This window comes from Natrix helvetica (genome assembly GCF_964273705.1).
Source record: "Natrix helvetica genome assembly, chromosome: 7".
Classification (NCBI taxonomy): Eukaryota; Metazoa; Chordata; class Lepidosauria; order Squamata; family Natricidae; genus Natrix; species Natrix helvetica.
Genome location: NC_138558.1, coordinates 29,811,322 through 29,950,776, shown reverse-complemented (window position 1 = coordinate 29,950,776; position 139,455 = coordinate 29,811,322). Strand labels below are relative to the sequence as shown.

At 36.7% G+C, this 139,455-nt stretch overlaps 1 protein-coding gene across 2 annotated transcripts; it reads right to left on the bottom strand.

Moving 5' to 3' along the window:
• Positions 1-33,659: 33,659 nt before the first annotated feature.
• Positions 33,660-128,692, bottom strand: TTC29 (tetratricopeptide repeat domain 29). Of its 2 annotated transcripts, none has more exons than XM_081960080.1 (12): positions 128,587-128,692; positions 119,850-119,944; positions 117,177-117,260; positions 106,548-106,771; positions 100,446-100,631; positions 88,096-88,308; positions 86,443-86,528; positions 67,286-67,377; positions 63,034-63,157; positions 59,751-59,982; positions 34,132-34,189; positions 33,660-33,888 (listed from the first exon to the last, which is right to left on the bottom strand). In XM_081960080.1, coding segments are annotated over exons 2-12 (1,389 nt in total). In that variant the 5' UTR covers positions 119,939-119,944; positions 128,587-128,692; the 3' UTR covers positions 33,660-33,887. The 2 variants fall into 2 exon arrangements, with proteins under 2 accessions (XP_081816206.1, XP_081816207.1); XM_081960081.1 differs by having other exon boundaries at positions 86,443-86,525.
• Between the last annotated feature and the right edge of the window lie 10,763 nt (positions 128,693-139,455).

The window sequence follows — 139,455 nt, the reverse complement described above, 5'->3', positions numbered from 1 at the left end:
CAGAAATGTAACTACAATATGAGTTTGCTTCTTTTAAAATAATCGTTGTGATAAACATACATGTACCGGGCTGGGTGTGGGTCCTTTAAAATTGTCCCAAAGTAAACAGAAGTTCAGTAAAAACTGCATCCAGTTAAATTTAGCTATACATAGAAATTCTGGACAAAATTTATAAGGACATATGTTACAATGGAATTACATTAACAATCATGTATTATTTTGTCCTATCTTGTGGACAAAAAAGGCAAATTACGTTGATTGGTGTTTATATCAGAACTTGAGTAGCCAGCAAGGGTCAAAGAACTACATATGCATAGATAGTTCAATGGAAAGTCTAGGCAGCAATTCTTTTTAACAGTGCAAATCCTATATATATATATATATATGAGGTCAATAAGGCTTTTTTATGTAAGTGGAAAGAAAGAAGGATGCAGACTCTGATTTTACTCCATAAAGAATGCCTGACTCTTCACCTTGATTGCTCGTTTCTTCTACTGTCCAATAGGGAGCATCTGTGACCTAGAAATTTAAGAGTTAAAATACAACTGCTAAGAAGTCATTATCATCCAAAATATGGTTTTTATTTTTAAATTACCAAAGCAGCTACTGTTCCTTCCTGAAACAAAGCCAATTTGGAATTCATAAATACAGCCCATATTGAAGGAGAATAAGCATGACAATTGCATACCTATGCAGAGATGAAAGGCTCAATCAGGCATTTTGGAAACGTTCCAGAAAGCAAGTACAAAAAAATCCTGAAGAATGACAGAAGACCAGAGGCCTCACGTAAGTCCTGTGAAGTCTTTTATCTTTTCACTTCCTCTTGGCCCACTTAAATGAGCCATTCACTTAAAGGCTATTATGGGAGAATTAATAAATTACACAGCGAATTATTAAATCCAGATAATTACAAGGAATAATCATTCCTTGTAATAAGTAATCATTCGTTATCTCAGCTAATTACTGCAGGTCACAGCAAGCTGGAATGTGAAACCCTCCTCGGGAATTGAAATTAACTTTGCACAGCAAGGCTTTGCCTGACATCCTTAGTCTGTAGGCACATGGCAGCTCCCTTGTGAGCCTGGCCTTTCTATTTAACTTGGAGAGAATGGAAATAAAATTAAGTGGTGGTAATAGGAAACTGCTTAGAAAGCCAAAACAGCTAAAGGAATGAAAGAAAGAAAGACTGGCTTTTAACAAATCTGTCAGGCATAAGGTTTACTTAATCCATATTTTTATTTTGTTGATAAGGAAATTGTTAAACACAAATTTAAAAAGAGGAATTGGAGGTTCAGAAATAGATTTGTAGAAAACTTGTGCTTTTCTTAATACAAAAGGGAAAGGTTTTCTCAGCTAGGAAAAGCCTGGGCGGGCTTTGTTTCAGCTACAATAAAGCATCCACTTCATAACGGCAGGAACCTAATTAAGGAGGTAGTCATCTTTTTCATTGATCCTCCTACAAATCTTGCTCCGAGCTCATGTTGGGGTTTCCCTTTCCCCTGACTCCAGCTTTTTAAAAGGAGTATCTTTGATAAAGGAGACCTATAATGTGTGATTGCCTCATTTCTTGTATTTAAAGCTTTAGCATATAAAATAAGCTACTAAACACATACTGGAGAGGGGGAAAATGAGAGGGTTTTTTTATCAATTGTAATTAGGTGGACAATCTCTTCCCTTTTCCTTGCTCGAGCCTGGGATGATAATTAAAATTTAATGAAGCCTGGGAGTTGAGAGGGCCTCATCTGGGGATTCTGGAATAGAATATTTTAACTGTACATTTACACTGAGTGTCTGGCTTCAAAGACGTGACTGCTTTTAATCTCAAATTAGGCAAACTACAGATCTGAAATTAAATATTAGAAGCATTTTTAGTCCCTTTTCCTTTCGAGGGCAGTGTCACCAATATAGGATTCTCTTTTGCCCATTAACATATACACATATAGAGTCTCTGATTACCTTTGCTTGTTGAATAATGCATGGCTTTGATGGGGTGTGGGTTTCTGGTGCTTTTGGGTTGTTTTAAAACAGGGGGTTAATGCAATATTAATCGGTTGTAGCTGTTATAAAAATGCGCAGGCTTTTCAGGAACAAATCGATGAAGGCTGGGGATGGGAAGAGCAAAGGAAAGGCAGTCTCTCTCCCTCTCTCCTTGTGGTGTAATCTCATTTTCAAACGCTCCCAAAGCTTTGGGTGAGTAAGGTTGTCATTTCTGTTTGTGTTCCTTTGACAAGTTCGTCAAGTTTCAGTTCCTGCAGGTAGGCAAAGTGCTCAATATAGCTCATGTGCTAATCATACATCCAAGGGGGCGGGGGCAGGGGCGGGAGGGGGAGGGAGAGGAGGAGGAGAAACAGAAGTGCTTTCTAGGCTTTGCTGAACATTAATCACAGTAAAATCTCTCCCGTCCCCGCCCCCGACAAATAGCAAACTCCGCACCGTTGGGAAACCGTATCCCAGATCTGAGTTGGAAGGCGCACGCTGAACTCCCTGTAACAGGAGTGGACTAACCAGCCGCAGATCGCTTCCACCTACCGCTGTTCTCCTACTCCGCAAAAGAGGGAAAAGTCCCAAATTTCCCAAATCAGGACCGTTTTAAACCGTGGTATGTTAATAATTGCGTCTAGTTATAATTCGATCTTGCTCCATCACTTTCCTTTACAGAAATACTCTAGAGAATTCCGCCCATAAATTATTCTTTGGCAAAGAAAAAGGGAGGAAGAAGGAAACTAACTTGAGATTTCCATTTGTGGGGGATGGAAGAAACGTTACTTAATTAGTGCATTCCACCTCTTCACCATTTCCAACGATGGTTAAGGGATTCCAATTTTAAACCATTAAGCATTCTTCATTTATTGAATTTATATCACACTTTTCTTCCAAGAATCCTAAGGGCAGAAAACCTTGCTCTGGGAATTATATTCCCAAAATAGTCTCGTGGAGGAGATTATCCTAAAAATAAAAGTTGGCTCAAAGTCTCAAGACAATCCTTTATGGCTGATATTAGAATTGAATCTCACCGATCCTAGTTTGGCAGTCTAACAGTGTGATTTTGATTGTTAGAGAAAGTATATTTAAATGTATGATCTTCTATTTGACAAGTGTTAGAATTATCATATTTTTTCCTTTCTGGGTTCAAAATCCAATACCTGAGATTAGTTAAGTAAAATTTAAACCTGAGCCTAACTTTTAAATTTTGATTCCCCCCCCTCTAGAAATACTGAACAAACAAAACGTGCTGCAGAGTTGTGGTTTCAGGCTTACACAGAAATGGTGCTGGTCCATTGAGTTCATGGTAGCAAGGTAATATTTTCCTTCCCTTCCTCAAGTTATCCAGAAGAAATTCTGCTGCAAGCACCTGGGGGGGAAGAGGGGGGAGGGAGGGAGGGAGGGAGGGAGGGAGGGAGGGAGGGAGAGAGAGAGAGAGAGAGAGAGAGAGAGAGAGAGAGAATGAATCTATATTTATATCCCGATTGTTGTCCCCAAACCAATAAATTGACTTTGATGCTTCCCTAATACAGCATTAAGCCAGCCTGGCCACATAGCCCTAGCCCTCAGAGGGTTACATTAAATTAAACTAAGGAGCCCCAGGCAGGCACAGAGTGAGCTGGAGAAACTGGAATAGGACAGGTGTTCAAGGAAACCACAGCTGCAGACAGTGCCACCCACTTTAATGAGAAAAGGAACATGCTGTGGGCATCAATAAGACAGGTATGACTGGCCACCTATTTGCTTAAAGCTTGTGAGCTTGTTGAGGCAGAGATTTGTCATGAGTTTAGTGCTCCAGCCAAAAGTAACTGTAATTAAATATCCTTGCCACTATTGCTTTCACAAAAGGAAGGCAACTGTACTTAATGAGATTTGCAGCACATTCCTAATCTTGGTAATGATATACTTTGGCTGTATAGATTACGCCCATTATGGCAACCCTGGACTATGTACTTTTGGTAGAATTGTCTCTCCTGATATCACTGTCCACTTTTCTTTGAGGGGAGGCACTTAATGAATGCCTTTAGCTCTTCTAGTTTTAATAAAAAATCTATTTTATGAAATGTAGCAGTTGAAAGTCATGGTGGAGTGGGTAGGGGGTTTGGCCTCTTTTTATTCCTTTATTTTTTCCCCTCCTCTAATGCAGCTATGCCCAGTACATTTGTTGAAAAGGTGGGGTGGCATACCTTCTAAAGTAAACTACTTTTATTGTTTTAAATACTGCACTTAAAGTAATGGGGTTTGTTCTAACCTCCCAGACACACTCCCTGAAATATAGACATCTCCTCACCCACTCACCCACCCACCAACTCTGCCCAAAGGAAGGCAGAAGAATTCATTAGAGTCCGGTAGAAGTGAAAGTGCTAGTTTCTTACAAGTCTGATTATTATTTCACTTTGGTTTTCCACACTCATAAAACAAATGGTAAAAGTTAAACACTTGATATATCAACCCTACGCCTTCCTGTTTGCTCTACTCTAACACTAAATGGGACCTAGCGGTACTATATACAGATTTGTGCTGGTGTACATTTAATTACTTATGAATAGTGCCTTCCAAGGGTGTATAAAATCAAGGTAAAATGTCTGAACAGTGTTTATGTATTCCTTTATTAATCCGTACTTCATAGTTCAATCTCTATAAAATAGATGAAAGCTTATAATGTTATTGTAAGGTAAGGAAGTGCATTTAAAAGTATTGCGTGTACGATATCTTGGCTAGAAAAGCACTTTGCTGTACAGAATTAATGTAAACTAGATCCTGCATGGTAACTTTTACCAATCAAGTTGTTGTCTTCAGTAACTTTGCCAGAGCTTCTGTACTTAGCATCTTCCAAGAAACTGCATCTCTCTTGAGCTGTCTGTAAATTTGACTTATCTGGTGGTAAGACTCAATAACATTTACTCATGAGAAGAGCTGCATATGGCCAGGCATCTCCCCTTTCATTAAAAGTTAGCATTAGCGTTATTTACCATTGTTTTTTTTAAATGAAGTGCAAGTATTTTTAGGAAATGAAGAGAATTAAACTAGAACTGAGTTAGATATGTACAAAAACAAAAAGGGGGATCACAATTTTGTTAAAGATGCTCCCCTCTCTGGCAACCTGTGGATTGGCTGATCGATTCTAGAATGCCAAACTGTCTCATAGGAAGGACTATTTGTGGGATGTGATTGTCTTTGTTTTCAGATTTGTAAAGTCCTAGTTAATTTCTTAGCAGTTATTTTAAGGCTAAACAATTATATTTGCAAAAACGCTTCCTAGTGTCTAGAATCTAGATTATCATGTGGAAATGAACAATTTGTAACTAAAAATGGCATGCATTTGAGCTGCAGGTCAACATCAGACAAACATTTTAAAATATAGCTGGTCTATATTTAAACATCCAGTGTTAAATGCCTATAGCATTTTAGAACAAAATTAAATGACTTGATTAGAAAGCCAGTAATGGTTCAACATTCAGAAAGCTGACTAAAGATTGAAAGAAGTGCAACTGGTAAATACAATATGTTTATCCAATAACATTTCAGTCCCTCTAATTTGGTGAAGTTTTCATAACCTTTCCAGGCAGAAGAAAAGTGGCAATAGAATCCCAATTCTATAAGAGCTAAGTTTGAGTTCTCCCAGAGTTGGATTGATCACAATCAATTGTAAACTAAAATTACCATCTGGTCTTGAGAGTGTATGTGTGTGAAAGTGGAGCTGAGTTCCTAAGATAACCAAGAAGCTAACAGTCTCCTTCCTCTTTTCCTAAAGACCTGGGGAGAGCAAATTCTAGTGTACCATCCACCTCCACAGTTGGGAGGATAGGCGTGGATTCTGTGCTGAATTCTCCTTAATTGAAAAAAAATCACAATAGCCCAAGGCTATAGGAGTTTTCTCAAAAATGAATCTCATTGAAGTCTGTGGTGCTCCCTGTAAGCACAGGGCTATAGACTGGAGATGCTTTATTTTGGATATTCTTGGACTGCAGGGAGTAGAGATCCTAATCTGCCATGGAAGATTTACTCTTGAGAAAGAACCCAGAATCTCACCACTTTGAATCAACCTCCCCTTCTGATATTTTTGCCCCGGTTTCAGTGACAATGCACTTTAAGCCTTTAAAACCTCCTTAAAGCTAGCCTGAAATTATCTCGCCTGGGAACAAATGGGAATTCAGAGGAGTGTGTTAAGGTTTTTCAATAAGCCATTTCGGGGGAATTGTGTGTTGGGAAAAAAAAAGTCAGGAGGGGGGGGCGGGAAAAGCCAAGTGATTACAATGGAAATGTTTTTAACGCTGTGGTTGAAGACCCTCCTCGAAGCGATCGTGGGGAGGGGAAGAAGGAGGAGAGAAATCGCTTCGATAAACATGCATGGATTGTTGCCTATAACTCGTGACAACCTAGCCCTAGACAAGTCGCCCGGATACAACTTTCCTTCAAGTCATACTTAGGAGACGGTGCTTCACAATCTTTTATTTGCGCCTAAAAATGTTGAATATTAAAAAGTCAATCCTTTCTGTAATAAACCATGTAGTTTTGAGGCGACGCTTTATTTATTTATTTATTTATTTATCTTGTTTATTTATTTATTTGTTTGTTTGCCGCCCATGTCTCGCCTAGAGGCGACTCTGGGCGGCTTACAAACATGAAAAGCCGATAAAACATGACGCTTGTAAATCTGATTCCCTGACACCCATACACAAGCGCTCACACGATTGTTTCCACCAATCTCAAACACTTCGGTTCGGATAGCTATCGATTCATCCATTGAGTTCTTAGTTGCGCGTTTCTTACGTCGTCCTATTGATTTCCCAGGGCCGCTTGTTACCGGCGTAGGCGCTGCTTCGGAAATATTTGGTAGCAAATCTACATATTGTAGAGTTGACTCTGGAGGCAACGGAGCTGCTATTAATCCATCAAGCGAAACGAAATTTCCGCGAACTTCAGAACCGGGTAAGTAAGCATCCGGCTCATTAGCGCACCCTAGTTGTTTAAAAAAGAAATAAAAATGTAGGGAGACTGTATCCATACTGCAAACGGACGCTATTATTTATAATGGTTGGGCTCACAGTCAGACGTTTAGATTCGATTTGGCATATTTGTCCATCTATTGAGTTTTTCCCAAGGAGCTGGATTATTAACAATAATAACACTTAATAACATTAACATTAATCCCCACCTCCGCCTAGGTAATTATTAAGTGGAATTCCATTTGGAACATTAGTAGCATTTTATAGCGTTCCAAAACGAAAATATATGTCAAATCTTTCAGAAAATTTAAAATATATTTTTCATCTGGAATTTAAAAGCTTAGGTGCTTGATATATTTGGGACACTTGGAGACAAACTCCAACGACGCTCCATCAGCCAAGCTGATTTCTCTCTCAATGTACATCTTTAACATCGTTAAAGTAAGAAATCTGTTTTCATGGGCTTCCCCGCAATCTCCATCTGCGAGGGGATTGGCTAGATTGGTTTGGTCTGTAGGAGGAGAGCAGACTCTGTGCAGGGCCCTCATTTCCCAGGGGAGATATTTGAAGCAGAGGCCGTGGATTCGAAAGCAGAACTGAGCTGAAAATCGCGTTTCAGCCTTGGAAACCGAGCAATCCAGATAAGAAGGCACTTTCCGAGCAATTGCAACCCGACTGCTTCTCTCCACCAAATAGCAATAGTCCCCAAATCACTCATCTTACTTTAGAGAACAGTGGAGAAGCCATGTTATCTAGGCAGCATGTTAAAAAAAAAAACAGCATCAATTACGAATACAATTTCGCATATCGGCTAAACCAGTGGTTCCCAACTTGGGGCCTACGCCGCCCACCCCAGGGGAGGCAATTTGATTTTTAAAGGGGCAATTTGAACCTTGTTTAAACCAAGTTAATGGCCTCTTAGGCTTCCTCCGTGTGAGTAGAGCTCAAAGTAAGAATTATATGTCAGGTGGGGGATTTTAGAGATGCTTAGGTGGGGCATGGCCAAAAAAAAAAAAAAAAGATTGGGACCCACTGGGCTAAACAAAAATGTTATCCCCTCACTCCTCAGTTGGCTCATGGGAACCCAAGACATTGTGGCTTATATTCAACAACCCATCACTACTTAAAAATAACACTTGAAAACCATGTCCCAGGAAGGTTGCAGTTATGCGCAGCTTTCCGTCACTTTTCCAATTTTTTACCCTTGGCGGGACCGCCGAGACCCCTCCTTTGGCGCGTGGAGGGCGTGGCTTGGAAGACTCTACACTTCCCAGAACGTTCATGGGACAGTTTTACCTGTGATTGAATTAGCCCAATTTCACCAACACACATAGGATAAAATGTGACTGGTTAATTTTTATGTTGGGGCGGGGGGGGCAGATTAGAGCCAATACATACAAGCCATTTAGGGTGTTTCTTTTCTGCATTCCCTACCGTTGAGCTCCCAAAGACGTCTGCCCACGTTTTTCAACTGCTTCCGTTTAGTGGACAAGAATCCAATTTTCTTCTTGAATAATGGGAAGGGCAGACGGCTGAGATTGGGATACTTGCTAAACTACGAGTTGCTGTACGGCGCAATGTGTTAAATAAACCAGAGCTGGCTGAGTTCGTACAAAACGCTGCGTAGGAAGGATCTAGGAAACCACAGGATGGGTTTCCCTGCTGGCGGCGATCCTTTCCCTCGCACTTTAAAAGCCATCGGAAAGCTCTGATCTACCACGTGGGAAACAGCCGCTGCTTCTTCCCCAACCCCCTGTTGTACTTCTGGCTCCGGAGGCAGGAAACCAGTCTGGAAAGGCTGTAGCCAGGCCCCCTGTTGGCGCTCCCGGGACTGCCGAAGCCCAGTTCTAGGCTGCCGCCAGGGAGCGCAAACACCTAGCACCCACCATCACCACACACATACACACTCCGTGCAGCGGAAAGGCCCAAAAAAAGCCGGTGGGGCCGGTTGAGTAATAGCTCTCAAAGGGCGGAGGGGGGCGGGGCGTGGGCCCGAGGTGAGGAATGTGGCCGGTCCCTTTAATTGCCCAACTGGGCAGAGCAAAACAAGAAGCTGAGGCTGCCTGCGGACTTTCTGCAGGGGCGACCCTATTGTCTAGCCCTGTTTTCACCAGCAAGGATGTAGGGTTTCAGACTCATTGTTGCAGCTAAAAGGCAAGTTCCCAGAATGTGGAAATGTTATCTGGTGGAACTTGTAAGGGGGGGTCCTTTTCTCTGAGGGTCCATCTTTTGGTTGTCCAGGCCCAAGTAGCTGTGGACAAGGGACTTGGCTGATTGACTTAGGGAGGGCCTTCAACCTTATCAACAAAAGAAAACAAGAAAGCCCAGTTGCCTCCTGAAAAATCACTTATCAACAAATGCACAGAGTGGAAGAGGGCATACCACCCCTCTTTGAACAGGTGGCCTTGCTGAAACTTAACAATACAGTAATGCAAGAGCAGCCAGGCAGTCAAACCTCTTCCTAGGAAACAAGAGGCTGAGAGTTTTATTTTTTAGAAGGGAGTCTCTAAATTAATAAGATTTTAATGTTAGCAATGTACAAATAATTCTTCGCACCCTAACAGTTTTTGGTTACAATTAATGTGTCTTGATCAAAATCAGTAGAAACAAATAATGGTTCCTACTCTCCAAAAACAATTTTGTGGCACCTGAGATGATGCACCCATATGTCCAGGCGTTTCCCTTTCACGAGATATTTTATTTCATGTTTCAAGGAAGATGTGCAAATTTGGAACAGCCTTTTCTCAACCTTCCATCCAAAAGTGTTGGAGATTACAATAATATTTTGACAGGACATTATATTCTCAGGGTACATGAGAGGAACAGAGTTGACGAAAGGTTTTTTTTTTTTAAATGTGGTATTTCAGAAGTGTTTTCATCTTGATTAAAGAGGAAAATAGTTGAGGAGACACCACCTAGCTGACCTTGTCTGATCTTAAAATGCTAAGCTGGGTTGGACATGATTAATACTTGGATGAAAATCACTAGGAAGTTACACAGCTATAGTTTAGACAGGGAAGTTCAAAAATGTTTGGGAGGAAGAAATACCAAATCATACCTATATTATTGTCAAGTGAAGTACATGGAGCTGGCTATGAAGAAGTCATCAGAAATGGACATTTAAAATACTTTTACTTTACCTCATCATTTAATTGAACAGTTTATTCATATTCACACAAAATGAATACAGTATATATACACAGTTGCTCAGTTTATATTAATAGAAACAAAAACAGTTAGTTCCCAGGACCATCCCTTTAATGAGGAACAACACACAAGAAGACCAAGTTGACCCATTGCTGTTTCTCAGGCCAGTTGGTCACTCCACTGAAGTCCCTGTGTCTTTCTATCCAACACATCTCACGAGGCTCTGCTAATAAAAAAAATAATTTTATCTCCTTATCTGGCTTTAGATATCCTAGGCCCATAAATGATGATGGCATTTGCACCGTTTTGGACTGCTTGTTCAGTATTGAGGAAAATGTAAAGGACCTCTGGCTGGCACAAATAGATTGCCTGTGTTCTGTATTCCTTTGCTGCCATCTAGCACATTGGATTTTTGCAGCCTGATATGGTAAGTCATAAGGTAGAATGTGCTACTCTTGACGCCTGGATGGTTTTGCAAAATGGAGAGTTTTGTATCTCACCCTCTGTATCAATCCCTTATTGAACAGGTGGATGGGTGGAGGTGCTTGGTTGAGCGGTCCTTTGATAAAGCGATATGGTTGGCCAGGGTTTGATGGCAAACAGATTTCTCAACAGAAACGCTATTTGGAAGAAACCTGGAACCTAGAATAAAAAACAAGGCGGGAAATCTCAACTGCGTATTAGGCAAAATCCTTTATTACCTCAATTCATTTGCTTTCAGAAGACTCCAACAACTTGAAAATACCCAACACATTGAATGTGGGGTTTGTCTTTGTCTTCGAGTTAGGCCGAATTGCTTCCCAAGGCTCGCACACTCTCTGCACCGAGAAAGCAGAATAATCGAGGTAAGTGATTGTAAATCTCCACGTTGCGAATGTAGCTGCGAGAGGGAAGAGAGGAGGTTTGGGTTTTTTGGAGAAAAACCGTGTAGCCCTTCTTCTCCAACATCCAGAGTGATTCTCTTGTCTCCTAGAAAGTCAAGACTTGACCAAGACGGAAGGGGACCAGGCTACGGGGGGGGGGGGGCGACTTTCGAACGGATGTACCCCTTTCATGCCCGGCTTGGCCTCCAGTCCTTTGTCGTTGTGCGGTGGATCTGAACGGAGAAAGGTGAACCTGCCTAATCTTGGATGCTGTAGGAAGGCAGCCCAGCCAGGACGAGTTGGAGGCCGTCAGGAGCAGCTCACGTGCCCCGAAGGTGGCCCAGGCGACCCTTCCGATGCCAGCGTGGAGCATGACTCGCTTCTTCCCAGCTCTCGGCTTCCTCCCTCCCCATCTGTCCTCGCTGTGCCGCCGGCCTGCGCCGACTCGCCCTCCGGCCGCGCTCCTTGTCGCTCGCCACGCTATTTACCGCTCCACCCCCCGCGTGACTTTTCCGCTGGAAATGCCACGCGTCTCGCCTGCCCAGTTCGGCTGCAGCTCTATTAATCATCTCCTCGAGGACTGCCAACAGGCCGGGCGCTCTTCGCTTTTCAGTTTATACAGAACAGGATCATTTACATAAAGTCCTTAAGGCAAATAACTGTTGGGGCTCTAATTTATATCTGATCGAAAATTAGCCGTCATTATGCGCTCCATTAGCAGCGTCTTTAATGTGCTTCTAAGCACCATTTGTCAAGCGGCTTGTTAATATCCTTCAAGTCTTTAAAGTTGAGAGCTCATTAAAGAGTGCGCTCTGTTATTGATGTAATTTAGATGAGTTTGGAAGACCAAGCGCGCACTGCCTCCAGCCGACGCCCTACCTACAAGAACAAGGGCCGGGTCGGGGCTTGGCTTGGCCGGGTCACCAGGGTTAAAGGAAGGCCGCAGAGATCGCGCTTTACCCTTCGAGCACCGCCCCCAGGCCGGCTCTTCTGGAGCTGGTGCTCCTAGCATGTTGAGGGAGAGGCAGGTGAAAGCTGGCCCGCGCAGTTACCGGTTCGGTTCCAGATTCCTGGTATTCTTGACTGTGGTCTGGGACACACCTTATTTCAATCAGCCCTTAAATGGAAATCTTAATCGTTCCAGTCCTTAAAACTTTAAGAGATTAGCACTTGGACAAAGATACAAGTCTTTGGGTTTTCCCTTCCCTCCTGGCCTGTTTAATGTAACACCACACTGTAACTCTGTGGTTGGGAGGGAAGACTTGATCTCAGTACCAGAACTGCCATCTTGGCTATTTTGACTCCTCAGGGACACAATTGCAGTATACTATGGTTTACAGTGACTTAGAGTTATGTCTGGTCCCAATTCTTTTTATCATTCTGGCCAAACTCTATTTAGCAGGGTTTCATCTCTGTTCAGGAGTATCCCTAGCTCCACTGAGTTCCAGGAGGCAGCCCCCGGGCAAGTGGCTACCATAGGATAGTAGCCTCAACATCATTTCAGCCTTTTGGGGGGTGCTGGAGGGGAATGGTGGGTTCTGAGAGAGCAGTTCCTAAACTAGGTAATAAAGATTAAGAGGGGCAGAGCAGATTCTTGTGGGCATCCACACTAAAAACAAACCGAACATGTTGTCAATATATTCTTGCAGGTATACACACACGTAGAAACGTATGTACGCACATTTCTATTTGTATTGAAAAAGAAACTTCTAAGAAGTCTCCTGGCCAAAAGACTTGTGATATAAGATGCAGCACCAAGGAAATAGTCAAAGAAATAAAGAAAGGTGTTAAAAAGGAATATAGAAAAAACATTAGGCATTAATACTGTATCAGAGTTGAAATCTCAAGTGAGGAACAGAAAAAGTAGAAAACAGAAAGGTGGTTGGTTTTTTGACCAATATTAAGTCAAAATTGTTTACATAGGTCAACTTTAATACTTTAATAAGTAGAAATTAGCCATCAGAAGCCCAATTTCCAATTATTAAAGTATTGAAATCAACCCATGTAAACATTTTTTAAACTTAATATTGGTCAAAAACCCCAATCCCCTTTCTGTTTTCTGCTGCTCCTCAGTTGAGATTTCAACTCTGATACAGTATTAATGCCTAATGATACAGAATTAATATTGATATTGATGTGTTATTTTAAGCACATTATAAACAACTTCACTTTCCAAGGTACTTCCATGGAGCATTCAATCTTTTCCTATTTCAAAAAAAAAAGTTTCAGCAACTTGGTACTTCTTTGAAGTCTGCATTTCAAATATAGGATTCCTGCTTCACAAAAAGTTTAAGCTACAGCTATTTGATAGATTTGTATTGTTCAAAACACCTTAACACATATAATAGTGTTAACAATTCATCTATTCATAATACATTTTGTTTGTCCTTGATCCCTATAACTACTTTTTACTATTTTTTGAAAATGTTTTTGGCAGTAGTGGAGATGATTCCCTTCTCATAATTTTTCTATACACTTTTTATGCTTAATTGCTTTCATTTTTAAGATAAAAAGTCAGTATAAATTGCTCTCATACTGTTCAATACATTTTCTTGGGCACCTACAGGCAGTAGGCACCACCTCTTTGCAAATTTCTTTCTCCCATCCATTTCATAAAGAATGTGTTCATATTTTCCAACTTTCATTATACAAGATTGGTTCTTCTGTTTGCAGCCTTGTTTAATACTATTGTAATGCTTTATACCATTCTCTAAAATTCCAGTAACTATAAATCTAGTCCCTGAGAAGAACCTCTGCTGATCAAATGCATTATATAGGTATTAAACATAGATTTGGCTGTTCAAGAGGTGATGGATAGGTTGGGCCTGTAAGTCCTCCCCCAAATATTTTATTATATGACTTGAAGCCTCCTCAACACCCCAAAATGAATCCACAGATATCCACATCTGCAAAAAGCAGACCTGAAAATATATATCTACCCAGGTCATTCCCTGCTTTGTGTAGGACAGTAGAAACTTACTCTTACTATCTTTAAGTATTTGCCTCCTTTTGTAGCGGTATCTTCTTTTGCCATTAATTTCCCCTCTCAAGTTGGGAAAGAAATATTTCCTATGAAATCCCAGTTATGATGAGTTTAGAGGGGGAGTGGGGAGAAACACACATCCAGTGCAGCCAAATTTAATTTGATGGACAAAGAGTAAGCCCGCTTAATTATGTACATATTATTACATTATCTATCAACCATTCCATCAGTAGGAGCATCAAGGGCAATAAATTACCCCGTTATTTATCTAAAAATCCATATATTCTGTCATCTTTTTTTCCTGGAGGATATTGTGTTAGTGAAAGATAATAAAGGGAAACCCATTAGGCCAGGCATTAAATTGTCGCTGAGTGCAACAAGCATTTCACTAGGCCAGATAAATAAGAGAAATCTGCATTCAGCCTCCCCCACTCCCCACCCGCTTTAGCCTCGCATCAACCAGCCAGCCAGCCATCCAATTCAGCGAGAAGGGAGGTGAAGGCGAAGCCTGTCCTCCTGCTTCGCTTAGCAGCGAGCGGGTGGGAAACAGGAGACGAAAAGACCCATTAAACAATTGTCTTGCTTTTTGACTGCTCCATCGATTATCAATTTATTAAACTGCTTAAAAAGGCAGCTATATAAAGGATTAGGAAAAGCCTTCAGCAAAGTCGAGCGATTTCCCCCCACTGTGCAATCCTGAAGCGCATTGAGACTCTTAAGCAACTTGGACCGAGAGCTGCTCCCGGATCCCGTGCCCTTTTAAATGAGTCTGTCCCGGGGCATTTAAGTAGCGCTCCGTTCCAGGCTAAAGTAGTCAATCTGGCAGACTTGGACAGGGTGAAAAAAAAAAGGTGCCTTTGGTTTACAGCTGCTTTGAACAAACCAAACGTCCCGTTTCAATGGCAGAGGAAAGGGATCTCTGGTGAAAAACGCTTTTACTTCTCTTTCTCTTTTCTCTTTTGATTTTAAAAAAATAAACCGCTCAACTCTTCATCGTCAGGATCGACCCTCGCATCCCTCCCGAAAAATAAAGAACAGATGCAGAGAAGCTCTTCGAAAGAAAGAAAGAACAGCCAAAGCGACGAAGGCGAGAGAAATGGCCTACATGGCCGCTTTCCCCTTTTCTCGTTGCGGGGGGGATGCGCTGTTCACCGGCGGCGGCAGCAGCTCCTCTGCGCTCCCCTTTCTTCCTCTGGAGCCACCCAGGCTGGAGCTGAGACTCAGTGCCGGATCCCCCCGCAGGAAAATGGCCTCCTCGGAGAGCTGAGCCGGCTAACACGAGGACATGTTGAGGTCATCTCGGCGCGCGCCTCCTCTCCAGGGCGGAACCTAATCGGCAGCGGGGATCTAAGGCCCGGCTTTATTGTTGATCGGCGTCTTTCTTTGTGGCTGCGTTTTACGAGATGGCTCCAGGCGAAAGTAATAAAACGAGTAATTAGAATGCTAAAGACAGATGTAAATAACGGGAATGAGAGCGTGGTGACAGATGAGCGGCTGGGTCGGAGAAGGGGGAGAGGCGGGAGGCCCGCTCGGTGGCAATGACACGGTGCCAGTGGCCTGAGGCGATGAGGTTGGGGACAGCCGGCCGTCAGGCCTTCGAGAAGCCAGCGAGGGAGCAAGCAAGGCAGCCGGCTCATTGTTTCAGGGAGGCGAGGCTGGAGGGAGCCACCCCCAGCCCTCCCTCTGCGCCCAAGAGGCAGAGACTTTACTAGGGGTCGTTTCAAGTCCAACCAGGAGCCTCTTTCCTCACAGGCCCGCCTCACATGTATCCCGATCAAGCTCAGTCTTGCCAGTCCGGCGTAGCGTCTGGCTGGGCTCCGGCACAGAGTCCTTCCCTCCCTCCTGCTCCCTTGGGGTTTTCTTCTCAGGCCTAGCAGCGCTGACAGGCCGTGGTTGGGGTTTTGGTTAATGGTTAGCGCATCCTCCGGGAGGCCGCTTTGCCATTGCCCCCAACCACTTTGCAGACAATGACCGTCAGTTCTCCTGCCCCCCCACCCCAGGGCTATTAATCACTGGATAAAAAATTGGGGCTCTGCTGCTGAAGTCTGTGCCTTCATTCTGTCGTCAATCTAACCAATACGTTTTTTACCAATGGGGTATACCCATTGCTCTCTATGGATATTGCAGGAATTGCAAGTCTCCATCCAAATTTAGACTTTCTTACATGCCCTGATGAGGATGCATTGAGTGAGGCACTGTGACAGTATGCTAAGGGTGGAAGGTAAATCCTACCAAGATATAATGTGTTCCTATCCATTCCCCCTTCCTTTGCATGAGGTGTTTTTACAAGCATGAAGGTTGGGTGGGATGTATAGAGAAGAAATGGGCTCAATGTAATTAATATAGCCTATATCAATAAAGTAGAGTTCTAATATTTTCTGTGTCTGTATTGTGATCTGGCGCACCTCAAAGAGCTTACATCAATCTCTCTTCTTTTCTAAATGGTGTTGGAGCATTTGTCCTGGGTTCCAGTTTGTGTAATGAAAGTCCTGGTTCAGAGTGAGGTGCTTTACAACTGCTGATTGTGAACATGGGATTCAAGCACTGGAGTGGACATGTATGTGTGTTGATGTGTTGATTGGAAGTGACATGGCACCCAGAAGCTGAGAATGCTCCCAAACATGTTTTCATAATTTAGCCAAGATGTGATTTCCATGAATATGGAAAATAGACAGGGCATGGACCTAAAAAAAAAAATTAGAATTGAGTACTGGTCTCCATAAATCTTCCAGGATGAATACCCTTCCAAACTTGTTCTCCAAGGCCCAGTGATAAAGTGCTTCTGTTCTTTTCCCAGGATCTGCAATTCCTTGTGGAACATCTGGATGTCTTCCTGCCTTTTCTCCACTATGATTAATCCTTAACTTACAACAGTTCAGAGTTACAGCGGCACTGAAAAAAGTGACTTACGATTGTTTTTCACATGACCACTTGATCAAAATTCAGATGCTTGGCAACTGGTTCATATGATGGCTGCACTGTCCTAGGGTCATGTGATCAGCTTTTGTGACCTTTTGACCGGCAAAATCAATGGGAACAACCCAAGTCATGAATGAAACAGACACTGAAGAGAAAGGAATGAGAGTTATGTGTAGATATTTATTAAGTTTCTGGAAATCTTATAGCTGCAGCCTCACTTATGGGCAAGTGTGTTAATACCCCTTTCAGGGGGTATTCAAGTAACTGGTTAGGATTGTGTAGATTAAGGCTAGACTATATTCTGGTATTAGGCTGAATTTTGAGAATGGTTTTCATTTCCCACTGCACACTGCTTTGCTTCCTACAGATTCCCACTCTTCAATAGAGAGTTTTTGGTTAAGGCAGGTTAAGTTCTCCTTAGCTGCTTTTATTTCTTTCGATTTGTTCAGAAAAAAGGTAAATGGGAAGCCTACCTAGTTATCCACTGTACGTTCTGGGTAGGAGTTGTGTAGTTGATCTTGGATAAAAAGGTCTGGTTTGGTAGGTTTTGAGAGCTGCAGGTCTTTTCATGGAAGTCTAGATCCCCCCCCCCCCCCCAAACTATACCTAACTAGGTCACAAATATGCCTAGACAATTTTCGTATGAATTTGTTTTGCCGCCTTCTGGGGGTCCGTTATATTGTCTAAATAATTGTGTTTTAATATAATTGTATAATATATAATTGCATACAATATTGTATACATTATTATACACTTATACAATAATTGTATAACGTATAATTTTATATTAAGCCTCCCTTATTCAGACAGCACCTGAATGATGTCAGCCTCAGGTGTGTAACATTTGTAATGTTGCCCATTATCTTGAAGGAAATCAGGGGAACAGAAGCAATAGAGGCAGAAGCGGTATCAGCAATCAGCACATTTCATGTCAGTACAACTTTCTAGTTAACTAAGGATGGATGGATAACATTTTAACTCAGTACTGGAAAAACATTTCCTATTTGTAGAGAAAGGGGCCATTGAAGCTAACCTCTTGCTCAGTGTGGGAATTCAAACCCGACACGTTAAAACTATTAGGCAACAACAAGTCAGATATATTCCTAACATCTTCATGCTGCTGCCACTGATTTTGCCAGCATCCCAAACTGAATTGTGTTCAGAGTTTGAAATAAATTCATATTTTGCTATCTACATATTGTTTGGCTACCACAGAAGTTAAGTAAAAAAAACTGACTACCTACATAAACTGGGTTCTAAAATGAAAGCAACCGAGTTGCTGCATTTTCTGTAATCTTATTCTATTTCTTTTTAATATATTTTGTTAAAAGCAGCTCTGGGAAAATCTTGGTTTTGGTTAAAAATGGTTGCTAAAGCTGCCATTAATCTGAGTAGTTGGATGCCTCATATCTTAGAACCTAAACCTAACCTCTTTTAAATCAAAACTTTTTGGTTGATGAGAGCCGATAAGAAAGTTTGATTGGGCACAGTGTAATTGTTATTCATGCAAAAGTCAGAATGCAGGATACCCATTACCACTCTTGGATTCTCTTTCACATATCATGATCCAGAGAATATTACTTCCCTGCTTCTTGAATCAATCCATAAATTTTTCTAAATCTACTCCTGAGATTTAAGTACAGATTGGCATGCATTTACTAATCCTCTGCACTAAAAAGAGTGGGTTCACCATAGTGGGTTGGTTGTAAGTGGTTTGACTTGGAGGCTGATATATGTTCTGTGTAGGTTGAGTGAATTCATGCTATGTTTTGACTGCTGAAAGCAATTGATGGTCTGCTGTTCTGTAAGAACCAAAACACTTAAATAACACAGTATCCATTAGTACTCTTTGCTCTGCTTCTGACCTGCAAAAACTCTTTTGAAAAGTGAGCAAACCATTTCTGATACCAGCACTCAGATATAAAAAAACTAAGAGTAATGAACTACATAATCACAATTTGGTACACAGGACAGCAAAGCCTTTTAAAATATTTTATTTACTTATTTTTTGGATTCAGTTTTGGCACTACCCAACTTCAACTGATTCCAGTTAAACACATATATATCAGTTCCTAATTACCTTCTTAGCCAAGAATGTATAACTAGATGAGATGCCCCTTTTCTACTTAATGCCTGTCACACATGCATATCAAAACTGTTTTTATGTGCTACTTTCTCTCAGTGCTATACTCATTTCAATATCCTGTATTTGAAATGCTACATTTAAATGTCCATCATTCCTCCATTTCAGTTTATTAAGTGGATTTTCAATATATCTGCTTGCTGTACCTTTAGAAAATTCCTCAGCTTTCTGCTACATGCTATGTGTACCACCAATCACATATCCAAAATATTTAACTGTTCATGTTTATTAATCACCATTAATTGTTCTGGTACAATAGATATCCTAAAGTCTGCCATTAGCATTTGCAGCATGTAGTATCATTACCAGCTCTTTACAGGTGTAAAATGTAGGTCTGTAATGCTGCAATCCAGTTCATGATTGGATCTTTGCTTTGAATATAACTCAATCCATCTTTGTCTAATACAAAAAAATCAAGTACACATCTTGATTTGCCAGTACCATTTGAAAGAATCTCCATCTCCTTTCACATCATCCAGCTCTACAAAGACAGGAAAACAGGTGCAAACATATACATTCTCCAATTTAAAGTACAGTTGTGAAAAAATGTAGGAAAAATGAACGTGAAGAGGAATATGTAACACAACTGAAGAATTACTAATGTTAAACAAAATAAAACAGAATATTATGGATATATTGTGAAAAAAGGAAGGGAATATTCTCTTTACTTGGTTAAACAATCTCCATCACTCAGAATACTTTTGTTCTAGGCTCCTTATCGTCTTGGTTACCCTTTTCTGGACAAAGCCTTCTATTGTTGATTGACAACAAAAGTATCATAAAAACACTACACGGTTGGTGTCTAACATTGAATACTGATTAACTTGTTCTGGAGGGAGTGTGCAGCTTGCAGCTCTAGAATCAGGTATCTCTCAAATCTCTTTCTGGGGTTTCAATATTCTCTCTAAAGGTTCCTCTTTATGTTCCCTTTGCCTCAGTATAAAGAAGATTCAATAACCAACTACTGAGAGCACAGAGACAATATTGTTCTGAACCTACTCGTTGCCCACCAATAAGGTAGCTTTCCAGCTTTTGCTGGCTTACGCTGTGCTGAGAGGACAGTCTGCAGGAAATAATTCTGAGATAGGTTTGGGAATAGGAACTATCCTACTGCTATTGACCACCTTATGCAAAGGTACGCATGACCCACTTTGGCCTCCACCTACTGATTTTAGAGTAATTCAATTTGGGGCAGCAGGAGTGCCAGGATGTGCTCACTATGCCAAAAAGCCATCTCCACAAATCCTCTTGCCAATTCAGGGATGTCAGGAAAAATGAGAAGAGAATGAGGAGAAGTGCATCTTTTAGTACCACTTGTCATCCCCCCCCCCCCCCATCCAGTCAGAGCTGAAGAAGCTTCTTGGATGAGAAACCAAAATATCTTCAAAGAAAAACCAGAAAGTCCAGTTGCCTCTTGAAAAAGCACCTTTGGGACAACGATGACCTGGGTGACTGACAATCTCCATAGACATTTGTCCTATTATTGAAAAGACCTATTGCTTCCTCCATGGCAGCTTCAGTGCATGGGTGACAGCTGCAGGACCCCAAGGCACTGCTGCTTACCTCTTGAACTACAGTGCAGAAGCCTTGGGCAGGCAATTTAAAATAGACCCAGCAGTCTTGAACTTGTCATGAATACCCTCCTTCATTTCATTGTTGCAATATCCAAGCTGCGCGTGGGGTGCCTAGCAGTCTTTTGGCAGCCCATAGATTAGGCATTTAAATATGCCTCCTCCCATTGCTTTGGTATATGCTGCCAAAGCAAAGTTTTGTAAGTTGTATCTCAGGGGAAATGATATATTTTAAGATATATCTGCCAACCAAAGAAAAGCAGATGGATGTTCTTTTTGAGGCTTCTGTTTGCGGGGGAATTTTTTTCTGGTTGCTCCTCACCTGAGGAAGGTAGTTTTGAGCTTGTATGCTTGTAGTGTGGGGAAGTGAGTAAGAAGACCTGCTTCTCTTTTGTCTCTTCCTGTTTCACCCGCCTTCCTTATCCAGAAAAACAGGAGGGGGAGAAAAGCACAGTTCATGGGTTCTTCAAATGGCACCATTAATTGATCCATAACCGTAGGTTAATCCAATGTTATAATACATGCCCTCTGCATGGCTTTGGATTACAACAGTTGTCAGAATTGGCAAGCATGGTCATTAGTCTAATGATGGCGTCAATCATAATGAATATGAAGAAGGTCCCTTGCTTCAGAAGGTTTAAGTTATAGATCATCCTGCCGTAGGGAGCCTATTGAGAGCTCCTAGGAGCTGCCTGGGATATTGGCTTTCCTATATGCCTAATACAAACTAAGAAGGATTTAATATCTGATTTTTAAAAATCCATGATTCATTCTATTTGGAGATAAATACAGCCAAAATAAAGTTAATAACAATTAAAAATACTTTTGTCAGTGTGCAATTAAAATGTGCTTGGTTTTTACAAACTGGAACAAATATGCTTAACTTTGTGGTAAAAATTTTAAATGAATTTTCATTGTAATAGTCAACCCATTAAAAGTTCCATTAAACACAGAAAAGGTACAGTAGTTTGGAGAAAAGCAATTAAAAATATTGATTTATGCCCAAACTGTGGCTTAAAGAATGTAGCTTTACTCTATTATTAACGAATGCTTAGAATGGAGAAATTGGATGAAATTCATGTATATTGGTTTGAAATAATACTCAAAGTGATACAAAGCACTGGGAAGAGAGTGTAACTGTATAGGACGCATTCCTATTTTCAGTGTTTTTTTTTTTAATTAACTGAGATTATTATTATAATTTCGTTTCTCCTTTTTACGGCAATTATATGTGTGTATCCTTTTTATGTAATTGCCTAAATAAGTAATACTGTTAATATATCATAAGAAATCCACTTTTAAAATTAATTGCCTGGAATTATTGAAATGGAAAATGAAACTACCATATTTTTCAGAGTATAAGACGCACCTTTTCCCCCCAGAAAGAGGGTGAAAATCTGGGTGCATCTTATACACTGAACACAGCATTTTTGGCCTACCGAACCCCCCACCCCTTTGCAAAAATGGATGTGCAGAAGGTTTGGGAAGCCTGCAAAGTGCTCCTGGGGGCTGGGGAGGGAAAAACCAAGTGGAAAACGGGGCGTTTTTGCTTGTTTTTGCCCCCCCCAGCCCCCAAGAGCACTCTACAAGCCTCCCAAAGCCTCTGCATGCCCCCCCTTTTGTGCCAAAAACGAGGCGTGCAGAGAGTTTGGAAGGCCTGTAGAGTGCAAAAACTTTTTTTTAAAAAAATTACCTCTTCAAAATCATGGTGCGTCTTATACTGTACTCCAGAGCATCTTATAGTCCAAAAAATACGGTAGTCAAAATCAAGAGTAACAGCATTTCAGGTACTAGGTAATAGTTTGCAATTTATACAAATCTGAATCTATTCTTATGTAGAATGTAACATGGCATCATTAAATAATTTATTAAAGCCCCAATAGAAATAATACATTAGGGCTTTGCAAAGTATGTTAGCACAAGTGAATCACCTCTCCCTGAAGCCTTGAGGCAACCACATTCTTTGAGAAGCTGGCTTGGCTGCTTGAAACTCTGTCCCTGGTGGTTTGTATTTCATGGCGATCCCAGCTTAAAGGAGTTGTGTGAGACTTTGAAAAGTTGTGGCTGATTCTCTGCTTCATGGACAAGGGTTTTGCAAAGCACCTTTTTCAAATGTGTTGTACAGCCCTATTATAATCTTTTTCCAACAATGGCTATGTTACCTGGGGATGATGTGGTCAATAGAAGATGATAAACTTGCATATGGCATAAAAAGAATAAAAATTACAATATACAGTAAGTAAATAATAAAACTGGGGGCACCAAAGTGGTAAAAGCTAACCCATTCTATTGTGTTATATTTGTTTTGAAATACTCATAGGTCTCTATGATCTAATGCTTTTTATTTTATTTTGAAAAATAAAGCTAACAGATACTTTGTTCACACAAAAATTATAGATCTCTTTTAGCCATAGAAAATATTCAGGCAAAAATACATATTTCTCTAGAGAATCTTTCATGCTGTTTTCTTATAAATACTTTTGGTCAAGAAAGTCTTTTTGTTTTTGTTTTGCTACAGCTGCTCTAATTCTGTCTACTTTAATGTAACTTGTAGCTATTTGATCCTCTTTCTGATGAAATGGATTCCACCTGAAGACAGGGACTAAACACAGGTAGTCAGGTTTTTACACACAGCAATTGGTATTTAATTTCCATAATAAAACTTGCCATGCTCCCAGGATTGCTTTTATTCATACAAAACTGCCTTGTCAAAACAATAAACAGAAACCAAAAAACCCCCTCCCAAACAAATCCAATAACAACACTTGATTCTCCTCAGTGTCAACACTGTAGTTTTGCTCATTTACATCACAATGCCAATAGGGTTCAAATCATTGAAAAGGTAGTCATGTTAAAAACTAGACAGGGAACGCTAATACCTGCTTGAAGAAAATGTGTGTTTCATGCATCTTATTTACCTTGAAGCAAGGCTGCTGCTGTAATACCAATTTCTTTGTAGCATATTTTAAAACACCATTTTATATCAGGATTTTCTGTTGGCACCCAAGGTTGCAATGAAGGTCAATAGGTAGGCACTAAGGTTTATGCCATGTAGTGAGAAGCTACTCCACATTGAATGAGTTCATTGAATGAACTCCTAGAACAGTAACATTTCTAAATGTTAGGGACTAATAAACAACCTCACAAAGACAAGGAATAAAGTGTTTGAAAAACAACTGGCTGGTTCCTCTGAAGGGCTTTAAATTAAAACTGGAAGTGGAAGAAGACCAATTTTCAGGACCAAACCTCAAGCATAAACTTCAAAAGAACCAACCAGACAATGAGAAAGGGAATGATGACAAGGAAAGAGAATTTAGGTATAAAACAAGAGGCATAGGAAGCAAAACCAAGGCCAGCCATAAAGGATTCAGATGCCTATACACTATTGCTCAGAGTTTGGGTAACCAATGGAGAACTTGAAATCCTAGTACAGAGGCAGGTATGATATTGTTGCTATCACAAAAAACTTGGTGGGATGGAACCCATGATTGGAAAACATTACTAGAAGGATATAAATTGTTCAAAAGAAACAAAATCAACTCAAAAAGAGGGGGGGAGTTGCTTTGTATGTAAAGAATTACCATACCTCTAAAGAAATAAAGAATACCAGGGACAAAAACCTTCTTGAAAGTATTTGAGTGAATATTAGAGGAAAAAGAAGTGACTTTGCTATAGGCCACCCAATTGCAGGCCACCCAATCAAGTGTAGGAAATGGATGAACTTTTTGCTAATCAATTAGTCAACATATGCAGAAAACATAACACTGTAATAATGGAGGACTTAACTACCCCAACATCAACTTGAAAACAAACTCTGCACAAAGTGAGAGATCAAACAGATTTCTGATGTTCCTAGCTGACAACTTTATCACCAAAAGATGTATAGTTAGGAACTAGAAGATCAGCTCTCCTGGATTCAATCCTAATTAATAGGAATGAAATGGTTGAGGGACTGGAAATTGTAGGAACTTTGGGGGAGAAGGACTGGTTCATATTAGAATTAAACATAAGGCAATCAGACAGGTGATTAAACAAAGTCAGACCAGTGTTTAAGACTTTAAGAGAGCTGACTTCAAAGAGAGAGATTAGAAAGAATTTCATGGTTGGAGATCCTAGAGGGAAAAATAGTTCAGGATGCATGGGGAATTCTGAAAAACAAAATACTAAGAGCACAAACAAAAACAATTACAACCAAAGAAGAAAAAGAAAAGATTCCAGATGAGACCAGCATGGTTGCACAAAGAGCTCTCTGACAAATTTAGACCAAAGGGGCAAGTATAAAAAATGGAAAGAGGGACACATAATTAAAACAGAATGCTACCAAATAACCAGAATCTGTGGGGATAGATTAGGAAAGCTAAGACTCAGATTGCATTAAGACTTGCAACAAATGCCAAAAATAATTTAAACATTTTTCAATATGTAAGGAACAAGAAGAATGAAAAGTTTGGCCCGCTAATGAGAGAAGACAGGAAGAAGATGATGGATAGCAGGAAAAAGCAGAACTGCTTAATTTCTTCTTTGCATCCATCTTTACACAAAAGGAAAAAAAAATAACCAGTCAAGCACAATGGGAGACAGAGCAGGAATGCAGGTCAAATGCATGGGAGAACTGGCAGAGGACTGGAAAAGAGATGGTGTGATTTTATTCTTCAAGAACGGGGGAAAAGTTGATCCAAGAAATTACACACCAATTAGCTTGACATCAATACCTGGGAAAATCCTGGAAAAGATAATCAAGCAGCAGATTTGTGAGCAATTATCAGTAGAAATAAGAAAGGTGATTACTAGAAATCAGTATGGATTTGTTAAACATAGTTCATGCCAGATAAATCTTATTACCTTCTTTAATAAAGTGACTAAATTAGTGGATCAGGGAAATGCTGTGGATATGAGAAAGTAGACCACAGTCTATTTTTTGGTAAGCTAGAACAATGTGGGATGTACTGTACCACAACTAGATGGATTTGCTGTTAGCTGACACAGTGTGTAGCCCTGAATGGAACTACATCTATATGGAAGGAAGTATGCAGTAGGTATCTCAAGGTTCTGTCTTGGGCCCAGTGTTCTTCAACATCTTCATAAATGATTTAAATAGGGGAACTCATCAAATTTGCAGATAACACCAACCTATATTTCTTGGCAGTGCCAAGTAGATTCCACAACCAATTGGAACCTGAGGGCAAAGATAAACCCCCAAGTGGCCTCAAGAGCTCTCAAAGAGTGCTAATGAACCAGATGAGTGCAAAAAAATACAATCCTTCCCCCTTCCCCCCATTATCCAGTCAGAATTTATCTTTCCATCCCCCACTACCCAGTCTCTTCCATCCCTTTCCCCCCCCCATCACAACTGATGAAGTTTATTGGATGAGAAACAAAACATTTTGTTCTTCTTCAAGGAAAAAAACAGACCAGTTGTATTTTGAAAAGCACTTTTGAGACATTTTTTGGATAGTTATTTTTCCTTTGCTCACTTTAATTCTTTATCTGTGGAAACTAGGACATATCCATACAATATAAGATCATCCGTGGGTAAACAAATCCATAGACAAAAAATGTTCCTAATGAGCATATAACCCCTATGCATTTTCATAGAAAATGGCATGCTATGAGAGAGCTCCAGGCAAGTTGAAAGCTTTCCTTTCCAAATTTGGAAGAAGAGGATATGCTGTATTAAAGCTCAAATGTTTCATTTTTAAAATGTCTAAACAAAGAATGACCTGCCTTGAAGTTGGTTAGAAGCACAGATTGATCCCACCACCACTCTATAAATGCTTCACATAAATGTCACTGTTCATAAAGTCAATCTACACACATGGAAAATCAGTTTATCAACAGCTGTCCTGAGGCTATTTCAGGGGAATCACTATCAGCCTTGCAGTAAAGCAGCAAAGACATACTTTGGAGACATAAAAATTAATAGGTCTGTAAGAAATATGCATACAGTATAAGCATTTCAATATTTTAGAAAATGTATAAAATACGATAAGTGCATTTTGTGTTTTTAAATAGTTATTTCACAGTTAAATAATCATCTAAATGGGAAAAAGATGACATGTTAAGTGAAAGTTATCCTAGAATTACTTTCTCTCATATTCTGGTTTGCAGTTGGTGAGGAAGGATTACTGTGAGGAAACATTCAATTTACACTAGAATAAAATCTTACAATGACAGGGTTGGCAGGGATCTTGGAGGTTTTCTAATCCAACCCCCTGCCCAAGGGAGGGTATCTTATTTCAGCCTGGACAAATAACTTTTTTTGAAAGCGGTTCCATTTGTTAATTATTCTCATTGTCAGGAAAATTCTCCTTAGTTCCAGTTTGGATCTTGCTTTAACACATTTCCATCCATTGCTTCTTGTCCTGCCCTCAGGTGTTCTGGTGAATAAATCAATCCCCTCTTCTATTTGACGGCCCCTCAAGTACTGAAAGACAGCTCTTATGGCACCCCAAATAATTTTCTTCATTAGGCTAGACATACCTAGTTCCCTTAACCACATATAGTTTAACCTCCAGACCCTTATGGATTTTGTTGCTCTTCTCTGCACTCTTTGTAGAGTCTCAGCATCTTTTCTGTATCATGACCAGAACTGGATGCAGTATTCCACAAGTGGTCTAGATAGAGCAGTACTATCACTCATGATCTTGATGCCATTCCTCTATTGATGCATCTTAGAATTGCATTGGCCTTTTTGGATGCTACAGCATACTGATGGCTTATATTTAAATGATGGTCCACAAGATACCTAGATCCCTCTCACAGTTATTACTGTTGAGCCACATGCTACCTCATCTATACTTGTGCATTTGGTTTTTCTTGCCTAAGTGTAGGATCTTATTTTTCTCACCACTGAACTGCATCTTGTTGGATAGGGTTCATTGCTCAGTCAACCAGAGCTCATTCTTCTTAACTTTTCAGATATTCCTGCAATGTATGAAATGACTATGTTGCTACGTTTGTTGTTCTCTTCTTCTCATCTACAATGACAGCATTGGCAGTGTTGCTACAACAAACGTAGCAATGTAGTCATTCTATAATTTGCAAGAATATATGAAAAGCTCAGGAGAATTTTTACAACATACTTGTACACTTTAAACCCAAGAATGCACTAAGAGAGAAGCTTGTCCAAACCAAGGATAAAACACCCAGACAAAAACTGAGTAATGTGATATATGTAATGCAATGCTGTGAGATGTGCAGATCTGTACATTGGTGAAACAAAACAACTACTTCACAAGCACATGGCACAACATAGGTAATCAAACTCATCAGGATAAGATTCAGCTGTCCATCTGCATTTGAAAGACAAAGGTCACTCTTTTGAAGACAGCAAAGTCCACATTTTTGATCATTGGTTTGAAAGAGGTGTAAAAGAGGCCACTTATTTTAACATTGAGCAGTCCTCTCTCAAGAGAGAGGGAAGGATAAGACACCATCTATCTCCAGTCTACAAACTGAAGTTTTGCAACAGTACCAAGAGGGTTCCACAACCAACAGCACCAGAGTGAGCTGCAAATCACATGGTGTCCACAACCTTCACAAGCAGCTTTTTATGGGACCTCTGGGAAGTAATAGCAAACTGAAGACAGCTTTGCTGACAATGGAGCAGACAGCTATGGTGAAACAAGGAGATAGTGAATCGATTGGCTTCTAAAACGTCCTCTCTGGATAAAGAGAGGACTTGGGATCATATACAAGCATTCCATATAGCAGCTCCCCACAAGGAGATTGTAAAACAGTGCTCTCTGATCGATTTAGAGCTCTAAGAGCCAAAGGGTTGCTGTCTTTGCCAATTGTCACTTTTCCAGAGTCACAATCAATCATTAGGTTTACATAGTCAATCATTTTTGCAAATTGCTTCAAATTCTGAAGAATCTGACCATAAGAGATTATAAGAAATCTTGTGGAAAACACTGTTGATTAGTTTAAAAAAACATGTTAGGATGGAACTTTGAACATTGGACACTAGAGGGAACAAGAAAGAATTAAAGATTATAATTAAAGGAAAAGAGACCTACTAATGGAATGGAGCAAAGCATTCTATCTTTGAAGAATTCAAGGATATTTAAGAATGATTCAACCAGCAATTACTCTTAAGATTCTCTGCTGTCATAAAAAGGAATTTTAAAAAAGTTATAGAGCAGGAAGAGGTTCTGTTGGACAAGATTGAGATTGATGCTGATTCAAATGTGGATTTAAAAATGAGAGTTATAATGATATGGAAAAAGATCTGAAGTACATTAGATTTACAAATAAAACTGTCTGTCTCAATAATTAACAGGATATACAAATAAAAACCAAAGAAGTGGCTTGGATAAGTTTCTTATTATGGATTTACAAAAAAGAAGTGTTAAAAGTTTTCAAGTTTTCTGTAACTTTCAATTACAGCATGCAGTTTGCACATGAATTGAGATCTCTAAATATTTTTGATCCCTGGTTATATATTACTGCTCATGAAACTAGGTTTTATTCTCATTCACTAATACCAGATACGAGTAAAAATTGTTTTCTTGGACAGCCTGGTGATAAATCATATTTGCCGTAATGATTTGAAAAGGAAAATATGGCCAGTGAGCAAATAGAGGAGGACAAATAATTCTGAGTAGTGAAAAATGGTATGATCAAAATTGTGATAGGAGTATAAAGTTGCTTCTGAGCTAAGAAGTAAGTTTTAATATTGTTGCAGACTGTCTGATGGCTGTTGGTTGGATCATCACTTAGTTTTGGTTAAATATCTTACCTGGGATGTCAATTTGCCAATAAAAATATTACTAAAACAAAAAAATTAATAATCCTAAATATTCATGTGATGAATATTAATTAAAATCAATGGTTAGAAGTATGGTCATAAATTAACCATCAACATTATTGTTGAACATTTCTTTTGGGCAAGTTATGTCTGCATATAGGATTAATGAATGAGATCTGAATAGGAAGGAATAAAATGAGAGTTTTGGAACTGAAAGAAATGGAACCAGTGCCTAGGCACCCTTTGGATGCAAATATTACAATAGCAGTCTATGCGTATACTGTAGTGCTCTCTTCCTCAAATATGCCACAGACAGTGTGTAGAATTGGCTCTGGAACTTTTCATAGCAGCATTCATTGAACAGTATTGGCAATATGCACAGGTCTTAGAACTGAATTCACAGGTCTTAGAACTTTTTTAAAAATCTTTTGCTGTTCATTTATTCTTGAATATATCTTTAGAACAGGAATTAGTTTCAAACAATTTAGATGAGGGGTGTCAAACTCAAGGCCCGGGGGTTGAATCCCACCCATGGGGTGCTTAGATATGGCCTGTGGGGCCACCCTGGAAACAGCAAAGGACACACCCATGGTGCCTCTTCCAATAAAAACAGAGCTTGAGAGGGCCACAGGCTGGCAGAAGTTTGAAGGAAGCTGTCACGGGTGAAAATGGAGCCCGGGAGCAAATTTGGCAAGGTGCTCGGACCCCACAGGCGCCCCAACCCAAGAGATTTTGAACTGGCCATGCCCGCCCCGACCCCCTGAGGTCAAACAGAACTCTGATATGCCCCTCAATGAAATCAAGTTTGACACCCCTGATTTAGACGATGAATAGTAAGTAGACACGTACACTAATGTTACTATTTTATTGTTTTTCTTCATGGTGACGCTTCATATCCCCATTTTGTTTTTTTCTGTGAAGCAAAAAAAATATTGCTGAATTTTAATTGTGCACAACAATAATAATACATATATGTCATTTCAGAGTAAGTCTGACTGTAATCAATGGGACTTTGCCTGGGTAAGAGGACACAGCATAGATCAATGTTGTGCAATATGAGACTTTTCAAGAAACCATGGTGATGGATGCTTTAGTATCAAGATATTATAAATGTAAGAAACTGTAAGTTGGAGAACCAAGCTTCTTGTGTATCACAAAAAGTGATTTCTCATTATAATTTTTGGAAAGCATGCCTTTGTTAAGAATCTATTTATTGCAAATAATAGAAATCTGTGTAGTACACATGTAAATACTTAAACTTTATATGGAATCAGAAAGGAGCCTATAGATTTTTATAAGACTGTGCAGTTTATATTAGTATTATTGAAAAATATGCATGAGGAGTATGTTTAATATTTACATCCTTCTCAGAGCATTTAGTTTAGATTAGTTCAGAGTTTTCTAAGAACTGCACTCTGCCAGGACATATTTTTGAAGTAATAAATCTGGCTCTGTTTCACTTAGGTGTATTACTAGTGTATACATTTCTTCAATCATTGTTTCCTAAGTTATTGTAAGATTTGGGATAATTTGGCCATATCATTTTCTCATAATACATCCTGGAAGAAGAAAACGCAAAATATTCAGGCTATTAGACTCTGCAAATTATATAAAATCCTTGTCAGAACTGAAGACTATTTATTCTAAAGGAGTACCAATGTTTTTCAATATAGTTATGCTGTGCTAGGGATTGTTGATCATTGAGATCACATGGAAAAGGTCCATACAGTGGTTACTTTATATGCCACTCTAATTGGTAGAGTGGTGATATGAGCACATGTCATTCCAACAATATGGCCAGGAAGGTATGAAATTTGATTCTAATGCCAAATGGAAATGTTGGAACAGCAAAAATACATCTAAATATGAAAGCTGGTAAGAAGGATGGTTATTTAATTTAATTTAATTTAATTCCTACTGGATAAATTGCAGCATAACATAGCTCTTTAGTCCATCATCATAATTTGAAAAACAAATTAAATTTAAAAGAGGAACAAATACAACAAGAGTAATTTATACAGATTTTCTAGCACATTATATTGTGTTTAAAATTCATATATTGTGATGCATATAATGTAGTTTTGAGCTAGAGATTTTATTAACTTACACTAAAATATTTAGAAACTAGGTCCCTGCAGCATGAAACATTTCTTCCTATTAACAGAACTATGGTTCTTCTTCTGTATTAATTACAGACTTGTTGAGATAGGCAGCTATAGAAATCAAAGAAATAAATTTAAAAGAACTAAACATAATTTTTAATATTACCATGATCTTATGCAACTTGTAGAAATGAAATTCTTAGCTAATGACAAAGAATTAGTGGAGTGACAAAGATTAGGACCACAAGTCAAAATAGGGAAGAAAATGGTAAGTGAGTCCACCCTGGACGAGTTCAAATCACCAGGACCAGATTGATTACACCCCCAGGGTTCAAAAGTAACTATCATGTGATCGGGGAAGCACTGAATTATATCTTTCAAAGATCCTGGGCCACCGGGAAACTGCCAGAGGACTGGAAAAGAGCTGATGTAGTTCCCATCTTCAAAAAAGGGGGAAAAATAGATCCAAGAAACCATAGACCTATCAGCCTGACCTCAATACCAGGAAAGATTCTGGAAAAGATAAACAAGCAATGAATCAGCGAACACCTAGAAGCAAACAAAGTTATAAGCAAAAGCCAACATGGGTTTGAAAACAGATCATGTCAGACAAATCTTATTTCATTCTTTGACAAAGTGACAAAATTAGTAGACTAGAGGAATGTTGTCAACATAATTTACTTGGACTTCAGTAAGCCTTTTGATAAAGTAGACCATAACCTACTATTTTATAAGATAGAAAAATGTGGGTTAGACAGCATCACCACCAGATGGATCCATAGCTGACTGACCAACCGCACTCAACATGTAGTCCTCAATGGAACTGCATCTACATGGAGGGAAGTATGCAGTGGGATGCCCCAAGGTGCCCAGTTTTCGGCCCAGTACTCTTCAACACTCCATCAATGATTTGGATGAGGGGATAGATGGGAACTCATCAAATTTGCAGATGACACCAAGCTAGCAGGAATAGCCAACACTCCAGAAGATAGGCTTAAGATACAGAAGGATCTTGACAAGACTTGAACAATGGGCACTATCTAGCAAAATGAAACTCAATTGTGAAAAAAATAAGGTTCTACATTTAGGTAAGAAAAATAAAATGCACAGGTACAGTAAATGTGATTCCTCACTCAATAGTAGTAATTGTGAGAGGGATCTTGGAGTCCTAGTGGACAATCATTTAAATATGAACCAGCAGTATACTGCAGCTGCCCAAAAAGCCAAGGTAGTTCTGGGCTGCATCAACAGAGGGATAGAACCAAGATCACGTGAAGTGTTAATACCACTTTATAATGCTTTGGTAAGGCCACACTTGGAATACTGCATGCAGTTTTGATCGCACAATATAAAAAAGATGTTAAGACTCTAGAAAGAATGCACAGAAGAACAACAAACAAGATTAGGGGACTGGAAGTTAAAACATATAAAGAACAGTTGCTGGAATCGGGTATGCCTAGTTTGATTAAAAGAAGGACACGGGATGACAGGATAGCAGTGCTCCAATATCTCAGGAGCTGCCACAAAAAAAGAGGGAGTCAAGCTATTCTCAAAAGCACCTGAGGGCAGGACAAGAAGCAATAAGTGGAAACTAATCAAGGAGAGAAGTAACTTAGAACTAATGAGAAATTTCCTGACAGTTAGAACAATTAATTAGTGGAACAACTTGCCTTCAGAACTTGTAAATGCTGCAACACTGGACGTTTTTGGAAGAAGAGATTGGATAATCATTTGTCTGAAATGGTATAGGGTTTCCTGCCTAAGCAGGAGCTTGGTCTCCAAGGTCCCTTCCAACTCTGTAATTCTATTCTATTCTTCTATTCACCTTAGCCCGAAACTTGGGAAGACAGCCAACTCTTTAAGGCCTTCCGGAATGCCACCACACAGGTTTTCCCACAGGGCAGATGCCTTAATTGTCTTAAATTAAACTAAAATTAGAATACTCCGTAGGACATTTTTGATTCCTCAAACAAAATGAATTGGTATGTTATGACATGATTGGCTTATTCCTAACCTATTGTGTTAACCATTGTAAAAAGTCCCCAAGCTCAGACTTACTTGTTGAGATAGGCAGCTATAGAAATACAGACTTTTTAATTGAAATATATATAAGAAAAGATATTTCATTTTGTTAATAATATCACTCAATTATGATTCTAATAAATGAAATAAAAAGCATGGAACAAAACTATAAATATTAGTCATATAAGATGTTGAATTTTAATATATTAGTTTATTTTAATAGGAATTAAAGCAGTTATTTAACTACATGGGAGAGAAAGTCAACTATGTTTATAAATAAATTTCTGGAACTTTTTATTTATTGTTTAATGTTGACAATCATGGATACAAAAGCTAAAAATATTAAAATATTCATTTGATCAGCCTGTTTATTTAGTCCGATTTTAACATTTCAAGTATGTTTGAACCAGCGTCTCCTCATATTCATTCATCAGATATAGAAACTCTTCAATAGATTCTGCAAAATGAAAAAAGAGTGAAATGTAATTAATCATTTAGCTTTTTAACTGTAAAAAACTCTTGTGTTTAAAATACATTGCTAAGTTTTCTTCGGTCATTTCATCAAGAGTAAAATTTCCTTGGATGCAACACAAATATAATAAAAGAACATTTGACAGCAGGTCAGACTATATTATTTCCGCAAGCATTAACTACAAAATGTATTTTGGATATAGAGCAAGATATATACAAAATATTGTACCAGATAGTTGCTTCAGATGTTGGGGGTGTAGCTTCGGTGTTTTCTTCTTGTTGGGCATCTAAAAATTAGAAATATGTAGATCAGTAACATCTACCTAAGTAAATTACCACAAAGTGCGTGGGGACTATGCTCCTTCCAGACCAGTGCTATTCCTGCACAGTTTACAATATTTTTTTAACCAGGCTTTCATTTTCAAGGAAAGCCCTTTGTTTGTTATTGTTTAAGCTTCTTATAAAGTATTTCTTCCAACAGTCCTCAACACATTCAATTGATCAGCAAAAGATATATGCCAATGGAAAGGAATGTCACAGCCATATTGGTTTTTTTTGGCAGACCTCACAGAAGTCAAGGTTATCAAACTGATTCAAAATCCATCTTCTACAATAAAAGCGATTTTAGAAAACTTGAGGTAATTCAGAGCAACATATTATATCAAGTAAAAGTATTTACATCAATATATCTTTAATCAGGTACATATGTTTATTTATTCCATTTTTTTCTAGACACATATTTTGAACACAATTCAGTCACGACATAAGATTTATGCAAATATTATGATGTGTGCAACTGACACGACAATAATAATAAACTAGGTTGTAATGTAATTGGCTGAGCTCAAGCTTAAGAATCTTTAAATCCAAAAATAATTTATTAAATTATTAAAAAGATAAAAGGGACACAGTGGCTCAGTGGCTAAGACGCTGAGCTTGTTGATCAGAAAGGTCAGCAGTTCAGTGGTTCGAATTCCTAGCACCACGTAACTGAGTGAGCTCCCGTTACTTGTCCCAACATCTGTTAACCTAGCAGTTCGAAAGCATGTAAAAATGCAAGTAGAAAAATAGGGACCACTTTGGTGGGAAGGTAACAGTGTTCCATGTTCCTTCGGTGTTTAGTCATGCGGGCCACATGACCACGGAGCCATCTTCGGACAGCGCTGGCTCTTCAGCTTTGAAACAGAGATGAGCACCACCCCCTAGAGTCGGGAATGACTAGCACATATGTGTGAGGAGAACCTTTACCTATACATTAAGCAGAAAACATTTATGCACTTGTCATAAAATATAACTAATAAGATCATATTTATTACTCCAATAAACACTGAACGTTTTCCTTTTAATATTTGAATTAATGATATGAAGATTCACCCAAGCACTGACTACTACCTCTAAAAGATATTATGAAAATAAAGCCTATTGAAGAACCATTATGGGGAGTATAAACTAGAGGTCACTTTTCATATGAATCGATTGTAGACAAATAAAACTTTCTCTGTCAGTACTACTGCTGAACTGATTAAAAAAAAACTCCTAGTGTTACTAGTCACCCGTAATTTTTACTAATAACTAATGAATGAAAAATAATAGGTCCTTAAGACCAGTTTGTGAAGTGGTTAATGTTTTGAAAAACAACAGAGAAGAGCCAGATTCAAGACAAAACTGTGTCAAAAGCTTATTGAGTGATTCTGGGACTGTCACAATATCATCGCAACATAATTATTTTACAGAATTGCTGTGAAATAAATGGAAAGAAAAAAATTGTTTGGGCTCTTTTGAGATCTGGGAAAGGAGAAACTCTTCTCTTTCAAGTAACAAGAAAAGCATTTAAACAATAAACTCTTGAACTTGTTTTCTTTCTTTTTTAAAAAAAAGCCTGTGTGAAAACTAGTTATTCAAGGGAATAAATATAATAAACATATTTGTGCCATGTTTCAAACCAATCATCTTATTTATATAAAGCAAAGATTGTATAACACTGTGGTGGTATATTAGCAGTGCTGAAAAAGAGAGGTATAGAACTATTAGAGTGCATGGTAAATGCTATCTAATTTGAAATGACAATACTCCTTCTTCAAAGTAGTTACTGAGCTATTGAGGTTAATTTGCAATAACCTGAAATGCTCTATCCCAAATGGACAGGAATGCTCAAAGCAACAAACAGATAAATGTACTTCAGAAATGGATCAGATTGAGTAGATGTAAGCAAGCTGAAAGAAGCTAAATAACAAGAGAGCCAAAGAATACCTGATTAAGAAATATCACTTAGAAAGGGAGATTAAGGAAGCAATGGAAATAATGCAGAACAAATAACAGCTATAGCCAGGAAGATCGGCAGATACAAAGCTTGTATTGTATGCTATAGGCAGAATCTTCAATTTCAGTCAAATCAGTTTCTAGCAATCCATAAAGAGGGACAACTACAGTAAACCAGTCAAGAGTTGACATAAGAAAAAAGAGTTCTGAGTGCAGCTTTGGGACTACCCCAGAAATGCAACAAATGTACAGCTCGGATGAAAGAAAGAAATAAAAAAGAGCATGAAATGAAAGAACAGCAGAAATGGTGCCGAAAAGGTCAAGGAAAATCTTGATTTGGCTAGCACCAAGTGAAGATGAACTGTATTGCTTTTTTGTTGAAACCTCTAACCCAGGGGTGTCCAAACTTGGAAACTTTAAGACTTGTGGACTTCAACTCCCAGAATTCCCCAGCCAGCATGGCTGGCTGGGGAATTCTGGGAGTTGAAGTCCACAAGTCTTAAAGTTCCCAAGTTTGGACACCCCTGCTCTAACCGGTCAATACCCACTCACTATTAAGAAGTTTAATAACATACTGCAAAGAGATGAAATTGAAGCTTGGTTAACATTTGGCAAAATGTACCTGGTAATGAACCATCCAACAAAAGGGGCATCACCTGGCAAATACAGGACGATTACCTGCTCACTAGCAACTTTCAAATGGCTAACTGGTGCTGATGCAGCTAATGTTATCTTTAACACCATCAAACAATAGCATCTGCCTATCCCAGATCTTTGGGAAGAATTTGACAGATGCATGCAAATGCGAACTCCAGTCTAGACTATCTATCTGACTGTGTTACCAACCATAATAATAACAACAATCACAGCAACAGCAGCTGGAACAAGATAGCTTAAGGACTTTTGAAAATAAATTTCTTGTTCATTTACACAGTGCTGTCTTGACATCCTAAAAGGGTTGGGAGTCCTAATGAATTATGTTGGATAGGGCATTGAAAGCTGTGAAGGTAGAGAATACTTTTAGTGATTCCTTTCCAAACAATTTCCCTTGCTCATAAATATAATTCATGAGCACTCTTCAACTTCTTTGGGAGGTGTTAATTTCTAAAATGAAAGAAAGGAAACTTTCAGCAAACTTCTTCATTTTCCTGTCTTTCACTTTGTGCCTTAATCTTGATGCTACAAGATACTGCATTGTTTCCTTCATCAGGCCTTCCTTTGAAGCAGAGGTGGGTTCCTATCGGTTCGGCCCGGTTTGGCTGAACCCATAGTGGTATGCTCGCCTGGGTTGCAGAACCAGAAGTGACCCAGGCTGGACCCGCCTCCGAACCGGTTCCACGGTCTCCACCGTCGTCGCTGCCATCTTGTTTTTGAGTTCTGCACATGTGCAGAACAATTCCCATTGAACAGTGCATGCGTGGATGCACAAAGTGCACGCACGAGCAAACCGGCAGTAATGCCAGCCAGATCCCTCCCCTGTTTTGTATTATTAAATTTCATTAATTCTGTTTCATTTCTTACTTAATAAGGAAACAAGGCCTTCTAGATATTGCTAAATAAGCCTTAGCATTTTTGAAAATTATGGAGTTGCTGTGAGTTGAATTTTCTCAGTCTTTATCTAGCTGATTTTTTTGTGTATATATGCCAAACAGAACTGATTTCCTGCTGAGCTTCATAAAGTCTAGCTCACTAATCCAAATAAGAGTTGTTCTTGGATATTTCTGCCCCTCGGTCAAGAACCCTATCCTTCAATTCTGTAACTACAACCACATGTGAGTTAATAGAGCAAAAACCCAATTATAAAAGGAAGAAGCAGCAGATTCCAGAAACTTGTCCTGAAAATGTTGAAGAAAACAGTGAAAGGAATTACGTTTTCTCTATGTAAAATGCACAAACTAACTGCTTTCACTCTCTCTACACATACTGGTTGTCATAAAAGGTATTTCCCAAGCAAGACTTAGGCAAATCTATGAGAAATTAAAATGATTGTGTAGTTTTAAAATAATTTTTCCCGGCCAATATCACCAATATAAAAGCTTCATTGCAAAATATTTTTCAGCTGCAACAGCCTAGTCAGTGGGAGCAGCAGCAGTAACAGTCTGACTTTCAGAATTTGTCCCTCTAGTGCTGTCCGGTCTCAGGACTAAAAATCCAACATTTTAATATTTTCTAAAGATGCAGATTACAAAGCAAATGAAAGCTGTAAGACTCCAGCTCTGCTCTTCTCTCCCCAGAATCACCTGTATTTGGTTTTAATCATTCTGTCCTGGAATTCAGGGTTTGTTACAATAGCTTCAATTGTTTTGTAGACTTTGATAGCCATTATAGCTTTCAGGATTTCTAGGGTGTTCAACTCCTTATAGATTAAAATGTAAAGGTTCTTCCAACCTAACAATTGCCCACTTTGAGTTTCTAAAAAAATGGAAATGTAAAAAAAAAAAAAGTAGAAGGAAGCATTTTTTTTTTTTACGAAATACATATGTTTAAAGATACAACCCAAACAGTTATTATTTTAAAATTATTTTTAAATACATGGTCTTGTGCTTTTTTAAAAAGCACGTCTCACAGTTTAACATTGTACATGGGCATTTTGTATTAAATGATCAACTTTCTGACAGTGCAGAAATGGACAAGCACATCTAATGGAATAATAGCCTGCAGGGTTTAGCTAACTGATATACGAATGTAATCAACCTCCGTGATGTCTATTCAGAAGCAATCTCCTTAGCTTTCAAGTGTATCATATATTCCAGCACAGAAAGCCGAAGAAAATCTCTGCAGACTACACAGATACAATATGGTCTTCATATCTCTACAGTGAGTTTGTGTTCATTTTGAGGTTAAATTTAAGGTAATAGCTACTGTATATTCATGTAAGCTGAGGAAACCACATTTGATTTGTTGAAGAAATGTTCTTTTAGTCACCAAGGGCCCTATTCTGTAATTTTGACACCGTTTTTTATGCATTCATTGTATCCTCTTTTTTAAAGAGAATGTGCCAAATAAACATTGTCTCTGTAACAAAATTTTATAAAGCCCATCTACTTTATCTTCTAAAGCATTTGTTTTCAAGTTATTAATAATACTTATATACCTAGTAATTAATAAGACACAATGTATTGATCAATAGAAGGAATAAAGTTAGGAACATTATTCAGGGTAGTTTCCCTACCCATTGAAATTCATGAGAATTGTACAAAGCCCAGCTGTATAAAGAAAATTTCTATGTGAAGTGGTGGATATGTTTGTCCCATATTTTATTTTATTCTCTTGAGCTAATGAAAAACAGAAATGCAATAGAATATACAGTTCTTGTCATCTGAATTATGTCAATCCTGGTCAAGTCCTATGCAATGTATTAAACATACATTCTATGTTAGTATAATGTATGTTAGTATAAAAATATCACGTATATGATTTGCATCTATGCTTATTGAAACAATAACTCAGAAACTAAGAAATGATGTAGTCTACAGTGAGGCAAATTGAGTTATATAAAATGAATGTCAAAATCTTAGATGTGGTCTCACTATCCTCAAATAAAATACACTATAATATATATTATAAAAGTACCCTTAGTTATTGTTTTAATTTCTGTTAAAGGCTCTTTGTGTATAAGACTTATATGTGCATAATTTAATGACTATCAAGAAATTGTGTATGTTTGTGTTAGAAAGAGAGGGAGGGAAGGAGGGAGAGAGAGAGGGGGAGAGGGAGGGATGGGTGGATGGATTCATTTTGGAAAAGGGGAAAGAAGAAACAAGATAAGATAAAGGGATGAAGAAAGATTTATTTCAAAATTTCTGTCAGATGCAAACTCTAGCAAACAAATTTAAGATGTCTTGCTTGGTGTGCTGGTGGAAGAAATTCTAATCCCCCCAGCCTATCTTTCAATTTTGGGTGAAACCATTGGTTCTCTTGGTAATGAGATTAAATATCTGCAATCTTTTATATTATTATTGAACAAGGTAACGTTTCCCAAATTGAGGATATTCAAATCCCTAACTGTTTGTTTAGGGAATCTGTCCAAACAACCAGTTATGATTTAATTTCTTTTTTTAGGTATGTATGTAAATTAAAAATTGCTTACTCCAATTTTGGTAGTTTTAATTTTAGACCCTGCATTATTGTGGTAGCACTCAAAGATATCCATTTTTTTCTAAAATTCTATGTCTTGTGATTTGGTCAATTTTATATGGAATTTATTCCCAATGACACCCCACCCTCCCACCCCCTTTTGAACTGGTAATTGGGTTCTTAAGCCTCTGCTAAAGATCCTACTGAAATAACACACAGCTATGAGAGTGAATCCTCTGTCCTGTAAGATACAGGAATTAGATCTAAATAGATGTTTTTGAGAAATGGAGAGGAGAGGAGATTGGGATGGGATATAGATAGGTCGGATGGAACAATAGAGTGTCTGTGATCACCAGTTTTTTGTATCTTCACCAGTATTTTGATCAGAAGAGTACATATGTAAAAAAAAAAGGAGCCTATTCCAAGAAACAAAATGAAGATATTGCCAAGGAACTGGAGGTCTATCATAATCCTCCTGCAAAAGATTTGCATTTGTCTGGTAATACAAATAGGTCAATCTTGAGTTGCCCCGCATAATTTGATGAAGGCAATCACTGACAGATACAATTTCCATTCATAGGTGTTTATTTGATTATGGCTAAACTGGCCTGCAAAAATATTATCACTACCAGACATGAAATGCCAAGATAGAAATGGTGTGGATCAACTGACCAATATCAAATCTTTGGCATCAGTTTAAAAAAAAGATGTATTTTTGTTTCATCTTACTTTATATACTTCTGGGTATGGTGACAGCTTTGGTTTAAAGTACCTTCGAAACTAAAGAGACTAAGAAAGATGACCTCAATGGATATATACAAGAACTGTCGCTAGAATGATAAAGGGTGAAATGTATTTTAAATTTACAGCAAGCAAATAGCATGGAAATAAGCTCTTGATTCAGATTTAGAGGCATTAGTGACAAGGATATGCACTGAGCAAGAAAGGATGAAAGGAATACCTCTGGTGGTATTACCTGAAATCAGCCACCAGCAGAGAGATTCTTTGATAATGATTGGATGACAAAGATGATCTGTTTTACATCTGTGCCTCAAGAAGAATGAATACTGTGCTTGGAGAAAACCTATTCTAACATAAATGAAGCAAACAAGTAAATTTGCAATCACTACATAGCCCAATAACCAGGGATGAAATTCAGCAGGTTCTGACAGGTTCTGGAGAACCAGTAGTGGAGATTTTGAGTAGTTCGGAGAACCGGCAAATACCACCTCTGGCTGGTCCCAGAGTGGGGTGGGAATGGAGATTTTGCAGTAGCTTTCCCTGCCACGCCCACCAAGCCACGCCCACATAACCAGTAGTAAAAAAAATTGAATTTCACTACTGCTAATAACTGAAACCTGATAGTTTCCAACTTTGGTTTGGTTATCTGGTGATGCCTAGGGGGAGGTGACAACTTCACTTTATCAATTGTGAAGGAAGAAAAAAAAAGACTTCTCAAATTGATCCAGATATTAAGGCAGTGTAGAACATGATAACATAGAATTTGTGGTGAGATAGCACAACACATAGGCAGAAATAAAAATCCTAGTGCAAATTTTTACCTTGATATTTTTAAGTGCTTCTTCAGAGATTGCACTTTTCTAAAGTTCTTCTTCCCAGAGATTTGTGCAAATTCCAAAATTTAGTCTGAAGTTGTGGGGAATGATGACAGTCCCATGCTGTTTCTAACCTGATTCACAGACCTCTGTGGTGGCACAGTAGTTAGAATGCAATTTTGCCGGCTAATTCTGCCAACTGCCAGTAGTTTGATTCTCAACAGTTTAAGATTGGCTCAGTCTTCCATCCTCCCTAAATTGGTAAAATGAAGGCCCAGATTGTTGGGGGCAAGATGCTGACTCTGTAAACTGCTTAGAGAGGACTGCAAAGCAGTGTGAAACAGTACATAAGTATAAGTGCTATTGCGATTCTGCTGAGTCCTGCCTCATGTTTTAAATGACCAACTCTTCTATTTCCAGCAGAGGAAAAGCTGGTGAACCTCATTTTGTAAATAACTTGGCATCTGTCCCTTATGAGGATGTGCACTAGCAGTATTGCATAAGAAGCTGTTTTCATTTATAGTGATATAGAATGACAGCCTGGCTTGATGTAGATTGACAGACAGGCAGCTATTAGTCTATATTCACAACATGTTTTGAAAGATTTGTAAAGTTTCAGTTCAGTTGAGTTCTTGTTTTCTAGGTGTTATATTTTGTACGCAGATAATTCTACACTCTGTATGGTTGGTGCCTAAAACCTTTTCCCTTATAGCTCTTTTTTGGCCTTTCTCCATTAATCCTCAACTTTTGATGCCTAAATGTATTGTACAATCTGGGGGTTTTACTGGATTGACAGCTCCTGCTCAATGATCTGTTGCACAAATTGTGCCCTTCTTAGATGACAGGCCCTTCATATAGTCACCATGCCCTAATCACCTCACAGTTTATCTACTGAAATGTGCTTTAATGGGGCTGCCTTAAAGACCATCTGAAACTCCAACAGGTCCATAATGCAATGGCAATAGACAGTGATGGGCAGTGTGTTCATGTAATAGCTTTGTTTCATGAGCTGCACTGGTTGTCAATTTGCTGGTGGATGTACTTCAAGGTACTGGTTGTTAACTATAAAGCCCTTCATGGCATAATGTGTGGCTGCTTGACATCGGTTTCAAATCTATCTCCCACAGTATCACCTGGTCAATCCAATCTGGCAGGGTTGGAACGATCTGTGTTCCCACAATTAAAAAATGCCATCTATCACAATCCTAGAAGCACATTTTCTCTGTAGAAGCATCTGCCCACTGCAATGAGATTCCCCTGAGATTTGGGTGGTCCCTACACTGCTGGAGTTTTGCAGTACCTTGAAGACTTGGTTCTTCCCCCAAGCCTTTGACATAAGAACTCCCCACATAATAAGCCCAATCAGGCTTTTGAGCGCATGCACTAAAATAAGCCTTTCCCCCAAAATAAGCCCTCCCCCAAAATATTGCAACACAGCAGCAGCCATGAGGTGGCCATCTTTGCCTCCTTCTGCACCTCAAAAATAATAAGACCTCCCTGAAAATAAGGCCAAGCGCTTATTTTGGGGGTCAAAAGAAAATAAGACCCTTTCTTATTTTCAGGGAAACACGCTGTGTGTGTATGTGTGTGTGTGTATTTGTGAGCTGCCCAGAACTGTTGGAAATCTGGCATACAAATATAAACAAGCAGAATAAACTTTAGATGAAATGGTGAAGGCAGGTTGCAGCATAAATACTGAACCAATAGAGAATAGGAGGGAGAAAAGCAGCTATAATAAAATACAAGCAGAAAGTGAGTCAAAGAGGCTTCGGAGGTAGGAAAATTAAGCCTAACTTTCTTTTATTTCTTATACTCTATGTACATTTATAAAAACACATGCTGGTTTTGTATATATTTGCACTCGTATTTCATATTAAATCATGCTACTTTATTAGGATAAGTACCATAGTGTCAGGAATAAAACCCCTAATTTCTTTTAACTATCTATTATGTACGTGTTTCTATCAGCTCTGTTCTGATCCAGCCTCTGACAGAAACATCTTAGTTGACATCTGACAAATGATATTACTGCTGTAGATGCCACCATCAATTTCAAAAGCCTCCTGGCATGGTTTGGAATCAAATAATGTTTGTGAAGTAGGTGTGGTGTGATACTTTATTGGAAGAAAAATATGCCGAATAGTTTTTACCTGCAACCTTTTTGCTTTGATATAGGAGCTCTCAGCTGTAAGCTCTAAGAGACTTATAAGAATGACTCTAAACATATAAATAAACATTGGACTTAATTTGTTTTAGTCAAATATACCTTATTCAAATTCAAATATTCAAAGAAAATTTAAATACAGTAACTTGAGCCCTAGTTCTCAGTTAGAATGAGGGATTCCTCTATTCCAGTTTTATGAATTTGGCAAATGAGTCAATGTCATCCTAAATGTCCTCCACAAAAGATGGATTACAAATAATGGCTGTTGCTCATTGGTACTTTTGCGCCACACCTACTGCTATTTTGCACCACACCTACTGCTATTTTTATTTTGGTGGGGCGTGAGGGTGGGGAGAAGAGAGAGATGACAAGATGTAAAAAGAAGCTGAGAAAGGTATAAGGTGATCTGGGTTTGGAAGAGTGGCTTGTTTGTTTTATTAGCTGAGAACATGATACATGGGAAAGTAAAATGAACAACATATGTTGTGCACAAATTTATCTGCTGTGACAGGGAGATGAATTGGGACACACGTTGGGACTGTAGTGTAGGCCAAAAGAAACTTGGAATCAATGTATAACTTGTGAAATTGTAACTGACAAGAGAATATTAATTAAGCATTTCATATTACAGCCTTCTTTAAAACTGCATCTTTTCTAAACAAAGCTTGATTTGTTTTAGAGTTTTAGATAACCAATGTGTGAATGAAAGAGGATGTTCCTACCTTAGAGCCATAGAAACCAGTTAAATTTTACATGCCTAGGTTGCTTTGATAGATGAAAGCTATAGTTTAATTTAAGTCCATTTAGGGCCACTACCGAAACGTGCAGTTTATTTCAGAAACTTGTCATGGAATTTAAAGTTTTCCAGTTGAAGAGACTTTACGGACTATATCTTTCACAAATATATCGAGGAAGGCACTAGACAGGATCAGGGACGTGCGGTCAGGGGAGGCAGGGGAGGCAGAGCCTCACCGCTCTCATCATGAAAAAAAAAGGGAAAAGGGAAAAGCGCTGAGGAGCCTTCCGCACACGTGGTCGGGAATGGGACATGTGCAGGAGGCTCCTCTAGCCTCAGCCTCCCTCCTGCACATGTGGTCCCATTCCTCACCTTCCTAAGTCAACATGAAGGGGACCGCGGAGCGCGCTCTGTGGTCCCCTTCATGTTGACTCAGGAGTCAGGAAGGAGGGGAATGGGACCACGTGTGCAGGAGGCTGAGGCAGCCTCAGCCTCCTGCACACGTGGTCCCATTCCCCGCCTTCCTGAGTCAACATGAAGGGGACCGTGGCTCGCGCTTATGACGTCACCAGCCTCACCAGCCATAAACCTCACCGCACGTCACTGGACAGGATGTGATTACTTATATAAACTTGAATACATTGTTTTTACAATAAATACGAATTAATGAATTTTCAGGAAAAAAAAATCTGTGATGGCTTAAGACATACCAGTATCTTTGGAGGAAGCTATGATATTTCTTAATGCAGATTTAAAATGAAGATAGAGAAATTCAAGATAGAGAAATAATAACAAAAAAGAATGTATTTTCTCAGTGCTGCAAAACTATTTGTGTATAGTTGTAGGTCTTGGATCTAATGCATCAGGGGTCACGGTAGCCTGCTTTGCAATCAGCATTTTTAGTTATCTGGGTATTTAGAGTAGTAAGATAAGTCTGAACCACATATGTCAGGAATTTTGTGCAATATTCCACATTTTAAAAGAAATACTTGGCACATGTACAAAGCTGTTATCCAAAAAGCTCAAAGAACTTAGCTGACTACTCCCTGAAGAACACTTTGCATGACATTTTAGCTAAAGAAAGCTATAAAAATAAACTGCAGTGTTGTTTTTTGGAAATGGTTCAGTAATGTTACTGTCTTTATTGTAGCACAAAACCGTCCATATATTCCTACTGATCACAAGAATAACAGTGGTTAAAAATGCTAATAATCTTATGCATTTCGATTTTCAGTCTTTTAAATGTTTTCATTATTGATCTCACTGGAAGCAACTAGAAATAATATACCAGTATTTAGTAAAATACACTCCAGTTAATTGAACTGGTATCTTGAAAGCCCTAATATATTCTTGCTTCTATTCTTAAATTTTCCAATCTGCAGTTTTTAGAATTCTCACATAAATCACAGTACGTATTTACAAAATACAATATTGAGCAAACATAAATTATATATCAAAGCCCAAAAAGACCAATTATGAAAGAAGCTAAACATGGGATGTTTACTTCTCTACTCCAAAATTACAAAAACTGTCTCTAATATAAAATCTTATTTCAATCTTGAGTATTTATTAAAGTGCTCGATTATTTGACTACTTTAGTTACAAAATATTTCATACTGAGGAAGATGCATTTATATAAACATAATACCAAAAAATTGAAAGCATGTGATTTCCACTCTCATAATTTAACAGTCATTTTGTGAGCAGGATTTATCAACAGAATTTAAAACAGATTGTATTTTCAAAACACATTCATTTTCAAAAGGCAAATTCTCAAAAGGCAAATTTTATTCAGTTATAATCCCAGGTTTTCAATTCATTTCAGCACATAAAAATGTAATTTCCAGCTTGACAAGAACATGTATCCTTGGCCTGCAGAGATCTCATTTTTGTAGATCTTATTTATTTACCACTTTACTTAAGCAGATAAGTGACTACAAAGATCTCTCCCATCATTCCTTACCTTTTCAAAAAGTGCTGAATTAAGAAAAAAATAATCCCAAACTCTCTATACTCATATTAGAGCTAGTAAATCAAGGAAATATTTGCCAAGGATAATTCAGATTATTTTTACAATAATAAAAACAACCAATTACAAACATTCACAATCAATTATAATCACAAGTACTGAAAAAAACAAAAGAAGAAACATTTAATCAAATGACAAATTAGGAATGAGATAACAATTGCTTGAGGCTTAACAAACAAATGGGCACTAGGTGAATTTTCTACATTGCAGACATGTAATGCCATCACAAAAAAGGCCATGTTTCCTGGAGCTGAAGGAATTAGGCAGTAGAGCAGAAGATGTAAGATGATGCAAGAAAAAAAACCAGCTTTACTTGCTTCTACAAGACAAAGTCACTATCAATATATTCATTACCAAGGTATATAGAACAACAAGCATAGCTTTTGATTTTCTTTCTTAATACATAATAAATACTCAGTTCTAAAACATATCTGATTCGAAAGTCTGACTGAAGGAATAGATATATCCCCAAGGGCAAGGTATGCAAATAAAACTAAGTAAATTATAATCTGAAACAACTGCTATTTCCAAAAGAAAGGAAAAGGAAATGTCAGTGTATATCCAGCATAGAATGCTGTGCAAGCAAAATTCCCAATATGTTATTACAAACTGTGACTTGATTTCATAAAACAGGCATAGCAAAACAAAGGAAAAAATAATGTTGGTGGGCTTATCCTTTACCATCTGTGAAAACTATTGTAACTATGAAACCATGATGGAAATATTAGAGCTGCTATGCCTGGAAAAAAAATGCAATGATCATTTCATTCTTCCTGTCTTTTAATGCTCCAGGGTTTTGGAGACAAATAGGAGCAATAAGTTCATTTTGCAGAATTAATGCTGTAATTCTTTATCATAAGAGCAAAGCATTACCTCAATCTGATTTTTCTACAAAATGATTCAAAGTATTTTTAATGATGGCCCTAATTTGTTAACACCTCTTAAATTATTAATCCGCCTTTATATTCAAGTAGTTATTGCATGTCACAACAATGTATCTATGCAAAGAAATTTAATAGTATTTTCTGCATATCAGAAAAAGGCTTGTTCTACAAGATGCTATTAAAATTGATAATGAGCTAAATATTTGCCATAACAAAAGCTAAAATTACTGTATCAATCAACCTGAATGCTCTTACTCAAAACCTCATTAGCTTTTCCTATGTTTAAGTTGCATATTTGTTTTTACATACACCTCAAGTCTTTTATTGGTTGTCTTAAGACATCCACCTTTTGCTATTTTCAATAGGAATACAAATATTTTATGTTTTGTAAATAAACTGTATTATGAAATGCAGAACACAAACAGAAAACCACTATGATAAGTAACACTTTTCAAGTCCTAGGACATACTTAGCTATTTCAATGGGGGTGGGGGTGGATGGGGAAAATAAGAATATAGTGCTTTCGGATACATGTTTCCTATTTGTTAGCTTTGTTTGTTTTAGATAAATTTATCTGCCAACAAATATGAAATACATGTCTGAAAGTACTATATTCTTATTTTCCCCATTATCTTTTCCCATTTAAATGGCTAAGTATGTCCTAGCACTAGAACTGTAGAACTAAACTTGTCCACTAAATATAACAGGACTCATGTTAGGTTGAATAAAAGCAAAACAAGTAGGGAGGAAAATTTGGCAGCTGTCCTGTTAGAAAAGAACAATCAAAAGGAGCTTCTTGGAGGAGAAGCGAAATATCTTCTTCTACCTCAGGGAAAAAAACAATCCAGTTGCCTTTTGAAAAATCACCTTCTGGTCAAAAGAATGGAGACTAAAAAGATAGCAACAGAAAAAGAATGCTTGCCATAGAGGGTAGGGTTCCATCTCAAAAGCTGTTATTCCTCTTGCCGTGAAATATGGTTAAGTGGAATCAAGATGAATCAAAGTAAAAATTATTGTGTGAACTATCATTAAAAAAGCACCAAATTATTAACTTTACTTAAATGGGCATCTGATTTTGAGGATTCAAATTAACTAATGTAACTTCTATTTTAAAAAAAGGATAGATCAAGATATAGAAAATGGAGGTAGGTTAGTAGGAAAAAATATATATATAGAAATCTTGTGAAAACGAATGTGTCATGGCTTTTTAAGAGATAAATCTTTTTCTTTTACTATCTAGTACAGGGGTGTCCAAACTTGGGAACTTTAAGACTTGTGGACTTCAACTCCCAGAATTCCCCAGCCAGCATGGCTGGGGAATTCTGGGAGTTGAAGTCCACAAGTCTTAAAGTTCCCGAGTTTGGACACCCCTGATCTAGTAGTTTGGATGATCCAACATATATTGTACATTTGGATTTTAAAAAATTGATACAGTCCCTCACCAACTGCTTCTGAGCAAACTCAGTAGGATAACAGATTATGGACTGTCATAGAATAGTAACTAGTTATAGAACAAGAAGCAAAATAGGAATAAATGGGCAGTTTTCTCATTGGAGAGACATACAAAGTATGATCCTTGGATGCACAATACAATGGACTAGAGCCTTTAAACATTTAAATAAATGACCTTGAATTAGGAGAAGACAGAGAAGTGGTGAAGTTTGCCGATGATGAATAATAATAAATAAAATGTTCAGATAATAAAGCAAAAGTATGGTTGCAGAGAATTACAAAACTATTACTTTAAATCAGATAAATGGATGTAAAAATGACAAATTTCATTAACAAATGCATATTGGTGTAAAAAAATTCCAAGCTATACATTAATTGCATCTGAGGTGACAGTGACTGATCAAGGAAGAATCTTGTAATTATAGCAGATAGTTCATGAAACCATCTGTCCACATACTTTCAGTTCAGAAAATAAAGTTAAAGGAAAGTTAACTACCAGTATGCTAATGCTTTATATTGCTCTATAGTAAAATCACATTTGGGTACTGTACCAATTCTAGTCACTACAGAATGCAGAAAGCATTATAGAGGTAGAAAAGTTATAAAAACTGCAAGCAAAATGACTAGCAATTTATCTACAAGGTAAGACCATAGTAATTGGATATATTAGCTTGGACCAAAAGTGGTTAAGGAAAGAAATGCTTAAAAATAAGAATCTTACTCTGTTAGAGTTCAAGATCATTGACTGAAAATAAATACAGAGAAATTTTGGACTGGGAGCAGGTTCATCTAAAACCATGCAACATTAAACTCATTAACTATCCAATTGTTCTTCCATACTGTTCCTAACCAAGTCTTCTATAGAATAGAGCAGTAAAATGCTCTGGTGCTTTATACGTACAAGAATATTGTTTTTAAATAAATTAGAGATAAATGAGAGTATGAGGGAGCTATATTAAGTGATTATCCTAGTTGAAGCATATAAGATTAAATTAGAAATTACATAATTCCTCTTAGAAATGTGTTTTCTTCTTTTGATCACTTTATTATTTGAAATTTCAAGACAAATTGCATATAATTATTATCTTTTCCTGCTTGCTTGGCAGATCATTCTTCATAACTGTTCCTATTAGGATGAGTAGTTAGTAATGTTTTGTGGTACATTCTATACCACTGTCAGTTACATTCAACATTGTAATGAGTCAGAATAGTGTAGCCCTATGACACTACATATCTACCTTACATAATACATTGCATTTAAGAGAAGAAGCGTGAACAGTACAGCAGAAGAGCATTTGATGTGTGAACCTGCCAAAGAACTCCCATTCTTAGGCATAAATTCCTAACCATAACAATGCCAAAGTGAAGAAAGAGTATTAATACCATGACACAAATGGTGTCATGACAAAAATTCCATTCTTCATACTTCACAATTTCATGCACAACTATACAAAAATGGATTTGCTTTACAGTTTCACCTATTCTCCTCTTTATCTTTTACCCCTCCAGATGTCTATGCCCCCATCTCATGGTAGACCTAGGATGAATGGATGGGTTCATATTCACCAAAATTCTGAAGTCAATACAAGATGACTAAAGCAACATTATCCAGTAGCAGCTGCATCAATCTAGAAAAGTGCCTCCTATATTTTTCATATAAATAATTAGAATAACTAGTCTGAATATTCTGCAGTCTCACCACTTTATCAGAAGGTTAAGATAATATACATTAATCATTGTTTGAAGTAAAACATTTAATAGTTACTGCTATGTGATTTTTTTAAAAAAATAAATCCTTCCTTAAATGTTAATAGGATTATAACTTTGGAGCCAAGGGCTAAAATTGTTTGAGATGATTATGCTTGTCCAAAGAATTCTTAATATCCGGCAATAGGGATTTCTACTCTGGCTATGGTGCTAGATCAACATGAGAACATATACAGGCATGTTATCTGAATTTGCAAGAAAACAATGGCAGGGAGAAGAATTGTGTTGATTACATGAGATAATTATGTAATGAAACATAATTGATTCACATTTGTCTTATCTCAGGAATAATATGGTAAAATACCATAATTTACAGAGACAGAAAAATGTTTTTTTATAGATAGAGGTATACTATGGATTTGGCAGGCTCTCATTAGCAGTATGGGGGGAAAAAAACATTGGAGCTTAGAGAAAAACCAAAATCATATTCCCATTCTTTCAGCATCAGAGTGAGCCGTGGTTAAAATGTCCATGAAAAAAGTTAAGATTTAAGACAATATAATTTTCACAATTATGACAAGCAGAAGGTAGCTGTTACTACAGGATGATCTGCTAGTTTTAATAAAAAAAAAGTGAGCTTGTCACTGGTCTTCGCAGATTCTTAATAGAATTTAGATTACTAACCTGAATAAACTGAACTCCTAATTTAATTTTTTACATAAATGTATAAAATGGAAAGCCTTACTAGATACCTATATTTAAAGCATTTTTGGTAAGGAAAAAATAACATAAATAGGAATATTCTCATTTTATTTAGATATATAGATGAACATATATTTGTTTGCCAATTTCTTCCAATATTATTTATTTGTTTATCCAAGCTCTACCAATACTACAGTAGTATCTTCAAGAACAGATCTCGCCTGTAAAGGCTCCTTATTTTTATTTTTTTGCCCCAATTCAATTATTGCATTCTTGAACTGCAATGTATTCATTTGTGGGCATTGAGTCAGCCAGTGGGAGGGTATTGATTGGGATATAATGTCATGTGAAGCGGTGAGAGTAAGATGAAAAAGTGTTTGCTGCTTAACGGGTTGGTATTAAGTAGGTGGGAATGGCTTCTAATTAGCCCCAAATTGCTGTGTTTCACAGTTTTCCTTCTTTCCCTCCTCCTATGGCCACCAGCTGCCAATCTCCTTCTCATTTTTTTTTCAAATTTTGTATGTGGAGTTCATTGCTCACTGCAGTGCAAGCCTTTGTTTCAAAAAGAGGGCTCCTAGGGTCTCAGCTGCTGGGGTACAGCTTGCTGCCTGCGATGAGTAGCAACTGTCAGTTTATTTTATCTCAGTCTTTTCATCATTCTGCTGAAACTCGTCGAGTGAAACCACCGGAGAGACCTGAGGATTCAGTACCTAGAAGTCATTAGCCAGGACTGCTTAGTCTCTCCCTACACAGCAAGTCAACTGAATACAGCCTAAAATACAGTCCACTTTAACCCTATGGTTTCCACGATACTTCATTCTGCAAGGGCGTCTTTTCTTTAATATATCTAAAATGAACATTAGAAATTTTCCAGTAGTAATTAATAGCACACAAGATCAACAATCAGTGTCGGCTTCTGACATCGGGATTCTGATTTTGTGTGCATAACCGAATCACCCAATGTCTGTCACAGCAAAATTTAGTTTTAATTTACATTATGGGAGAATGCTAACATTAATTTTGCTAGAGCATTCTTTATCAAACGAGGCATTCATTTATGTAAATTACGTAATATAATGTAAGAAACAAAGTTTATTTACAGATCAGCTACATTTTCCATTCACACTTTTTTGATTCTGATCTTTCCAGGAGATCAAAAAACCTGACCTCACCTGTTGCTTTTTATATTAATATTAGCAATTCTTTTGCAATTAGTTTCTTGACAAACTGTGCATAATGGCAACAGCTAATACCTTTACTCCCTTCAGAGTTTAACAATACAGAAAATGAAAAGTGTGATGTCTCACTTGTTTAGTATGAAATGTTACAAGAAAGGGAACCAGTATTTTTTAAATAAACATATGCATACACGTATTTTACTGTAACCGTGAAGAAATTAGTAGGTAGATAATTGTAAGATATCTCAGCTATGTGTTGGCCCAGGTGACTTGACTTTAAAAAAATATCACCTAAATTTACATTTTCTTAACAAGGCCTTTGGGGAGATCACATTTTAGATAACCAGCTCGCTTGTTTTGGTTCATCCAATATAATTTTTATATAATAAAAGAGACATAAATAAAATATATGTGTGCATTGTTCATTCACTCCAACACACAGGCGTCATTAAATATTAAATATCACCCAATGTGCTCTTGGACTGAACTACCAGGAAGAAACTGGTGTAGGGCTTGGAGGTGGCCTAGTGGGCAGCAGCAGAGTATTTATTATTTCACAGATGCAAGGTGATAGCCTCATTCTGGGAAAACACAGTTCACAACATTGTGTTCTAGTCTGTTTTCCTTCAAAAATGTTCTAAGTCATTTGGAACAAGTCTGAGATTTTCTGAAGTAAATGAGGGCATTAGAATCTTTAGCCATGGATATCACTTTAATAAAAGGCCTAACCAATAATGATTAGACCGTGATGGCGAACCTATGGAACGTGAGCTGGAAGTGGCATACAGGGCTATCTCTCCAGGGACGCAAACTGTCGCCTGTTGCTCTTCTGGGTTCCGGCGCCCGGCCAGGTGGTCTTTATGTGCATGGGAGTGCTAGGAACTGGAAGAGCAGCCACCCGTTGTGCATTTGGTTGATCTTTTGCTTTCTGGCGCGTGCATGCGCACCACCTCCCTGGTCTTTTGGTTTCTGGCACACATGTGCATACAAAGACCAGCGGGCCAGTGTGCATGTGCACACCAGAAACTGGAACATCATCTTCCCGGTTTCTGGCCCCTGCATGCGCATCAGCCAACTGGTCTTCATGCATGCGTGCATACCAGAAACTGGAAGACCAGGTGGCCAGTACACATGCATGTGCCGGAAATCGGAAGAGCAGCCGCCCAGCGTGCACATGCATGCCAGGCGGCTACTCTTCCCATTTTTGTCACGCACGCATGTGCACGCGCTCCCGTTTCAGCACTTGGTGCCGAAAAGATTTGCCAACACTGGATTAGGCAATGTAATCTGTCCAAAACTTTGGGCCAATTCAAATATTTCTATAGATCTGTGTTTGAATCCTCTATAGTTGCTTCCGCACATCTCTTACTGTCCGTATTCTTTGCATATAGATCAATCATTCCACCAATTAGATGTTAAACGTTAAGTGTGGAAGTCCTACAAAGTGAAAATACAGAAAGACTAGACGAATTGTTTGGATGAACTTATTCCTACTCTTCTTTCTAATGAATGTTCTTATATTTTCTGTCATGGGCAAATGAGAAGCACATCCCTCGTTGTTCAAGAATAGAAAAATGTAAAAGAAATGAACTGGTTGAAGATATTATTATGGAGGGCAAAGTAATTTGTATAGGAGAAGAGATGGTAATTGATTATTGTTTTTGTCAAAGGATGGTGGAGGAATAAGTATAAGAAATAGAAAGAAAGAGGGAATAGCAGAAATAGAAAAACAAAATGGCTATGAGTCATTCCTCACTTTTCCTCTGGATTATCTTTTATTTTCTCTGTGGATTATGACTTTATACATAAATAAATACATGCTCCCGAGAAAGAAGTGGGATAAAAGTTTGTTCTTCATTTCTTCCTTTTTATAGTGTTCATTGCCAACAGATCCAGAGGGCACCAAACTACTAAAGAAATGTACTAATGTTCCACTATGTAAAGACAAAATTAGAAATGAATCATAAAACAGAAAGAACTTTAAAAATGTAAAGATAAAGTATTTAATTACAAGATATAAAAAAATGATAGGAGTTGTTTTAATGTTCATAAGAAAGTAGAAAAAAAGGACACATATTACAATTAAAATGATAATAACTTTTTTTTTTACAGAAAGGAAGTACAAAATATCAGGCAAATAATTAGTAATGGTAAAACACAAGGTGAAATAATAGAGTGCAAGACATGCCTTTGAATATAAAATTGTGTTTTTCCTTCATAATTTTGCTGGACCATTAGAAATCTCCCCTCCTAACCCAATATAGCAGCAGCACTATCCTGAGTATATTTTCTTTCTTTTTACATACAATTTTTATTAAGGATTTTGATTATAATAACCAAACTAAACTTAAGAAAGAAGAGAAAACAGAGAGTAGAATATGTTTTCAAACTTATTCTGAAGGTCTTAGTTCAGAAGAATTAATCAGTAATTTCCAAAAGTTATTAAAAAGTGAGGTTTACAAATTTGATTTCTTTTAAAAGCCTCTGCCATGGTTGGGAGCAAGTTGGCTAATCTCTTTGTTCCTGGCACTCAAATGCAAGGAAAACTGCTGTCTTCCAGTCTCCTTGCAGAGAGCAGCCATCTGGAGCATAAGTGGAGGACTTCTCCTCATCTCTTTATCTGGAATGTTTAAAGGAACCCGTCTCCCCAGACGTTTCTTGGTGTTTTTTTTTTGTGTAGTCATTGGCTACATTTTCGCAGAGCTGTCCCAGTTTGCCATACTTCTCCTAGTATATTTTTTTGTTTTCTGGTAAGAGGGTTGAGCTACAATATGTCTAGATAAAAATTCAGAAATGAAACTGAAAGTCAGTTGCAAACAATATTTAAAGAAAATTGCAATTGACTTTAAATTCTATTTTCACACTAGTTTATGTGGTCTATGGCCCCCAAAGTATATACTACCCATGTACGGGAGTCCCACTTCTTCTGCCTGCTCACAGCAGGGCAGGAAGCCGCGCAGGGTGCCATTGCTGCATGGCAGAGGGGTGAAGCTGCCCCACGTGCCCCGTACCGGCTTATCCCAGGGCCCCGGCAGCCAGGCCACCCATGCTCCGACACCTGCCTTGCCTCATGGTGGCAGTTTCAAGTTGCCCCCTCCCCGCCTGCTGGAGCGTGGATGCAAATTGGCAATAGCGCTTTTTATTATCCGAGGTGGGCTAATAATAGAATCCAGTCATTTATCCTGAGCTAAGGCCACACTTATTCCCTTTTAACCACCTGAGGTTCCTTTGGTAACAGACGGGGATGGCTGCTCCCTCCCCCCCAAGCTCCAGGAGGAACATGTTTATTCTTCATTGTTTTCTAATTTCTACCCACCCCTACCTGCCATTGAGGGCTTTAAGCATACTGTTGCTGAGGGATACACTGGGGGAAAGAGTAGGAATTCCTCCTCCCCCCTTGCCTTTCATCTCTCTTCCTCGTCCTCCATTCCAAATTAAATAGTGCCTCACCAGCCATAAACCTCACCGCACGTCACTGTATAGGAGTTTATGATGCTGTCAAGGTTCCAAAGAACACCCCTAATGAAAGAAGACTCTGAGGCTTGAAGTTCCTCAAAGTTCCATTTTATTAGAGATGTTATATTGGCACATCTGGGAAAACCCAAATCTGAAATCTTCCAGGTTTTCCTCACACAAACTAAAGTCCAGGTCCCTGCCCAGCACCCACATGTCCATCACATGGCCCAAGCAGGCACTGTCCCAACTGGAGATGGCTTCCAGTCACACCCCTCCAGATGCAGGGCAAGATGTCCTTGACTCTCTGAGAAAGGAATGTTATTATGATTATATATATCTCCCATACTCCATATAATCCCCACTCCCATTTTCCCACAGCACCAAATGTGGCAGGCTAGAAGGTCCAATGCAAAAGATGGCTTACTGGCCTGACAGTCAGTGAAAAAGGCTGAGAATCACTGAATTATAGAATATGTAGAGTATATGTCCAGTCCTGGAATCTGTTAAATACAAGTGTACACACATAGGCTCAAAATCCACAAACCATCAACCCATCAGAAATTTCACCTCATTCCGTTATTAAATAGAAAAATCATCATTGATATTTTTTTCTTTTTTAAAAAAAAGCTTTAAACATGTACAGGATAAATCGATTGGGCTTTAAACATGTACAGGATAAATCGATTGGGCTAACTTCTTAGACTTATAAAAGATCTAACTTCAGTCAAAAATACATTGGTGCTTAATAGCAAATACTTTCCAACAGAAGACTCCATTGTATAGATAAAATAAATTAGTTTTCATTGTTAGGAGAATTATATTATTTCATAATCTCTTGTAAAGAAATCAGGAGATGAAATAAATGTAAATAAATGTATTTTTTTCTGGTTCTCAGGACTTTTAAGTGAACAAAATCGCCGTAAGGCAGCACTTTTAAATTATTTATATAACATGCACTGATGACAATATATACTGCAACAATAATCGTTTAAAAATATTTGGGCATGCCATAGGAATTCAACAGATTTTTACAGGATCTTGCCATCAAACACTTCTGGTGACTGCAATATTGGTAATAACAATGTTTTTTACATTCTAAAACCTAAGACAAAAGTAATATGATGCCAGATGGGTACATTGAAAAAAAGCTAATGAATGTATTATCCCAGTAAAGGGTATACTGGTATCAAACTTTAGAGTTTTAAGTATAGAAGGGATAGAAGACGGTATCACTTCTGTAATCATGTCATCGTGCAAAATAACATAATTTTCATCATTTGTGTGATGAACTCATGATGCAAACTGGTATCAATGTAGCTTCTTCCAGATGCCTATAGGTTTTATTAAGACATCTGATCTGTTATCACACCTGCATTGAATTCATGTTTTAAAATTTAAATTACCAATTTGTGCTTTGGGAGTTAAAGCCCATATGCAACATTATTTTTTATGAATCTGAAGCTTTTACATTGTAGACAAATTATCTTTAAAATCTTATAATGTAACTAAAATTCTTATTAAAAGAGCCAGTTTGGTGTACTGGTAAGGTGTTGGCCTAGAAACTAGGATACCGTGAGTTCTAATAGCACTTAGCAATAGCACCCAGACTTATATACTGCTTCGCAGTGCTTTATAGCTCGCTCTAAGTTGTTTACAGAGTCAGCATATTGTCCCCAACAATCTGGGTCCTCATTTTACCCACCTTGGAAGGATAGAATGCTGAGTCAATCTTGAGCCAATGAGAATCAAACTGCTGAACTGCTGGAAGCCGGCAGTCAGCAGAAGGAGCCTGCAGTACTGCATTCTAACCACTGCGCCACTGCAGCTCTGGGGGGTGAGTTTGGGCAAATCACTCTCTCTCAGGTCAGCCCACCTAACAGGGTGGTTGTGGAGAAATAGGAGGAGGAAGAAGTAGTATGTGTTCTGACCCCCTCCCACTCCGTCCAGTATGCCGACACAAGCTTCTCTGGAATGCCACAACACTTTATTAGCAGGACTATAAATCTTGGTGGCTGAAAGCCCAAACACGAAACTAACAGATAAGAACCTTGGCAGCAACACAGACTCCGACGGATATAGATAACAGTTTCTCCAGTGTTACAAACAGGAATCCAAAATAGTTCAGACCAGACGTACTGCAGATTGCTTTCAATGGTTGTGTCCTGCTAGAATTATCCTCCCAACATCTCTGTTTATATAAGCTCTTGGGAAGGGCCACGCCCCAACCACCTGAGCTTCATTATCTTTTATGGGCTTGTTTCCTGAGCAGCTGTTGCCTTCGTTTCTCTGCCCTCCTATTCTGGGCATCAGAGATCAACTCCCTCTGATCCTCCCCACTGCTCCATGCCTCAGGCGCCTCCTGGTGGCCAACCAGCCTCTCTGGTCCCTGCTCTGCTTCTGAACCCTGCCCAGGGTCCTCCACCTCCTCCATAGCTGACTCCCAGGGTTCGTCGCTAGCTGAGTCTCTCAGCAGCTGCAAAGGATGCTGAAGGGTCACAACAAGTATGCATCTTTCCCCCCTTGAGTTATTTATAAAGTAATAAAGGTGGGATAAAAATATCTAAAAAATAATTTTAAAAAATCAAACCTTCCTAGTGGGAAGGTAGCTAGGATATTTCTAGCACATCACTCCAAATATGCTGCAATCGTTCTAGCATATAGGAGAACAATGCTACTTCCTCTTTTTTTTCAAAAATTGATGGGATAATTTTTTAATTATTTCTTTCTTCCAATATGATGCTGCAAATCTATGATTGCCTGAATTGTTTCAATTGTAAATTACATTAACCAATCAAAAATATGTATTGAAGTATTGAAAATAATGGACAGGTAGTCCTCGACTTACAACAGTTCATTCAGTGAACATTCAAAGTTACAATGGCAATGAAAAAAGGTGACTTATGATCATTTTTCACAGTTATGACCATTACAGCATCCCCACGATCACGGGATTTATATTAGGATGCTTTACAAGTGACTCACATTTATGATGGTTGCAGTGTCCCAATGTCATGTGATCCACTGTTGCAACCTTCTGACGACTAACGTCAATGGGGAAACCAGATTCACTAAGAACTGTGTTGTTAATTTAATAACTGCAGTGATTCCGTTGACAAATATGGCATGAAAAGTCATAAATGGGGGCAAAATTCACTTAACAAATTTCGCACTTAGCAGCATAAATTTTGGGCTCAATTGAGGTCTTAAGTTGAGGACTACTGTACTACATTGTATTGTATTGAAGGAGCACAATAAGTTTTAATGAATTTGTTATTTCCTTACAATATATCAACTAATAGTTTTTAGTTAATTTTTCTAAATTTAAAAATACAATGTTTTAAGATTAACTTTTAATCATCAGAGAGCAAAAATAGTTACACCTTCTTTTCTATACTCATTTAAAATTATTCCATCTATCAATTTAAATGTTTGGAGTGAAAATGAGCCATCATCAGGAACTTTAAGCCAAAAATGGTAGCCTACTATTTTGTTAAAGAATGCTTAATAAAAGGTCTATCCATGCCTCCATAGAGACATGGATATACCAATCGGTTTAACGCAGCAAGTAATTTAATAAAACTATGCAAAAAAAATGACTTCTCCATAAGAACAATGCAACACTAATGCATTTCATAATGTGTAGCTTACCCACTGTCGAAAGGTCATTGCACGTGTCACGTCTATTTTCTTTCCAGTCCAGTAGGCACTTGAGGTTGATGGGATCTGCAGCTTCTATATTAGTGTTAACTTTCAACATCAAGCTGTGAGCTTTTCCAATGCCACAATATACCTTTATTTCATTCATAAGGGCCAAATCGAAGAGAGCATTTGCTGCTTCAAAGGCCAGACTGAAATATGCACAGGCCTTGCTGTAATTTCCCTAGAAAAAAGAAACATACTTCAACATTCCAGATTCTTACTTGCAGCTTCCAAACTATTTCTACAATGATTCCAGTAAAGAATTGCAATGGTTGGGGATAAGGAAAGAAATTAAAACTGAAGTAGATGTCATCATTATTGTCCAAGAATGGGATTTCATGGTGTTATTTAAATGTTATGTGACCTTTGGAAAAGAATGGGACGGGATGGTATCGCATGAGATGGGAAAGGAAGGGAAGGAACAGGAGAGGAAGAGCAGGGCAGGGAAGGGCAGAGGAGTGGAGTGGAGAGTAGGGAAGTGGAGTGGAGTGGAGAGGAGAGGAGAGGAGATGAGAGGAAAGGAGAGGAGACGAGAGGAAAAGAGCAGAGCAGAGTGTTCTTAATAGAAGTTAGCATGTTGGCCATGAATGGAGAACTTGGTTCAAATGTCAACTGATCAATGATGGCTTAGACTAATCACACCTTTCCATCCAACCTATGTCAAGATTTGCTAAAAGACTGTAGAAAGAAAAGAAATATATACAGTATATTGCTCCAAACTCCTTGGAAAAATTATTAACTCTAATCTGAATAAATAAATCTATTCCTGCATAATTTTATTTATATGTAATATAATAAAGTAGAATGAATGTAAAATGCATTTTATATGATATGTTAATCAAACAGTTCAAGTATTATTAATATAAAAGAATAAAATTACAATAAATAAAACATTATCAAGTCAAATTACTATTCAAGCCAGCAATTAAACACAACAGTATAAGTAATTTCAAATGGAAAAAGCCTGTGGGAACCAAAAAATGTTTATATTCTAGATAGTAAATCTCCTGCTTATTTTAGTCTCACAATAAAACACAGATAAGATCATCCTTCACGAACCTCAGTGTTCTACCACTATATACCACTTTAGAATGCCTTGGTAAGACCACACTTAGAATATTACATCCAGTTTTAGTTGCCACAATGTTTTAAAAAATTGTTGAGACTCTAGAAAGAATGCAGAGAAGAGCAACAAACATGATTAGGGGACTGGAAGCTAAAATATATAAAGAACGGTTGCAGGCATTGGGCATGTCTAGTTTAATGAAAAGAAGGACTAGGGATGATATGATAGCAGTGATCCAATATTTGAGGGGTTGCCACAAGGAAGAGGAGCCAATCTGTTCTCCAATGCATCTGAAGGCAGAACAACGGATGGAAACTAATCAAGGAGAGAACCAACCTAGAACTAAGAAGAAATTTCCTGACAGTTAGAACAATTAATCAGTGGAACAAGTTGCTTTCAGAAGCTGTGGCTGCTTCAATCTTGGACGTTTTTAAAAGAGATTGGACAACCATTGGTCTGAAATAGCAATAGCACTTAGACTTACATACCACTTTACAGTGCTTTTACAGCCATCTCTAAGCGGTTTACAGAGTCAGCCTATTGCCCCCAACAATCTTGGTTCTCATTTTACCCACCTCCGAAGGATGGAAGGCTGAGTCAACCTTGAGCCGGTGAGATGTGAAATGTCGAACTGTAGCTAGCTGTCAGCTGTGCCACCTCGGCCCTAAAATGATTTAGGGTTTCTTGTCTGGGCAGGGGTTGGAGTAGAAGACCCCCCAACGTCCTTTCCAACACTATTATTCTGTAATTCTATTCTGATATGGAACAATATCACTAATGTATGCCTATACATATATATATATATATATATATATATATATATATATATATATATATATATATATATATATATATATATATATATATATATATATATATATATGATTTAATTGTACAGCAATCTCATCTTTCTATACATATTAGCACAATTTATCTTGAAAATTTTAGAAAAATTAAAAAAATTGGAAGATAATTAGGATACAGAATTCAATTAATCTCTGTTAATTTTTTTGTGGCACAGAGTAACCATTAAGTTGATTTCGACCAGTGATAAAAAAATTGACTATGAAGATAAAACATATGAGTTTTATGCTTTATTAAAAATGGAATGGAATAAATCACAAACTTTCTATATTGTGTTAGTGGTTGTAAACATACCACATTACCAAGTTTTGTGGCAATGTCCAATTAGTCAACACTTTTGACTGAAAAAAATTGGAAAATTGTTCAACAATCTTTCATAACAAATCCTTTAATATCAACAGTTCTTATGCACATAGGCAAACATAATATTAGAATTTCCTTCAGTTCATATTATTTCAAAACATTGGATGACCAAAATAGCTATTTTACTGGATCAAGGGAAGTGAAAAATATTGGAAATTGCCTAATTAAACAATTAATATAGCAAAAATATGTTTGGAAAAATAGCTACAATGTAGATCAAATTTTGTCAACATAGGTCTTATAGATTACTCTGATCTGTAAAAGTATTGTTTTGGATAGATATATTGAATATGAATGTCCTCAGTATTGATTTCCAAAGATCCCAAATGAGACCACCGGAACCTTTTTTTGTTACTTTCCCTCTTCCACCCTCCTCCTCCTTTTTTATCTGACAAAATAAAACTGGGAACTGGTACAGAAATTTCTGAATTTATCTCATATGCTTATATCACAGCAGCTTTGTTCTGCAGAAATTAAAGCTTCCAAACAAGTAGCAGTATAATAAGATAGAATAACCTGAACTAGCACAAATCACTATATAGCCAAAAGTTACTGAGGCAAATTCAGTCTTAATTAACACACATACACATAATATCAGCCTAAAGCAACAATTTTGATATACTGCATCCGCTGTTCACTACTTTGCTGGAAACAGTGATCTGAAGTGCCTAAGTAATAGTACACTTTTAAATATTGAGCCAATTTTAATCAAATGTCATAAAAACTGAAATATTTAAAAACATGCACAATATCTAGGATTTGTTATTATTACAATGCAGTTAAAAAATAGGAAAATTCAGCAACAATATATTCAGATTGCAGATATGTGGTGGTAAAATGTTTTAACATTACACACACACACACACACACACACACACACATTAATGCTGTTTCTGACTGATGTAATAGTATTTGATATGTTATTAAATTAATACTTACACTTTCATTGTAAATGTTTCCGAGGAATGTATATGCATCCACAAGACTTTGGCTCTGCTGAACATTCTTGGCAATGTCCATGAACATTTCCAAGTACATAATAGCTTCATCTTTTTTTCCCTGACTAAGGACAAAATATTTATTAAAGAAATTCATTATATTACACAAGACTATAACTGAAGATCCACCAAACAATCTGTGTATGTAACCTTGTTTTTAAATGTTATAGAATATAAGTATGAGTCCAATACAGAAGAAATTGATAAACTGCAGCAACTACTATAGGATAGATTATTTCAAGATATAATGACTGCTTTTTAATTGATAATCTTATACTACCTACCATTGTTACACTGACTTGTAATGCATCCTCTCCAATAATCAGTTTTTAAAAATCTACCCAGAGCTCATTCCCAAAGAAAAGCTTAATGTTGGAAAATGAACACTGATAAGATTTTTGCATGTTTTTAATAAAGAAAGCTATATTAACAACACTTCTTCCATCAGTATTGCAGTGTAACCAAACCTGTTTGTGAATAAACATGATTTAAATACTTGCCTTGAACCTGAGTGCCTAATGCAATGGTTCAGATGATAAAATACGGAGCTACAAATAAACCACAATTTCTATAATAATATTAAAATAATATGAAAAATAATATCTATTTGTAATTGCAAAGGATTTTTTAAATCTAAAATATAGGAGAAAAACAGTAGATACAAAAATAAAAATGTATAATGCTCGAATCTTGCATGCAAACATAGGTCTCTATCAGACTCTAATACTGTTTTTTAATATGTTCACATGATTAAGGTAAACCAAACTAATTTAGTAGCTAACTTAGTTATAGACACAATGCTATCTATAACTAAAAGTAAATTCTACTTATTTCCATTTTTGAACTGTAGCTTTAAAATTATATGAGATTAAAACTAATGTATTTTAAAATTTTGCAATAAAACGTATTGATTTGATGTTATTTTATTACATTTTGGAAAGAAAAAGGCCATCATATATTATGAGGCTATAAAATGCATTGCAAACATTTACTGCATGTCAAAGGGTTTCTAAAGTTTAAAGAAGAGCCACGTTTTGAAATCTATTTTTTCTTTCAAAGAGGAAGAAATCAAACATTTCCACACAGAAGAACTGAACTGATTCATCGAAGTTAAAGAACAAGGTTAAAATGTTATACAAATATTAATTCCAGTTTTTCTAGTTTTCTATATGCAGTGCACAGGTGCAACTTGAACAACATATTATATGGTATAATCACTAGATTCATTCAACCAGGCCTTAGAGAGTTAAAAACATATATTCTGAGGAAAGTACTCTTCGGTCCAAAGAATGAGAATGAAACTGTGCAGAATATTTGTGTATCAAGGTGATTCCAGTTTCCAACTGGGAAAACAGGACTGTTAACACCCACATCCCCTGACAACTGTCCAATTATGTATATCACACTTGGCCTACTGTTTGCAGTAGAAGTAATCAATAAAGGATGTGGTTGAGTGAACATAGATTTTGGTTGAACCAATGCATGAAATCTTAATCATTTACTCAGAGTGAAGAAATCAAATAGAACAGAGATGAAACAGCTACCAAGGGGGTTGTTGATTGTGCCACCATGTTTGTGAGTTAGAAGCTGAAAGTAATAAGTCAAATGGAACCAGTGACAGGAGAAAATGAATAAAGGGTTGTTGTTTTTTAATGCAATGAATTAATAGAAATGTTTTGAGGATATTTGGATAGTTTTTGAGATTGCCCAGTTAGATTCCACATTTCATTTATAAAAAATAAGGATGCTACTAGACCATTCAATTTCAATAAAGCAAATGGAAAATATAATGGAAGGGAGGGGGGAGGAATTAATGAGAATAATAAACAAAAGAAAATATGTTTCTAAAGAGTTTTTCTTCTGCCACGAGTGTAAAACTCTGCTACAAAATTAAAATGATTGAAGAAGTTTTAAAAACAATAAAGAGAAATCAAACTCTGCAAACAAATAGCATTAAACAATAATAATCTGCCTAGTCTCTACCTTGTATTTAAAACACTTACTTTTATTTTATACAGAGAGAAACATAATCTACATCTTAAGTCAGTGAATCCACAGTTTCACTGAAATATGAATTTATATTAGAATGCAGAAGTTATTTGTTATAAGAAATATCTATATCCCTATCCATCCATCCATCCATCCATCCATCCATCCATCCATCCATCCATCCATCCATCTATCTATTTTGCCAACATCATGATACTGTGATGAGAAATAATTGTAAATTTTGAAGATAAATAGAATTTTTAAAAAATAAAAACATTTGGAATATATTGAGAAACACAATATATGCTTTTACAATGAAACTAGATCTATAGAAAGTTCTTCTGTTTGACCTCTTTATATTGATAAGATGGAATAATTCATAATTATTAAATTAATTTATAATTAAGCAAAATATAGCATTTTGTGAGTATTATAAATTAAATTATTTAATATAAATGCCTCATTGTATGAAGCATTTATATGAAACACTTTCCCAATCCGACCAATGTTTATGAAAAACTTGAAAAAACAATCTATTAAATCTATTTTGGTCATCAAACATCCTATTTTATCACTCTAGTTTAGGTATAATAAATCAGAAATTTATATACACAAATCAGTATTACTCAAACATTTGGACCCAGGGAGTTTCTATATTTTTGAACTATTGCATTTGCAATTATCCTAAAATCTTGGAAGGTGGTGGCGGGGGAAGCTTGCAAGAGCCAAATAAATCAGAATAAAGGGAGACTAGTATAGATCCATTTCACTATATATATACACACACACACAGACTATGGGCAATTATATCATTCTGTACCAACTTCATTTATTTCATTTATTTCAATAGGACCTGTGTAGTGCTCTGAAATGAAACATGCATTTGCACAATTAAGTCTGAGGGTAAACAGGTATGAATTAAAAATAAAAGGAAGAAATAAAAGAGAAAAAACGGTGGTGGGTTTTTTTTAAAAATTAAATGGTAATAACAATTATCATTATATCAACTACCTTAAAAATTAATTCTGTGAAAGTGTAATAAATGCTCATAGCACATTAATGGTAAACAACAGTTATTTTTTTAGATTGTGCAGCATAAAAGAACTGTAGTTATGCAGCGAAAAATTAACTCATAATTAAAGGCTCTGAGAAGTCTACAGAATCCCAAAGGAATCTGTCCACTGAGCCGCTGCAAAGTTCATTGCTGAAGATTTGCACTGTTTGTCAGCTTTTTCTGGGAGAATGATTAGTATTGTCTAATCAGCAAATGGTTGTGAACAATTCAATTATTCCCAAAGCAAAGATTTAGCAGAACAGCCACCCCTAGCTTCCCTTTGCATTTCTGGATGTCACTGCTTCCTTCCTGCCAAATAGGAAGCAACCCTTAAAAAGATGTGGAAAGAGTACCTAATAGATTGGTTTTCTGTTTTTCACATAAGGAGAAACCCTATTTGTTGTTGTTGTTGTTGTTGTTAAATATCATGGCCTAATAGTTGGATTTTATATTTCTAAAGTTAGACGCCAATAATAGATTGCTAACCTCCCTTCCCACCAAATGCCTGTGCCTTAATCATTTAATACCACCCTGCACTTCACTGAATACCATTTATTTATCTGTGGACTAAACCCATATTGCTTATCAGAGTACTATAATCTGTAAATCCAATGTAGGCATTTCTTAACTAAAAGAAATGCCTACATTTCTACTACTATATAGCTGAAAAAGTCCTGGAAATTCAAGAATTACTATGCTTGTTTACAGATTTTGAGGCTTCCTAGTTTTTTTTTAGTTCCACAAATAACAAAACTGTTTACTTTTTTTGCTTGAAAAGCTAAGGTAGAATAGTGAAATCTAAGTTGTCAAAGAATAATTTTGGAAATATTATATCATAGCATTTTCATTGAAGCATGACATCCTTTTTTTTTGTATTGTTGTTTAACCTGCAAGATATGGCAGGATATTCTGTTTTTCACTTGCGGCTTAAGCTTTCTGAGTGGCACAAATGATGTAACTTTCAATTCTCTTTAATACTGCAGAATAATATTATGTATAAAGAAATCATAAGGTATCTTAATTTTAGATGCTTACAGTTAAAATGTCTAAATGCAATATAGTCTGGCAGTCATGCAAAACAAGAATGTCTTACAATTTCCAAAGCTGAATTAAATTAAAATGATAGCAAGACAAGAATATGTCAACCTACCTTAAAAGGACCCGAGCTACTGTTTGATATCCTCTCCCTAGTCCAGCATAATCTTCCAGTTGTTCGCATATTTTCAGATAAATATTTATCTTCTGGAAAAGGAAATGAAAGAAAACAGTTATTTCTGCTTTGATACCACATCTAGGGATATACACTATATATAGGTAGCTTGGTTGTTAATATTTGGAAATATTAGTTTAAGGATTTTATTATATTGGTTTCACTTCAGTCCTTTAAGCATCATGCATACACATACTAACTAGCCTATAGGGAAGTTAACAAATAGCTACTGATTTATATGCAAGTTACACACTTCAATAGTTGTTTTTATTAGGCTCCTACGAGTACATCATCTTTGCCCATATATGCAGTGCTGCAGCAATAGTTACAGTTAGAAGTTTTCAAATTATGTCCAAAATAACCAGTTGCAATATGTTGTACATAAGTTAAAGAAAAATAGTATTAAATACAAGTTGTTCTATCCAGAATATACTACATATACTTCTTTATATAAATGTTTCGTTAATATTGGAATCAGTCAATTAGCATCACCTCTTCTATAAGCAAAGTTGCTGTAGTGAAACATATTATCTTAATTTAACTAAAACACCGCCATCATCTCTTTGGCCTACTTTTTAAAATCATGCATTTGAATGAGCAGTAGCAAAATGTGTATATATAATGACATTTCCATTTTTCTTCTACTTCTCATGGTACTTTGATCCAATCTATTACACAAGTCTCCAAAGACTATCTATGGAAATCCTTTTTTTTTGCAAATTTTTAATAAAAGATTAGTGAATGTCAGTTTCCAAGTTTAATGGGGAATAGGAGATTAAAAAGACTACAGTGAGAAATCTGGGCAAACTATAAAGCCTGACTGGAGGAATAGGTATACTCTGTGTGAACCACAAGCATTCTCAGCCAAAGTAAACTCAATTAGAACTGTGGATAAATCATTCAGATTTTTCTATAAACACTGCAGAAGCTAAAGTGGATTTCAATCAGGTCACTTAGAATAATATTTGCAACCTTCGTTGTAAACCTGTATGGTTGGGTTCGTAGAACATGTTAAATCGTATTATAGTTTGTTTTGTTTTAGATTCACATATAACATGAAGAGTTTCTTTAGTTTCTAATTTACAGTTACACTAATTTACAGCATATATTTATAGTATAAATACTATTTTTTTATTAAACAAGCCATGATTTAAAATAATATACATACCTTGTCTGTGCAGTGGGGTGCATATTAATATATAGCATGGTCAGTTTGAATCACTCAACCAACAAAAAATATTTATTTCCCCAAATACAGGTAAGAATTAGAAATATTTCAACATATTCTTCTGGATCTCAAAGTAAATCAATTTGATTCGCACCTCCCAACATATATGCAAAGTGACATTTTGTTCTACATTTTTAGCCTTTAATAAATATTAAGTGTTTGCAACACCAGCTCATAATAGACATATATTTATAATATGCACATTTTAATATAAACGGTGTCCAGAATACATTGTAATACTCTGCAAACTGTTTTTTCTAATATCTCCCCACAAATTGCTATAGTACTTGCAGGTCAGATTTATTAAAAAATACATATGAAATTGACATCTCAAAATAGTCTTATATGTTGTTAGTAAAACCTTAATTTTGAATTATTATTGCATTTAGTCCCGAATTTTGAATTTAGGGCAGCATAACAATTATATTAATGAATAAATAAATAACTGCTTTGACTGAAGTATCTAATAATCTTTGAAGCATTCATTTATTATACAGCTTCTTCTAACCCTATTCTACTGTTCCTACTGACCTACTACCACTGAGTTATATGTTATTTGATGCCCATTAAAACTAATACAGGTAGTCCTTGACTTACGACTTACAATTGACCCCAAAATTTCTGTTGTGTTGCTAAGTGAGACAGTTGTTAAGTGAATTTTGCCCCATTTTCTGACTTTTTTTGCCACATTGCTAAGTGAAGTACTGTACTCCCTGAGTTAGTAACAAAGTTGTTAAGTGAATCTGGCTTCCTCATTGACTTTGCTTGTAAGAAGGTTGCAAAAGGTGATCAAATGACCCTGGGACATTGCAATGGTCATAAGTATAAGTCAGTTGCCAACTGTCTGAATTTTGATCATGTGACCATGGGGAGGCTTCAGTGGTTGTAAGTCACATTTTTCAGTGCCATTGTAACTGAACTGTCACTAAATGAAGTGTTGTAACTTCAGGACTACCTATACATTCTATATTTATCCTGGAATAGCCTATCTAAACTTTAGAAAACCATCGTGAGTGAGAGTGAGACTAAAAGACAGTTATACAATTGGATATATTTTATGTAACTGTATTGCCAAATTGAGATGCTTGTGATAATTCAAAAGCTTTTTTTTATGGAGTGAAAAGCATTAAAAGCCAAACTTATTTCTGCTACAGAAGACCTATGTCAAACATAACTAATAAATATAGCAAAAGGGTGGCATAGGCACTAACCTGAAATAGCAGCTCCCTAACATAATAAGAGAAGAAGGGGTCTTTTGGATGGCCCTAAATTTCCATCATGTCCCCTGGAGCAGGGGTTCTCAACCTTTTCTATATCCCGCAACCCTAGAATGCTTATGATATATTTTCGCACCCCTTACAAAAGTAAATACTTATATGCATATAATTATGCATATACACTACAATTTTGAAACTTCTAAACCCAGGTTTTCTCACTCCCTGGAATATCAACTCGTACTCCCCCAGTTGGGAACCCCTGCACAGGAGCATTTGAGAATCAACTTGGTCAACAGGGATATTCCACTAGACCAGAGATAAGAAACTATGGTAAGTAAGACTATGCACCATCTTTTACATTACCACTTGCTAAAACTAACTCAAAAGTATAAAAATGTGCACAATAGCTTGAAAGAAATATATTTGGTAAATAGATACAAGAAGAAAAATGTATTTTTACCTTAGTGTTAGTGACTGTTTAGGCACAAATATGTCAGATTCTAACCCATTTTAGAACTGTATACTCTCTTTATAAACTATATGAAAAGCACATTATTCACGCTTCTTGGCATGTACAATATACTGTAATCTTAAAATATCCTGGGTACATTTAATATAAAATTAAATGTAGGATATTTCTTATCTGTATCTCATAATTAGTCGGGATTAGCATGGTTTGGAGTGACAATCGGAATTGCTAATAAATTTAAATAAGATGATTAGTAATAGTTGTCTATTTAAATTTATTTTATTATGTCTGTTAAAAATGAAAAGCAATAAAAATCATTGCAAATTTTATTCAAGTTTAGAAACAAACATCTAAGTTTTAGAAATAAAGATTTTCTTTTTTCATGGATCTATATTTTAGTTATTTGTGGAATAAAAAAGAGATCCTAGTGCAAATCTAATTTTTTTCTAAATTTGTCATTAAAACATTTCTTTATGAAGGCAAATGTTTTTGTACAACAATTACTATTTATATTTCAATTATTTGATTTCACTATAAGTATAATAATTATTCCCGAGTTAATGTTGTATAGTGCACACAATTTTTTCTTTCTAATCTTATGATTCTTTTCCCTTAAATCATTCCTCCTCTTAGGATGACCTTTGCAAGAATGTGTCAGGATATTTTGAAATAACAGAATTATCCTTGCAATAATAGAATTATCTTTGCAAGGCAATAGGGAACAGATTTTGTACAAAGGGCAACAACATTCCCACATTATATTTCAAAGATATTTTTCAGATGGTTAGTTTTGCTGGTGAAAATATGAGGCAAGAGAATTATGTTATCTAGAATATGTTCTCTCTCTGTGGAAAATATATACAGTATATATATGATGGATCTAAATAATAAATATCAACTTCCATCTGATTAAGAATATGCCCAGATGAAAAATGGATGCATATATTATCAATCAAATTTCAGCATTCTATTTTAAGTAATATATTGTCAATATGATTTCCCTTCCATTGTAATAGTAGGTTATTTAATTTTACACGGTTAATGGAAGTCTGTGGATTAAAATAAAATGAATTCAAGTCCATATACATAAATGTCAGCTAATCTGTCTTCTAGAGTGAAAGCTACAGTGGAAATATATGACTAGTGAAGAAAGTATAGCAAATATTAAAACATGGCATTCCAATTGAATAAAATAAAATAAATATATACAGTACAGACAGAGGTGATACAAAAAGCACTGAAAAAATGTTTGGAATACTCTAATCCAATAGTAGGTCTAAATTGTATTTATGTTGTCTTAGCATTAAATATGTATTTCTAGAGGTCAGACTTCAAAATGGAGGTCAGCTTCAACCCAACATTGGAGCTATGGCTTTGTCTTACAGATAACATAGGATAACATTATTTTTTTTATCAATATCCATAAATCTGTCTGCACCATCTTCGACCTTGAATTTCCCTTCTGTTATATAAAAACGAATGTAGAAATTGCCAGCTGCAATCCTCCTCTCTCTCTCACACACACACAGTATGCTATTTGTCTTCTACTTTAAAGTATGTTTTCATGACATCTTTATGTATGCCTGTTTCTGACTATTTTGAAAATAGTTTCTAAAATAGTTTTCAACTCTCTCATATACTTAGCTATGACCTGAAGTAATATATAGTAATAAAGGTTAGCAGCCCTTTCTTCAAAAGTTTGAGTAATCTTGTGGTTATGTTCTGAAATTTAACTATACATTATGGAAAGAAGTACTATTTTGATCAATCCTCAATCTTTCACTATTTAACTTCATTTGCTCATCCTGGTTCTAGTATGAGATACATAGACAATGAGTTTCTATTTCTTTCATACACATTGTGCTTACTTGATACATTTGTATAAACTGAATAATGTTCAAACAGACATACAAGATTATTTGATAATGTCTTAATGTTGAAAGAGGTCACTCAGCCCATAGGTTCAACCATTTGTTACGTCTACAGAAATTAAAACATCCTCGACAGATGGGGTATATAGCCCGTGTAGAAAACATCTGTTTGAATGAAGATCACATATCCACTCCTTCTCCCAATATGATTGTCTTCATTTTTGGCTAACATTTTCCCACTCTTTTAAATTTTATTGCAACCTTTTAGAAGTGGCCAAATCTATATGAAGTGTTCCACCTTTGACCACATCATTATTTGTGACATTTTTTATTGTTAGCATGGAATTCATCTTTTTCACAGCAGCTGAACGGAAACTGACATTTTTATCAATCTATTCACAATCTGAGATTTCTTTCCTGGTCAGTCACTCCCAATTAAGATCTTGGGCCTAAATTTTTGCCTCAGTATTTATAATTTTATATAAGCTGTTTATAGTCGCTTAAATAATACAATTTAAAAATAATTGTACTGTTTGGGAAGGCAAAGTATGTGTGTGTGTGTGTGTGTGTGTGTGTATGTATATATATATATGTGTGTGTGTGTGTGTGTGTGTGTGTGTGTGTGTGTATATGTATATGTATATGTATATGTATATATATATACATGCCCAAATAATTACATTACATATCACATCCATCCACCTTTTGTTGCCTGTGGCATAGAAAATTACACTAGGAATTTTTCGAATATCATATCCAAACTAAATTAAAAGATGAGATTTAAATTTTTAACTATAAGGAAGAATTTCCACAGCAGTATATTATCTGGCACTATATAAACACCAACATTTTTTATGTTGATGCTTATGATGTTGTGATGCTCATAGATTCTAATTTTACAATCTGTCCTAAATATATATTTTTATTTTATTTGAAAAAAATTAAGGTAAAATACACACTCCAAATTTTTAATGAAAAAATTGCTTTGCGGAGTGCTCGCTTCTCTTGTGCTATGGTTGTTCTTCTGTCCTCAGATGTCTGGCAGCCTTGGTGAATCAGTGTGTGCCATGTTGATCAATCTTGTGCCAGGGATTCCCAGGAGGTGGTGTCAAATCCAGGGACTTGAAGGAAGCTTTCAATGTGTCTTTGTATCGCTTCCTCCCCCCCCCCCAGTGCGATCGCTTTCCTTGAGACAGCTCATCATAGAGCAACTGTTTAGGGATGCAATGGTCTGGCATCCTTACAACATGGCCTGCTCAGCGTGTCTGGGCTTTCATCAGCAGGGTGTGAACTGATGGCAGACCTGCTCTGGAGAGGACTTCTGTGTCTGGCACCTTGTCCTGCCACTGGATCCTCAGTATTCTACGGAGGCAGGTCAGGTGGAAGTGGTTCAATTGCCTAGCGTGCCTCCTATATACAGGCCAAGTCTCACTGGCATACATCAAGGTTGTTAGCAATACTGCTCGGTAGACTTTGAGCTTTGTAGCAAGGCTAAGTCCACGTCGGTCCATTTTATATCCCTCTAGTTGAATATTGATAAATATATTGGAACAATATTGGTTTCACTCCCTTGCTAAGCAGGCCCCAAATTTATAAACTTCTACTTCTATTTGCAACCAATTTGACCTATCATTTATTTACCATATATAAAGGCAAAGTAGTTAACAAGTGAATTAATAGCAAACTTAAATTTCAAATGCCTATGTTAACAATATATTATTGTATTAACTCTTAGAAAGTCTACAATAGCTTCATGTTTTCCAGTCTTTATCTCTGATCTGTCCAGAACCAAATACCCTCGTTTGATTCTTAACAATAACACTTCTCCTTAAGATTTTGGTTGAAAACTTTCACAACAATTGTATCTTATTCCCCCAAACCTCTATTGTTAATCCATTTTCCATTTTTAATCCAAAGTCCAATACAAATTGTTTTCCAGTTAGATATATAGTAAGTCCATTCCCACATCACCATGAATCTTCTTAAGAAAGTCCAGTTCATCACTTATCAATTCTGTTAACTGCAAATCTGTAGGATTCATATACCCTTCAGCCATCTCCAACAAACCCACAGTTCGAAACCAAATTTGTGAGCTTGGTTCAGCTACAGTTGCTTGTATCTGGATGTCCTCTTTACGTTGATTTAAAACCCTTGTTACTTTGTGAATTTTTTTTACTGAAAAAAATTAATTTGCATTTGTATTATCGACCTGTAACTGGGTATTCACAACCAGGTATAAATAGTTCCTTTCCAGAATAGAGGAGTTAGATATGGTGCAGCTTCTACTTCATAAGCTTATTTTGATATAATGTATTTTAAAACTTGAGAACCAGTTTGGTCTAGTGGTTAAGGCACCAGACTAGAAAGGAAGAGACTCTGAGTTCTAGTCCTACCTTAGCCATGAAAATCATCTGGGTGACGTTGGGTCACTTACTCCCTCTCAGCCCACTTCACATGGTTGCTTTCATGGGGAAAATAGGAGGAGGAAGATATGTTGTAGATACGGTCTCCACCTTGACTTATTTGTAAAAGGTGGCATAACGAACAAACATTTGTTTAGTTATATAAGAAAACATAACTATTGGTAGCTGCTCAGAATTTCTTAAAATGGGAGGTCATATAAATCTTTTAAATAAATAAAAATATTTTTTTAAATTAACCAATCAAACTATATCTTTTCAACTACTATACGATTCATTAAACGAAACATAATTGGGTGCATATTATTCAATATAGTTGAAATATTTGAAACTATATTAAATAGTCCTGTGTCCATACTTTATTTAGCTTAGGTACTACTTTTGGAGAAGGAATTAAGCCACAGTAACATTTGAATCAAATGTTAATTTAAATTAAAATTTAATCCGGGGAGAGGGGGCGGTCTAGAAATTTAATAAATTATTAAATTATTATTATTTTAAAAAGTTAAAGAAAAGAATTTTACTTTGGACAGGTACAAGCAGAATCAGATCTTTGTTTGCAGATGTAAAAAGCTCATGTTTTTAATTATTGGTATCCTTTCATCTGTCTAAAACAGCAACAGGCATCATAAAATGTATACCAAATATATTTCTGTAGAGAATCTCTCTCTAACCACAACACACTAAGCTGCAAAAATATAACCAGTATGTGATCTAGTGCAATATGAGTCAAGGTTACACCGTGAAACCAGTGATTTAGTGAAATTATGACCCTTGATCTTAATCCAATATTAAGCTCTATACTACACAAGCTTGACCTAAGGAGAGAAATAAGTGTTAAGTTTATTAAGAGGCTATTAATACAATGAAATGAAATCATGTGGAAAGATATGCACCCGCTCAAAGCAAGGATGTTTTATAGATGCATTCACAACTCTACTCTCTGATTAATCATTTACAAAGATATAAAGATATGCACTTCCTAGAATATGCAGTATATGTTAATGTGACATACATGAAATTTCTCTGTGTGCTCATCTCAATTAAAAAAAAAATGTTCCAGAACTGATAGGCAGGTACTAATACCATCTCAGAATGTTAAAAAATAGAATCTGTTTGTTTGTGAGTTTTTAGTTATGGAATTTTAGTTATGGAATTTTAAAGTCTAATATTCTATTCATGATAGGTAGCACACCTTTTTTCTCTCTGAAAGAGCAACATAGTTAGCTAGTAACTGCTAGTAACTCCAGTACTAATAAGGAGACTAAAATGTTCCACTATTAAAAGTAGTGGTTATTTGAATTTTTGTAACTAGAAACTTCTTGTGAGTCCTCATAGTTTTGTCTGAAACAAATGTTTGAAATTTAAAATTGTGACAGAATGTGGGATGCCCAAATAAGCCTGGCATTTTTTGGTTGAACTGTAACCAATTCAAACCAGTTTGATGCAACTTTTTAGTCTCAGTATTTTGTTACAAACTCAAAATTCATTTTCTGTTTTGTGCATTCATACTTCAGGCCACTCTATCACTTCAGAATTCTGCTATCTCATTTTGTTACATAAACATGCATATTATAACTTCTTATAATGAATTTACTGCTTAGTTGACCTTAATGAAATGATACAAATTTATTTATTGTTCGGGGAGTGTTATGATAGTTTGTAAGTTTATTTCTTATTGCAAATAACTTCTCATCTTTCCTACTACCTTCTCCTATTTGTATCTTATCGTTATATTACTTTGTTGTTTGTATGTACACTGAGAACTTATGCACCAGAGACAAATGCCTTGTGTGTCCAATCACACTTGGCCAATAAAGAATTCTGTTCTGTTGTCTTCTGTTTCATTCTTACCCGTTCCGTTCCGTTCCATTCTGTTCCGTTCCATTCCATTCCGTTCCATTTCTATCTAAGGCCTAAAGGGTTGCTTCTTGTTCTGGATGGCTTAGTATAAGACAGTGATTTCATCCTATTGCCATCATGACAGTGTATTGCCACCTTGTTTCCTAGCCAATCTTGGATAACATGTGAAGTCTCAGAACTGGTTCTGAAGGTGGTAATTTTTTTATTCTTGATGAAGATCATAATTCAGCCTTGTCAGATGTGACTCAGGATCTTGCATTCTATGTATCAGGCCAGGAATGCAGTCATTTGACTATTATCTATCTGGAGGCTCCCCAAAAGGAGACTTAATCATTTAATCAACGCTTCAGCTTGATCTCTTGGCAAATGCCCCAAAAGGTTCCATCTTATCTCCCATGTTATTTGGAATCTATACAAACTTCTGATGTGGAATATATATTTTCTCTAGATGAGTACATGCCCATTTCTTCATAAGGATCGGTTGTGGCAATCTGTAGGTCTTCCTATCTATAATAGTATTCCAGACAAAATAATATAACATTTTTTAAAATAAAAGCAAATCCTGGCATATACTTTTCTAAGTGGAAAAACGACAATATAATTGAATATTTTCAAATTCAAAAATGTGGGGGATATATTTGTAAGTTATAACCACTGCAATAGTCTGAAGACAATCTGCTATTCTGTAGAGGATATTTAAAACAAACATAATTTATGTATGTCTTCCATTCTGGCAGCTGTGACAATGCTAACTTGCCAAGAGCTTTTATCAAGTATGTTATAACAACTAGTAATAAGTGTAAATAATAAATGCCAAAGATCTTATGGGAAGCAGTAGCAATAATAAACAATTTTTGGTATTTGCTGATAGGAATCTGCTGGACTTGGAATTCCCTGGCTTCTCAGTAGATGTTTGGCCTGACAATAAACAACAGTTTAATACTTTATCTAATCCCCGTCAGGAGGTGAATTCAGCAGCGAGCTTTTGCAGATGTTCACATCCAATAATCTATCCATAATTGATGAAACAGGGAGGTCAGATGTAATGGTTGCTACTATTCTAGCAACATATAAATGGTTATTGACAAAACAAGCCAGAATGGCACTGAGTAGTGAGCAGTGACAATCCCGAAAGCAGTGCAAAGACAGAAGGATGGATGAGGATTATAGGACAGAATTCTTCAGAAAGATGTGTTGCATAAAAACTACATAAGCATACAGAGGGCATTTTGGATGAGAAAAAATCTTCAAGGATGGAGAAAAAAATAGCAATGAGCTAAATGTAAGGTGACTGGAGATTTGAGTAAGTAGAAATGCATGCTTTTGATCAGCAATAATGTGTTCCAGATATCTGGAATGCCTTATTGTATTAATATGATATTGTACGCCTTGTAGCAAGGATGATGTTCTTTCACATAAACTGCATGTGGAATGATAAGAAATATCAGTGCGAACTGTTACATTAGTAAAAAACTTTTTTTTAATTTACATGTGATCTTCCAGTCTATAACATACTTCGATAGTCAAAGATTTAAATGCTATACAGTAGTGCCAATTTTATATTGGATTAGTGGCTAAAAGAATACTATAGATACAACTGACTGAATGGGCTGTTTATAAATAGGGAAAAAAGAATTCCTATGTCTCAACCACTTTGTGCAGCCTGAATCCATTATGAGAAATGCATGTAAATATAAATATAATTTTATTGGTTAATGTATTCTCTACATATTCACATATAAATGTATAATGAGATGCTGTGCATCTACATATGTTGACAATATTTCTTCAGGACTGCTATCTGATTTCATAGTATAGTAGACTGAATTACTGTGTTTCAATCTGTAATAATAAAAGCTTTTGTTATTATAAATACTGATTGTTCAATTAATTCCACAGTTCATCACCAATTTCTGATCGGATATACAATTAATTAGGTAAGTATATATTAATTAATCTGTTAATTGATTATAATTATGTATTAATTTATTTGTAACTAATTAATTGTTGGAAAGACAACATATAAATTCTGAAAATATGTCATCAAATATTAATTGCTGGACTTCTACCATGAAATTCAAGCAGTATGAACATGTTTGTGATCAGAACAAAAACTTAAGAATTTTACTGGATTTTGATGTAAGTATCTATATTGTCTTTTATTTATCAGGTGTTAAAAGATGCAATTTAAAAGTGCATGTGATAATATAAGCACAACCGTAAATTGAATACAGCTTGTGTTAAATTATACATGACCACACTGTGTTCTGCATGACTATGTCAGAAAAAAAAATGCAAATATAAGAAACACATTTGAGGCCACATGCCTCAAGGGAATAAATGAATATAAGCAGTTTAATACATAGCATAATCCTATATGTATCTACTTAAAAGTATGTTCCAATGAGTTTAATTGGACAATCACAATAAATTGAGCATAGACATGCATATCTTAAACACTTCAATATCCTCTTAAGTCCCTTACAATACAGTGGATCTGTCTAAGTACTCATCCATAGCTACTGCTTTTACTCGTACTAGTTTGTTAGAACATGTGAATTTCTAAGCACATTTCTTGTTCTAAGTCATAGAGTTTTCTGAACTCACAATTCTGTGATTGTCACAAAGGCATAAAATGAAAGGCAGAGAAAATATAATGGAAGTGGCGTGAAAGGACAAGATTAGCTGCTTAGTACCAAGCGTTTAATAAGTGTATATTCACATCAATTTCAAAAGTGGTTCATAAGGGTTATATAAAATATCTAAATATACCAAATTAGAATATAATCAGTAAACAAACACAACGTGATACATGATTATACAAAGCCAGGGGAAAGTGTATTTTTAAAGGCTAAAATAAAAAGGGGTTGCTTATTTTTTTAAAAATTAATAGGGACCTGATTGGATCTCACCTAATAGAGTTGTACCATATGAGAATCAGTACTGACAAGGCATGGCTCCTTGCAGGATAGTCTTTGAACAAAAGCTCATAAGAAAATTATAAGTGCCTTGATAGCATCAACTTTTGGACTTCCACATTCTGCCTAATTGAAATTTTTGAGCCATTTTCACTACCATGTTATGTAGAACACTCTACAACAGAGGTGTCAAACTCAAGGGAGTCAGATCTGGCCCACGGGGCCACCCTGGAAACAGTGAAGGATAGGCTTGCGGTGCCAGCGAAAACAGAGGCCGGACCCCGTTTTCTCTGGCAGAGCGCTGGGCCACCACAGGCACCCCAACACAAATGACATTGAGCTGGCCACTCCGACCCTGATCACGCCCACTCTATCCCCTCGAGGTCAAACACAACCCTGATGCTGTCCTCAATGAAATCGAGTTTGACACCCCTTCTCTATAACAAATCATACCTAAACTAAAGCTTAAACTTTAATAACATGTCCAGTTAGTCTTTTATACAAAAAATAACCAACTTCTTCAAATATCTTAGAAACAACGAGGTATCTCAAATGTTCATAGAATCCATTATTTACCAAAATCAATTGACTGGAATTCTCGCATAAGAAATCCCTTATCTTTGCTATATATTTTATCAACCAATAGTTAAACTCATTTGCATTAAAATAAGAATAAACATATGATTTCATGTTAGCACCTTAAGGGAAAAATCAATTCCATAATAAGTGCTTCACTTAATAAATAAAAATGGCTATATTTGATATTTTATGAGCTGTATCATAAACTCAAGGGACTATGTAGAACATGTTCTTTCTCTACTGTTTGCATTATGGGAAGAAAGTAAAAAAAAATGAAATAACAAAAAGAGTCAAAAATATCCAGAGGCAGTGGTTATCTGAAAAATCTGCTCCCATTAGATTCCCCCAGATGGAGGCTACTCGAGGTGGGTCACAGAATAAAGGGAAAATGATGATGAAAATTCAAAGCAAAGCAGAAAAATAACTGCTGAGCTCCCCAAGTGTCTCTCTGAATAGTCCCACGCTGTGTGGCAAAACCCTTTGGCAAGCTACAGAAGCTAGTGATGAAATACACATTAACATGTGGCAAACAGGCTCGTAGCTGTATTGTATGTAAGTTACAAGTAATGATAACTAGTAGTCTCCTGGGAGCAGAAGGCAATGATTTCGACTCTAAGCATCTGAGCTCCCCTTTGATAAAGGGACAATTAAACCGAGAACAGACAGATACACTTTAGCAATCCTTTCTAATTTGACAGTAAAACTTATTTGTCCTCAGCAGAGATAAAAACAATTGAAATGTAACATAGTATGCACTAGTCACTACTGATGATTAGGTATAAACTTAAAACTTGATTTAAATCTATTTGGATTAATGTTCATGATTAGGGATTTGTGCTTAGTAAAGTAATAAATTTGATTTCCACAACGATAGTGAAATGTTCTGTTCTAAAGTTACTATATCCACAAGAAGGGTCATATTAAATTGTTTAAATAAAAAGGAATCAGTAGAGAATAAGCCAAGAATGCATGATGTTTCTTGCTTGTTCAATATATTTATGAACAAATGTATAGGAAATGCTTATGATGACATTAGAGGTGTGTTAATTGAGATGTGAATAGACATATACTTTGTGTATACAGCATTTGATAATGCTATATCATTGGCTGGGTGCATGAATGATTTGTCAAAAATGTTAGAATGAATTATGCAGCAAAGCGTTGTGTTTGAAAAGAAAAATGATACGGATTCTTGCAAATCATACATAGGCAAAAAGAAAAACACAAGAAAGTAAATTGTTAAATACGTTGGTAAAACGTTTTCTAAACTTGGAGAAATGGAGAAATTCTAAGACTAGCCAAATCTTAGTAGAAAGTGGAGCAGTATGTGATCTGTTTCAAGGAATGAATGTTTGTTGAAGAAATATAAATAATTGGGTTGAGAGAAGTTTATTATAAGGTAGTGACAACTGGCTATGTCAGGAGAAACAAAAGCTGAATACAGTGAAAAGAGCATATGTAGAAAATATGCCTATAGTAAGAGAAAAAGAGATAGATGAAGAATGAGTGGGTGATTAACAAATATGGATAGAACTCAAAGGTGAGTGACCTATATGAAAGAAATATGTTGCGGTCCTATGAAGAAATAAAATGAACGAAGACAGAATTACAAAATAAATGTATGAAAGAAGAGGAAGGAGGAAAGTATGGCTGGATGGAGTTAATCATACCCACAAAAAGAGGGAGAAGTTTAAATAACAAAAGAGAATTTTGAATTATTGTATGGACTCGATGAAAGCAAGGATGGCTTACAAGGAAAATAGAGTATGAAGAAGAATGGTACTGATGTAAACTTAGATTAGATAGATTTCTTTTTCTTTCTATTATGTCCCACTTCCAGGTATTTTAGGTAACTACTATACTTTTTTTCCTGCACTTTGCCTCCAAAGGGAACAGCACAATAGATATGTAGGCATGAATATACAATGATTAAAACTTAATTCGGGGAATCCTTCTAGTTTAAGTTCTTTTTTAAAAAAATTATTACATTATTTATAGTAAATAACATTTTCCCTGAAATTGCCCAAACTATATCTTTTTAACCAAAGATATGAATTCAGAATTCAGTAGTGCATAATAATTTGTTGCATAATCGAGAACAAATGCAAATGCATATGGAAACATTTACAAACTAAGCAAAGTGCATGATGTAGGAAACATTGCATTAACTGATAAGGATTTACCATGGAGTCACTCTGATCAGCTAAGTTACACAAAGTACACAACAGAGAGGTTAGGTAAGAACTGTGTCAGCATCTTCATAATAGAAATTATATACTGCCATCTGGTATAATGCAGTGATTAAGAATTTAAATTGTGAACCAAGAAGTCCAAGGTGAAAACCTTGCCGCAACCTTGTCTTCCTTGTATGGAAATTGGTAAAATAGTCATGTATCAGTCATACATTTAGATACGAAAAGAAACTGTTATAAGAAAACTTCTGTTAGCCCTTCTGGGGTTCTTCTGTGCCTTATAAGTAAGACACCAACACAGTAAAATGAAGTGTTAAACGAAGATCTCAAGTTATAAATCTAACAGATGCAAGAGAGAAAGGAAAGAAGAAAGAAAACTCATAATGTAGATACCTTATAATTGCATATATCTTGAGGTGCTGCAGAAATACTACATAAATAATTTCAGATACATTTCTAAAGTACCCTTTTCAGTCTGGTGTCCCTCAGACATATTGGGTTTATAACAGTGGTGAAATTCTTTTTTCTTTTTTTACTACCGGTTCTGTGGGCGTGGCTTGGAGGGCGTGGCAGAGGAAGGATATTGTAAAATCCCCATTCCCACCCTACTCCGGGGATAGGATACTGCAAAATCCCCATTCCTTCCCCACTCCTGGGGGAAGGATATTGCAAAATCTCCATTTCCACTCCACTCTGGGGCCAGCCAGAGGTGGAATTTGCTGGTTCTCCAAACTACTCAAAATTTCCGCTACCGGTTCTCCATAACCTGACAGAACCTGCTGAATTTCACCCCTGGTTTATAACTTACCACACTTTCTGACTTGCTTTAGGAATTGTTTTCCTTCTTATATTCCTTTACTGGCAAGAGTGTTCTAATTGCTGTTGCTTCCCCCCCCCCCCCCAATGCAGCAGCTTCAGGTAAAACAGATAATCTTTTTTTCCTCCCCATATGATTCCTATTAGTTACACTTGTTTTTCAGTATCTTCAACTCTAATATCTGCACACCAAACCAGTTCTCTTTTGTTCTTATCCACCTGAGCTATAGAGCAGTGTTTTTCAACCTTGGCAACTTGAAGATGTCTGGACTTCAACTCCCAGAATTCCCCAGCCAGGCTGGGGAATTCTGGGAGTTGAAGTCCAGACATCTTCAAGTTGCCAAGGTTGAAAAACACTGCTATAGAGGATAGCATGACAAAATATTTTCTTATATCAATGTTTCCTACCTTGACATGCCAGGGAAGTTTCCAACAAATGCTCATTTGACATTCATTGCTTCCTCTTTTCTATTTTTATCTGCTCGGTTCAAGCTGAGCTAGAGCTTCCTTTTATGCTATGGTATCTCCTCTTTTTCCTTCTCATGATGCTGTCTTTCCTCAGCATGAAAAAGTTGTTCTTTCTCAATTTATCATGTCAGTTTCTTTTTTTTTAAAGACTTCACTTCTACAAAGGCTTTCCCAATTTTTCCTAGCATCATTATTTGCTCTTCTTTTATTACTTTCTCAATCTTTTTAAGCCTTGTGCTATTAATTATCTTAATTTTTCTATCATCTAACTTTCTTCATCTCATGTTATAAAGAGCATTCAAGATAATGCTGCTATTATTTAATAATAAAAACAACAAGAATAACACCAGTGTTACAGAGAAACCAATGATTTATCTGCATGGAATATATTACCTAAGAGTTTAACCCTTCAAATGTGGTTAGAGTCAAATAAGACCTGACTTTAGGGGTAGAATTTGTGTTTAAAGTTAGTTTAAATAGCAATGAAGGGAACAACTGAGGGTCAGAAATATAATATGGGAGACAGGACAACTACTTTGCTCCCACTTATCTGGATTGCAATATTTTTATTTATCTGTAAGGAATTTAATCATTTATGGTAAGTTGTTCCTTTTCTGAAAGGAAATAATAGCACCGAAGAGGCTGTTAAATATCTTTTCCTCAGTTGCAGTTCAGATTCACATCTCACTTCAACAACTGATGTTATGAAGGCAAATTCAAAATAGGTAAAGAGCAATACTTGCAATATTGTTTATAGACCAATTATATAGGTTTAAAGATCAGCAAACCAATTATGTGCTTCATATCAGTCTATGGTTTAGTTAGTTCTTTTAATATAGTCCAGAATATATATATACATACATACACATACATACGTGTGTGTGTGTGTGTGTGTGTGTGTATGAACAGACAGGCATCACAATCTCCGGAATATTATATAAAAGTATAAAAACTAACATTGAAGAGATATTTACCTGCACGTAATAGGCCCATCTACCCACCTCCCACCTGTAATTAGCTCTGTTGTATGCATGTATATGTATATACACGTGTGTGTGTGTGTGCGCGCGCGCGTATATGTATGTGTGTATATATATATGTATATATATGTATATGTATATATGTGTGTATATATATGTGTGTGTGTATATGTATGTATATGTGTGTGTGTGTATACGAATATATATATATATATATATATATATATATATATATATATATGTATGTATGTATGTATGTATGTATGTATGTATGTATGTGTATATATATCAGCATACCTACACCCGTGAAGATCAGCATACCTACACCCGTGAAAGTCTACGAATATATATATATATATTCGTAGACTTTCACAGGTGTAGGTATGCTGATCTTGTTGTATTTGGGTCTTTTCCCGTATAAGATTGAGATTGTCTTGGCAACGTTTCGGCGAGGTCTTACTTGCCATTTTCAGGCTGGGTTTTGGGCTTAAAGCGTAGTCGGAGCTGCTGTCTTTCTATAAATCTTGGTGTGTGTGTGTGGAGTGCTGGCTTTGTTTCAGTAAGTGGAATGATTGGTTGTGTGGTTGTATCATGATTGGTAGATTGGTGCTGATTGGTGCTGGCTGTGTGTCTATTGTTGTTTCGTGTTGTAATGGCCTGGGTGGTGGGTGGGGCTCGTTTGTTGACTAGGGCTGGTTTCCAGATGTCTGGTAGGCAGGAGGTATCGTCACATTTATTCATGTTGTGGGGGTGTTTCTCTATTTCGATAGCTTCCATAATTATTCTCTTGTTGAAGTGTTCTGTTTTGGAGATTAACCTGGTTCCTTCAAAATTAATTTCATGTCCTGTAGCTTTAAGGTGCTGGAAAAGGGAGGAAGTTTTTTCTTTTTTTCTTACTGCGTTCTTGTGTTCTGCAATGCGTGCATTTATTCTCCTGTTCGTTTGTCCTAAGTATGTTGCAGGGCAGATTTTGCATGGTATTTCGTAGACTCCTTGGTTTTCTAGCTGGATTTTGTCTTTGGGGTTTCTTAAGATGTTGGCTATTTTTTGGTCAGTGTTGAAGGCTGTCTTGATATTGTGTTTGTGGATCAGCAAAATTCTCCACAAACACAATATCAAGACAGCCTTCATATATATATATATGGTTCATGATTCCAGGAAAAGAAGAAGCTTACTTCATGGTAAGCAAACGTATGCGCTCCATATCAGATATAGAAATGAAACAGGTTAATAAAGTCTAGCCAGGAGGCAAAACTACTATTATCACATAATTCTTCAAGAAAACTTCATATTATATTCTATTGCAAACCAAGACCAAAATGTTGAAACTAGTATGGACTCCACTAAGATGGTGAAAGGGAAGTGGATAGCGAACAGCTTTATACAATGCAAAACATATATATATAGAGAGAGATCGAAATATTAAAGTTAGGAATACTGTTTCTATAAGTGATAATAACGTGGGAGAAAAAACAACAACACTAAACTTTTATTTAGGAAATGTCATGGTGTGAAGATAGTCTAACTTGCTTAATTCTACCTACAGTTAAGATCCTGTAATGTTTCATTCTATGTCACCTGAACAGGTTACAATCAGAAGAGAAAGAAAACTGAACAAAAAAAGAAAGGAAGACACGAAAAGCCTGAGAATATCAGTCTAAACAGCAGAAAGCACACTAGGTAGAAACATGCAGAACAATATTTCACAGAAGATAAAGAGAAAAAAAAATGCAGAAAGCTACCGGTATTTCTACATTTGTTTCCCCAAATGGTCAATTGGTTTATATGGACAGAAAGATGATGTATACAGTGATGAAATCCAACAAGGGAGACACCAAAAAAATGTTATAACAATTGAGAATTTTCAACCAAATGGACTGTTTGGTGTTGAAGGGAAATAACACATAAAAATCAAGAGATAATGAGGAAACAATATTCATCAAGGCAGTCTGGCAGAAAGTGGAATTCTGAATAGGAGTATTTCATATTGCAACACATGCTTCAAATCTCAATTTAATTGCTATAAGCAACTTAATGTTACAACCATAAAAGAGAGTATGTATCATTTAGACTTACTAATAGAGCTTTCTGTAATTCTCCGGCTGAAAAGTATGCTATGCCTAAACAGAAAGCAGTTTCTCCTTCCATCTTCATATTCTCTGCTAAATAGAAATAAATATTATTTTATAATTAGGCTTAAAAACAAATTAAATGGCACTGAATTTTTGTGTGTGAATATTTTGTTTTCAGCTCATTTTAACAAATGTTGTTATCTCTATGAAAAAAAATGTTGTATAAAATATTATGTCAAGTGTTTCATTTTGCTGTGGTGGTTGCAGGGAAATAAATATAATAGAGAAGAAAAACATCTCTTATTTGTTAGGCATTGGCAAACAGTGTGCAAAGAAACCAGAAAAATAAGTGTTACAGGTTCACCAGGAGATTACATAACAATCTCCTTCTTTACATCTGGGCCAGGAATGTCCAGAAGGGTGTATGTCAAAATCTGCACTGCAATCCAAGCGTTTTGTGCATATGTATACCATTAATGCATCCATGAATGGGTAGGGCTTGGATATTAATTGTACCAAAGTTCTAACTATCCCAAAATGATAACATAGAATTGCTGTGTACCGTAGACATAAAAATTACTCAGAGAATTTACTTAATATTGTAAGGATTTTTCTTTATCACTGAGTTCTCTGTTTGTTCCCCTATCTTTAAGCTGTATTGATATAACTGATTATCAATCATGTATTATTTATTATATGGTAGATAAGACTTATCTATAGCACTAATTAAATGGAAATCATGGTACAATTGTCCACACTCCTAATTCAATTTGATTTATTAAATTTATATTTTGCCCAACGCCCAAGGAATCTGGACAGTTACAAATGATTAAAAACAAGTGGAAACAAGACAACAACATAAAAACAATAAAAATGGCAAAGATACCAAATCCAGATAGGAACAAGAAAACGAAGACATAGGGGCTTCAATCACACTCATGAAAACCCTAGGTGAAAATCCAGGTATTTGGGATCTTTTGAGGCACCAATAGGATGGGGGCCATTTGAATCTCATTCCAGAGAACAAGTACTGTTACACAGAAGGCCTGTTTCCAAGGTCGCAATAGATAGCAGTGTTTAATTGAAGGCACCTGGAGAACACCAATCCTGCCAGGTTGGATTGGCCAGGCAGATATTATGAGAGACATATTGTCCCTCAAGTAACTAGGCTCTATGTCATATATATTCTTTATGTATTCCCACATATATTACAATCAAAAAATATCAAAGAGCACTATATCAAGTAAACATCTATACATGAACATGTACTTGAGCCATGTACCTTAAGATTTCTTTACCTTATTTTAATGCATAAGTAGTGTCACTCAAGAAATCAGTGAAGAACACAATCCAAAATGTTGCCAGAGGCCTTATTTCTGACTATGGACTCATTTTTAAAGAAATAGTCCTGGGTGACTCCATTTTTTAGGGTTAAAAGCTTTCTTGAAATGAATGGATTCCTACTTGTCAACAAGTAGGTACTTCAGTTTTACAAGATTTAGAAATACATTGATATCATTTGTTTTGAATTTCATTGAAAATAGTCATCAAGCATGTGGCAATTTTTTCTTCTATTTTTTTTTTTACTTTATCTTTTGGAAAAATCCAGTCTTGCATATGAAAGAAAGACAATGCAGGAATGTTATTTCTTTCTCACCTTCTTCTGCCATTTTTAAAGCTTTTGTTAGAGTTCTGATGGCTTCCTGATGTTCTTTATTTGCTAGCATTTTGTCTACCAGTAATGTGTAAATTCTCCAGAGATGCTCACAGGCTAGTGCATTTAAATTCCGGCCTGTACCATCTTTCCACATCCGTCCCACTGTCAGGTTATAAAATGCTTCATAATGTTCTACAGCTTTCAGGAAGTTACCTGAGGAATACAAAACAACTCATAATCAAGTATCCTTGGTAGAATGTTATGCATTGATTAAACAATCATAATGATAATGAAGCTATAACACCCCTCCCCCAAAAGCAACTAAGCATAATTTTTCCAAAATGTCCATAGACACTTAAAGGCAAATTGTAGAAAGTAATATTTTATGTAGGAAAATTATGAAGAAATATTTTCAGAAATGTCATAGTAGACTTGGCTTCGATGTTTCATTTATTTTAATTTAAGAAAATAGTTTTAGTAGTTTAAGTAAGCTATAACATTAATTCAGACACCTTCATCAATATATACATCAAGAACACCTGAAGATCACCACAAACATATTGAAATATTTTAAAGAACATTCTGATACTTCTATTATACAATAAATTGCTGTATACATGGAGCTTTAGGATGGAAAATCTGAACAAAGGATCAAAACATATTCTGTCTACACATTGTTAAATCATCTTGTCTACACACTGTTAAATCATCAGCACTATTATTTGTTTTGTTTTTATTAAGTTTGTTAAATTCATATTCTTGCATTTTTGAATAACTCTATCATTAAGTATGTATACAAAAACTACTAATATTGCACTTCCATTTCATACAAAACTTTAATCATGAATGTAAGCCAGAATTGGAAGACGTAGCTTATTCCTTTCTATAGTTCCATGATACAAAATCTAATAAGGAGGACAAATGAACTTAGATTAAAGGGCAATATAGAACATGGGATACCTGTCCTTTCACCTCACCTTATACAGGAATCCCCAACCCAGGTTTCGGACCGGGCCATGAACCAGCACCAATCTGTAGCCCATTGGGAACTGGGCTGCGAAAGCAGCAGGAGAGCACATTTGGGGGGATTAGGTTGAGCGCACAAACCCATCCTCTCCACCTGCCACTTTTGCACTCTGCCACTGGTCTGTGTAGCCAAAAAGCTTGGGGACTGCTGATCTAATAGTTAATAGTGTTTGAGATTTAACATTATCCAGCCTTGTCAAGTCTAGTTTCTTTGAGAGAAGCAAGTTACTACAAACAATATAGTTCCTAAAATATGTCTTCAAAAGAAGAATGCTAAATGGATCAGGTCTAAGAATTTAATATGGGCAGCTTTATCAGACTGACAAAAATCCCAAGCAAGCTGCTCTTTAAAATAAAGTCATAAACAGTTTTTTGGGTAAGGAAATTTGTCCAGTAGTTCAAATAAATTATTGTATAAGAAATGCATAAGAAAAATCTATGTTGCAAAAGAAATATGAGTGCACATAATGATCCAAAGCAGTGATTTTTGATAAATTACTATGTTCATATAGTCATGAATCTGAAGGTGCTAAATAAAGTGATTCTATCGCCTCTTGATCAGATATTTTATCTTAGGGGATTAAAAGGGATAATAAAATTTTAAACTTGAACCAGCCATTTACCTTGGTTAAATATTCTAACCAGAAGACCTAATAGAGAACATAAATCATTAAAGTATAGGGACATACTAGTATAACTCTTTATATTATAGTACACTGTAATCTTTAATAAAGTGTCTGTCATTTGATCAATTTAATTGACAAAATAAACACACAGTATTTAAAATGTAGAAGTGCAGAAATTGTACTGTAAGAAATTGGACAATATTATCCATAATATCATATGCCAATAACAGAGGTACCATATCCTCAGATAAAAGGTGTTTTAGTTGATTTGGAAGAATGAATGGATATGCATAATCAACTGTTTTGTGTGTTTATTTATAATACAGTTTTTCCTTACATTTATCCTTCTACACAACTGTTCCCAAACAGTCTATTTTTATTAAATAAAAACTATCAGGCAAATATTAATGAAAAAGAGATGCACAAAATATCTATAATTTTGTCCTATTTTTGAATAGAGAGATTGACTAGATATTAACACAAATGGGTTTTAACATGAAGCTGCCATAAAAGCAGGGACATAAATGTAATTCTCCTAGATGCTATTTTGATGCACATTTTTGATTCCATGAATATTTTATGAAATGGTCCAAACTAAAGCCATATAACATTCCTGCATTACTGATGCTTGCACCCGTAAGCTACAAACATTAGAGACATGATTGAATGCATTAAAATGAACTCATTCAGCAGCACATTGATTACTTGAAGGCGGGTGTAGAGAAGGAAGGGTTGCTGCACTTAAGAAAACAGCGCACAAATTTATAATATAGAAAAATAAAGATACTAAATTGGAAAAAGGGGCATTCAGTAAGAAAATTATTGTGAATCTTTCATTGGCCTATGTGTATCAATATAATATGAATTAGGTAGGCTATTAATTAGGGGTTCAAAGATTATTCTGGAAATTAAAATTCTGGAATCTCAAATTATTCTGCTGACCAGTTCAGTCCTATGCTTTAGCAATAGCATAAATAGCTTTTTTTTTTTTTTACCAGACTTTATACAAATATTAGTTATATATCACCATTAATAATAATTTAAAGGTATGGGATGTTTGTTCTGTAATGTTTGTCTTACAATATTGTAATAGGAATCACACTGTATTATATATCGTTACATGATACTATTTTAAAAAGCTAAATGTAAGAATGATTGCATAATATTTAAAATGTTTGTGAAATGTTAATAGTAAAATTTCCATTAAATAATAAAGAAAAAAATCTGATTTCTTTGTCCCAGAGTGTATACTGTAATTTATTTTATTTATTTTTATTTCTTGGATTTCTAAACCGCCCCCTCTCCCAAAAAGGGACTCGGGGCGGTGTACAGTCAAATAAAATGCAGATAAAATACAATAATATAAAACAATTAAATACTAAACATTTGGATGGAGGAGATAAGACTGTACAAGAAATAAATATACTATAGAAAACCCTAAAAAACATCCCCAATTAAAATACCCAAACCCAATTGAAATATCCCCGGGAGACAAAACTAAGAGAGTGCCAGGCCAGCTGATTGAAACAGGTGAGTCTTTAATTTTTGACGGAAGGAGCGGAGGTCGGTGGTAGTTCGGATGTCGGGGGGGAGGTCATTCCAGAGGGTTGGGCCCATCACAGAGAAGGACCTACTCCTAGGTGTCGCCCGCTGGCATTGCCTAGCGGACGGCACCAGGAGGAGTCCCTCCCTGTGTGAGCGGATTGGTCGTAGGGACGTGTGTGGTAGGATGCGATCCTGCAGATAACTAGGTCCTATGCCATAGAGCGCTTTAAAGATGGTAATCAATACCTTGAAATGCACCCGAAAGGCCACAGGTAGCCAGTGCAGCTCGCGCAGGAGGGGTGTTACGTGGGAGTATCGTGTACTCCCCATGATAACCCGCGCGGCTGCGTTCTGAACTAGCTGCAGTCTCCGGATGCGTCCCAAGGGAAGCCCCATGTAGAGGGCATTGCAGTAGTCCAGGCGAGACGTCACCAGCGCATGAGTGACCATGCGCAGGGCACTCCGGTCCAGTAGGGGGCGCAATTGGCGCACCAGGCGAACCTGGTGGAACGCCCCCCTTGCCACGGCTGCCACATGGTCCTCCATTGACAGCCGGGCATCAAGGAGGACGCCCAAATTGCACGCCCGTTCCACAGGGGACAGTTGTTCGCCCCCTATGGCCAGCGATGGTGTCAGCTGGCTGAACCGAGGTGCCGGCATCCACAGCCACTCGGTCTTGGAGGGGTTGAGTTTGAGTCTGTTGTCCCCCATCCAGACCCCGACGGCTTCCAAACACCGGGACATCACTTCGACAGCCTCGTTGGGGTGGTTTGGGGTTGAAATGTACAGCTGAGTGTCATCAGCGTACAGGTGGTACTCAACCCCAAAACCACGGATGATCTCACCCAGCGGCTTCACATATGCGTTGAACAGGAGAGGCGAGAGGACCGACCCCTGTGGCACCCCACAAGTGAGTGGCCTCAGGGACGACCTCTGCCCCCCTGTCAACACACATTGCTTCCGGTCGGAGAGGTAGGAGCCGAACCACCGCAAAACGGTGCCTCCGACTCCCATCCCCTCCAACCGGCGCAATAGGATACCATGGTCGATGGTATCAAAAGCCGCCGAGAGGTCTAATAGGACCAGGATAGAGGAACAACCCCTATCTCTGGCCCTCCAGAGATCATCGACCAACGTGACCAAGGCTGTCTCTGTGCTGTGCCCGGGTCGGAAGCTGGACTGGCGTGGGTCTAGATAGTCGGATTCGTCCAGGTGTCGTGGGAACTGCTGCGCCACCACATTCTCAACAACCTTCGCCAAAAAGGGGAGGTTGGAGACTGGACGGTAATTAGCTAGCTCCATTGGGTCGAGCGAAGGTCTCTTGAACAAGGGTCTCACCACCGCCTCTTTCAAGGCGGTTGGTAAGTATCCCTCACCCAATGAGGCGTTCACCAGGCCCAGAAGCCAGCCTCGTGTCACCTCCCAGGCTGCCAGTACCAGCCAGGAGGGACACGGGTCCATTGAACATGTGGTGGGCCGCAGCCGTCCACGCAACCTGTCCAAATCCTCGGGGGCAACAGAGTCAAACTCCTCCCAGAATGGTCTCTCAAGACTCGCTGTTGACGGCTCGTCTGGTCCACTGACGGAGGTCCATCCGCTCCGGATCTGATCAATTTTGTCCTGAAGATATTCCCCAAACTCCTCTGCTCTTCCCTGTAAGGGTGTCTCCCGCGTCCCCTGCGATAAAAGGGAGCGGGTCACCCAAAACAGGGCGGCAGGGCGGTTATCCGCGGATGCAATAAGGGCGGCACAATGCCTACGCTTGGCCGCTCTTATTGCCACAAGGTAAGTCCGCAAATAGGCTCTTACCTGTGTTCGGTCAGATTCGGAGCGTGAGGACCTCCACCTGCTCTCTAGACGTCTCCTGTGGCGCTTCATCACCCTTAGCTCCTCAGTAAACCAAGGAGCCCGGGTGGGTCGATGCCGCAGGAGAGGTCACAAAGGCGCAACCCGGTCCAAGGCCCCAGTCGTCGCCCTATTCCAGGCAGTCACTAGGTCCTCGGAGCGGGAGTGGGACAGGGCTACAGGTATTGGCCCAAGCTCCGTCTGGAATCTGTCCGATTCCATCAGGTGCCTGGGGCGGTACCAGCTTGTAGAGTCTGGTTCCGCCTCCTCGCGGTGGGGGATAGCGCCAGGGAAGTCCAGCCGGAGGGATGAGTGATCTGACCATGACAGGGGCGTGATGACTAAGTCCCCTATTCCCAGATCACTCGTCCACTGTTCAGATACAAAAATAAGGTCCAGTGTGTGGCCCCCTTCGTGAGTGGGGTCCTGAACTAATTGGGTCAGGTCCATGGCCGTCATGGAGGCCATGAACTCCCAAGCCACCTCGGAAGCCACTCCCGTCGACGGCAAGTTGAAGTCCCCCATGACCAAAAGTCTGGGAGTCTCAACTGCCGTCGCTGAGATTAGCTCGAGGAGCTCGGGCAGGGCTGCTGATGCATAGCGAGGAGCCAAGTATACAATCAGCAAGCCCCACTGCCTCCCTGGGCCCCAGTTCACACCAAGGGACTCACACCCGGGTATCTGAGGGACAGTGAACTCCCTCGGCTCTAAACATTCCCGAATAACCACCGCCACCCCACCACCCTTACCCAGGGCCCGGGGCTGATGGAATGCCCGGAAACCTGGTGGGCACATTTCCACGAGGGGTAAACCACCCTCGTGGCCCAACCAGGTCTCCGTTATCCCTGCAAGGTCTAGCTCCCCCTCTGAGATCAACTCATTAATGAGGGGGGCCTTGTTGGTAACAGACCTTGCATTGCAGAGCATCAGCCGCAGGCCCTGGCTCTGTAGTTCCTGTCCACCTAGACTGCAGGGGTTGGTACAAACGACCGGGCGTAACCAGCAGCCACGGTCTCCCAACCGACCTTGGGATCTTATCCTGTCCTCGCATCCCCTCCTCCCCACGACCGTTGTAATAGGACAACCCTCTGCTCGAGTGACCTTTGTTTTCCCCCCCTCCACCGCATCCCTGTCCTTCCTGGACTCACCTGTTTGTCTGGCACTGGCTCTCCTCCCGGTCTGATTGGCCCTCCCCCCCACCCTGGAACCCCCTAAAAAAGATAAAAAACATTTTACTAAAAATCCCCTTAACTTCCGGTTCCTGCACCTCTCAGGGTCCACGAACCCGTCCTCGAGGCGGGCCCTTGAAAGAGCCAAGGGCCAAACCTGCGAGAGAGGGGCCTCCCGCAGGCGGAGCAAGTCTAACCTCGAATAAGTTATTGTCAAAATACCAGTGGGGGTTAAGGTGCTGTAGATGGTAAAAATAAGTCAGTATGGGGTGGGGGGGGTAAAAGGCATTAGTCCCATAAGTCAGTGTGGGGGGGGGGTAAGAGGCATTGTCCTGGATCATTCTTCAGTAAAGAGTAGGGGGGGGGAGAGCAGATGTCCAGATGATAGGGTTAGACGGATATGGTGAAGATGGTAAAAAATGGTAGAGAATGGTAGAGAAAATGGGTGATAGCCCTAGCTGGTAAATAGTAAAATAGTAAAATAGGTGATAACCCTCGATGGTCTTAGGTGGTCCTAGGTGGGCATAAGCTCAGGAACAAAGATTCAGGGTCCTTGGTGGGTGGGGGGGCAGTCTTGGCCCAGGTATCCAGGTAACCATGATCCCAGGCAACCTTCCAGCCTCTCCATGGTCATAGGCCAAGTCCATGGCCCTAGGCCAGATCTTCCAGAGGCCTCAGATGATCCGGGCCCCCCCAGCCACCATAGCCACCATCATCATATCCCACTCTGTCCTGGCTCCCACCTGAAGGGTCCAATAATCCAGGCTATCACCCAGCGCTCACCCAGCGTTCCGATATTCCTGGTGTTGGTCTTCCGGCGTCTTCTAACAACGCCGGCCTACAGGAGTCACCCGGAGCCGCCAGAGGATGATGAGAAGCCTCAGCGAAAAAGCCTCGGCAAGGCCCTTGGCAGAGGCATCTTTGCATGCAGCCGCTGCTATCTCCATTCCGCCTGGCCTCCGGTCTTCTTTCGGCCTTTCCTAGTCGGCTGCCTCGCCTCTTTACCGGCCGCTCTGTCGCTCCACTTGTCTTCCTCTGCCAGCGCGCACGCACCAGACGCCAAAACGCCAAACGCTGTTGTGCCGCCGCCATTCCTCGCCTGCTCGCACTCCCCGGCCTCTTCCAGCCTTTTCGACGATCTTCTATGACCTCCCCTCGATCACCACGACCACCCTGGCGGACCAAAATAGGTCCAAAACCAGCCAGGGTGGTCTATCAGTCCGACTCTCGGCCCTCCGATGGAACGAGGGCCGGAAACAGCACCCATTGCCCCGTTGGAGCTCCGTAGCGTTTCCCGGAGCTCAAGAGGCGACCGCCATTGCCGGAAGCTCCTCCTCCTAAAACTGAAGTTTTAGCTATTGTTGTCATTCCTACTGTTTTTATTATTACTGGTTAAAGAGTATATTGACCATCTCCCTTAATAACAATCACCTACATATTTAAAATATTTGTCATTTTTTAAAAAGTAAACATTTTAAAGGTACTTTTAAAAATAAAATACAGATATTAGAAGTTACCAACTTTATGATTAATTTAAATAAAAGAAAAGAAAACCAACCAGGAAACTACTAAGCCCAGGGGGAGAAATCACACTTAGAACAATGAACAACTGAATAAAAACTATCTAATGAAACAATATCAGAATACAGCTTTAGAAAATTTATTAAAATTGATATGCATATAGTAAGACATGCAAGTTGGGGCAAGTGCAAAGACTTCTACGTAGTGCCTGCCAGTGCAATTCTTTTCACATACAAGCAATCAAACAGGCAAGCAACCAAGCACAACTCTTGTAGTAGGTTGTCAAAACTAAAACAGAGGTATGCCTCCAGCTACATTTAGTTGAGTCTTTAAATGTTCCCTCTTTTGAGGTGGGGTGGGGGGAGATACTCAGTGGAAGGGTTTCAACTGGTGACATTTTGACTAAAACTGTTTGGAAACATTTTTATTTGCGAACATCAAGAAAAGTACCTACCAAATACTATAACTAGGAAGAAATGTATTAAATATATTAAAGGTAATCAAATGGTAAAAAAATGCATTAAAATTATGGACAAACTTCATTGAAGTGCTCATTGTTGTTATTTTTCAAATGTCCAACTTAATAGCAAAATAGGTTATGTTTATTTCATGTTAATATATAACAAATTTATAACAATTTATCTGCAATATTAAATGGGAAAATAATGGTAAAATTGAAATAGCAGAGCTACTCAACTCCTATTTTGTTCCATCTTCACCAATAGGAAGAAGGAGCTAGATTGAAACTTGAAACTGATACAAACATGGTCAGAGAGTACCTCTTTATTTTGAATGGGTTTGAATTCTGTGGGACTCTTGCAGAGAACTAAAAGCACCTGTTTGTTTTTGATTCTGTTTCTGTTTTATTGGATTTACATATTTTATACGTCTTGGGGATCTGATTGCATTTTTATGACTATCTTTGAGGAATCCTGAAGAACTGAGTAAATCTTTTTCAGAAATGGAAAAAAGAAGAAACTCTGGGGAACTACAGATCACTCTATTAGAGACAAATGAAGAATCTAGAGCAGATAATACAATAATTGATCTATAAGCAGAGCAGTGGTGGGTTCCCAATTTTTTACTACTGGTTCGGGAGCACTCATGATGCTTCTGCGCATGCACAAAAGCATCTGAGCAGGTGGGCAGAGCCTCCCACCACTCCTACTACCAGTTCACCCAAACTGGAATCAACCCACCTCCTCTGAAGCAGAGGAGGATTATCTAGATAATTTGGTCTGCTTCATGCAAATAGGATGTTAAATGTTGGTAAATCACATATCATTTGTCAATAAACAAGCTTTTAATAGCAACAATTTGTGTACACACACTAATGAAATGAGGGAAGAAAAAAAAGATGTGAGATGAGAAGCAAAATATTCAGATTTCACTTGTTAATACTTAGATATTAAGACATTTTTGGCTTAGTTGAAATTCAATGTTTTGAAACACTAAAGGCTGCGAGGAAATGCATCTGCTTGGATGTGGCAGATAACCTCAGCATTATATGCCCCCCCCAACATCCCACCTTGAGTACAATCCATAATGATCTGTTACAGTATGCCAGTTGTTAGATACTTGCTCTAACCACAGTGCTTTCCACCAAGGTCCTCTGTTCCGGTGGGAACAGAGGTTTAATCCTATTGGTCGAAGGGTCTGACAGCTCCCTATAAAAGGACGCTGTCAGACTCAACCTTCGCTGGATTGTTCTCACTTGTTATACTTAATAAACAGCTGTTGTTACCATTAAGCCTGTGTGTGCCTATCCATTACCCAATCTAACACCAGTAAAAACTGGTTTTCTAAAGTTGTTTGCACTTTTTTCCACACCACATACTGAGAAAGAGAAAAAAATGGGAGAGGAAAGAGTTCAAAGATCATCAATTTCATGCTGCTGGGAGGATCAGTCTATATGATTGGTGCACTTTTGCAGGTTCTGTTGCTTCTGGTTGATGTGATCAACTAAGCTTACCTAGAAGTAGGCTCCACTGAGCAGAGGCACTTGCCTCCCAGTTAGCAGATTGGGTGGCATTATATGTGCCCAAGAGAGTGTCTTTCTCAAACATGCTTCTTCAAAGGAGGCAAACTTAATTAAGTTTCTACAAAGGACTCCCAACCAACCAAATTTCCCCCTAGATTGGTACTTGTGTCATATTGGTATCTGACGATCAGAATCCCGCCTTCTCCCTATTTCAGGGAAGAATTGATTGTGAAGAAAATACAGCTCTTAGGAAGAATCCACAGTTGTGGAAAGAGGCTGTGGTTTAGTCTTGGAAGTGTTTGTGCTTTTGACTCAGTGTTGATTCCTGGTGACTTACTGGACTGGTCCCTCCAGTTTTCTTGGCAAGATTTTGGGAATGGTTTGTCCTTGTCCTTTCTTAGGGCTGATAGAAAGTAGGTGGCTCAAAGTCATTCACAGGACTTTGTTCTGAAGACAGGATTAGAACTCACGGCTCTAGCATGATACCTTAAGCACTACAACATCTTGTTTAAACTAGACTTTCTTAAAATAATCCTTGGCTTGTTGCCTGAAATAAGTTCAAATGTTCAAACAGGCTAAATAGCTTTCTTTCCTTTTCCCCCTCTTTCCTTTCCTTTTTTTCTTCCTCCTTTACTCCTCCCTCTTTCTTTCTTTCCTTCCTTCCTTCTCTCTATCTCTATTTCTAAAAAGCCTGCTATTAGAATATATGATCAGAATATATGAAGACTTTGCATGCACAGTTTGCACCTACTTGTCACAAAGAGCCATAGATGTACACATAATTAGTATAGTATAGATTGACTGGTTGATTACTAGATTAAAACTACAAATCATAAAACCATAACATCATGAAAACTAAAACCAACAACTAAAAACCCAACATCTTAGTCATCGCCTAGGATGCCCCAATAACCCTTCATAGGCAATCATTGCTCTGTCCCAGTACCTGGAAAAAGAACCAAGTCCTGATGATTTTCCAGAGGTCCTGAAATATTTTTTTCCTTCACTTTCCAAATATTTAAAATAGACATATGTAATTTTAAAAAGGAGAAAATTTAAAATGTAAGAGAATAAGTTGATCCTGCTATGGTATCCTATATTAAAAGAGTTCCAGTCATTCGAGAAGAGTTGATCCACCTCAAATGACTAACAGTATCTGAAATAAACACCAGTTTGTTTGTCATTACTTAGCCCGCAGTTTCCTCACTTGAGGAGAAAAAAAGAAGAAGCTCCTGATCAAGAGGCTAGGAATAGAAAATTAACAGCCTTCAAGTGATTCCCCCCTCCCAGTCTGTCATGCAACCCCTTGCAGAACCCTTGGCTTCCAAGGAACATAATTTGAAAAACCCTAGTCCAGACCATTACAGAGCCAGTTTGGTGTAGTGGTTGAGGCAACAGGCTAGAAACTGGGATACTGTGAGTTCTAGTCCCGCCCTACATACTCCAAAGCCAGTTGGATGACCTTGGGATAGTCACTTTCTGTCAGTCCTTGGAAGGAAGCAAACCACTTCTGAAAAACATTGCCAGGAAAATTGCAAGAATTTGTCCAGGCAATCTCTGTAAATTGGTCACAATGGAATGGAAGTAAAAAAATTACTTAAAGCTTTTAATAAAAATGTTATTTTTAAAAAATAACATTTTTGTTAAAAGCTTTAAGTAATATCAGCCTTTAAAAAGAAACGTGTAGTTTTTAGCTTATTCTATGAGGTTCACATGACTGTTGGCTGGCTATTCATTTCTAAAAATGTTGAAGACAATACATCTTTATACACACTCTTCAGCATTCACAACATTAAAATCTGGGGCAGTAGGGAAGGGAATTATGGGATTTCAGTATGCTTAGAAAAGAGATACTAAAATGGGCAAATGCTTTGTGAATGAGAGAAGAGCAAGAAATCTATGTTCTACCCACCATCAACATATAAGTAGTGGTATAAATGAAAGAACAATTGTGTTTTAGGGCTACACAATTGTTGGAAATTTAAAAATATTAATAATAATATTCCACATTTTTAAAAAAGCAAACCAATGCAATATCTTACCTTGCCTTGCCTTATATTCCGTTATTATTTAAATGTCTACTGGTAGATTTTTCTTAATTATAAATACCATTGAGAAAGCACAACAGTAAAACCAGTATTTAGAGTTCTTATAAAACATAACTATACTTAAAAAAGAAGAATGAAGGGTAACAATTTCCATGTCTTAAGTCTTCTATGGCACAATTAGAATGTCGATCAGTGGTTAATTCTACATCATGAATTTCTCATGAAGAAAACATCCACATCTCTGTAAATACAGATAGCAACCAAATTTGGACCAGCAACTCAGTTGTTAATTGAACTGGTTGCTAAGCAAAATTCTTTCCTAGTTAGCCCCGCAAAGGTCATAAATGCAACAACTGGCTGCAAAGTTACTTTTTCATGACTGTCATAACTATGAATGGTTGTTAAACAAGGTAATCACTAAACAAGCATACAAATGTTTTTAGTAAACAAATTCTAGAATTTTATTTTTAGTACATCAAAATAGCTAGTTTGATCTAGATGTTTTATGGTACATGTTAACTGTAACTGAATAGATTTCTGGAAATGGTGATCATAATAATTTTTGACTAAATAATAAAACTATACATACCTTGTTCTTCATAAACAAGGCCAATATTAGAGTGTGCTTCAGCTTCTTTCTTCCCACCATCAATTTTAATCAGTTGAGCAGTTTTGTAACATTGTTCATAGAAATAATTCCTTAACCATCTGTCTTCAGTCTTGTTGAAGCAATAGGCTAGGTTCAGTTGATTAGAATAAACCTCTTCATAGTTTTCTTCAATGAAAAGAAAATGATTATATCTTAATAATATTGAACATGCTGGATAATTTTTGTTTTTGTTTAGGTTTTGCCAAATTATAAAATTATAGCTATATAAAGTTCTATTTTGTGCTATAACATATTGTACAGTATATAAGCAGCATTGTATGTGCACAGATAACAATTAAAAACACACACACACACACTCATGATGCTTCTGAGAAAATTTCAAAATACCTTCTGTGCAGTTCTCTATTACAGAGTTAATTAACATATCATCATTTCAGTTCCTATTGATGTTTCCTTCTCTCACACACTTGTTACAATTGATTATGTGATATGACCAATATTATTTTTAGTATCCCACTTCAACAACACCTCATTCTGGTTTATTAGTCTATTACAGCATAAATAGGAAAGAGTTAATTCAAAATCTATTAACTCTCTGGATGATTTTCTCATTTGTTGGATCAGCAGCAATAAAACTACACCTAGTTCCAAAACAGATTTAGGTGTGGCAAGTATTTAACTCAGACCTGATGTTGAAATAAATTCCCGAGTTATATATTTAGACATCTATAATGTCATTCTACCTATTTGCAGCTTCTGTTGGTTATGCATCAGTATTCAAAATTCAATGACAAGAAATGTGTTATTACCACAATAGAACATATTGTTTAAACACTTCTTTGATGTATCTTCTCACACATTTTTTTCTTTTGCATTTATGAAATCTCATGCTTGTCAATCTTCATATGCTCTTCTTCATACTTTTTGCAATTTACTGCAGGTTTTAGTTAATAGAAAAATGGTTCAATCTGAGCTGCTGTTTTTCCTCTATGAAAATAATCTCCGTCAACTTGGTTACTTAGAATTCAAATAGTTATGAACTGAATCTGATATGAAAAACGTATAGAAATGGATATTACGACTATCTCCCTTACTAGCCCATAAAGTTGACAAAAGTTCCAAGAAATTATTGAAACCTTAAGATCTGTCAACAACGCTCAATAGTGGATCAAATGGTGCCATCACAAACCCATTTTAGAAAAAAGAAAATTCACACTTACATATAAAGGCATGGGTTTTAATATTACATAGTGCATTCCATGTTATCGTTTCAGTCCTTACAGTTATTCACATACAGCCAAAAATGCTAACTGTGCTAAGTGATATTATAACTATATTTTCTAGAAATAGATAAAAAGAGGAAAAGATAAAAAAGAAACATTTCTAATTTGAAGAAAGCATTATCTAGAGATTAAAATTATTCTCTCTTTGCTACTGAATAGCAAAGCAATAAACTTCAGTAAAATTATGTAAATAACTTGAGGTAAGTACCCTATAATGCTCAAGAGATGAAAGTGTCCTGAGGCTGGTTACTCTTAGTGTCGCAGTCTTGATTGAATGAACTTTAATGTGACCCTATACTATTCTAGTGTCTACCCACTCAGTGAATAAGAATAAGCAATGCACCAAGACAACCATTTCAATGTAATTGTTTTGGACACAAACTGGCCAAGTGGGCTAGAGTCACATGAATAAAGCAAAGCGATGTTAAAACATTCTCTTTTAAAATGACTGTATTTTAAAATATAGGAACCTCACAAATAATTTTGCTTTCACAAAGCATTGGCCATATTACATTCAAAAATATTTTCGTTTAACTTAAGCAATATATTAGCTGAAATCAATTTCTTCAATAACCCTCTATGCAACTATTTTGAATTTCAACCCCCAATCATTTTACAATTAAACATTTTGAACAATTAAACATCTTGAATTAGAACATTGCAACAATGATGAAGCAAGTCAGTACCTTGAAGGATTTGGGGAAGGTTGACAGATGAACAGTTTTGTCGTTCTGCAGATATAGCTTAAACTACCATGTACCACACAGTAGTACAAAATGAAACTATGTTCAAACTGAAAATATTTGGGTAAACTGGGAAAATATTACCAGGAACTTAATAGCATGTAAGGCCAAGGGTCAGTATACAGCGTCATAAATGCTACGGGTACATTATTCACTGATGGTAGTAAAACAGTTTTAAAAATCCAAGAAATTAGATACTAAGTTGCTTGTCTTTTTCTCAAACAACTTTAGGCACCATCTCCATTGTATCATCACTACACTGAAGGCAGGCCCTACTTACTTTCAATGAAGAATAACCATTGGAAGATGTAAAATTATGTTTGCTCGGGCAGACTTTGCTCCCGCACCAATCCACTTTTCAAGAACCAAATGCAACCGAAAAAAGAGGGGTAGCCTAGATAGCCTGCAGGAGCCCCCCTCTTATCTGCTTCCTCCCTGTTAATGCTGGCCATATTGCAAACATGTTGTGTGGGCAAGAATAATTTTCCTAACTAGAGAGGTTTTCAATGTTTTCTGGAAGGCAGTACTGAAAATATTCATATTAGAAAATTCCAAGATTTTAATTTAATGTTTTTGAACGAGAGAGAATGATAATCTAGAATTGGGAATGAGGGGGGGTGTAGATAATGTCCTAATAAAATTTAGGTATCAGTTGCTGTCCCTTTCTAAACTATGGCCTGCTGTTTGGCTAAGCGCTTCAAAGCGCTCCATGGCACGGGACCTAGTTACCTGCGGGATCGCATCTCACCTCATACATCCCTGGGACCAATCCGCTCTCACAGGGAGGGACTCCTCCAGGTGCTGTCCACTAAGCAGTGTCAACGGGCGGCGCCCAGGAGTAGAGCCTTCTCTGTGATGGGCCCAACCCTCTGGAATGACCTCCCCCCCGATATTAGAACTACCACCGACCTCCGCTCCTTCCGACAGAAGCTTAAGACCCACCTGTTCCAATTAGCTGGCTTAACTGATTTATAGTCCCATTCAACCTCCTGGCAAACATCTCATTGGGTAGTTTTTAAGGGTATTTTAAGGGTATTTTAATGTTTATTTGTATTTTAATTTAAATATTGTACAGTCCACATCCTACCTCCTCCGTTTTAACTATTCGTTTAACTATATGTATATTAAGTATGCCCATATTGTGTATTTATTCTGTTTTAATATGACTGTACACCGCCCCGAGTCCTGTTTAGGAAAGGGTGCGGTTTATAAATTAAAATAATAATAATAATAATAATAATAATAATAATAATAATAATAATAATAATAATAATAATAATAATAATTATTATTATTATTATTATTATTATTATTATTATTATTATTATTATTATTATTATTATTATTCTTATTATTATTCTTATTATTATTATTCTTATTATTATTATTATTATTATTATTATTATTATTATTATTATTAAGTCTTCAATGCCTTCTTGAAAGAAACTCCCTTGATTAAGGCCATGTAAGACTACTCTTTAAAAACCCTCACTGGACTTGGAAGATGGTAACAACTTCTGACTTCCTGCTGGCTTCCCCACTGAGTTTCCTTGTGGAAACTCAGCTGGCAGAGAGCATCAGAAATCCTTCCTTCCTCCATACCTCCCTCCTTCTGTCTTGAGAACCATTAAATAAATATGAATAAATTTGGCCTGCTGGTTGGGATCTAAAATTAAATGCCTGACACAATGATGAAGTTGCTCTTGAATAATCACAGAAGAATTCCACCAAAGGATGTCATTTGGAAGCAACAGTTGTACTGTCTGATGTTCTTCCTGAACTCATTTGCAATAGTTCATCATTGTTACATAAATTGAGGAGTACATTAAGTAGAGGCTGAAAATTGCTTATCCTAATATTTCCATACAGCAGAAATTGGCGGTTTCTTTAGGGAATAGAAACGCAAAACAATGAGGGCAGATTTTGGCCATTGCATCAACATCAGAAGAAATTTTATGTTTATATCATGCATTTTGCCTCGATCTCTTTTGAGAAAGGCAATGTTGAGGCAAAATGCACAACTTGAACTTGGGTTTTTTGCTCTTAAAGGTGGGTATTATCATGTTGAGAAATTCTTATGGTAATTAGTGCTTGGTGAATATTCTTGCCTTTCTCTTGATCTTCTCTTTCCTGCTTCATTTTTTCTCATCTCCTCATTCTGTACCTTTCCTTGTCATCCTGGAGACATAGGGCTACATCAGTTTGGTGTTATCTCTTGAATATGATAACATCAAAGATCTCCTTCTTTCACCTAGCATACTTATACTGATATTTTATTTTACTTTTACAACAATTGTTGCATAATTGTTCTCATCTCAGAGCAATTTAGAATACCCACTGACTTCTCCATTGAGTTATAGGAATCCGACAGTGACAGTTTAGAGATAGAATGACATGACATCCTGAGGGCTATGGCAGGACTGGTCTATCTGACCTCTGACAACCAAAATAGGGGCTGATCTATGCTTAGTTTCAAAGCAGGCAGCAATTGAAAACTGGAAAAGGAAGGGGAAATGTTTTTGACCAGAGAGATCCATTTTCTACTCCATTCGCAGCTATAGCAATTAACTTCATCACTTTCGGCCCAAATACTTCACAGGGTTGGTGATAGGAGAGTGGGGTACAATGCATATATCTTGAGATGGGCATGTTTTTGTGCTAGAGAAGAAGGGGCACCTGAAGCAATAAAAATATCCTGGCATTTCTTCATGCACTTTCACACTTTTTAAAGTCACATAATGAATCAATTCCTTGCTGCTGGATGGGGGAAGAAGTGAGAAACTTAGTATTACTCTTTGTTTGATCCTCTGCCCTTAGTCTGAAATGGTATACAAAAGTTTTCTTAAAAGAATTTGGTCTTAAGCTTTTATATGTTTCATAATCACCTGGGGAAATCATTAGGGAAACTAAAAGTTTGCAAATTGCAGAATCTAGAATCACAGACACTTAGCTAGATCGCAAAAACCTAAATGACCATTAAATTGCAGTGAAGAGCTATACTTTCTGTATTTCTTCTTTACGCCTAAGTGGTTGTCTGGATTTTTTTTTTTTTTTTTTTGCAGCCCAAGTCTGGATACCATACTAGAAATTGAGAAACAAGTTAAATTGTGTCTTTCATTCAAATGTATGTAAGTCTTTTCTGGCTTCAAAAATGTAGCTGGTTTCTATTCTATTTAAATTCAGAATTTAGTTTTATAGTTAAAATGATAACTATCTGACATTAATTTGCAAAACCTGCCTATATGGTATATTTTCTATGGGGCTCCTTGTCCCGTACAATAATTAGCATTATGTCCTATCTACACTAGCAGTAGGCAATCAACTTTTCTCTTTCTCATTTGAAGTCTAATGTTAGTCATTCATTACATATTTTAATTTCAGAACTGACAATCATATAGTCTTTTTCAAAATGATGCAAGGTTTCTTTCCTCACTTTTCTCTGTCAAGAGAAGCAGTCTTGATGTGTTTTCTCAGTTATCCATCTAGCTTCTCATATTTCCCTATCTTATGGCTCCTATTTCAGCATATCAACATGAATTATATTTTGTTAAAATTAGGGTATTTAAAGGTGTGCACCACTATACAGCTATGCTGCCCTGGAGAGTGACATTCAACGACAAGATTATGAGGATTACAACTTAAATGGAACACGTTAAGAATTTACATTTCAAATAAAGAAATACATGCCATGTATAAGAAATGAATTTGAAAAGCTGCTACTATGGTTATCTGAAAATTGTGATGTTTTAAATTTTAAAAAGTGATATATTAGACAATGACTTCTCAGGAAAAGTGATTATTGAGTGATGATAGCATGAATACATCGAAAGCATCCTAATTGCTTCATTGCAGAGATTCATCTTGTCAGCGGAATGTTTCGTTCCAGCGTTGGGATTCATCATTTCGAATTCCCCATCATTTGCTCCCAAAATACAGCTTAGCTGACTAAAGCTGAAAAATGCTATTTCCAGAAGAATCTCAAGCTCACACATGAAACAACTGAAATCTTCCCTGAGGCACACATTGCTGCTCCATTACCCAGAATCCCCGTTTACCTGATCGCTGGGCTGCCTCAGCTCTGGTCAGGAAATAGTGAAGCTGATCCAGCTTATCAGGCTGCTCCTCCAGGGACTTTTCCAGCCATATGGCTGACCCAGGCCCTCCAGCCTCCCTCAAGGCATTCCACTTCTCTATCAGAGTAAAAAGCTCAGCAAAAGACTTGTGATAACCCTGCTGCAGCATGTCTATGCAGACGTTCTTCTTGTATGAATTCCGGTAACTGGGAATTTGAAAAGGCTGGTTTTAATTGTTTTTTTCATTCTTGATTATCCCTAAAAAAACTCACACAACATACGAATATGATTAAATATGCAAATACAATGCAAAGGTAATGCAGTGGTTGTTACACCAATTTTTTACTTAAAAGTGCCAGCATGATTTTGAAGGAGACCAAATAGCTGCTCTGGTTCTACCAAAACCACATTATAAATCTTCTGCAGTTGAAGTCAGATAGGAATGTCAATTGAATTAATTCATTATAAGAAAGTGACTCCTACAATTGCTGATGTGTATTTTCTCGGATGCCTCTTCGATTATAAAAATATGCTCGGAGGCATATTAACTCCAGCAAGATTAGACAGTGTGATTATTCAACTTTTTCCGAGAAGAGAAACAATCGCACCACTATGTGACTGCAGATAATCACATCTGTGAGTTCACCAAGGGTAACTGAGGCACAAAACATTTCATTCATCTCTCAGTGTGTTGATTCAATTTACAGTCATATACTAAACTATAGAAAGAAAAACAAAATGAAAAGGAGAAAACTTTTTTTTGTTATTGTTTAAAAGATGACCAAAAGAAAAATAAAATACCGAGGGTTTAAAGAGTTAAGAATAAGAATTAGTATTTTTTTTAAAAAAAAAATGGTGCAGGATATTTCTTTTGTTGAATCCAAATTTGGCTTTCGACCTTAAAGACAACAAAACAAAATGTGGCTACTCCAATAAGTAGGATTACACTGAGCAGCCAGCAGTAATTGATTTTAAAAAGAGCTGTAAGATCTGGAAAGTCCACTCAAACAGATGCAATGTAATGTAAAAGTTGAATGCAAAGTGTAAAAAACCCTTTTACAAATATCTCAGTAATTTTGAATTTTCCTTCCTAGATCGCAATTGGCTTATGACAACAACTTTATCACCTTTTGCCCTGGTTGTTAAGTGAAACACATCAGATGTTTAGGGAATCATACAGTCATTAAGTGAATCCGGCTTCTTCCATTCACTTTGCATGTTGGAAGCCAGTTAGTAAGGTTTTTAACTGACATCATATGACCCCAGGACGGTGCAACTGTCATAAATATATGCATGTTGCCAGGGTTATATGATTGGATGACTTCAAGAAAACTGCAACAGTTTTAAGTGTGAGGACCAGTCATTAGTCACTTATTTCAGTGCTGTTGTAACTATGGATGGTTGCTAAATAAATGGTTGTAAGTCAAAAACTACCTGTACAGATATTTAATTATTGTGAAGTGGGAGATTCTGTAAGAAATATCAAAGAAATTGGTACACTGCCCCGAGTCCCTTTTGGGAGAGGGGGCGGTATATAAGTGCTAATAAATAAATAAATAAATAAATAAATAAATAAATAAATAAATAAATAAATAAATAAATAAATAAATAAATAAATAAATAAATAAATAAATAAATAAATAAATAAGTATTGTAAATAAATATAATTTTATATCATTATACTCTTTTGTTTTACTTAGTCTATCTGTTGGATTTTGCTTTTATAATTAATTGTAGACTCTAAGTAAATAATATTAATTATTAACTTTTGAATGGATTAAAAGGAGCCAAACCATTATAGTTTTTTATAGTACAAGCTAGTACAAGAAATTAAACTATAAGTCAAAATACAAGAGAAAGGTGTAAAAAATAAGCATGAAAGACAAACACAATTGAAGTGGGCATTCTTTTTGTGACCGAACACCATAAAAAGTATGTCTGGTAGGGAAAGGTGTTCTATAGCAGAGGAGCTACTGTGTCATTGTGAAGTCCCCATGTTTTCTAGCCATGTTGAGTTGTACAGCAAACATTATATGCAAGTCACGGTTATGGTTCCATAATTTTAATATATCAGGATCAGAGACAATACACGGAAAGAGTTGGAGATATGCAAGATGAAAGAAGGCGGTATTCAGAAACGCTGGTGTCTGTATGGAGATTCTCAGTCATCCAGGTCATGGTTGTCCCAAAGGTGATTTTTCAAGAGGCAACTGGACTTTCTGGTTTTTTTCTGAAGATGTTTCACTTCTCATCCAAGAACCTTCTTCGATGAGAAGTAAAATGTCTTCAAAGAAAAACCAGAAAGTTCAATTGCCTCTTGAAAAATCACCTTTGGGAGAAACTCTGGTGTTTTGCTTTGCTCTCCATTAAAGCCTAAACTCACTGCAAGATAATTCTGTGCTCACTAAAAAAGATCATTGTACAAAAGTAAAATGTCACAGGCTGAAAATCTCACAATTTTAGGAGTTTCCTCCTATGCTTCTGGCTTCAAAACTGAAGTGTCTTGGTGAGTAGAAAATAGAAAAGGTCTTAAAAGGGCACTCCTAAATAACTAGGTGCAAATGTTATTCCTAAATAAGACAGGAATTGTCTCAGTGCAGCTTCTTTTAACCTGGTCTTTTTCTAATCTTTACCCATCAGCTGGCTTTTAAAAAAAATACAGCACTCTCCTAAATAGATCAACTACTAGCCAATTTATTATGTTTGATTGTTTGCTTTTGATTTAGGAAGTTCTTTGAACCCAGCAATGCTTGTTTGTAGATCATTTACCTTGTTCACATGAGTAAACCTAGTTTATTAGCATGTAATTTTGAATTTCTTACACCGTTTTAAATTTGAGATGCACATTTATCATTGGTTAAGGATCTGCTTACATTGTCAGGATCTGCTTAACTAAAGTTTCTTAAATAACCGAAAAGAGTTCATATTTACTATATTACATAATGAACATATTACAGCTTGTGTAATGTGTGAGGTCAGACTATGATACGTTTCACTAAAGCAAATTTTATTACTATAGCAAAAATATGATTTCTTTAGTCTTGCACTGATTAATGCAATGTGATCTTGGTTGTAGTTTGCAATCAAACAATATATATGAAGTATTTGTCATAAAATGCATTGTCATAATATGAATTTTGGATTTTGATTTATGCTTGAATAATCAAAATTTACATTTTCATGTTATCAATTAATTAATAAAAATTGAAGACAAAAATAGGATAAACTTTATAGAGCTTTATGGAGCTGTCACCAAAGTAAAGTAATATATCACAAGTATGTGCTAAAGATTTTTGATTATTAAAATCTCATAACCTGTTATGGTCCTGTTGATAAACATTCATTTCCAAATTGCAATAACATCCTGTTAGTTATAATATGTAGCTAAACTTGAAAATTCATTTTAAAATTATGTTTTATAAATCAATAACATTTAATAAAATTAATGCTCACAAAAATTGTCTCCCAAAACAGTTTTTAAATAATTATAATGGCCTCTGGGGACCTCTACTGGAAACATAGCCATACTGCAGTTAAATATTACTATTCAAGCAATACTTTGAATAAAATGAAAGTTGTGGAACAAAAACAAATATATGATGTTTTCTGGGTCCGATACTCCAAGTATTTTTTTTTCCTGTGGATGTTCCTACTAATTTCAAAACGACTGCATCCATTATGAAAACATTAGATAAATGAGCAATTTCAAAATAATTATACTTGTTAAAAGCATTTAAATTGAGATTTTGGTGTTTTAAGGCAAAGTTAAAAATTAAAATATGTAAAGAAACCACTCTAATTTAGTGTACAATCCTGGTGTGCCTCTAGAATGGAGAGGATGGCAAACTTGTAAAAATAATAATAATAAAGCCACATTGCAGACAATGTAGGTATTCTCATACAGATCTTACTGTGTTTGTTGGGTTGGGCAACTACTGATTTATTGTCCAAAGGTAATAGTGAATATGCTCTCCAAACTCAGTGCATTGCGGTTAATATGCTCTCCAAACTTTAGTTTACAGTTGTGCAAACTAACATTTCATTATATATTGATGTATCTCAGCCCTTGACTTATTTTATTTACCTGTATCCCACCGTTATTATTTTTACAGCAAACATATCCAATACAACTTCCTTCTCCCATTTTCCCCACAACAATAACACGTGGGGTGAGTTAAGCTAAGAGAGAGAGAGAGAGAGAGTCTGGCCCAAAATCATCCAGCTGGTTGCCATGGCTAAGGCAGGACTAGAACTCATGGTCTCCTGCTTTAGACCTCTAGCCTAACCACTAACCCAAATTGGTTGTCAATACATCTTATATCAGTCTCTTCAGAAGTCATTATTTTAAAAGATGAGCATCACCAAAAAAATCACTGCTATTTACTCTGTTTAATTGCAATTTGTACGTTGTTCTTTTCCCTGCTTCAAGTATGAACATAATTTAATTATTTATATTTGCCAACATGTCTAAGACTTTTCAATAAAAAGATAATACTGTACTTTCTAATTTTAAAAAGTTGGGCCAAGTCATTAGATATAAAGTTTGAAGCTTCTATCTATACCTATGAAAATGCAGAAAAGTACGAGATAAAACTGTTATAAAACATATTTATTCAAGTTCTTAAATAGTTAACATTTCAGGAATTACATATTTGTCAGGTAACAAATATTCTTTCATTGGTAAAAAATTCTTAGCTTGCACTAAGAAATCCTTAACTTTATAAGTGCTATATTTGTAGATTGGTCTTAAAGATGCAGAATATATAGAACTTTCTAAAATTTAATAGTAGAATGAATTTGCTATTTAAATTTTATTGCAAGTCTAGTGGCAGGATTATTACTAAAGCATTTAAAAAAATAAATACTTATTAATGTAATAAGCTGTTTGATCAGGTAATGAAATATTTTAACATATACTGGATATTTTCTTAACAGGGTATTTATTGTAATTGTGAACAACCACTTTCATATTCCAAATATTGCCTTTTTTTTACTTTTACAAATATAAAATTGAAAAAGCAAAACTTTTAGCAATAATATTGAAGTGTCTATGTTTTAAGGTAGATAGTAAAATGATAAGGAATTCAGCATAGAGTAATTCCAGTTGTTTTTATTTTAATTCTAAATATTACATAATAAAACTTTATTTTGAACATATTTTTATCAACTTGAATGGTTATTTAATCTAATCTATGGTTCAGAAAAAAGATAATGATGCTTGAATTAAGTGATGTACAAATATGAATATTAATAATATTATCTCACCTATTTTGGTTTTTGTAACCATATGAATGCAGAATACCATTACCAAAATGTAGATGTCAAATTGACATCTTCATAAGCATATTCTTAGCAACCTACCGTTTGAAATGCAAGCAAAATATATATTATCACTATCCATGATATTTTATAATGTTCAAATTTTAAGTAACTGAAATATGATGGCTATTTATAGAAAACTGATCTTTATGTGAAACCATATTTACTATTGCGCCTACCTAAAGCAGCTATTTACAATGTTATTTACAAGATACAAGGGGAAACAAATCTCAATTTCAACCAACATTTAAATTTTAGTCTATATTACTTTATACAATATATTAAATAAGTAAAGTTATTACTTCATATATCAATAAATGTTACAATATAAAAATCTCTATAAAAGCAATATGTTAACTGGGATGTATGTATGAAAAATACTCAGTTAGAATATTAATATCTTAAGCCCATTTAAAATATACAGGCTCTGAGACAATGAGAAGAAGCTGTATTATTTTTTTATCACACTTCAGGAAATATTTCTCCAGATCAGCTTTGTTCATTCCTAATGTGACAAATGTTTTGTACTTCTAAATGTGTTCACTTAAAAGAAGCCTAACTTATTTACTAATCAGTAACTCTGTAAAATTGAAAGATTAAAGTTTGATTATGACATAAAGCTTTGTATACTAAATCTTATTTTACATGTTATTTTCCAGATGGATGGTAGACACATACACATACGAGAAAGGCATTTTGAGAGCAGAAACTCTTCAAAATACTGGTGGGGGGGGGGGGGGGAGTGAAATATATGGTATAATATTCTAATCTATTTTACTTCTCTATAACTTTATGTAATATTATAGCCTTATTCTGGAACATTTCTATGCAAAGCCTAAGTATATGTATTTATACTTTCATTTAGCAATTCATTTACAAAATACAGATTATAGTTTAAAACTGAAGTTGATATCCTTCCTGTGGCTATTTAATCATGCTTCCAAAAAGAAGTCAATAATTTTAATTAAGCCCAACACTATCGTGAATTCTAAGTAATGTCCTATTGAAATCTTCCTCTGAAATTCAGAAAGAAAATTCAAAGACTATGGTTTTGGAAAGAAAGTCTTATATGCAGAGAGAAACTTCTTTGTTTTACTGAGGAAACAGTTTTGGTATTAACTATTTAACTAATTATAGTTTCCTATGACATGTGAGTTCGGGGAAAAAGTCCTTGTTTACATTCTCTTATGCAGACAAAATGAACAAAGGGTCTATGGTTTAAATGCAGTGTTCTGAGAACAAGAATCTCTGCAACAGATTCATGCCTCCCCACCTTCTTCCATGCATCCTTAAAAAACACTTTCATTGAAATTCAACATTATATTAAAATGATGGAGTATTGTTTTTTTTTAAGAGGGGATTATTTTGGACTATTGCACTATGTAAAGTGAACATCATAGAAAAAAGTACTATATTTGCAGTGCATCAATAGGATATTCACCTTAGATTTTCATGTTGAATTCTTTTTGTAACATACAAGGGGGGAAATCAGTCCAAAGGAGTTCAGGAAGATTAAAAGGCAGAATTTCTGTGTAGCCCAGAAAATTTACTCCATATATTCCAGGCTAAGCAAATTCCTACTGGTATTTACTATCACTTCACAATAAACTTTTCCATAGTATTCTATGCACACTAAAATAAAGCACAGCTATTTACTTGCTCTTGTATTTCCTGCCAAGTACTGGTGAACTATTGAGAAATGAAAGGAGCAAACTATAGATTTAAACTTAGCAAAACAATGTATGTAAATAAGTAAACATTCAGTATTCTTCTTCATTAAAATATGACTTTTATTTCATATTTCCTAGAATGTGATGAATTTTTGCAAGTAAAATTCTGTTTCCTCTACACTTGCTAATAGTCATGAGAATCTGTAGTTTGCACCTTCCCATTAAAAATGTATTGCATTTTTTGAAATTATTCACCCCGCCTTTTATCCAGATCATTTCTTTGAAAGGAAGAAGTAGATAATAAATGGAATTATTCATGATTTCCCATTAAATATGAAACTTTCTTTTGCAGAGTTTAGAAAATGGAACTTCTACATAATGTACTGAAGTTGATTAGAACTTTTTAATCTCTCAAAAGAAAATATTCCATATTACAAAAATGCATAGAATATTTTTTAAAAGAAAGCAAACTATTTATCTCTTCCATAACCGTATTCTTTAGCACTCTCTTAAGAACATTACATCATAGCAAGGCATAGAGTGTCCATGTTTTTGAATAGAACTATATTCCTTTCTCTGTTTCAAAGGAGACATTAACTTCCAAAGAAAGTTGGTTAGTGAAAACACAGAATCTTAGTCACAGCAAGCAAGATCACTAAAAATTTTAATACAGAATAATAATATACACATATATAATATTAACATTGGAATGCATTCAAAAATAATGATATATTTTATAACGATGTATATATATATTTTCCTGGACAGTATCACTTCAACATTGAGTTGAATGGGATATAATGTGTTATTAAAAATATCCTATAGATTCAAAGTAACCAAACTAGATTTTTACTGAGGCCAAAAATGTACAAGGACCACAAGATACTAATTTATTCCTAAAATGTGTACATGTTCTTCACTTTCTGTCATATCAGATATTATAATAACAATTTTTGAAGGGACTTTGAGAGCATCCAAGGTTGGGGAGAACTCATTCAGTTATGGATATACTATATACTATACTATACATCTCCAATGTACAGAACTAAGATACAAATGTTAATTCATTGGGAATAGGGGAAATATAATTAAGACAACACTGACCATAAAGAACCTTGGACAACTATAGGAGACAGTAATTTTGGCAAAGGCAAGTAAGACTGTAATCTTAGAAGTACATTTACTGTATGTGACAATAAGACTTGCTCCTGAATAAAGACATGCAATATATTAGTGGAGCAGGTCTTACCTGACTAGTTATCAAATGTTTAATCCACATTAATAGATTACTTCCATGGGGGCTTCTTGAGAAAGAAATTCAATGCCAATTAATTCAACTAAGGGAATGCAGATTTGTAGTTAAAATCTGAACACAAAAAACAGGATTATTCAGACTAACATTTGATTTTGTTTCATTTGATAGAATTTACAATTTCACATCCAGGCCGTAACAAATTGGATGTTATGTTTACCATGTCTACTGTGTAATCTGTTCTGGGTGAAGCCTTTTTTAAAAAAGAAAAATGTCCAGAAAGTTTTTAAAAATTGGAAGTCTCAGCTCCTGAGTATAATATATATCAGCTAAAAATTGGAAGTCTCAGCTCCTGAGTATAATATATATCAGCTAAGATACATTGAAGAATAATTATATTTATTATTCCATTGCATCAAAATATGGGAAGATAACTATACATTTCTTATTTGAATAATTTGCTTGCAAAAAGTGAAAAGGCTGATTTTGAACATTTCAATATATTCATCAGGGATAATTTTAAATCTGTGATCCTATCATTATTTACCTGGGAATAAATCTCATTAAATTAAATACTTCTAAGCAGAAATACATGCACTGTAATATTTCTTTGAAACAAAATCTTTTCAATGAATACTGGCGTGATTTTACAGAACTACAGTCTATTGTTAGGAACTACTCATACTATGATTTGTCTGGTATGAAACCCCAGCTCATGTTGGAACCCCAAATTATTCTCTTGACACTGCTGTGATGGGAAGCCTGCAAAAGATATTGCAGCCACCTTGACGGAATTTGTCTTTCGAATTGAAAAAGCTATGAGTTGTGAAGGTAGAATGATGGCACATTGGCGACTTTGCAATTGGATTCTTTTCTCAGTGGTGTGATCATTGTTGCATGTTGCTTAAAGAGCTGGACTGGGTAAGTGGGAGAAACAAATTCTAAATAGTTATATAAAAAATAGGCTTATGGGAATAAGGCACTGAAGCTCTATGGGTGAGATAGAGAGAGGCAAGGATAAAGGTTAGAAGATGAAGGAAGAATTTACCACAGTGGGAAAAATGCCACCAATAAAGATTACAAAGCTACAGTTAAGGCAAAGAATTTACCACTTTTGTTCAATTTCCAATAAACTATAGCAGAGTCAGAAATAAATCGGCTCAGCTCACAAAACCAAAAAATATAGAGAGATAATCAAGTCTACAGTTGATCCCAATGTGGTGCAGGTACTAGCACAGAGGTACCCTCTCATCAAAAGCTTTAAAGATTTTTTTTCCCAAATAAGAGAGCATTTTTGCCCTATGTCCTCCATAATATGCAACCTGAAGCATGATCAAAGGGAATCATTTGGGACTCCATCAAAGATTTTCTTATCAAAAAAAGCAAGAGGGGAAAGGCAGAGGGCCAGAGTTGTATAGTTTATTGATGGGCCCATGCAAGTTATTTTTCCAGAAACCAAAGAAGCATACATTCAAGCTCTGGAAATGGAGTTCATAAAAATCATTAAAAAAAACCCTTCTATAATCCTCAAAAGAAATGGCTTTCTACTATATGACTGATTATGTCAAATCAGAGCTTTTTGAAAGTTCTTTAGGGTTCAAGCGTATCCTTTAAACTCCATCTTGTTTTAAAAACAAGGCAATGACTTATTTTTAATGACAGCGTATAATGAAAATAATACCATAAAAAGAAAATTCAGAAGAATATAAAAAATAGCTGCTCCAAGTTTGCATGCTTAAAAATAGGATCAAATTTAATCTGCAGTGATATTTCTTTTACATGTATTTAAAGTATCAATGGCTAAAGTAGCAATTTCTGAACAGAAAATGAATTACTGCAATAGTTTCAATTGCATAAGCAAACAAGAAACACTTCTGAAAATGACTAACACTAAAATGTTACAGTATACCCAGTTTTAAAATGTTATAAAATGCATTTATCTATTTTGCTATTGCAGGAAATGGTTTTTCTCTTAGGAGTTTTTAAATTTATCTTTCAAAAACACTGGTGAATTTCATAGAGTCAACTTTGCAAATGGTAGTTGCATTTTGGAAATAAAAGTTCATCCTTGAACGGCTTGCAAACATACATGAAAGAAAAATATATGTTTTTAATGGCTAATAGAAAATCAAATGCTGTAAAAGCACTAGTGATTCAGTAAATCATTTACCAAACATAGACAGTGATCTAACACCTTTAATATATGCAAGGTAAGTAGTGTGAAACATAATTATTTAATATCAATTTTAATTTTTAAATGCCATGTTCTTCTGAAAATTGCCCGAGGAACTTCATATATCAATGAATAACATTAGAAACAAAGAAAATAATAAAGTTGCAGGATAAAATTCTCAAAAAGATCTTACTTACGCAGCAGCTTCTTGTTTTGAAAATCCTTTGATATGCATGGCCAAATAACGATCTATGGCATTTTTTCCTTTGATCAGATGCATCCTAATTTTTTTTAAAAATAAAGAATACTGAAAGATGGCTTAATATTACAATACGCTCCATGTATTACAAACTAAACCTTGCTCAGAGAAAGGCAGATATGTATTGAAAAATTGATGAATTCAAGCATATTATAAACATGTAAAAAAATTTAAAATCCAAATTTATCTCAAATCTTTGTTTTTTTTGTAGATTAATAAATGTAGCTTTAGAGAAAAAAAAATAACTGCCTTCATATTCATTGTCCACTTATCAAATTATCCAGGGCAAGCAGAATGAATTTGCTTTCTTAAGTGATAATAACTGCCAGAGGATATTGTCTTAGACAAATAGCAAAGTAGAACAGTGGTGTAACATTGGATGTGTGTAAATCTTATCATTCCTATTGGATGATCTCAAGTTCAGGAAAAAGGCATCAAGCAATGTACCCATTCTAGATGAAATTGCATTTTTCTTCAAGAAGCAGATGCATAGCTTTAAAATGAAACTACCTTAATTAAAGGCCAAAACAGTTGCTGTGAAAACAAGGGCCTATATGCTAACTTCAACCTTTTCTGGACAGAAATAGTTTAACATTGCTAAGACCTGAGAAGACTCAAGTGCAATTCAACCTTCAGCTATGAAAGCTTAACGGGGGATGTAGCAAAAATTAATCATTTTCTTGCCCATATTATTTCAGAGTCATATGAAGCCCTCAGAGTGGCCATGCTAAGTCTTTAGGAGGCCATAGGACATTGGTCTTCTAGTAGCAGATTCAAACATGAACAGCAAATAAAAAAAGTGTTTTTTATAAATGTAACCAAAAATAACACAAAATTCATAGGTTTATACAAATATTCTTTAAACAGATTACTGTAAATTCCTGAATAAGAGATAAAAATATGTATGAATACAAGCCAGAGGTGGGTTGCTCCTGGTTCAACCCGGATTGGGCGAACTGGTAGTAGGGGCGGAGGGAGGCTCCGCCTGCCCACCCAGACACTTCTGCGTATGCAGAAAAAATTGGCAACCCACCACTGATACAAGCATCTTAGTCATAAATATCCAATGGATTACAGCTCTTTGTTAAGCATACTTAAAGCAATAACGTCATATTGCTGTGCATCTTAGGGTATAAAAATAACCCTAATTTAAACATTTCTCTATTTGATACCTGTGCACTTTCGCTGTATGACTTTTCCTATTTCCATTTTATTTTTAATTTTCCGAGACTCTCTGTATGTATGTAATGCAAACATAAGTTGGCAAATTAAGGGAAATAGAATTTATTTGCCATCAGATCTGCAGTTAGATTATTACAACATTGTACACAGATCTTTGCATATGGAAATATATCAAACTAATAAAGTATACTCAGAATTTACATGGTCTCACAATTCAAAAAGGATCCAAGTGTAGCTTCCCTGAGGTGAAAAATGTTAAGGAACTGATAAGGAATCTCAGACGTATCTATGTAGAAATAGGTTTCATGGTATTAATTCTGCATGACATATCTCTTTCCCATGCATCCATATTTTAAGCTTCTTTATTCTGACAAAATATAGCAAAAATGAGCTGTGTTATATTTCTGCTTTCTTGCTCATTACAAACAACCTCTGGTATGTTAAGAGAAACTATTCTTTCTACAACATAGCATTTATGAAAGGTGCAAACTTGATATATGTCAACAGTTCCTCTAATTTCCAAAGAAGGGTACAAAGGCATATAATTTCTCTATTGGAAAATGTGGGTTCATCACAATCAACAACAGTTGCAATGGAGAGGTGACAAATAAAGTGAGGGAATAGAGTTTATCCCCAATAACAGCTGTCTGAAGAAATAGAAAATGTAAATTAAACCTCTAGCGCGTAATATGCTGCACTATTAATAACTACTAGCTATTTATAATAAGTGCAATTTCAAAAAGTCATTTTGAATTTTAAAATGTGAAAATCTTTTTGATTCTACCTTTAGTATATTTTTGATGTATATTATAATTTTAATTCAGAATATATAATTTAGACTCTTACTGTGGCTTGGTTACTATATATATATATATATATATGTATGTATGTATGTATGTATGTATGTATGTATGTATGTATGTATTTATGTGTACATTTATTTAGGGGATGCGGTGGCTCAGTGGCTAAGATGCTGAGCTTGTCTATCTGAAAGGTCACCAGTCAGTCAGTTCAAATCCCTAGTGCCACATAACAGGGTGAGCTCCCATTACTTGTCCCAGCTTCTGCCAACCCAGCAGTTCGAAAACAGGTAAAAATGCAAGTAGAAAAATAGGGACCACCTTTGATGGGAAGGTAACCGTGTTCCGTGTGCCTTCGGCATTTAGTCATGCTGGCCACATGTCCATGGAGACGTCTTTGGACAGCGCTGGCTCTTCGGCTTTGAAACGGAGATGAGCACCACCCCCTAGAATTGGGAACAACTAGCACATATGTGCGAGGGGAACCTTTACCTTTACTTTATACATTTATTTCCAACTATAGATTTTAGCAAGATTGTTACTGTATTATAATTATTCTGTTACTAAAGTTTAAATGTCAAAGAATCACAAATGAATTGGAAAGAAAGGTAATTAAAAAAAATGTATACCTTGCAAGAGATGGTGAAGTGCATCTCATCTCCTCCATACTTGGATGTGATCTGGGACTTTGTATAGGTATTTGAGGAAACAAACTCATTCTGAACTAAATAAATATAGAATATTTCAAAAATTAGCATCAGATAGTTCAATTTGCATAGACATTCCAAATTTATTCCAAATATTTGCTGACAGAAATAATTCAGACATACATTAAGACACCTTAAATCCCATCTGACAAGATATGACTGTAGTATCTGGGTATATAATAGGATCAATTTGACTAATAAAATAAATGATGCATAGTTAAGAAGATGTAAATTCATCTCCTGGCCTAACCTCTTATCCATTTGACATTCTTAAATAACAGACACGCTTGCTCTCAATTAATTTATTAAAACACGTTTTCCCTGCAGTTCTACAATCCAAACATTTTCTATGAAACATGTTGAACCTAGAGGCATAGCTTCTATTACATTAGAATAAGAATTATGAGAGTGAAGAACTAAAGTTATTTTTTATAAAATCAATTTTGTCAGTACTTAAGAACTAAATTTGTCAATACTTAATTAAGAAGATTTAAATTGAGCAGGTAAAGCATGGGCAATTTTTTTTCTGCTGTTTTATTTGATATTATTGATACTACTAGTTTTAGTCCTGAACTTTAGTTTTAATCTATTATTAAGTTTAATATTTCATCTATTAAAATTAATAATCATCTGTTTTACCATGCTACATGTAATCCCCAACATATGACCACAAATGAGCCCAAAATTTCTGTTGCTAAGTGAGACAGTGGTTAAGTGAGTTTTAGTTCATTTTACGACCTTTCTTGCCACAGTTGTTAAATGAATCACTGCAGTTATGAAGTCAGTAACATGGTTGTTAAATGAGTCTGACTTCCCCATTGATTTTGCTTGTCAGAAGATTGCAAAAGGTGAACACATGACCCCAGGACACTGCAACGTCATAAATATGAACCAATTGCCAAGCATTTGAATTTTGATCACATGACTATGGAAATCCTGCAACAGTCAGAACTGTGAAAAACGGCTGTACGTTACTTTTTTCAAAGTTATTATTTTTGAATGGTCACTAAAAAAATTACTGTAAATCAAGGAGTATCTGTATATTACATTAAGTATCAAAATTTTAAGAGTTCTTTAGGACCCAATAATCTCTGTTTTGTATTTTTTTTATTATTTACCCAGTTGCCTTACAGTATTGCTTTTGTTTTTGTCTAGGTTTTTTGTTACAATGGTCATTGATCAAAATAAAGGAAATTTTAGGTGATTTATGGTACAATATATCTACTTTTATATTCCGGTCAAAATCTGCACTTAAATTGTAGCCATCACTAAAACGAACAAATTATGGATAAAATTAGTGCATGTAAGAATATTTAACATGTCAGTATACATTACCAATTAATGCCCTGCAATAATAAGATATTATTATTAGTCTTGTATGAAACTGAATCAGCATTTATTTTAAGGAGAATAATATCAACAACACAGCAAAACAAAATAGACTTGTCAATCATTTTGGAATTCATAAATGGTAAAAGGATTTTGTTTATTTTTATACATGATACTACATTCTTCTTCCAACATACTTAGCTTATCCTTTGTATTGTTAAAGTTGCAGCTGCCACTTCCTTCCTTTTGTACCTCTGTGATCTGACAATCTTAGCAGCAGGAGGACCCTTACTCTTAAATTTAACTTAATGTAGGTATTGTAAATCCTGTTGGCAGGCCTCAAGACACAAACATTTAATAGAGGCAGAAATATAACTCAACAAACCCCAAAGGCATATTCACTAATTGTCAGAACTATTGTAGGGAAAGATATAGTATTTCATTTTTAAAATAGAACGACATTTATCAGAAGAAAATGATAGTTTTAAATGATGGAAAAATTGTGTGTGTGTGTGTGTGTGTGTATGTGTAAAATTAGTAATGTATTTAGTTCAGAATTGGCAAATCTTTCTCCAATGAGAAAATTCCAGGCAGGTTCCAGGCCCAACACAAATTTATCTGAAGTTAGGGAATGCCAGCAGTTCCAATACTTAAAAAGCCATTCTCCCCCCTTCCGTTTTATTTTCTATTGTAATTTAGACAATTCTTCTTGCTCAGTATCCTAGTGGACCATGTAGCAGCTGGTCAGCAATATTTCTTGGCTGTTCTTATTCTTCAATTAAAAGATTCTTTATTAATTCAATTTATTGAATTGATATCCTCCAGCAATACTCACAACTCCCAATAGTACACCAGATATGAAAAAATAAATAAACCATCCACCGTAAGAATAAAATATAAACAAAGAGAAGAGAGACAGAAATAGAAAACTGTACATAGAAAAACAGGAAAGATAGGACTTTAAAAAGTATTTATTTCATAGACTATTAACCCTCCTACAATTTTAATTTTAATGGCACATCAATAAGAGGCAATCGAATAGAACAGAACAGACAGAATAGAATACATAAAAAGACAAGATACATTCATCAAGAATCATAAGGTACAACATTTAAGTCATAAGGTACAAATAAGCAATCAGGAAACAATCAATATCAATATAAATCGGAAGGATACAAGCAACAAAGTTAGAATCATGCAGTCATAAGTGGGAGGAGATGGGTGATAGGAACAATGAGAAGACTAATAGTAATGGTAGTAATGCAGTCTTAGTGAATAGTTTGACAGTGGTGAGGGAATTATTTGTTTAGCAATAAAAGAAAAGGTTTAAAATATATTATACACAACCAAAATTAGCAGGTAAAAGCAACTTACAAGCAACACATAATTGAGACTCGCAATAATAATATACACTCTCATCATAGAAAGAATGTATCTATTAAAACAATCCAGTGCATGGGGGGGTGTAAACCAAATCTTCGTGGATCTACATGGCCTTAGGACAATAGGGTTAGGACAGTAGATGAAAATCACTAGAATGCTTTCCAAAAAAATTCTGTTGTGGAAAGACCTTAGAACCTTGATGGCGAGCCTATGGCAAGCATGCCACAGGTGGCATGTGGAGCCATATTTGCCGGCTGATTTTTGACCTTCCGGAGGGCCGGGAAAGGCTGTTTTCGCCCTCTCCAGGCTTCAGGAAACCCTCCAGAGTCAGGAGACGGCAAAAAACAGGCCCAACGAGTCAAACGGAAGTTCATTGCAAATATGGCCACCCACCCCCCATCAGTCCCCTGGAGCCCTCTGGAGGGCCAGGGGAGGCTGTTTTCACCCTCCCCAGGCTTCAGGAAAGCCTCCAGACCATGGGGAGGGGGAAAATTCCCTCCCCGTGTGGGGGTTGCTCACGCATGCTCGGTGGGGGTGGGCGCATACACAGGTGGGGGTCATTTGTGCATGCGCAGGTGGGTGGGCACACACACGCACACAATAGCACGCACACACACAGTTTTGGCACATCTTTAGAAAAAGGTTAGCCCTCACTGCCTTAGGAGATGGAAGAAAGATCTGCCAACTAGACCATTCGCATGTAAAATATTTTTCAGCTCACAGAAGGAGAGTAGATTCAGGAAGCATTTTAGAAGGGACCCTCCCCAATTTTCTCGAGAGTTAAAGGAAGGGGTGAAATACTTCATTTTTCAAAATTCTATTAGTGTAACCTTACAATAAAGTAATGTTTATTTCTGACTCTGCTATAGTTTATTGGAAATTGAACAATAGTCATTTATGCTTCTTATCTGGACTAACTTGACAAGGTAACAAATCATAGGTAGCTCTCACTTATTGACTGAAATTGGGAGCAACAACTCTGTTGCTGTAGAAGCAGGAATGGCAGAACTGGAGGTGGAGTGAAAAGAGAGATCAGCCTGGAATCCATTGGTAGTGATAAGTAAACTAAGTCCAACCCTTCTCGAGTGCTATTGATCTTTATCTAGCTTTAATCAGGTGCTGGCAAGTTAAAGTTGAGAAGATTTCTGTGTGTATGTTTTTAACAATAAATCAACTTAATTGAACCTTTGCGTGTGGACTTGGTCTTTTGTGCCTGAAGTTCTGTGACATTTGTAAAGTGAAATTTCACAGCACCACACTGATGTTTCTGTTCTACCCGCGATCATTAAGCAAATCACCTTTATCTGTATAATATCCCATCTTTTTTTTGTACAGCTAAAGGGAATGTACATAATGCTTCCACCTTATATTTTCCCCCATAACAACAACTCGTGAGATGGATTGGGCCCAAAGTCATCCAGCCAGCTTTCATATCTTTCATATCTAAGGGATGAATAGAACTCTCACGTTCAACACTTAAAACTACCATGCCTAATGGGTTCTACTGGACTGCAGTAAGACTGCAATAGTCACACCAGTCAAATCTGGACAAAGGGCACTCTAATTCTGACCTCTCACCCAAGGAGTCCCCAAACAATGATGGTGGAAGAAATATGAACCGATATATTCCTAGGTGGAAGAATATTATTAGGCTATCCAATTGCTTTCTACTTCCTATTGCTTTTTACCTGGGCGTTAACAGGGCCCTAAACCAGGGGTGTCCAAACTTGGGAACTTTAAGACTTGTGGACTTCAACTCCCAGAATTCCCTGGCTGGGGAATTCTGGGAGTTGAAGTCCACAAGTCTTAAAGTTCCCAAGTTTGGACACCCCTGCCCTAAACCTTCTGATCAGGCAAGTCAGTACTGGTGATTTCCACCCTTGACCATCCTTTATTCTTGACTCACATACTATAGAAAGAAAGCCATTAGTCTACATACCAAAAGTCAGGGAAAAAAATAGGACATCCACCTGTCCAGAAGATTTCTCTAAATATAACTTTCTCGTAGTGCTTGAGCATAAGATAGAGAGGTTGCATGACCTCATTTATGAACTCACCATATATCTTGAAGGCCATCTTTCTTTTCACTGGAGCAGTGGAATAATTAGAAGAGATGGGTGGCTAAAAAGGATGATGGAAAAGGTATTCTTTTCTCTATCAGAGAATCAAATAAAATAGCATGCAAACTTGTTCATTGTCTATAAGTTCATTTAAGTGATTTAAATAATTGTACTACAGCATTCAGGTATCTTTTACTGTTATTTCTCAGGAAAGAAAATGGGAATTAAAGCCAAAACCATTTGCTTCTGAAGCTCTATTACTCATATATGGGCACCCGATGCTATAGTTACCCACTATTAATTAAGATAATTTATAGGCTGCCCCGAGTCCCTTGGTGGAGAGGGAGCGGCCTATAAATTGAATTAATAAATAATAAATAAATAAATAAGATACAGGACAATTAGTCTGATCTAGATTTTTCTGATAGGAATAGTCCATGTAACTGTTACAAGGTTCATAACCTTTTCTATAACCTGCACCCCTAGAATGCGTCTGATATATTCTCACACCCCTTACAAAAGTAAATAATTATATGCATATAATTATGCATATACACTAAATATACTTCTAAACCCATGTTTTCGCACTTCCTGGAATATTGTCTCAGTTGGGAACCCCTGATGTAAAAGAATATTTACCATGAGATAGAATCAAAATAGAAGAAATGATGTATTCGGTTTCAAAATAAAATGCTGGCATAGAAAAAGATAAGAAATAATTAGCTATACTTATTATTAAAGGAACTTTAATAATATAGCCTAATGAAGGAACTTTAATACTATAATGCTATAGTTTAATGAAATCAAACAAAATATAAGATGTCAAATGAAAGCTAGGTAAAAATCTCAGAATAGGCAAACTATACAATGTATTCAAAAGAGGTAAATTATTATCAAATACTCGGACCCACTATATGTTAAAATAATACTTAATCCCCCACATAAAACAAAAACAGCCAGATCTCCCAAATAAATTTGGTTTACAATGTAGTGATCTTTTTAGTAGTGTCCTTCTGATTAAATTATTTCCAAAGGGAAATAAGCCCCTACATTCATAAATGTATACCAAAGTTATAGTTGTTCTTATTACAATATTGTAGTTCCGTTATTTTTGTTATGGAATATTATTTTATTGTAGATTGTTTTCCTTGATGCTTTAATGGAAGACAATTTTTATCCTTTTGCTGGAAGAAGAATTGTCTAAATATTACCTCTGTAGCTATCATGATTAAATTCATAGGAATCATAGCAAAGAAACTGAATCACTTGATAACAATTCTGTATTTTTACTACAGCAAAATGTATCCTTCTCTCCTAAGCAGTTCAAAAGTATGCAAATGCAAGTAGATAATTAGGTACCACTTTGGTGGGAAGGTAACAGTGTTCGTGTGCCTTTGGTGTATAGCCATGCTGACCACATGACCACAGAAAATGCTTTTGAACAATGCTGGTTCCCTCGGCCAAGAAACGGAGATGAGCACTGTGTCCTAAAGTCAGACACTTTTGGACAGGGGAACTTTTATCTTTACTTGAGAAATAGATCACATGTATTCAAAATCTGTGCAATGCTTTGCTAATAATTGACAAATCATCTCTGGATTAAAGATAATACACCCACACATACACCCACACACACACACCTGAGAAACCAAACTGGTTATAAACACCACTTGTACTGTTCAGTACTTCTTTTTTATTACAATGGAGGGGAAGAACATCTACCATACTGTTCAGTTTCTTATACAGTGATTCTTATTGTATATTCTATAGTACAGTATAGCTTTATAATTCTAAATTATAAAGCTAAGATACAGCATTTAGGTCTGCAAAGAGCAAGTAGTGTGCTTTATTCTTCATTAAAACAAAGAAATTGGATTAAAGAAGAAGAAATGTTAATCTCAAAAAGCAGTCTATGCTCATTTAGGGCATCTTGCTGTAACAAAGGCAGTATCTTATGCCTTATGCACACTGCAACCTTAAACTGCTTGATCATCTGCATAAACAGGCAGGAAATGAGGTCAGCTTAAGAAATCCCTCTTCAACATTTTCTTCTACTTAGTCAATAGTGACGGCCTGGGGTTCTGAATGGGCTGTGTTTCCAGAGGCCAATTTGTGGGTGTCCCTCTTCTTTATTCCTCCCACTCCTGTTGTGAAAACAAGTGTCAACAGCTTACTTTTGTAGTTTAATTTAACTTTATTAATTAGACAACTGACCATATCAAAAGCATGAAAATGCAACATCAGTTGACAAACTACAGTCAAATGGCTCCTTCTCAGTAGTTTTCACTTTTGTGTAATTTATCAGATTACTTTTGTGTAATCTGGTAAACAAACAGTTTTAGTATTCAGCCTATTGCTGGAGCCAGAATGGGAAAGTTGTCAGTATCACCTGGTAATACCTACAAAGTTTAGTAAACTTGATAAATTAAAAAAAGTGGGGGGGGGCAGGCGACTCATTCTAAGAGAGCAGCTCAAGGGGAGGGATTGTTCCCACCACAGCTGGAGTGGAGGTAGTTGCTTGCAAACAAAGTGCAGCAGATAAACTGAACAGCCCAACTTGTGTTATCAGAAAATGGAAATCACTCCTTTGGATATGGATGGAAGTTACCTTCTCAAAACACTGAGGACAGGTTGAAGACAATGTTGCATGTTCTAATCTTGAGAAATTGCTAGTGGTTTGAACTTCTAGTTGGACAATCTAATTGTGGGAAATCAAACCACTGTTGCAAAGAGAAAGGGTGGTTATGAGCACAATCCTTGGTTGTGTTGAGCGTTTGATTATGGCTTTTATAATTTTTTCCCAGCTGCTAGAGTTTTATGTTCTGTTGTATACGTATTTTATCATTTTTAATATTGTTAGTTTCATAGACCCATGTATTTAAGATGGACAACCATGAGAGAGAGAGAGAGAGAGAGAGAGAGGGGGGGGGGGAGGGAGGGAGGGAGGGAGGGAGGGATGGATGGATGGATGAATGTCTAATTATTTTACTCTTCTTGTAATTGTTCTCTCAGTTTATACCAAGTTTTATTCCTAAAAACTTCTAGTTAATGACATTTTCTATATTTTCCTTCAAAAATAATAAACAAAGTTTAGACATATATTTGAACAAGTTAGATTGGCAAAAGGGAAGTAACTATTGTCCACTTGTAGTGCATTCCTCAAGTAAAACTGAGCTGAAAATGATCCCAATTGAGGTATTACAAAAGTCAAGTAGTTTCAGCCAATGCTCTCTTAAAGGTTATGGGTACGGAAATATAACCTTAGGGGGGAACCCCATATATATTATTTTATTTGCTTGGAGATGTTTTTAAAACATTGACAGCCGCCTTAATCTGGTCCACATCTCATCTAGTCTACCACGAAGAAGAAAAGCTGCCCTTGCTGGAAAGATCCCCTGCAGATCGTCGGTGTGTGACCTTATGCAGGGAATCAACGGCTAGGATAGGGAAGTTGAGTAAATTGAGGACGATCCTTTACGCTTTCTTCAGGAGCCGCCGTCCCGGGCTGGCAGTTCCACCTCCTTCGTGGAAACTCCGATAAGCTTCTTCGCGTGTGTAACGCTGCCACGCGTGTTTGCAGTATCCGAATGCCCTCCTTCCAGAAGGGTTCAGCATCCCCATTAAGGAGCCGCTTCCCCCACTCGGCTCCCGGTGCCTCAAAGGCCGCGAATCCTCAAAGTTAAAGAGAAGCCACTCGTTGCAGTGGGTACTCTCCCTGCTTCTTACTCCAGCGACGCTTTCTTTCCTCCGATAGGCAAAACGGCTCCGCGTCGCCTTTCCCTTCTTCCCTCGGGGCACAACGACGGAGGAGTATTGCTGACCAGCTGCTATCTTTACGCGCACAGGCGCCCACCCCGTTTCTAAACGCTGCGCCGGCACCCACGTACCTCAGTTTGTATCAATCCACTGGAGAAGACGACGAGGAAAGAGCCGAATGGCCACGCAAGAGCTGCCCCGAATCCCCTTGCCCGATCGCCAGCCTCCCTAGGGGAAGAAGGACGCGTCCCCGTTGCCATGGTAGCAGGGCGGAGCCTAGGGGGGGGACCGGACTACCGAACGCTCCGCCCAGGACAGGCCGGTCCTTTTGTTTAGGCGCTGCGTGGGGTTCCGCGGAGGCGCCTTTCGTCCGTGGACCTCTCAGAGCAGCTTCGGAGAAGGTGCAGCAAATGGTTGAAGCTGCTGCTTTGAGTTGTTGTCAGCGTCGCTTCATACTTCCGTGCTTCAGTTACTATCAACAGTGAACAGCGTTTATTTATCACCATCGTATATTACTATAGGTTTTGTTATGCGTTTATGTTGTTAAGTTTAGCCTTTCGTGTTCTTACCGATCTAGGACAGGGGTGTCCAAACTTGGGAACTTTAAGACTTGTGGACTTCAACTCCCAGAATTCCCCAGCCAGCATGGCTGGCTGGGGAATTCTGGGAATTGAAGTCCACAAGTCTTAAAGTTCCCAAGTTTGGACACCCCTGATCTAAGGAGGTCAGAGTCAGGCATGGACTGCATGGCATTGAAGTCTAGTAAAATAAGTAACATTTATATATTGATCCTTTACTGACTGTCATTCAGATGTTGTGGACTCTTAGCAACCAGATATTTTTCTCCAGGATAATCTGTTCCTATCTTGGTTCTTCAGGCATTTCAACAGTGGCCTCATTGCCACTGTTACTGACTCCATCAAACTTGTTAACTGGTTGTCATCCTCTTCAGAGGTGGTATTCAGCCAGTTCTGACAGGTTTTGGAGAACCGGTAGTGGAAATTTTGAGTAGTTTGGAGAACGGGCAAATAGGCTGGGCCCGCTGCTTCCCAGCTGATCTTCTTTTGTTGCCCTGAACAAAACTGGACAAAGCTGGAAAGCAGGTTAGTGGGGAGGAGAAGGAATGGGGATTTTGCAGTATCCTTCCCCTGCCACACCCACCAAGCAACACCCACCAAGCCGCACCACGCCCACCACGCCCACCCCACAGAACTGGTAGTAAAACATTTTGAATCCCACCACTGATCCTCTTCATAACTTTCAATCTTTCCCAGCACTGGGCCTTTTTCTAGAGAGTTGGGTTTTCTACCTAGAGTGAGAAGTTCTGATTCTGATTTGTTCGATGATTCATCAGTTTGTTTTCTTGGCTGTCCATGGTATTTTCAGGAGTCCTCTCCAGAACCAAAGTTCAAAAATTCAATTCTCTTCCTATCCTGTTTTGTCAAAATCTTATTTTCATTTCCTTAGAGTGACAAAAGGAATATTATAGACTGCACATAGATGCAGCAAGATCCAGAGATGCTCTGAACACATGGTGGATTCTGCTCTTTGTGATTGTGGTGACCTGCAGAAAACATCACATATGTATTCAGTGTACACTTAAGGACTTCATGAAAGCGTGACAGAATGCAATTAATATTGCTAGTTTCTGGGGAAAATCTCATTTGTACATATTTGAATTTTGTATTTTAAATGTTATGTTGTATAGTGTGCCTTATTTTAATTGTGATGCTTCTGACACAAATGAAGAAAGTAGTATATCCTATATCTAATTGCAACCAACTCTTATTATTCTTTGATATGTGTGGTATATCTTAAATCATTTTTATGACTTTTTAATCTAAGATCGAAAGAAACTCATTTTTAAATGTGATATTTGTTAGAGAAAAAAATGACACCTAGAGTCCTTGTATGCAGAGCTAAATAGTATCAATTTCAACAATTTCCTTAAACTTCCCATAAAACAGATTGCTACTTTAGCAGTGCCACTTGTCCCATGAGCATGCCTTGAAGTCAGTTTTGACTCTTAAGCAAATACATGGACAGATCCAGGAAGTTTTCTTGTAAACATTTTCAGAAGTGGCTTGCCACTTCCTTCTTCCTAGGCCTGAGGTCACCCAGCTGTCTTCTCTGCCTGAGGCAAAATTACAATTCATGTTCGCCTGACTTATAGCCCAGCACTTGTAACTGCTTAATGCCTCCAAAATCTCTAACAGCTGTGTGACTTCAAAAACACAAATAAAAGGGTTTCCTATGGTTCACAGAGATGGTTAGTGCAAATGAAGCAGCTCTCTTTGAAGAAGGAAAGGAACCAGCAAAATGAAATAGCTGTGTGAACTCCTAAACAGGCAGATAACAGGAAGGCTTTCAAACCAGCTAAGGAAGCCTTGCAAACAACATAGGACTTCTTGGGTTCATGCACGAGAAAGGCTTTTCTTCACTCTTAAATGCTTTATAAACTTTTCTTTCACTTTATTTACTCTGCGCAGGGACGTGCGGTCAGGGGAGGCAGGGGAGGCAGAGCCTCACCCCTCTCATCATGAAAAGAAAAAAAAGGGAAAGGGGAAAAGGCACACATGGTCCGATTCCCTGCCTTCCTGAAGGGGACCGCGGAGCGCGCTCTGCGATCCCCTTCATGCTGACTCAGGAAGGCGGTGAATGGGACCATGTGTGCAGGAGACTGAGGCAGCCTCAGCCTCCTGCATACGCGCAGCTCGCACTCCGCGGTCCCCTTCATGTTGACTCAGGAAGGCGGGGAATGGGAGGCAGCCTCAGCCTCCTGCACACGTGGTCCCATTCCCAGCCTTTCTGATGACATCACCAGCCTCACCAGCCATAAACCTCACCGCACGTCACTGACTCTGCGTAGCCCTAACAAATATCCTAGTAACAGGTTCTCAAACTGTCTAACAGCATTCTTCATAACATTAGTAACCTCACATAATTTGGGAATTGAATAAAATTTGATAAACATTAAAATATTGAAAAAATAAGGCAGAAAGACCCAATCTTTCACCAACACTTCTGATCAACATTCTACTTAGCTTACAATAATATAATAGTTGCTAGAATCTATTTATGTTAGATTCTGATTAGATTCTTGGTCAATATGTTTGCTTTAGGAATAAGTAAACACGATCAAGAATCTAATATGGTCACTATTATTATTATTATTATTATTATTATTATTATTATTATTATTATTATTATTAACAATATAGTCTATAAATCCAATATGTTGAGTGATACACACACACACACAATTACTACATTGTATGTTTTGTTAATATGTTATTTTAAAATATTTTGACTGTTGGAACTTCTATTATATAGTGTATACATCGGCAGGTAATTAATTTTTTAAAAAATGAGTTCATTTCTGTCTAACTTAAAACAATTGGGTTAAATGTGGGGATTCTGTAGACAGAAAAATGATACTATGATACTAGCACAGACATTGGGAGGTGAATAAACCAATTCCACAAGCCGCACAATCCAGATATTTTCAACAATTCTGTTGCCAGTGCTGTTTCTTTGACGACTAAACTACTGGATTGGTGCAGAAAATAAGCATCTAAACTGAAATTTACATTGTTATTTTTTTCCCTCTAGGAAACATAAATGTAATTTTGGCTATGGATTATTCTGTAAATATACATGCCTTTTTTGAACTAAGTTATCATCTGCAGAAGTCTTTCTAAGAAAGTATAAACATCCTCACAACTGAACATTGTTCTTGGTGAACTCATCAAATGAAACAAACAAAATGTTAAACAGTTGAGACATTTATGCAGTTACTTATCAAGCATATCTAAATTACATTAAAGTAACCAAAATATCTTTGCAATCCCCAAGGCATGTAACAACTTTTCCTAATGTTTGGAAATTGTAAGTTAAATTTTTTTGACACACCCTAGAAATCATACAATGTATGTTCTGTTTTAATTATTCTTTTATGCAGAATATAACATAAAGTTACTATTATTTTTTTCTAAACAGCGAGGAAGATAATATTTTCTTTAAATTTCTGATACTGTTAGACTAGTATTCGTCTTAAGCAATTTATGAATAAGCAGCTTTCAAGGCCTGAATTCATTTATATGCTAGATTTTGTCCTACTTACTCCACATCTATATACACATATGTGTGCCTATAATACATATATGTGGTGCTGAATCTGGTGCTAAACTTCAATTTATTTCAAATTTTAGATCATGAGATGATTTGCTTTTAAAATGGTAGTATAACCTACGTTATTTACAGCAAGATTGCGAGGGAAAGCTGGAACAAATAAGAAATATAATAATTTACAAATGAATATGGGACAAATGAATAGTAACTATAAACCTATTTTCTCCCCAAAATGTTCTTCCCTTCTTCAGCATAAAGAACCAGAGGTTTTGTCTGCCTTAGACAAGGTAATTGGAAGGGCTTCTTCAAGAATTAATGAACAAAAATGGCAAGATAGGCCAAAGTGCTTTTAGTCTATGTATTTGCCATGGGTGCTTACTTTGTTTTTATGATAAAATCACAAGAGATGCAAAGTAATTTGAATAAATGCTTTCCAAGCCCTGACCTCTAACAGCTATATATTTTTCAAAATTTAAATAACTGGGGCTTTAAAAAGGAATACAGTGTTATTATTAATGATGCCTATGTTTATATAAAACATATAAAATAACATTTTGCTTTGTTTTGTTTAGGGCAAAGTTCCCTTAGGAATACTGTGCAAAGAACTACATATGAAAAGTGGATGAAATTTTTACTAAGTCTTTTGTGCCGTCCTAATTCACAAAACCTTTTCCAGCAAAAAGATTAAAATATGCATCCAAATAACAAAGAAATAACAAGAATGAAGATAATGGGGGGGTTTTTTTGTATGAAAAGGATGAATCAAACTATACTATGGCAGGGGACTTCACTCTCCACACCCAAATCCTTTGGAAAATCAGATCTTAATGGCTTTCAAAAACCTTAATAGGTCTAGACAGGTATACATAAGTGTGAGATTGGGGAGTGGAGTCGTGAAAGTAGGTAAACGCAGTATCCCTGTAGATTTCACTCTCTTAAGGAAAGGACCCAAAGAGAATGCACTCTTCAGGGCAGAAACTAGTTGGAGTAGACTGCCCTGAAGACATCCAGGTCTCCTGTGATGTAGGCCTTTTAGGTTGCAACAGAAAATAATGGCTACTAGTGAAGTTCCAGAAGCAGAGGTGTTGCATTAGAATACCTAGTAGCACCATTCCATAGGAGCTGCTGTATTCTGAAACTAATGCTGAATTTTCCAAGTGATTTTCAAAGGCAGCCGCACAGACTGTGCATTGCAATAGTCCAAATGATAAGTAACTAAGGTGGGAATGACTGTAAGTAGGGCTTATCAGTTCAAGTAAAGACGCTAAGATGTAATTATTTGAAAATCGTCTCAGGGGCAAGCTATAAGGACTAGAACTAGAAATAGGCAAGGACAAGAGCTAGAATTGAATTTACTGGCTTTGAAACCTTTTTCAAAGAAGAAAAAGAAAAGCCTGCTTCTTTTTCTTTCTCCTCTACACATGTAGCAGACAAGGACAGATTGTTCTTTCAAGAACTATCAACTGCTTATTTGAAGAGGTTTTTTCAAACACCTTCCTCCCATTGCTAATCTGTGGTACTGTGTGCTAGATGGCTTACAGCATAAAACCATTCACTTTAAAACAAAGCACCATAAACTAATATTTTAGGGGATAAGAGCCACCTGTATGACAATTTCCAAAGAGAGTGAGTATAATGAGAAGAGAGAGCGTACAGGATTTCATCAGGGAATTGGAGTGGGGTACGAAATGAAGATCCCTAACCCATTTTTTTTCTTTTAACGTGTTTGCACTTGGCTAACTTAACAGCCTGAGAAGGGAATTAAGAAGAAACAAAGGCCTTTCTACTGGTGGTGCCTTAAGAAGCAAAAGTGAAGATATATCTGCAGTCCTTGAAACCGTTGTCAAAGGACTGGAGCAGTCAGTGCCACATTGATGAGAAAAGATGAGGATTAACCAGATCAAAGAAAGGAGGCTCTGTAACAAAAACTGACAGTGTAAGCAACTCTCTTTAAAAGTGTTCAGAAATCAAACAGGAGCAAGCTCGTAGCAACCAGAAGCAAGAGATATAGGATATTGTAGGAGGCTTATAGACTCTACAAACACTGATTTACTTATTTATTTCAACAACTAATTTAGAATAGTATTCCACAATTTTAATAAAATCTGGACAGCATAATAATTCATTGGATACATAGTTGGCTCAAAAATCATTTATAGTGTACTCATATCGAATTGGAAAGGGATGTCAAGTGGTGTAACTTAAAGATCACTCCTAGTTGTCAATATTCCTATTACTAACCTGGTTGAAGGGATTAATGAAATGCTTACCAAATTGTCAGATGACACAAATTGAATGGGATAGCTAATGCCCTAGAATAAAACAGTGAAATGAAATAAAGCACAAGATTTTTCATTTAGGAACCAAACATCAAACTAAAGTACTATAGCTTGAAGGAGACCTGGTTCCATAACATGAAGAAATTTTGCAAGCTACACAGCAAAGAGATGTAGCCACACACAAAAAAGTAAATGCAATTGTATGATATGATTTTCAAATTGGAAGAAGCTATTGTTCTGCTTTGTCTGGAACCACCCAGAATAAAGTTCCAAGCATAGGATTTGGAAAAATTACTATAGGTCAGAGAAACTATGTTCAAGATACTTTGGTTTAGGAGAAGACTTCAGAGAATATCATGGGCAGACAAGAAAACAAAGAAATAGAACAAAACAACCTAGAGTTGAGGCACTAGAGTGGATCAGGGGATTATAAACGAAGTTTTGTGGGAAGAAATTGAAAGAGCTAGGAATGTTTAACCTTCAAAGTCTTAAAAGATGACTGAGAGGTGGGTAATATGATACCATGATGAAATGTATCCAAGTAAAAGCTGGAAGCCATCTTATCTCAGACGCTTTCATTTGTACTCTTGCACTGAACAAATAGTTGGACTCAGTAGCTTAAATACTCTGTTCCAATTCTTTAGTTCTATCTGACTGAGAAAAGGTGAGTAACAAATTTCATTACCCATAGTTGTTAAAAAAAAAGCACATTTTCAAATGGCAGGAAGAAAAATGCCCTCTTTAAAACAACAACAATAAATTGGATAGCAGCATGGAGAACTGGAGGGAGGGAAGCTTTTAATGAATTCAATTCCAAAATCAGGTTGCCTTTATTAAAACCAAAACTCCATTCTATTCATCATAATAAACTTGTGCAGCTCATTATCTGGTTCATAAAAAAAGAATTTCCTGTAAGAAGGATCTCAGATTCATGCTAGGAGCCAACATTCTTGAGAAAATCATTGCCACCAGCATACTATTATTATTTTCCAGCTCAAATGTACTACAGTTTCTGAATTGTTTTGAAAAAATGTTCCATGTTAACGGATCAAAATGAATAGATTAAGCAATATAAATGAAACCAATTTCACTTAATTGAGAAGAATAAATGTTTTACTGCATACAATCACAAATCAGGAAAGATAAGTATTAGCAATAAAGATTGGTTATTGTCATTGTCAATGTTGACTCTTAAGTGACAATATAATTTTGTTCATGACAATCTGTCCTAATTTGGTTTTTCAATTCTTCCAACAATGGACACATCACCACTGAAACTAAGTCCATCCACCCTGTTGCTTGTTATCATCTTCTTTTATTTTATACCTTTCCCAGCATTAAAGCCTTCTCCAAAGAAGTAGCATTCATTTAATGTATCCAATGTGTGATAATTTGACCCCAATAATAATTTGTGCCTCAACTCTGGGTTGTTTTGTTCATTGGTCTATTTCTTTGTTTTCTTGTCTGCCCGTGATATTCTCTGAAGTCTTCTCCTAAGCCAAAGTTAAAAATTGATTAGCAATAAAGAAGGAATAAAGACAAAGAAGGAACACAAGGAAAGAAAAATATTAATTTAAGAATGAAAAAAAGGGTGGAAGATTTGTACTCTTAACGACTAGGATCTTAAAATATTACTTTTTAACCAACTCCCTCTGTGTATTAAATTGCAGACCTTCTACATATAATTCCATTTTAAAGCTCTGAGATTATATATGTGACTTTTGCTATTTTTCTCATGCTAATCATATTTCTTCCAGTATGAACATCTTAGTTTGCCTAATGTTGTAATACTTATGGGTGAGAAAATATTTGTTGGTCTTGTCCACATATTTGTTGCTCATATTGTAACAGAGGCCACCCTAATATTCTTTATATATCACATCAAAAAGTTGTTTTATTAATTATACTGATTAGCCATGGGGCAAGCATTTAATTAAACCATGAGAGACAAAAAAGTGACATACAAATTATCCACTCAGGAGAACAAAAGTCTTTATATTTAATTAGTTTAACCCAATAATTTTGCATGTTAAACTGAATTTGTATTTTAGCAGGATTGAAGAGAGCCAAAAACCTTGTGGTTTTCTTGTTACTTATTTGTCAAGTGTTATGTTTTTGCCTTATAATTAATTAGTAAATTATTTGTATTATTTTCCCAAAGTTCAGAGACTGATTAATACAACAGACTGTGCTGCCCACATCAACATTCAGGGGAAAAGACCTGTTTGCCTTGATTGAAGATTTTTAGATGCTAATCTGGAGAGAGGAAGTAAACATTGCTGTGAATGCCCCTGCTTCCACTTGGAATCCATGATCTTCTGAAGCTACACAACCAACAAGTCCATGCAACCTGCTAGATCACGAGTGTCAAACTTGCTGCGTCACATTGCTGTCATGTGACATTTCATGACGTTATCCCCCTTTGTGGAGCTGGGGTGGGCATGGTCTGCACATGACGCATTTGCCCCATGGACGGCCAGTTTGACACCCCTGTGCTTGATCTACCAAATTCTTCCCTGACAATATAGTTAAGGGCCAAACTGCCTGTGATAATTACATTTAACATGCATTTTGTTAAAACATAGCCAAGCTGATCAGATAATTAATAGGATCTCAGCAGGAGTAGAGAAGCATTGAATCTTCTCTTTCCTTGCAATAATCCTGAAAACATTTCTAATTTAGAATTAGAATTATTAGAATTCTAATAATTCTAATAGAATAATTATTACTCTAATAATTCTAAATATAATGTTTATGTTAGAAAGAATCGCTTATTCTTTCATACATCTTTCTCTGGTAGATTACTACCTTAATTAAAGGAATTTGTATTTTATAAAACCCTAAATTTGAACTCCAGCAGAGGTGGTCTATACTTACTTTAACGAAGGGTTTGCTGGGTGTGAGCCCTTTGGGAGAGAAACGCAGCTTCAAACATGCTCCTCTGATGTACAGCAGGGGCCGCACGGATCATGACTGGGCCAGCCAAATGAGCCAAAAAGTTATAGCATAGCACAGGGGCAGGTGGGCAGGCCCAGTCAGCGATCAGAGCTAAGGGTTCACCCAAACCCGTGCCATCATGCAACAGCCCACCACTGGACTCCTTTACATAGGGTGTCAGAGATAGCTTGACCCTAAGTTTTCCACGAGCAACCATAGCTTCTGTCCTATGATTTCAGGACTTGTTAAGAGCAAGATTATTAATTGCCAGAATTTTAGAATGTTCTAGTTGCAACGCTGTACAAGACTAGGTTCTTCTCAGATGACCTATGGAAGGGAGTAATCACAACTGCTTTGATTGGATTTGTGCCTACAACAACCCTTAATATGGGTCATGCTGACCTGAATTATTAGTAGCTATAATTCAGCATTGTCTGGAGAGCCACCAGTTCATACTACCAAGTTCATAAGTTCTTAGATTCAACAGGAGTCCAATCAACAATAATTAGCATTTGTTGATCTACATTTATTTCTTTAATGATTTAGCTAAATAATTTATTATTTATCTAAATTTATTTGTGTGACAAATTCCTTGTGTGTCCAATCACACTTGGCCAATACAGAATTCTGTTCTGTTCTGTTCTGTTCTGTTCTGTTCTGTTCTGTTCTATTCTATTCTATTCTATTCTATTCTATTCTATTCTAAAGCAGCGGCCCCCAACTTTGTCCTAATCAACTCCAAAATTACTGTTTCTCTCTCCCCCTACTCAGCAGAGATAAAAATCTCATCCCCAATACACAAAAGAGATTCCTACATATCATTAAATCATGTAATGATACTATTTCCCAATTTATGGAACATAGTCCATCATTTGCGGCTACACTAATGAGGAAACCATTGTCTTTACACATTTTCATAATTTATAGAATTAACATGAATTTAATGTTAACAGCAATAAGACTGATAAATTAAGTGTTAAATTCCATCATTCAAATGGATGAATCCTGTTAAAGAATATGACTCTTTCCAGTTGCGGGTTCATGCAAATACTATAATTTGTTACTCATCTGTTAATAATGATGTACTTCATGTTGTGTTTGTGCATGGTACGTTTATTATTGTAATTGCAACAAGCACTGAAATTAATTACACTGCAACACTTGCAGTCTATAAGCCAACTGTTGCATATTCAGTTAATTTTTATTCTTTTTATCATTCAACCCCTCCTTCCACCTTTGATGTGTTTTATTCTCCTTATTTGGTTCCTCTGTGGAATAGTCTTGGAATAATTCTGCAGTTTTCTTTTATGACTGAAACTTTGCATTTTAACTGTTGTCTGGAGAAGGATCTTTCCTTGTGAAATATCAGTTTTAATAACCAGAAAAGAAAAGTGCCATAAATCTACACTAACCACATAAAACTAAGCTGAAATCTCTCAGAGACTGATTAACATTGAGACTCTACACAGATTTTTCAATAATTAGAGGATGTGCTTGCATGGAACCATGAGTGCTTTGGCCTTGATGCTTTTTCCCTAAGCAACCAGCAATTATTACAATCTAGAGTACATCTCCCTTCTCCTTCTTCTTGTAGGGGGGGCAGGGGAAGATGAGTCACTTAAATTTATACGATCTTGTCATCAAGGCTGTGAT

Bases quoted from the DNA above. Each gene is read 5' to 3' on its own strand.
- TTC29 (XM_081960080.1), bottom strand. From the start codon at position 119,938: ATGAGTTTGTTTCCTCAAATACCTATACAAAGTCCCAGATCACATCCA. The intron at 88,309-100,445 runs GTATGTATAGTT...TGTATTCCTCAG, and splicing joins CCTTGTTTATGAAGAACAAG to GTAACTTCCTGAAAGCTGTA. The intron at 63,158-67,285 runs GTAGGTTGACAT...TTTTGTCCTTAG, and splicing joins GTAGCTCGGGTCCTTTTAAG to TCAGGGAAAAAAAGATGAAG.